The 144,179-nt window shown below is 45.0% G+C and overlaps 1 protein-coding gene across 1 annotated transcript; it reads right to left on the reverse strand.

The window, feature by feature from the left end:
• Window positions 1-27,951: 27,951 nt before the first annotated feature.
• LOC122945213 (lipopolysaccharide-induced tumor necrosis factor-alpha factor homolog) lies at window positions 27,952-98,506 on the reverse strand. Its single transcript, XM_044304173.1, has 6 exons — window positions 98,485-98,506; window positions 55,665-55,786; window positions 32,346-32,429; window positions 31,003-31,068; window positions 30,752-30,902; window positions 27,952-29,267 (listed from the first exon to the last, which is right to left on the reverse strand). The coding sequence occupies exons 2-6, from the start codon at window positions 55,771-55,773 to the stop codon at window positions 29,159-29,161; spliced, it is 519 nt and encodes a 172-aa protein (XP_044160108.1). The 5' UTR covers window positions 55,774-55,786; window positions 98,485-98,506; the 3' UTR covers window positions 27,952-29,158.
• Between the last annotated feature and the right edge of the window lie 45,673 nt (window positions 98,507-144,179).

A 144,179-nucleotide genomic window follows, 5' to 3' on the forward strand; every position in this document is an offset into this window, starting at 1 on the left:
CCGTAGAAGAAGAGGGTGGTCAGAGCACTGGTGACCAGGACATTCATGATGCAAGACCGGTGGGGTAAGGGGGTCAATCCCCAACTTTGTTTTTTTAAATCTTTTGTGCTCTAATAGGGTTTATTTGTTGTTATATTCTATAATATCAAAAAGAGTCCTAGGAAAGCTGTCTCTAAAACCCGTGAGAAAGAGTGTGTGGTGTGTAGAAAGAAACTCACTCCCTCCTGGCCTAAGTTGTTATGCCAATACTGTGTAAACAAGATGTTAGAAGAGGAATCACCATCCCTAATGCAGAGTATCAAAAATATTGTAAAGTCTGAGATTGCGGATTCTATGAAAGAATTTTAAAAATGTCTTCCTTCATCACCTTCCTGCAGGCAAGAACACTCTAGTAGAATATCGAATTCAGATTCTTCAGAGGGAGAGGCAGAACAGGGAGAGATTCTGGATAGTTCTAATCCTTCCTCAGATGAAGAGTCCATGGGTAAACCTTTATTCTCCCACAAAGACACTGACTCCCTACTTAAGGCCATTGGAGCCACTATGAAGGTGGACAAGTCTAAAGAACAAAAGACAGTCCAACAGATAATGTTCAGTGACCTGGGTCATAAAAAAATCAAGGGTCTTTCCGTAAATGAAAATATAAAATACCTATTACCTAATGCAAAAAGAGTGGAGGAAACCTGACAAAAAATTCTTTATTCCTAAGAATGTTAAAAGAAAATACCCCTTTGATGAGGGTGAATCCTCCTATTGGGACAGACCTCCTAAATTGGATGCCCCAATTGCTAAAATGTCCAAAAGATCGGCTTTACCTTTTGAGGATTTAGGTTCCCTAAAAGATCAGATGGACAGAAGAGCGGAGGTATATCTTAAGAATGCTTGGGAGGCCTCTATTCGGGTGTTCAAGCCTAATATCGCTGCTACGTCTACGGCAAGGTCCATAAAATTGTGGTTACAGGATTTAGAGTCCCACATTGAAAATAAAACTCCCAGAGAACAGTTATTGGAAGTTTTTCCTACTATCTTAAAAGCAGTCAACTTCATATCTGATGCTTCTGCTGATGCTTTAAAGTTAAATGCTAGATCAGCCGCCTTAGCCAATTCTGCAAGAAGGGCTATTTGGCTAAAAGGATGGACGGGAGATACAGGATCAAAAAATAAATTATGCGCTATTCCATGTCAAGGCGATTTTTTGTTCAGATCAGTCTTAGATGACCTTTTGGATAATAAAAAAGGATTTCCTGTCTCCAGACCTACTAAAAGTCGTCAGTTTTTTGCAGAAGCAGAAAAGATTTCAACAGAGACAGAAGGCAGAGATACTGGAAGGACAACATGGGTAGAAAAGATAAAGGATTTCTGTTTAACTCCCGGTCCAATACCCATTCTAAAACTAATCAGCAATGATGGTTTTGTCTCGGTGGGGGGAAGACTCTCTCTTTTCCATCACGCTTGGGGGGAAATCTCCTGAAGTCCGTGGATTTTAGGGGTTATAAGAGATGGGTTCCGTCTAGAGTTTGTCAGTTTGTCTCTCCTCTACCGGAAAGAATAAGAATTACAAATCTAGTTAAAAATTCTGTAAAAAACATAGCATTAAAACAAGAGGTCCTTTCTCTTTTAAAGAAGGTCTTGATTCAGATACCAGACTCAGAAAAAGGAAAGGGATTTTATTTGTCCCTTTTTCTTGTACCCAAGCCAGACGGGTAATTCAGAATGATAATAAACCTAAAATACTTAAACCATTTTCTGAAATACAAAAAATTCAGGATGGAAGCAGTACAATCAGCAGTAAAACATATTTTCACAAATTGCGTCATGTCAACCTTAGACATAAAGGATGCATATTATCACATTCCAGATCATGCAGATTCCTCAGAAAAAAAAGAGTGTCGATTATCCATGGAAGGACAGATCCATCATTTTCAATACAGAGCACCTCCGTTCGGAATTTCCTAACCAAACTGATGGTGGAACTGATGTCCCACATAAGAGAGAGAGACATTTTAACAATACCATATTTGGGCGATATCTTAGTGTGGCGAAACCAACCTCGCCACTGGGTTTTGGAGGGGCCTGGCTACCAGCCTCTTGCCTCGGGATTATGGCCCATACTAACTTTAAAGGAGAAGACAGACCGGCCGCACAGCTTAAATCTGTCTTTGGAATTGTATTTTATGTTATGTGAGGGTACCCAGATAGCTAATTTTATTGTATTCGTGTAGTCTGAGTGCCATTCACCTAATAATATGCACTCAGACTTGAGCTATCTGGGGATATGTTAAATGTCTGTGTTTACTGTAAGGGTTGTGACATTGTATGTTTAAATGGTGATTTCTGTCCTGTTGTCCCCACATGTGTATTGGCGATTTCCCTTTGTCCTGAGAGATAATTGAATTACTCCTCGGGTGTATCCAGGGCAGAGAGGAGGAAACCATGATGCATTGTGGGGATGTATTGTGTCTGTGTATCCTGAATTGCTGCATATCTGTCCTGTGTCACAGCCTGTTTTCTCCTTCATCATGTTGAGACTGGTGTTTGGGTAACTGATCAACACTGGGGGATTGCTATACGCTGAAGATTTGCTATACTCCCCTGGCATAACTACTAGCTCTTGTAAGAGCTGTTGCTGCTCTCTGGCTGTAGGAGAGGTTCACCCACTGGAGCCTGGAGCCTTGTCGTAGGTCCAGGGTGGGTAGGAGACGGTGAGGCCTCAACCAAGCTTTGGTCGGTTCGTGGGTTCTGCAGCGCTTACGGTGTCAAGTGGAGTGCTTGGAGACCTCAGGAAGCACTAGGAGCATCTATCGATGGGGGTACCCGGTTAGGGTGCGATGAGATCCGTTACACTTAGCAGTAGCAGAATCCGAATTTTTTTATCCTCCGACCTCCTAAAAATAATAAAGATATTAGAAATATTAAAGATATTAATTGGGAAAAATCAAATCTGAACCCATCCAGAAATGTTCTCTTTCTAGGTCTGATCCTGGATTTGGTAAATCAATGCTGCTTTCTCCCCCAAAACAAAATTTCCCGAATAGGGGAGGATGTGAAGTCTCTAGTCGCATCAAAAAAACAGAACCATCAGACAGGGAATGGCAGTGTTAGGCAAGATGATCTCCACAATCCCTGCTGTCAATTGGTCTTTGTTTCACTCCAGGAAACTTCAGTGGCAGATTCTGCAGGAATGGCAGGGATCATTGTCCCCGTTAAATGCTTCGCTCCCTCTCACCCCTCAGGTTTTAGAATCCCTAAAATGGTGGCTAGAACCATCAAATCTATTGCAGGGCCTTCCCTGGGATCTGCAAGAACAGATATCAGTTACCACGGATGCGAGTCCGACAAGGTGGGGAGCATATTGTCAGTCGGAAGTCCATCAGGGAGAGTGGAGTCCATTAGAAAGACAGGATTCTCAAAATATGAGGGAGCTGAGAGCGGTTCTACTTGCTCTGGGAGCATTTCTACCAAAAATAAAAGGAAAAGGAGTAAAGGTTTTCTGGGACAACACAACGGTGGTATCCTATTTGAACAGACAAGGAGGAACAAGATCAGAAAATCTTATGTCACTGACCGCAGAAATTTTGTCTCTTATTATCCCCTGTGTTCCTTTTATCAAGGCAGTTCACTGGGAGCAGAAAACAAAAAGGCGGACTATCTAAGCAGAAACCGTTTAGACCAAGGGGAGTGGTGTTTAAATCAGGAGGTCTTCAACCAGATAGTTCGGCTATGGTACAATCCTCAAATAGACCTTTTTTCGACCAGACAAAATCGAAAGTGCCAACTTTTCTTCTCTCTAGATCCAGAAGATTCTCCAGCAGGAGCCCGATCAGCTTCTATATGCCTTTCCACCTCTAAGACTGATCCTGAGAGAACTACAGAAGTTGAGACAGCACAAAACAAGGCTTATTCTGATTGCCCCCTTTTGGCCAAGGAGAATGTGGTTCACCTGGTTAGGGAAACTATCTCTTGCGAAACCCTGAACTCTTCTGGACAGACAGGATCTTTTGTTTCAAGATCCTTCATCCGGAAGTAGTAAATCTTTACTTAACAGCCTGGTATCAGAGAGGAATATATTAGAAAAAGAGGCTTATCTAAAGAAGTGATTTCTACCCTTCTGTCATGTAGGAAAGAGGTTACCTCTACAATATACCTAAGAATATTGAAGACATTCTTGAGTTTCTCGAAGATCCCGGTATATCCATTGGGTCCTCCTCCGATGCCAGAGATTTGGGATTTTTTACAAAATGGGCTTAATAAAAAACTAAGAATAAGCACTCTTAAAGTGCAGATTTCATCTCTAAGTGTCTATTTTGATTTTCCCCCGGCCAATCACCCTTGGATTAGGAGATTTTTTTAAGGCAGTTAGCAGAACTAGGCCGGTGACCAGATTCTCTGCTCCTCCATGGGATCTCAACCTAGTTTTATCTAGAATGATGGAGCCTCCCTTTGAGCCTCTACAGGAATAACATTTACAATTCTGTCTTTCAAAACTGCCTTTCTATCAGCTCTGCTAGATGTGTGAGTGAGATTTCTGCCCTCTCTACCTCTCCTTCCTATACTAACATTTTGGAGTTATCATTAAACCTGGTCCTTCTTTTCTCCCAAAGTGGTCTCCTTTTTTCATAGATCCCAAGACATTGTTCTACCTTCTTTGTGCCAATTCCCAAACAACGATAAAGAAAAGAAACTCCATTGTCTAGATGTGAAAATATCCCTGTTAGAATACCTAGAAGTCACTGGGCCTTGGAGGAAGTCCTCTAGACATTTTGTACAGTTTGGGGGAAAGAACAAGGGTAATAAGGTTACATCTAGGACACTATCTAGATGGATAGTTGGGGCCATCTCTTTAGCCTATTCTTCAGCAGAGGAACCCTCTCCTTTAGCCTTTGGTGCTCACTCAACCAGGTCCATCTCTGCTTCCTGGGCAGAGAGAGCAGACACATCCCTAGAACAGATTTGTAGGGCTGCTACTTGGAAATCTTTGTGTACCTTTTTCTGCCACTACAAGCTAAATCTAGACTCTAAAGACAGTTTATCTTTTGGCAGGAAAGTCTTACAAGCAGTTATCCACCCTAGACTAATTTCTATTCTAGTCTTCTCTCAAGGGTGCTGTCATGGGCGTAAGGGAAATTTAAGATTACACTCACCGGTAATCACTTTTCCATGAGCCCATGACAGCACCCGATACTTATTCCCTCCCTTTATTATTAAAAATAAAAAATTAATAATAATAAAATGCAAAAAAAAACAACGATATATGTATATATTAGATGATTATTAGATGTGTTTCAGGACAAGTTCTCGCAAATAACTGGTGGTATAGGGACTGAGTCCCTCCTTAAGAAGCTCTCCACGAAAGTTCCTGTTTCCTGTCCAAGATGGAGACGGTCTCTCAAGGGTGCTGTCATGGGCTCATGGAAAAGGATATTACCGGTGAGTGTAATCTTAAATTTTCTACAGACCAGCGTGAGGCCTTGGTTTTTATGAAACGACTTGTTGTTTTCATTGGTACCATTTTATGCATTAGTTGTGTGGGATAAATTACATGATAATTGTGTAGTCTGTGTCATTACAGATGCAGTGATTACTCCTGTGCAATTTGAGCTTCAGATCATAGATCTGAAGTCGATTCGTTCAAAAACTTCAATTTTAATGCTGTCTCCAGACAGCATTAAACTGTATGGGCTGCACATAGCCAAAATTTCTTTCGGCCGAAGTCTTACGAGACTTTTGCGTATTAATTTGGTATTCCTATCTGCGGCTTTCAAAACATTTTAAAATAGGAGTCCGGAGTCGGGTTTGGTACTTTGATATGCACTCCACTAATCGCTTCTATAACACACTGTACTACTTTAGGCAGTGCAGTGTATTATACTGCCTTTGGCACAGTCTGATAGATGTACGCTTAGGGCAGGCCTGGGGACCTTCATTAAGCCCCCAGCTGCCAAGTACCGACATCGCACCCGCACAATCTGATTTGCGATGCCTGACAGAGGGAGCTCCCTCCGTCTAAACGACTTAGATGGTGTGGTCAATAGCGACTGCGGCATCTAATGGGATAAACAGCCCAGATGGCCGCCTCTGCCAATCCGCGCCATTAGAGCAGGAGCTCAGCTGTAATACCAGAACCAAGCTCCTGCTCTCTGCTGCATGGGAGACCTGTGCAGCGCTTATTCTAGAAGGGTATATAAAAGGGGGCTCGTCTGCACTGGGTCCGTGGGGCGAACCCAATTTTGGATACAAAGTATTATTTTGCAAAGATGACGCGTTTCGGGGTACACAGGACCCCTTTATCAAGTCTAAAAAACACAAAGTTGATACAATAATATGAATAATTAATGAGAAGTTCTTAATAGTTGGAGGGGGATAGTTAAAGAATATATATACATTTAAGGACACTTCATAAATGAATAGAAGATTAGATCGAAATAAAAAAAAATATAAAAATATATATAAAATCTTTTAGAGGTGTGTTTGTTACGAAAAATTTCATAAATATGAACAAATATATGTATATGTAACAGCGGGTCAGAGTACATAGTTTAAAATGCAATGTAATGCAAAGGGTCCCCATAGTGGGATGGGCCATACTTCTGCGGAACTATATAAGTGTTTGGACTGAATGAATCAGAATATAAATAAATACATAAATAAATATGTGCATGCACAATTTTTCAAAGTTTAGCGGAGGGTGCTGCCACCCTGGGTTGGAAAACTGGACAGTTGGTATTGTTATCTATAAAAATACTGTATACAGATTTTATAATAGAAGGGTAAATTGTCAGTACCTGTATCCTTGTCACCCTAGGCTTACTGAGGGGCACTCTTGTAGAAATCCCTTTCCAAGGGAATTACAGTCGGCACAGCTGTGATAAATCATGAAGTGATATTAAGTTGGATGTTGTAATTTGATTTGTGTCAGGTTGTGCATAATGACCATCTGATAGTATGCTAAGTCAGTTCGTGTCAGATTGAAAGTCGTGGGCGGATACTGGTGTGCTGGTCGGATTTCAGTATACGGATATTAATGATGATGCAGAGGAATCAGAGCATATGAGCGTTGTATGCTCGTGTTTACCTGAAGAATGCGGCCGGGGAGTATCCTGGTGAAGCGGCACTTCTGTACCGGCTGCACGTGTAGCCTGCGGTGTGAAGAAGCGCGCTCTGTCCAGAGGTTTTTAAGGCGAGACTAGGGGAGGAGGGGGCATGGCAGGGGCATGTCAATGGGCCGGTCATTGAAGTTGGAGACTCCGCCGCCTGGCTGTTGAAACGATGTACATTGCTGGTAGTGGGTAGTGACAGGGGGCGGGAGGGAGGAGGAGCGTGTCGAAGAGCCGGTCATGGAAGTCGGAGGCTGCGCCGCCTGGCTGTTGGAACGGTGTAGGTTGTTGGTAGTGGCTAGTGACAGGGGGCGGGAAGGAGTAGGCGCAGCGATGACTGTTGCTGCGATGTATTGCAGGTGCTGTGGCATGAGGTGTGACGATGGGGATGAGAGTTTAAAGGATAACTGTTGTTTATTTTTTTGGGGGCATATTGGATTGTGGTGATTAATATCACCTTGGGGGACCTATTTCAACTTTTCACTGTTTAATTACCCCTTAATTCCACATTTTTGTTCCCTGTACTGCCTACTTTTACCTGTGCTTAAAATAGTGTTGCTAGGCATGGTCCGTCTATGTATTGAAGGATGGAGGACGCTGCGTGCAAGGTCACATTACTGACAGCCAGGGACTGTAAGTAAATGATTAAAGCCAGGTCCTCCCCAGCAGCTGATAACAGTGCCTGGGCTGTGTGCAGTTCTCCCTGTCCCTGCGCTTGGCAGACGCTCCCTCACTCAGCAGAGCTGGAGAATGCAGAGTTGGAGCAGCGCAGAGCAGGGAAGGGAGATCTGCCATCTGCTCAGTGTATAAATGAAAGCAACATGTGGTAAGAGGACCCCTTTGTGCTGCAGGAGATTAACCCTTTAGGGGGAGGGCTCTGGTTACTGACACATTTGGGTGGCTATTGTTACTGGCTAGTGAGGGCAGGCGGGATTAGCCTCAGGGTGAAGGCAGTGGCGGCCATCTTAACTGAATAGTGAAATTGCAGTTTTATGCAGACGGGTTGCTAAGGGCTGAATCTTATTAAATATGGGGTAAGTCACGAGGGTATCGAGAACCACGCCTGACTCCGTTATACCCGGGGTCAGGAGGTCGCATCGGTTGGCTGCACGCTCTATTTAAGATAGGGCTGTTTTCCTTATGGTAGCTTTCTGGGTTTGCTTTGCAAACCCTTTTGGCTCACTCAGGGATCCGTAGCTCCTTCTCCACAGCTGTTCCTTGTGCTTTCTTTTCTAAAAAACTATCTGCAGCAGAAAAGAACTACGATATTGGCAATAGGGAACTATTAGCTATTAAACTTGCGTTTGAGGAGTGGCGTCACTTCTTAGAGGGGGCAGTCCACCCCGTCACTGTGATTACGGACCACAAAAATCTCCTGTACCTCGAATCAGCTAAGCGTCTCACCCCTAGACAGGCTAGGTGGTCGCTATTTTTTACCAGGTTTAACTTTGTGATTACCTATCGTCCTGGGGCAAAGAACACCAAGGCTAATGCACTATCTCGTTGTTTCCCTGGAGGGGGTACTGTGAGTGATCCGGTGCCCATTCTACAAAGAGGAGTGGTTGTCTCTGCGGTACACTCTGTTTTGGAGGGGAAGGTGCTAGAGGCCCAGGGGGACGCCCCGGTCTCTTGCCCCTCAGAGAAATTGTTTGTACCGTTGAACCTACGGTTCGAATTATTAAAGGAACATCATAATTCGGCACTTGCTGGGCACCCGGGTAGTAAAGCAACCTTAGAGCTATTGTCTCGTCGTTTTTGGTGGCCAAGGTTGTGTCAGGATGTATTGGATTTTGTGTCTTCTTGTTCTACCTGTGCGCGCGCAAAAGTTTCACATACACGTCCTGCAGGGTCTCTATTACCACTCGTCATTCCCAATAGACCGTGGACACATCTGTCAATGGATTTTATCACTGACTTACCTTTGTCTGCGGGTAAAACAGTTATTTTCGTAGTAGTGGACAGGTTTAGCAAAATGGTACACTTCATTGCGTTACCCGCACTACCTAATGCTAAGACTCTTGCTCAGGTATTCGTCAGTGAAATCGTGAAGCTTCACGGGGTCCCCTCCGATGTTGTTTCGGATCGGGGTACCCAGTTTATTTCTAAATTTTGGAAAGCTTTTTGTTCCCGTTTGGGGGTACACTTGTCCTTTTCCTCAGCTTTCCATCCTCAGTCGAATGGACAGACTGAGCGTACCAACCAAAACCTTGAGACATATCTAAGATGTTTTGTGTCTGAAAACCAAGAGTTGTGGTCATCATATTTACCGTTAGCTGAGTTTGCCATAAATAATCGTCGTCAGGAATCCACTGGCAAGTCACCATTTCTTGGTGCATATGGTTTTCATCCCCAATTCTGTACTTTCAAAGAGGGGGGGTCTTCTGGGGTTCCCGAAGAGGAACGTTTTTCGTCATCTCTTTCATCGGTATGGCAGAAGGTGCAAGCTAACTTGAAAAATATAGGAGGTAAATACAAATGCATGGCTGATAAGAGACGGTCGCCAGGTCCGGACCTAGGAGTGAATGACTATGTGTGGTTGTCTACTAGGAATATTAAATTGAAGGTTCCCTCTTGGAAACTGGGTCCTAGGTTTATTGGCCCTTACAAAATTGTAGCCATCATCAACCCCGTGGCTTTTCGCCTGGAGTTACCTCAGACTTTTAAAATTCATAATGTTTTTCATAAGTCGTTACTCAAAAAATATGTTCCACCTCTAGAACCATCACCGCTGCCACCCCCTCCTGTTGTCGTGGATGGTAATCTAGAATTTCAGATATCCAAAATTGTTAATTCTCGTCGGGTCCGCCGCTCTCTTCAATATCTGGTGCATTGGAGAGGTTACGGTCCCGAGGAAAGAATGTGGGTTCCTGCGTCTGAGGTAAACGCCAACAGGTTAGTTCGGGTTTTTCATGCCTCTCATCCTGAGAGACCTGGTCCTGAGTGTCCGGAGGCCCCTCGTAGAGAGGGGGGTACTGTCACGAGGGTATCGAGAACCACGCTTGACTCCGTTATACCCGGGGTCAGGAAGTCGCAGCGGTTGGCTGCACGCTCTATTTAAGATAGGGCTGTTTTCCTTATGGTAGCTTTCTGGGTTTGCTTTGCAAACCCTTTTGGCTCACTCAGGGATCCGTAGCTCCTTCTCCTCAGCTGTTCCTTGTCCAGCACTCCCAAACCTCCTTATATTCCTCTCTCACACTTCTCTGGTTGCCAGAGATAGAGCTTCCTGCCTGGACATCTATCCTGACCCACTGGAGCTGTGTTGCTGCGTTCTCTGACTGTTGATTCAGAACGCTACCCTCCGGATCCCTGTTGGACCTTTGTGGACAGTTGTTGTCGTCCACCTGGGTGTTTGTGTTTGTCTGTGTTTGTCTGTCCTCTCCCTGGTGTTTCCCTCTTAGTGCAGTGGTGAGGACTAGCGATCCCACCGGCCCGTTCACTATCTAGGGCTCATTTCAGGGAAAGCCAGGGTTTAGGCACGTGATCGCCGCACGGGTGAGGAACCCGTCTAGGGACGTCAGGGCAGTCAGGTGCCAGCCGCAAGGTGAGTTAGGGGTCACCACCTTTCCCTCTCCCTTAGGCAGGGCTTTCCCTGTTTTCCTCCCTGTGCGTGACACCGGTCATTACAAAGTCAGTCTAATAGTAACTGATTCTGGAATATCATGTTATTAGTAACTACATATATGAAAATTGAAATTATGGTCTAAATGTGACAGTTATCCTTTAAGCTGCCTGGTGATTATTGTGTGAGAGCAATATGATGGGGACAGTATATTGGTATGAGGACTGAGTGTGATGATTAATCACGAGGGTTAGCTGCACTGTTAAGAAGGTCACATGGGTGGGAGTAGGTCACAGTGTGAGTAGTATGTTGGTGTTTCTAGTGAAGAGACTTTGAGATGATGGGAGAATGTGCTAAGAACCATGGGAGGTGGGGAGGGGGATGGGGGAAGATGTGGGGGTAGCGATCAGTCCAAGATGGTGTTACTTCAGTGGATGGGGTGAATATGAATAAGGGGAGATGTATGGAAAAGGGTGCAGATGGATGAAGGGGAGTGAATGGAAGGTGGGGGGACCGGATGTGAGGCTGTTGTATAGTTGGAAGCATAATGAGTCCATGGTGGAAATGTGCAAAATTGGCACGAGATGGTGTCGGACTGGATGTCCGGACTGGGGGCCAGATGCGATCTGGAGGGGGGGGGGGTGAGGAGGGAAGGCGGAGGGGGCCTAGCGGTGTGAGATGTATGGGCGAGAATAGTTAAAAGCACTTATTCTCCATACTTTCATTAAGTCCATTGGGTTCAAGTGTGTGGAGTTTAAATATCCAAAACATTTCGCGTCTTTGGAGGGTCCTATATCTATCCGGGCAATAGACCTCTATATGTTCTATAGGGGTTATGGATAGCTTTGAGGGATCCTGGTTGTGGGCGACCAGGTAGTGTCTGGAGACGCTATGTTTTAGGTAACCCTTAGTGATGTTAGACCGGTGTTTATTGATGCGCTCCCTTAGGGCCTGGATAGTCCTGCCGATGTACTGCAAACCACATTCGCATTCCAAGAGGTATATCACATAAGATGTGGAGCAGTTGATGAAACTTTTGATGTGAAAATCCTCACCAGTGTTGTTACTGCTGAAGGTCCTAGAACTTACATAAGGTGTAACCGCACCTAAAGCTGCCCACAGGACCAGGGATCCCACTGATCTTACTGATTGAGGCTGGTTTTTCTTTTTTAATTTGCTCGGGGCGAAGATATTCTTCAGCGACTTCGCCTTTCTGAATGTGATTCACGGTCTCTGTGGTATATTAGGTTTGAGGTACGGATCATTGGTTAAAATGTGCCAATGCTTTGTCAAAATTCCCCTCAGGGTTTCATGGTTGGACTTATAGCCACTTCAACCCCCCTAGCTAAAACCCCCTTCATGACCAGGCCACTTTTTACACTTCTGCACTACACTACTTTCACCGTTTATCACAGTTTATTTAAAATGACATTTTTCACTTTCAGCTGTAAAATTTTGCAAAAAAAACCACATCCATATATAAATTTTTCGCTAAATTTATAGTTCTACATGTCTTTGATAAAAAAAAATGTTTGGGCAAAAAAAAATGGTTTGGGTAAAAGTTATAGCGTTTACAAACTATGGTACAAAAATGTGAATTTCCGCTTTTTGAAGCAGCTCTGACTTTCTGAGCACCTGTCATGTTTCCTGAGGTTCTACAATGCCCAAACAGTAGAAAAACCCCACAAATAACCCCATTTCGGAAAGTAGACACCCTAAGGTATTCGCTGATGGGCATAGTGAGTTCATAGAACTTTTTATTTTTTGTCACAAGTTAGCGGAAAATGATGATTATTTTTTCTTTTTTTTTTCTTACAAAGTCTCATATTCCACTAACTTGCGACAAAAAATAAAAAATTCTAGGAACTCGCCATGCCTCTCACGGAATACCTTGGGGTGTCTTCTTTCCAAAATGGGGTCACTTGTGGCGTAGTTATACTGCCCTGGCAATTTAGGGGCCCATATGTGTGAGAAGTACTTTGCAATCAAAATCTGTAAAAAATGACCGGTGAAATCCGAAAGGTGCACTTTGGAATGTGGGTCCCTTTGCCCACCTAGGCTGCAAAAAAGTGTGACACATCTGGTATCGACGTACTCAGGAGAAGTTGGGGAATGTGTTATGGGGTGTCATTTTACATATACCCATGCTGGGTGAGAGAAATATCTTGGCAAAAGACAACTTTTCCCATTTTTTTATACAAAATTGGCATTTGACCAAGATATTTTTCTCACCTAGCATGGGTAAATGTAAAATGACACCCCAAAACACATTCCCCAACTTCTTCTGAGTACGTCGATACCAGATGTGTGACACTTTTTTGCTGCCAAGGTAGGCAAAGGGGCACATATTCCAAAGTGCACCTTTCAGATTTCGCAGGCCATTTTTTACACATTTTGATTGCAAAGTACTTCTCACACATTTGGCCCCCAAATTGCCAGGGCAGTATAACTACCCCCCAAGTGACCCCATTTTGGAAAGAAGACACCCCAAGGTATTCGGTGAGGGGCACGGCGAGTTCCTAGAATTTTTTATTTTTTTTTGTCACAAGTTAGCGGAAAATGATGATTTTTTTTTTTGATTTTTTTTCCTTACAAAGTCTCATATTCCACTAACTTGCGACAAAAAAAAAAAAATTCTAGGAACTCGCCATGCCCATCACAAAATACCTTATGGTGTCTTCTTTCCAAAATGGGGTCACTTGTGGTGTAGTTATACTGCCCTGGCAATTTAGGGGCCCATATGTGTGAGAAGTAGTTTGCAATCAAAATCTGTAAAAAATGACCAGCGAAATCCGAAAGGTGCACTTTGGAATGTGTGCCCCTTTGCCCACCTAGGCTGCAAAAAAGTGTCACACATCTGGTATCGCCGTACTCAGGAGAAGTTGGGGAATGTGTTTTGGGGTGTCATTTTACATATACCCATGCTGGGTGAGAGAAATATCTTGGCAAAAGACAACTTTTCCAATTTTTTTATACAAAGTTGGCATTTGACCAAGATATTTATCTCACCCAGCATGGGTATATGTAAAAAGACACCCCAATACACATTCCCCAACTTCTCCTGAGTACGGCGATACCAGATGTGTGACACTTTTTTGCAGCCTAGATGCGCAAAGGTGCCCAAATTCCTTTTAGGAGGGCATTTTTAGACATTTGGATCCCAGACTTCTTCTCACGCTTTAGGGCCCCTAAAAAGCCAGGGCAGTATAAATACCCCACATGTGACCCCATTTTGGAAAGAAGACACCCCAAGGTATTCAATGAGGGGCCTGGCAAGTTCATAGAAATTTTTTTTTTTGCCATAAGTTAGCGGAAATTGTTTTTTTTTTTTTTTTTTCTCACAAAGTCTCACTTTCCGCTAACTTAGGACAAACATTTAAATCTTTCATGGACTCAATATGCCCCTCAGCAAATACCTTGGGTGTCTTCTTTCCAAAATGGGGTCAGTTGTGGGGTGTTTGTACTGCCCTGGCATTTGAGGGTCTCCGCAATCATTACATGTATGGCCAGCATTAGGAGTTTCTGCTATTCTCCTTATATTGAGCATACAGGTAATGAGATTTTTTTTTCCGTTCAGCCTCTGGGCTGAAAGAAAAAAATGAACGGCACAGATTTCTTCATTCGCATCGATCAATGTGGATGAAAAAATCTCTGCCAAAAAAAAAAAAAGGAGGGGAAAGGCGTCTGCCAGGACATAGGAGCTCCGCCCAACATCCATACCCACTTAGCTCGTATGCCCTGGCAAACCAGATTTCTCCATTCACATCAATCAATGTGGATGAATAAATCATTGCCGGGATTTTTTTTAATTTTAAAATTTTTTTTTTTACATACAAAGTGTTTGCCAAAGCATAGGAACGCCGCCTCCTCCTCAGCTCGTATGCCTCGGCAAACGTATTTGTTACTGAAGAGTAGAAATCTCGTCTTGCAGCGCCGCATACACCGACTTGCGTGTAATCTGACAGCAGCGCAATGCTTCTGTCAGAATGCACATCAGTGCTGCAGCTAGTCGATCGGTTGGTCCACCTGGAAGGTAAAAAAAAAAAAAACAACAGGCCGCAACGCAATAATTTTATTAACTTTGGAACAGAATATATAAACTTTAACTTTTTGAACTAAACATTAACCTTTTTGCTTACTGGTGCTTTTTTTTTTTTTTTTACCTTTATAGAACAAACCTCTCCTTCCCCATGGGTCAATGTGCAAAGCGAAAATCGCCCAAAGATGTGGCGAAGTGCGTTATGCACTTTGTCCCAGGTGAAAGGAGAGGTTTGCAGCAGCTGTGTGAGTGAATGGGCCCTAATAGCCCTGTGTGCCTGTCCTGGTGAGATGATCCCTATGCTAATAGTGTACCTGTGAGTGGTACTTCCGGAAACACTCTCCAAAGCATAGGGCAGGGTGGTCAGGACAGTCAGGACAGAAATAGCGGGTGTCACGCCTTATTCCACTCCTGCTACAGACACGACATCTTTTTCGGGGTGACGGTTGGGTTGAGGTACCAGGAACGACATTGGGGAAATGTCGCTCGTGTAGACGGCTAACTACACTGGTGGATGGGGCCACGGAACCTCCTGGGTACAGGAGGTTCTTGATGATCTCTTCCTGAAATTTGAGGAAGGATCCAGTTCTCCCAGCCTTACTGTAGAGAACAAAACTATTATACAGAGCCAATTGAATTAAATATACAGACACCTTCTTATACCAGCGTCTGGTTCTGCGGGAAACTAAATACGGAGACAACATCTGGTCATTGAAGTCCACCCCTCCCATGTGAAGGTTATAGTCGTGGACTGAGAGGGGCTTTTCAATGACACGGGTTGCTCGCTCAATTTGTATTGTCGTGTCTGCGTGAATGGAGGAGAGCATGTAAACGTCACGCTTGTCTCTCCATTTCACCGCGAGCAGTTCTTCGGTACACAGTGCGGCCCTCTGCCCCCTTGCAAGACAGGTGGTAACGAGCCGTTGGGGGAAGCCCGCGCAACTAGTTCGCGCAGTACCACAGGCGCCAATCCGTTCTAGAAACAAATGCCTAAAGAGGGCCACACTTGTGTAAAAATTGTCCACATAAAGATGGTACCCCTTGCCGAATAAGGGTGACACCAAGTCCCAAACTGTCTTCCCACTGCTCCCCAGGTAGTCAGGGCAACCGACCGGCTCCAGGGTCTGATCTTTTCCCTCATAGATCTGAAATTTGTGGGTATAGCCTGTGGCCCTTTCACAGAGCTTATACAATTTGACCCCATACCGGGCGCGCTTGCTTGGGATGTATTGTTTGAAGCCAAGGCGCCCGGTAAAATGTATCAGGGACTCGTCTACGCAGATGTTTTGCTCTGGGGTATACAAATCTGCAAATTTCAGGTTGAAATGGTCTATGAGGGGCCGAATTTTGTGGAGCCGGTCAAAAGCAGGGTGGCCTCTGGGACGGGAGGCGGTGTTGTCGCTAAAGTGCAGGAAACGCAGGATGGCCTCAAAACGTGCCCTGGACATAGCAGCAGAGAACATGGGCATGTGATGAATTGGGTTCGTGGACCAATATGACCGCAATTCATGCTTTTTAGTTAGACCCATGTTGAGAAGGAAAACTTGGACTGGTTTCCACCGGAAAGGCTGGGCATAATAGCTTCCCGGGTTGGTGGTTATAAATTGTGTGGCATACCTGTTTGTTTCGGCCACAACTATGTCTAAGAGCTCCGCAGTCAAGAACAGCTCAAAAAATCCCAGGGCCGAACCGATCTGAGCTGTCTCAACCCGAACTCCAGAATGGGCAGTGAAAGGGAAAACTACAGGTGCGGCTGAAGTTGGGGACTGCCAATCAGGGTTTGCCAGCACCTCAGGGATTCTAGGGGCTCTACGGGCACGTCTTTGCGGTGGCTGCGACGGGGTCACTACTGCTCGTGCCACCGTACCAGCTTCAACTGCCCTTCTGGTGCTCGCCACTTCACCAGGTTGTACGGCAGTGCTGGTACTAGGTCCAGGGAGGGCTGCGCTGCTGGTGTATGCCTCACCACGTAATCCGACAGCAGCAGCCCCACTCTGCTGCTCTTGAAGCGGATCCTGCGCAACCTGCGGTCTAGCGACACGGGGCCTGGTACGCCTGGTGCTATCAGGGACCTCAGCCTCCTCGTCCGAACTTTGGGTCAGAGAGCCACTGCTTTCTACAGGTTCGTATTCTGACCCGCTAGATTCATCAGATGAGGGTTCCCATTCCTCATCCGACTGGGTCAGAAGCCTGTAGGCCTCTTCAGAAGAATACCCCCTGTTTGACATGTGGGCAACTAAATTTAGGGGTATTCCCTGAGACTACCCAAGAAAAAAAAGCAAGCCTGTCTTACAAAGGGGAGGCTAGCGAAGTACCGGAGGCCGCTGCGGTTGATAAAAAATATCAAAACTGATTTTTTTATCGCCGCAGTGCGTGTAAAGTGAATGTGCAGTGATCAAAAAAAAAATTTTGATTTGATATCTTTTAACAAGGAAATGAGTTGGGCGGAATCTCTGAGGTAGGAACGGAGGTTGGTAACATGTTTCTGTAAAAAAAGATCAACGTAATATTAGAGATTACTAGTGAGGGAGTTGATACCTGATATAATGGGTCTTCCTGGCGGATTTTCAATGCTTTTGTGGACTTTTGGTAAATGATAGAAAATTGCTGTGGTCGGATGGTCAATGGTGATAAATTCCCTTTCTTTTTTGGTCAATACATGGTTGTCTTCTGCCAGTTTCAGTAGCGTTCCCAGTTCTTTTATGTCCTCAGTGAGTGGGTTGTGGGTGAGGGGTTCATAATATAATGTATCTTCCAGGATCCTGTGTGCTTCTTTGATGTAATCCGCTTTCTTTTGAAGCATGATCCCGCCTCCTTTATCTGCACTCCTTATTGTGATATTATTGTTGTTGCTCAGTTCTTTCAGGGCATCTTTTTCTTTTGGAGTAAGGTTGGGTTTGGTTCTGGTGTTTTTGTTGATGTTAATGACATCTTTAGAGACAAGGGAAAAAAACGTGTTTATGTGGTTGCCCCTGTGATAAATGGGGTTGAAAGAGGACTTCAGTTTGAGCTTGGTGTTTAAAGTGATATCCAAAATTGCATCTTGCATGTTGTCTTCTTTCTTATTTGTGGTGGGTTGTTCAGCTTGAATGGCGAAATGTCGCTGTATTGTGATTTTTCGAATGAACGAGTTTAGATCAATGAGGAGCTACTGAGGAAGAGGTTCGCAACCTCGAAACGCGTATAGCGGGAGTGGACGAGATCCTTAAAGCAACGAGACGTCTCATATTACTATAACCAGCAAAAAACCTGTGCGGAAAAATAATAATATTCTCGCCAGAAAGCTGTGTAAACGGAGGTTGGTACCACCTCCGGAACTTGAACTAATCCAACCACATCGGATCTAGGTTACGTGACGTGTTGAAACCCCGATCACGTGACAAGCGCTCTGAAGCTCCGATCACGTGACAAACCATCTACACGTGGGACGCTTAACAGAGACCAAGAGGAAACCTCGCGGACATCGCAATATTACCGCTGAATGGAAGCGCAGTCTATGGACAACATATAAGAAGAGGGGTGAGTGATCTGACCAGTAGTGGGACGCCACGAAAGTCAGAGAAACCAACGAACATCAAGCAGTGAGTTAAACCAAACTAATATACTGCATATTTCTAACCCCTGAATAACCACCACTATAACCCTCCATAGAAGTGAGACCTACATATTTGAACTCATAAGCGGATAGAACATTGCCAAAACTCAGTATTTTATGTATCAATCGCACAAACTAGTGCGGAAGATTTTAAAGGGACTTTTATGAATGTGAATATATCTATTTATATTAATAACCTCTAGGAGCATTATATTGTTATATTATATATATTTTTTATATATATTTTTAGGAATATCTTATGAATTTTTAAATTGTACTGTCATACAATTGGGAACATTCTGCAAGTTTTATTATATTATTTCATGTAATAGATTAATAATATTGTCTATCTAAATAAATCTGTTGTACCCAATACGTAGTTCCGGATATTGAGTGCCCACTATATTTCTATTTTTAATTTACCTATATTGTATATGTGGTTTGGGTGAACCGCAACTTAGTGAGAGCACCGATCTATATTAGCAGGAGGGGTGAGCCACTATATACTTCCATTAGATCAATGAATAGTTCAAATTCGTTAAACTTTTGTGCTGGGCAGAAAAATAACCCTCTCTGTAGTAAGGTGGTTTGTGCTGATGTAAGGTCGTATCCAGAGAGATTGAAGATTTTCACAGTTGTGCAGTTTTGTTCCATTTCAGGCTGTGTTTGCTCGGGGGGGGGGGTTTCTTTGGTCCTCTTGATTTTGGTGTAACGTTCGACGATTCCTTCTCTCCATCCTCGTCTGCATTTTTCTTTTGGTCCCTTTTTGGGTTGGTGCCATTTTTGGTTTGAAAAAATTTGTTATTGTTGATGTGTTCCCTGATGGGTGTTTGAGGACATAAGTTGTTTACGGGGTCAGGGTTCCCTTAGCGGTAAAAAAGAAACTGATGATTATTGATGTGGTAGGGGGATTTTGATGAGTCTTCTGGATCGCTTCCGTTATGAATTGTGAGTAGGGAGTCCTCGTAGGCGGAGGAATCTAATGTGGTCTTGGGTGGTGTAGGTTTGGTAGGACCAAAGGAAGTGGGAGGTAGGTTCAGTGGACACCCCTGGGGAAGTTCCAAGGGTGAGATGGGAGAGTGACTCTCTCGTTGTGGTATGGACGGTGTGGTAAAAAAGATAGGGGCTCCAGAGTGAGTATTGGAATGAATGGCAAAGGAGCTGGGTTTTGCCAAGTGGGTGTTTGGGTTTGGTGGTGTTATTGAGGAGTTCAGGTGAGGGTTAGTTGGATGGTGTCCATCCAAATTGGATATGGGCCGATGCCCAACTGTAGACAGCTGTTTATTTGAAGTTGAGTGGGAACTGTGAGATGGAATTGTAGTTGGTGATCTGGGGGTAGGTTTGGTTGTGGGCTGGTTGCTGTGGTGTGTGGTTGCCGTGCGTGAATATGTGCCGGGCTGCAGGATGAAAGGTGCTTTGGAATGTGTGTATGAGTGATTGTGTGTATGATGTGTTCGAATGGAGTGCTTAATAGACATATGTGTAGTGGATGGGACTGTTTTGGGTGGATTGGTTGGATTGGTGTTTTTGTTTGACCAGAAGTGGATATTGTTGTTGGTGAAGTTCTGTCCCTTTTTAGTTTAGCCAACTTTTTCTCAAGGAGTTCACGCTCATGCTGTGTCAGTCTGCCTGAGCTTTGTCTGTATAACCTGATGTACTCTGTATGAGACTTGTGTATCAGGAGTTGGTTGGTGTGTTCTTGTATTTTGTCTTTGAGATTGTGGCAAAGGGATTCCCTTTTTGCTACCAGGCGTGTCATCATGCTGTGGGCACCCTCTAGGAGATAGTTATTCCAGTCTTTTGTAAAGTCTGGATCATAAAAAGATTTTATATATTTTTTATTTATTTTCTATTTATTTATTCATTTATTTATGAAGTGACCTTAAATGTATATATATATATATTAGCTATCCCCCTCCAACTATTAAGAACTTCTCATGAATTATTTATATTATTGTATCAACTTTGTGTTTTTTAGACTTAATAAAGGGGTCCTGTGTACCCTGAAACATGCCATCTTTGCAAAATAAAAAATACTTTGTATCCAAAATTGGGTTGTGAATTGTGCCTTGTGTCCATCCGCTCGATGCACGGACCCAGTGCAGACGAGCCCCCTTTTATATACCCTAATACGTACTAAAGTGGCGGCTTGGCCCCCGCCCATGGTCGATTTGGACATTTCCCGGCAGCACCAACCCAGACGGCCCCAACACTTCCAACCTGCCTCCACTAGAGTTGCACTGTACACAGTGCAACCAAACAGGTGAGTAGCACTTACTCATCCTGGTTAGGAGTAAGTAGTAGTATCTTGTTCACCGTTACCTATGAGCACCTTCTCTTTTCTTGTGGCCATCTAATTGCTTATTCTAGAAGGTCAGCGGTCATACCTTTTGAGGCTATCAAAATGTATTAGTGCTGAGCTATCAAGACTTTCAACACCTCTGCAAATCAGTTGAATGAAGAAGGGGCCACTCCAGCTGGTGCATTACATCCCTCTTATTGTTCCTTGGCACTGTGACATGCATATGGTGGTGGCTGTGCCTGGTACTGTAGAATGTTCCCTTCTGGGTGCAAGGAAATTGAATTTTTTTAACTCCCAGGGGATGAAAATCTTGCCTTGTCATGTGATCATTACCAGTTTTATGACTGATTACAAGATGCCGCTCTGATAACTGTACTGTAGCTGTAAAATAAAAATAAAGACTTTCCTCATTGGATTACAATTCATACTGCTGACAACACAATGGACTCTGTAACGTCTTTATCTGTAGCGTTAAGGGTCTATTCACACATCCGTGGTGTATTGCGGATCCGCAATACACCCGGCCGGCACCCCCCATAGAACTGCCTATTCTTGTCCGCAATTGCGGACAAGAATAGGACATGTTCTATTTTTTTGCTGAGCCGCGGCCCGGGCTGCGCTCCGGAAATGTGGATGCAGAGAGCACATAGCATCTCTTCTGGCCCCATAGAGAATGAATGGGTCCGCACCTGTTCCTGATATTGCGGAATGGATGCGGACCCATTTGCGGACGTGTGAATGGACCCTAATGTTTATTTCTAAGATATGTAATTACTGTGTAGAACAGTGACATTCTTCCAGGTATTTGCTTGAATAAAACTTATATTAAAGGGTTTCTACCACTTTGATTTCACATAATTAGGTGTCAGACACTAGCGATCCGCTAGTGTCTGCTCTGCCAAACTATCCTGCTATAATAGCTTTTGGGGCAGCCGTTTACCTAAAAAAAGAACTTATATTAATATGCTAATGACCCTCTAGGTGTTATGGGGGCATCATTAGCACCTAGAGGATCGGTCTACCTTCTCAAGATGCCGCCGCCCAGCGCCTCCCTCCAGCCGGCCCATCTGCTTCGGAATGCGATCAAACGGACGACTTCACGCGCATGCGCCGTGCGCGGCTGTATTCGGCGCATGCGCAGTGAATGTCCGACCGCTTCCCTGCTCAGACATTTCCACTGCGCCTGCGCCGATGGAGCACTATGACGTCATCGCATGCGCGTGAAGTCGTCCGTTTGATCGCATTCCGAAGCAGATGGGCGGGCTGGAGGGAGGCGCTGGGCGGCGGCATCTTGAGAAGGTAGACCGATCCTCTAGGTGCTAATGATGCCCCCATAGCACCTAGAGGGTCATTAGCATATTAATATAAGTTCTTTTTTTAGGTAAACGGCTGCCCCAAAAGCTATTATAGCAGGATAGTTTGGCAGAGCAGACACTAGCGGATCGCTAGTGTCTGACACCTAATTATGTGAAATCAAAGTGGTAGAAACCCTTTAAAGGGGATGCACAGCAATACATATATACTGTATACTAGACATTAAGCCCGTTACAATAACAGGCACTAGAACAGTAGTGCATAAACATTAGTACTAACAGTCTATAATAAATGGCAAGGGAACTTGACCACACTGACTGGTGGCTGTGGCTGGTGGTCGAGACTGGTGGCTGAGATTGCTGGCTGTGGCTTGTGGCTGAGGCTGCTGGCACTGAGTGCTGGCTGAGACTGCTGACTGCGGCTGGTGGCTGAGACTGCTGGCATTGACTGGTGGCTGTGGCTCAGACTGCTGGTACTGACTGGTGGCTGTGGCGGAGACTGCTGGCTGCGGCTTGTGGCTGGGACTGCTGGCACTGAGTACTGGCTGTAGCTGAGAATGCTGGAACTGACTGGTGGCTGAGACTGGCCGTAGTTGTGCATTGTGTGTGTGTGTGTGTGTATATATATATATATATATATATACAGACGTGGACAAAATTGTTGGTACCCTTTGGTCAATGAAAGAAAAAGTCACAATGGTCACAGAAATAACTTTAATCTGACAAAAGTAATAATAAATTAAAATTCTATAAATGTTAACCAATGAAAGTCAGACATTGTTTTTCAACCATGCTTCAACAGAATTATGTAAAAAAATAAACTCATGAAACAGGCATGGACAAAAATGATGGTACCCCTAACTTAATATTTTGTTGCGCAACCTTTTGAGGCAATCACTGCAATCAAACGCTTCCTGTAACTGTCAATGAGACATCTGCACCTCTCAGCAGGTATTTTGGCCCACTCCTCATGAGCAAACTGCTCCAGTTGTGTCCGGTTTGAAGGGTGCCTTTTCCAGACTGCATGTTTCAGCTCCTTCCAAAGATGCTCAATAGGATTGAGGTCAGGGCTCATAGAAGGCCACTTTAGAATAGTCCAATTTTTTCCTCTTAGCCATTCTTGGGTGTTTTTAGCGGTGTGTTTTGGGTCATTGTCCTGTTGCAAGACCCATGACCTGCGACTGAGACCAAGCTTTCTGACACTGGCTAGTACATTTCTCTCTAGAATTCCTTGATAGTCTTGAGATTTCATTGTACCCTGCACAGATTCAAGACACCCTGTGCCAGACGCAGCAAAGCAGCCCCAGAACATAACAGAGCCTCCTCCATGTTTCACAGTAGGGACAGTGTTCTTTTCTTGATATGCTTCATTTTTTCGTCTGTGAACATACAGCTGATGTGCCTTGGCAAAAACTTCGATTTTTGTCTCATCTGTCCACAGGACATTCTCCCAGAAGCTTTGTGGCTTGTCAACATGTAGTTTGGCATATTCCAGTCTTGCTTTTTTATGATTCGTTTTCAACAATGGTGTCCTCCTTGGTCGTCTCCCATGTAGTCCACTTTGGCTCAAACAACGACGGATGGTGCGATCTGACACTGATGTTCCTTGAGCATGAAGTTCACCTTGAATCTCTTTAGAAGTCTTTCTAGGCTCTTTTGTTACCATTCGGATTATCCGTCTCTTAGATTTGTCATCAATTTTCCTCCTGCGGCCACGTCCAGGGAGGTTGGCTACAGTCCCATGGATCTTAAACTTATGAATAATATGTGCAACTGTACTCACAGGAACATCTAGTTGCTTGGAGATGGTCTTATAGCCTTTACCTTTAACATGCTTGTCTATAATTTTCTTTCTGATCTCTTGAGACAGCTCTTTCCTTTGCTTCCTCTGGTCCATGTCGAGTGTGGTACACACCATATCACCAAACAACACAGTGATTACCTGGAGCCATATATATAGGCCCAATGGCTGATTACAAGGTTGTAGACACCTGTGATGCTAATTAGTGGACACACCTTGAATTAACATGTCCCTTTGGTCACATTATGTTCTGTGTTTTCTAGGGGTACCATCATTTTTGTCCATGCCTGTTTCATGAGTTTATTTTTTTACATAATTCTGTTGAAGCATGGTTGAAAAACAATGTCTGACTTTCATTGGTTAACATTTATAGAATTTTAATTTATTATTACTTTTGTCAGATTAAAGTTATTTCTGTGACCATTGTGACTTTTTCTTTCATTGACCAAAGGGTACCAACAATTTTGTCCACGTCTGTATATATATATATATATATATATATATATATTTTATGAGGCAAGGTAATAAAAAAAATGGCTGTTCTGGCACAGTTTTTATTATTTGTTTTTTACAATGTTCACCTGACATAGTAAATGATGTGATATTTTTATAGAGCAGGTCGTAGTAAAGCGGCGATACCTAATAAGTCTATTTTTATTTTATTTTTTAACTCATGGTGTTGCATTTCCATTTTCTGAAAGACATTTATTTTAATTTTTTTGGGCAATTGTCTTAGTTAGGATCTCATTTTTTGCTGGAAGAGATAATGGTTTGATTGGTACCATTTTGGGGCACATATGAATTTTTGATCACTTAGTATTACACTTTTTGTGATGTAAGGTGATAAAAAAAAATACTTTTTTGGCACATTTTTTATTTTATTTTTTTCTGGCGTTTACCAGACAGGTTGTATCACATACTATTTTTATAGAGCAGGTTGTTATGGACACAGCAGTGCCTAATATGTGCATATTTTTATTTTATTTTACACAATAAAATAATTTTTGAAAAAATAAATCATGTTTTTGTGTTTCCATTTTCTGATAGCCAATTTTTTATTTATTTTTTGGACAATTGTCTTAGGTAGGATCTCACTTTTTGCGCGATGAGATGACGGTTTGATTGGTACCATTATGGGGCACATATGACTTTTTCATTGCTTGGTATTATACTTTTTGTGATGTAAGGTGATAAAAAATAGATTTTTTTGGCACATTTTTAATTTTTTATGGTGTTCACCATGGGTTGGATCACATGCTATTTTTATAGAACAGACTCGTTACAAACATGATGATACCTAATATGTGCATTTTTTTTACTTTATTTTATTCAATAAAAGCATGTCCGAAAATTTTTTGGGGTTTTTGTGTCTCCATTTTCGGAAAGCAATATTTTTTATATTTTTTGGACGATTGGCTCATTTTTTGTGGGATGAGGTCACGGTTTGATTGGTACTAATTTTGGATACATATGACTTTTTTGATCACTTTTTATACCATTTTTTGGGAAGTGTGGTGGGCAAAATTGCTATTCCATCACAGTTTTTTCTTTTTTTTTTATGGCGTTCACCATGCGGTAAAAGTAACATATTCCTTTTATAGATCAGGTCCTTATGGACGCGGCAATACCAAATATGTTTAGTGTTTATTATTTTTAACATTTTTAACCAATTATATATTGGATTTAGGAAGGTTTTTTAATTTTATATTTTTTTTACATTTTTGGGACCCAGACCCACTTGGTTCTTCAAGTGCTCGTGCCCGTGTGAAAGAGGCCTTGAGGAGGACCCGTGGTCTCTCCTGGCAGGTCTGGTTCAGTGAGTATTTTTAATCCCTTCTCACTCACATTGTACCATTCTTCGGTTATTTCTCTTGGAAATGCTTGAATAAATTGATTACTCGGAATTACCGTTCATTGTATTCCTCGTACATTGCCTAATCGGTGCTTACTGTGTCAGACCATATATAAATGTGCTGTACTGACCAGGGGAATATCAATACCCAATTGTAAATCTATTCATACATTTCCAGGTGGAATACCAGAATTCCAAGAAAATATGCTGCAGAATTGTTTTTGCATGGGGAATATAAGTAGTTACCATTACATATCAGGTCCCCTGAAAGCGCGTGAAAGGGAAAAGAAGACAGCACATAATATTGTTGGCTATCATTTATTTCCAAAAAGACCATGTCCACATTTCAGGAGTTACAATGACATTTCGATTTGGCAATAAGCCTAACGCTGGGTTCAGACCTGAGCGTTCGCGATGGAGCTCTCTGTATGTGCGATTGTACAGGCGTTTGCAATCGCGCATACAGAGACAAGCGAACGCCCATTGTCGCGCGTTCCCGCTGAAGTCTATGTACGGGAACGCACGACAAGACGCCCCAAAGAAGCTCATGTACTTCTTGGGGCGTCGGGTGTTTTACAGCGTGATCGTACGCGCTGTAAAACGCTCAGGTGAGAACCATTCCCATAGGGAATCATTGGTTCTTGCCTGTTGCCTGGTAAAACGCTCAGGTGTGAACCCAGCCTAAATTGAAGTATCTAGATGCCGATGTTCTGCGTTGTATACAGATCCTCCTCCTGACTAACACGTACCACCCATCATGTAAGATGATCAGAAGAAAAGATCCACTTTTCCATGTACATCCATGCTCTTTATTGTGGTGACTTATACATAAAAACTTTGCGGAATATACAAATATCTACCATAAGTACCAAGCAACTGTTAAAGGGGTTTTCTGGGAGTGAAATATTGATCATCAATTCTCAGGATAGGTAATCAATAGTAGATGAGTGGGGGTGTAACTCCCGAACCCCACCATCACCTCTTTGAGAAAGTCACGATTGATTGGTCATTTGGCCTATGTGGAGCTCAGTTCCATTCAAGTGAATGCGTCTAAGATGCAGTACCAGACACAGCCACTATACAATGCGCTTCGTGCCGCGGCTGCACTACAGTAATATACTCCTATGATCTATACGAGTGTATTACTGTAGTGCAGCGGTGGCATGAAGCGCACAGCGTCATATTAATCAATGACCATGTGCGCTCTTGCTCTCAGCAGGAATCCAGGTTGTGTTACCACGGAACGCTCACGGCCTAAGGACAAAGAAATAAGAAGAAAAAAAACAGCAGGTGGCACTATACAGATACATTTTATTGAATAACTCAGTATACTAAATGTTTAATTACATGCAATTACAAAAGTATTCAGGTGCTGGTTTGAAAACTGGAATATTTTCCATGGGAGAACCCCTTTAAGAATCGACACTTTAGTAAATGAATTAATACAGATCTATTCATCAGTTCTAACGTAGAGAGTTCTAGCAAACTGTGATACAGTCAGTTCAGTTCTGGGAAGCTGCTGTTGGCCCAGGAGATGCGACCGACGCATGGACAGTGTCTCCTAGGCCGATCATGGTCACGTGCATGAGCCCTAAAACTTAACGTGCTGAGGTAATAAACCAACAACTAGGACTAGTGTCGGGCGAACTTCTGTTATCAAGTTAAAAGGCTACTTTCACACTCGCGTTCGGTGCGGATCCATCATGGATCTGCACAGACGGATCCGTTCAGATAATACAAACATCTGCATCCCTTCAGAACGGATCAGTTTGTATTATCTTTAACACAGCCAAGACTGTGATCTGATCCGTTTGGCCCAGTTTGATCAGATGGACACCAAAATGCTGCAAGCAGCGTTTTGGTGTCTGCCGCCAAAGCGGAATGGAGGCGGAATGGGGGCGGAACAGAGGCAAACTGATGCATTCTGAGCGGATCCTTTAGGACAAAACTGATCCGTTTTGGACCGCATGTGAGAGCCCTGAAATGGATCTCACAAACACTTATTTTTATTTTTAAAATCTTTTTATTGATTTTGAATAAAAAGCAACTTATACAACGACTTCAAAAGCTTGTATAATATAATATAGAAATATCGCAGTGCTTAAAGAGGCGTTAAGGAGTCCAGTACATAGAGGCTTAATAGGAAAGCAAACCTTTCGACAAAGAACATGGTGTAAAGATGAGATTCAGGACCATGCACGGCCGGGACTCTTTTTCATAACAATAAAAGCAAAGGTTCCGAAAACAGTAACCAAAGTCAAACCTAACCCTCCATAGGAATTGTGGACCCATTCACTTGAATGGGGTCTGCGATCCGTCCGTTCCGCAAAAAGATAGAACAAGTTCTATATTTTTGTGCAACGAAAGCACGGAACTCCGTAGTGCTTCCTTGGGGTTCTGTGCTTCCGTTCCATTCCGCACTGCATCTCCGGATTTGCGGACTCATTCAAGTTAATGGGTCCGCATCCGTGATGCGGAATGCACACGGCTGGTGCCTCGTGTATTGCGGAACCGCCGTATGCAGCCCACAATACGGCTGTGGGAGCACTACGGCAATGTGCAAGGGGCCATAGATCAATTGAGAGCTCTATAAAACATGGCTTTAAAGAAAGCCTGGCAAGAGGATGCTTATTTTTGCATATAAAGAGATCTGTCGATCAAGCTAAGCCAAATGGGGGACAGCTGAAGTTCAGAAACCCAGCAGCAGGCACTTCCCCATGCCCGGCTCTTTTTAAAACAGTTTTCTCTGAAATGTTGTAGAGTTGCAGTGTAACACATAATATGAGGAGATTTATCAAAGCTGGTGTAAAGGGAAACTGGCTTAGTTGCCCATAGCAACCAATCAGATCCCACCTTTAATTTTTCAGTGCTCATTTGGAAAATGAAAGGACCACTCTGATTGGTTGCTATGATAAACTATACAAGTTTCCCTTTCCTTCAATTTTGATAAATTTCACCCCATAGTTCTTTGTACTCAAGGAACCTGACGATATTTAATGAAGCTGGTGGTTAGGACAGCAGTTCTCTTGCATGTAAGGCACGAAAATGGTTGTATCCCAGGGCGGACACCGGCTCCTGTTCTGCAAGATTACTGCGGCTCTCTTTTCCAGAGTGATAGAAAATGCGTCTTTGCCTTTACTCACCCCAGCAGTTATTAGGGCCTCTTATAACTCCCTCAACTTTAGGGCTCATGCACACGACCGTTGTTGTTTTGTGGTCCGCAAATTGAGGATCCGCAAAACACAGATACCGGCCGTGTTCAATCCTAGTAGAACAATCCTATCCTTGTCTGTAATGCGGACAATAATAGGACATGTTCTATTTTTAGGCGAAATGGACATACGGAGACGGAATGCACACGGAGTCATTTCCGTTTTTTTTTTTTGCAGCCCCATTGATGTGAAATCTGCATATGGGCCATCAAAAAATTGGAATGGGCACGGACAAAAATACTGTACGTTTGTGTGCATGAGCCCTAAAGCAGTCTTCCATTTAATATGACATATTTTAATCTCACAGTTTAAGGCAATAATATCAAGCAGTGTGGGTTTAGTGAAAGGCATTTTGGTTCCCTTAATGAGCAAGCGCAATTGTTTTCTTTGCCTATAGACGCTTGTACTTGTAGATGAGATGTTGACAGTTGGGGCAGTAATGGTCCACGTCTTTGCAACTCTTGACACAGCAAGGTATTAAGAAGCAACCCAACACACATCTAGAGGAAAGAAGATAAGGTGATCTTAAAAAACTAAGTATTTTCATTTAAATCCATATTTTAAATGTTTATTAGCAGTAACACTCAAGGTACTGTCCACGACCACAAATGGTGGGTCTGCACAAGTAAGCCAAGATATAAGACCATAAAGTATGAGCCCCAGTACTGGGCAGTCAGGTGGAAGCTGCAGATGGAGGGGGGTCTCCAAGTACTGAACAGTGTTCCTTTCTGGAATTTGTGTTAAATTAAAGGGGTTGTCTGGCCTAGGATCCAACAATGGTGGTAACCTGTGCCCAATAAAAAAAAACCTGACCTGTCTGCAGTCCCACACTGCCTTCTGTTGCCAGATGCTTCTGGCTCCAGCTGGACCAAAAGTGGCCTGGGTCTGTAACCACTGCGGCTAATCCCTGGCCTCAGGGGCAGTGATGGTCAGTTTAATGCTGTATAGAGATCCCCTCCTGTACAGCATTAAAATGTACAGCCTCCGACGAGGTGAAGTCAGTTATTCCCGAAGTCTCATAAGACTTCAGTGAATAACTTTGGTATTTGATTTTTAAACTGGAAAACAATTTTACAACTTGGAACCAAAGCTTTGGTTAGCCATAGACTCTTGGGGGGTACCCAGACATGTAGCGGCGCATGCAGTTTGCTGCTAGAAACTCTGTGCTTGAGCCACTACTTGGGGCAATGGTGCAGGCGTGAGATTGACAGGGTCAGGCTAGATGTCCTACCCTGTCAGCCAAGGGGAAACCTCCAGCCCCTCGCTGCTCTGTAATAGCTCCGAGACATTTATGAATAAATTGATGACTGGGCGTTTTCCTAATCAGTCTTCCATTATACAATCAGTGCTGACAATACCAGACTGTGTAGCGACACACCCCTTAGGCTAGGTCTACACGACGACATTTGTTGCGCGACAAAAAGTCGCGCGACAGATAGGGCGCAACAGTTGTCGCGCGACATTTTGTTGCACCAATGTCGCGCGACAATTTTTATAATGGCAGTCTATGGTGTCGCACTGCAACATGCGACATGTTGCGACTGCGACGCGACAGTCGCAGAAAAATCCATCTTGAATGGATTTTCTGCGACTGTCGCGTCGCAGTCGCAGCATGTCGCATGTTGCAGTGCGACACCATAGACTGCCATTATAAAAATTGTCGCGCGACATTGGTGCAACAAAATGTCGCGCGACAACTGTCGTCGTGTAGACCTAGCCTTAGAGAAGGGGAATGGTGACACCCAGTTGTCAATTTATTCATACATTTCCAGGAGGAGTAGCAGAGGAATGGCACTATGCAGAGTTCTTATGAAGGGTGTGTAAGAATTATTTCACGGAGAAAAAATAAAGTATCATGACATGGCAGGAATGGTGACAAGTCCTCTTTAATAAAAACATACTAGCCACCAAGCCTGTCAGCCGTACTGCAACATATGTCATCACATCCTTGTCTGTATGACATCATACTAAATATCTGACTTACCCAAAGAAGAACAAAAGGCAGCATAAGAGGGTGGTTAAGCAGCCGGACTTGTATTTGATGGTTGTTGTACATGGCTGGTTGCAGGCAGGACACACGGCCAGTCCTGGGTTATCTGCCAAGTCCGTCTTGAAAATGACTTGAGGCGCGAAAACTATTTGTAAAATGTAAAATTAGTGAGATTAACCGAAATCCGATTATTTTCATTATCAAGATTTCAGGTTTGTCTTTAGATTGGTGAAGCGCAGACTTACTTGGTTGTTGTTGGTATCCTGTGTCATTGTATGGCGGTGGTGGGGGAAATACTGCGGGATTCCAGCCTTTGACAGAAATACAAGGTGTTATTAGGGTTATTCCATGATTAATGTAAAAATGTATAGGAGATGACAATCTCTTTCTATGGATCCAGAGATCTCCCCAGTTCATTGCTCCAATTGCTCTGCTAGATTTACGGTGTATCAAGCTTTCAGCCTAAGGGGTGTGTACTATCTCAGGGGTGTGTCCTTTCTGCTGCAGCTGGTGGCAGTTAAAGGAGGGAATTGAGCATGTGCTTCCATCTCAGTGAGCAGGACAAAGAAATTACAAAAAGAGCAAACAGCAGGTGGCGCTATATAGATAGATTTCAGTGACTAACTCAGTGGCTATACTAAAACATTGCTCACAGAGGCACCATATAGCGGCACGGAGTAACGCTCTGTTCACATTAGTTTTATGTTGGACATTTGTTTTCAATGATTTCACATGTCAATATATACAGTATTTAACAAAAAATCTGCCTTTTCCCCCCCCTAACTTCACATAATCCCTTTAAGGCCTCATGCACACGGCTGTGGAACACGTCTGTGAGCGGTCCGTGGTATCCCGGCCTGGCATCCTGCTGAGAGCAGGAGCGCACAGCTTAATTGGTTGCTATGACGCCGTGCGCTTCATGCCGCCGCTGCACTACAGTAATACACTCGTATAGATCGGCCGTGTGCATAAGGCCTAAAGGAAAGCTTGTCAGCTTCTTTGCCGAACTTCATCAAGAAATTTGATTTGTTACGAATTACTTTTCATTGTATGGAGTGGACGCCATTATGGTAAATGGCGATTGCGCCTCCCCCCATAATTTAACCCCTCAGATGCCGTGTTCAACGCTGATCAGGTGGTTAATCCGGGGTTGGGAAAATAAAAAAATTAGACTTACCTCATCTGCTTGATCGCGGAGAATCCATCCGCTTCTGTCTTGATTGAAGAAAACCCGCCAAAGGATTTGCATTGAGCGTGATGGCGTCACCGTGCTCGGCCAGTGTGATCACGTGTTGACAGCTTCGTGCTCGCCACAGGTCCTTTGGCAGGTTTTCTTCAATCAAGACAGAGCAGACGGCGTCTCTGCAATCAAGTGGATGAGGTGAGTATCACTTTCAGCCACCATTTTAGGAAAAAATTATTTGTTAATATGAAGTGCAAGGAAATTCGGCTTCACAGCGAATGAAGTTTTTCCTAAACCGGATCGAATTCCGCTTCGGATGCTTTGATTCGTGTAACACTACTTGTCGAGAAGAAATTTTATATTGGCATTCCATTTGATCATTTGATCCCTTTATATATATCGCACCTTCTGGATGATGCATGTAGGGTCCTTCTGCATTTGCTGGGTATGGTGCAGCCATGAACTGTGAAGGGTATCCTGCCGCAGGGGCTATGCACAGTGAAAAATAATGGTGGATGTTAAAATATAATCACATACAAAAACATTGCAATGGGTAGGTTCATTTTTGTTCAATACAGAATAATTTCCTGAATATTTAATCTGAAGCTGTTTACATTGCCTATACAGTATGTAAAATCTACCATTTTTAAAACATGTCTGTATTACATTTTTCTGCTTTCAGTTATCACTTTAGCTCTTCAGGCTGATTGCTGCTGATGGATATTATGTTTGGGTTGTCTATATTACACTGAATCAGCTGTTAAGAGAAGCTTTTAGAACACCTTGGTACCTCCACAGCCTGGCTGTTTTAGGACATCCTGGCTTTGTAACCTGTGACTGCTCAGCACAGCTCTGGGGATTGTGTAAGGCCTCCTGCACACGGCCGTTGTTTTGGTCCGCATCCGAGCCGCAGTTTTGGTTGCTCGGATGCTCAACTATTCACTTCAATGGGCCGCAAAAGATATGGACAGCACTCCGTGTGCTGTCCGCATCCATTGCTCCGTTCCGTGGCCCCGCAAAAAAAATATAACCTGTCCTATTCTTGTCCGCGCTTTGCGGACAAGAATAGGCAGTTATAGTAAAGGCTGTCCATGCCGTTCCGCAAATTGCGGTCGTGTGCATGAGGCCTAAAGCTTATATTAGACACAAAGATCATTGCTAACGTACAAATGCTCATAATCAATGTTCTGGCAGTGTAATATTGACGCCAACTATCGGGCAACTGGAATCTTTCAGCAGGTTTACAAATCATCGTTTGCCGGTGGCAGATCGTGCTGTCTAACCACAATCTGCTGCCAGCAAACAATATTTTAGTATGGGGACGAACAATGGCATTAGTGATTGCTTCTTCCCATACTGTGGAGGAGATCCCTGCATGTAATAGCAGCGGTATCCTCCGCTGACGAGCAGGCGATTGCCGGGAAAGAACGCTTCCTGCCTGACAAATCGCCTGGATGAGCTGCACGTCTAATATAAGTTTAAGAAGAGGGCTAAAATAGTTGCAACCCCTCATAAACGTTGTGTCCATTAGATTTAAAACTGTTGGGTTGCTGTTGACCTTTTTGCAGGAAACAATCCACCAAAAAGTTAATGAACTTTTATGTGACTGAAACACGCCAAATTACTAAAGAGTTACATTCCATTATATACTCCGTCCTCAACATTGAAATTGCAACACCAAGAAGGAAAAGTTGTGGCATTATGGAAATCACAGGATGAATAGACATGTTAATAATTAGCAAATGATATAAAAAGGAAACAAAATATTCAAAACATCTCCATGTATTCAGTATTGAGTATGAGCACCATATGTAAAATACATGCACATACCGGCAGTGATGGTCAGTTCGCAGTGTTCGCCGACGAACACATGCGATCTGCCATCTTCACTCCCAAGTCCGGCGATGCAGAGGTAAGTCCTTATTTGTGCTCTTTCCCCTCCTGATATCAGCACTCCTCCCCATTCAGCCCAGGTGCTTTTAATTAGCAGGCCTCTGTATGAGGGTATATATTCCTACCTCTCAGTTGGAGTTCCTAAGAGTATGTGATAGGGTGAGTTCCATACCTATTCACATGGTGAGAGTATGTGACGGGGTTGGTCCCACACCTGTTCACATGGTGCAGTACTGCGCAGCGGCCATTGTTGCTGTTGTGCTGTCCCGTTGGGTTGGTAGGACCCAGTGCCATGGTTGCTTTGTTGGACAGCGGAGGCTCTGTTTGACTGCTGGGTCCCGCTGCCTGCTGGGGTGGTGCTGTTGCGTCGGTTGTCGCCGTGCAGTGCTGCGCCAAATTTAGAATAGGGTCCCATTCGAAGAGGCAACCTTGTCAGGGTGAGTGGGCCTATGCTTTATGATCAAATTGTATACTAATGCCTCATGTACAGCATGCAGCATAGGGGTAGGTATATGATAAATTACGCTGAGAAGCGATATTAATTATGCTGAGAAGCAGTTAGATAAAAGCATAGTATAGAGGATGTGCTTAATTAGTAGTATAGTATAGAGGATTTTGTACTTAATTCCTTACCTGTGCCTGCCCCGCGACCCGCTCTGAAACACATGCGGTCACCGGGAGCAGGCAGTTCAGAGAACGGCCCGATAAAGGCTCCCGGTGACCGCATGTGTTTCAGAGCGGCTCGCGGCGCAGGCACAGGTAAGGACTTACCTCTGCATCGCCATTCTTGGGAGTGAAGATGGTAGATCGCATGTGTTCGTCGGCGAACACTGCGAACTGGCCATCACTGCTTACCGGTACATGCTGTGTCATGTTATCATTGATGTTATTAATGGTCGTCTGAGGAATGCCACACTGAATGCACTTTACGCAAATTATCGAATTTATACTGCTGATATACCGCTGCTCCCAGACATTGCAGGCCATGGTCGCATAACTAACATGTGGCCTGGTGCTGTCCTGTTGAACAGTGACTCTTGGGACACTTTGGAGGAATGGCTGTACCGTTGGTTCCATGACAAAAGCAATGTAATGCTGAGCTATTAGTGTACCTAAAATTAAAACTAGACGGGTCTGACTACCATACATCATGCCATCCCACACCATAATCCTGGGAGTAGGACCAGTGTGACATTCCCTTGTGAAAGCCTTTTCATGGCAGTATTTGCTTAGTCTTCAGACCAGTCTCCAGTTATCATTACGACCAACACAAAAGCGGGAATCATCACTAAAGAGGACAGACCTCCATTCTAGGCTTCATTGATGTCTTGCTGTGCACCATCATAGCCTTTGAGAGTGGTGGCGTAAGGTCAATGGAACATCTGTAGCTGGACTTCTGGCTCATAGTCCAGTTTCGTGCAAACACTTTTTGTTGGTTTGTGTAGACACTGTTTGCCGCCCTAGGCTTGAGATGTGATGTCGATTTTCACTTGCAGTACTGAAGGGATCACTACACACCATTCTTCTAATCACATGATCCATCCGTGGAGAGTTTCACCTCTGTGCACCTCTTGTTGTCAGTCCAGTTCGTCGTCGCTCTCCCAACCACAGAGACATGCAACACTGAACAGTGCTGACATCTCAGCCTAGGCAGGTAGCGATCTGCCAGAGTGATATACCAAAGTCACTCACTTCAAAGACTCTGTCCATCTCAGTTTGCAACAAGTGGTGACAAGTGGCCATACCTAGCTCGTTGATGAACAGGAGGCATCGCAAAGCATCCCACACAACTTGATCTGATTTTTGAGGCTTCATGTTGCTAAAAAACTTTGCTTTAAATCTAGCTTTTATGCCATGCTATAGATTGGAGCTAGGTGCTTGGAAATTAGATTATTTGTAGATCTTAGCAACTCCTGATACTTTCTGGATTTGCATAACCTTACTACTTGTCCTTCTTGGTCTTGCAGTTTCAAAGTGGATGATTGTATTGACTTCCACTGAAAGGTGTTGTTCACATATTGATGACCTATCCATTCAAGTGAATGGGAATGGCGTAGTTGTAATTATACCTGATTAGGGATGAGCGAACCCGAACTGTATAGTTCGGGTTCGTACCGAATTTTGGGGTGTCCGTGACACGGACCCGAACCCGGAAATTTTTGTAAAAGTCCGGGTTAGGTGTTCGTCGCTTTCTTGGCGCTTTTTGAAAGGCTGCAAAGCAGCCAATCAACAAGCATCAAACTACTTGCCCCAAGAGGCCGTCACAGCCATGCCTACTATTGGCATGGCTGTGATTGGCCCGAGCACCATGTGACCCAGCCTCTATTTAAGCTGGAGTCACGTAGTGCCGCCCGTCACTCTGCTCTGATCAGTATAGGGAGAGGTTGCAGCTGCGACGTTAGGGCGAGATTAGGCAGTGATTAACTCCTCCAAAGGACTTCATTCAAAGATCGATCTGCAGCTGTGGATGATTGAACTGCTGCTATTAAATTGCTCACTGTTTTTAGGCTGCCCAGAGCGTTTTTCGGTCACTTTTTTCTGGGGTGATCGGTGGACATTTTGTGTCTTGTGGTGTGCAGCACAAGCTGCCACCAAGTGCATTTAACCCTCAATGGTGTGGTTGTTTTTTGGCTAAATCCTACATCAGGGTGAAGCTGTCACACCAAGTGCATTTAACCAGCAATAGTCTGTTTATTTTTTGGCCATATACTACATCAGGGGCAAGCTGCGCCTGTCAGCAAGTGCATTTAACCCTCAGTAGTGTGGTTGGTCAAGCTGTCACACCAAGTGCATTTAACCATCAATAGTGTGGTTATTTTTTGGCCATATCCCAAACTAATTCTGTCAGTAAACGTATACCTGTCACCCAGCGCCTAAATACTAGGCCTCAAGTTTATATCCAGCTAAATCTGTCATTACTGGTGTGGCTGGTCAAGGTATTTAGTGTCAGTCAAAGCACAGTTTTTGTTCTGGGTTGAAATACAATTCCCAATTTAGCAATTTCCTAATTTAGTGGTTTCTGCTGTATCAGAGCTATTTTAAATCTATCCCTAAAAGGGTATATCAGATTCAAGGTGCGCATAGGGTCATTCTGAATAACTTCACACACACGCTACTGTCATGGTCTTACCTCCTTGCTGTTCCCTTCGTTTGACATGTGCTGGCGGCCATCTTGGTTTCTGGGTTGTCTTGTAGCCTCCCACCCTGCGGCTCCTCCTTCCCACTGGGAGGAGCTGGATGCCTAGCTCATATATATAGGAGGTCTGTGGCTTCAGTTCCTTGCTTGGTCCTCCTGTGTTCACATGCTTCCAAGACTGCTGCTGCTTCTGGTTCCTGATCCTGGCCTCGTCTGACTACCCCGTTGATTCCTGATTCCGGCTTCGTCTGACTACCCCGTTGGTTCCTGATTCCGGCTTCGTCTGACTACCCCGTTGGTTCCTGTTCCTGGCTTCGTCTGACTACCCTTCTGGTTCCTGACCTCTGTCTCCGCAAGACCCTGCTTCGGTTTAGCCATCCGTTTGGACTTTGCTTACGGCTTGCTCTTCAATAAAACCTTCTTATTTTCCACTTATCTCTTGTTGTACGTCTGGTTCATGGTTCCATGACATTAGGACCAAGCCATGAATTCTGACGGTACAGGGCCACCCTCGCTACCTACGCTGGTTGCCAGACTTGATCAGCAGGATCACCTGTTGGGTCGGTTCGCTGTGGCATTGCAAACCCTGCTTGAACGCACGGCTCATTTAGCTTCCGTTGCCGATGGGTCGGTTGTCGCTCCTGGGCCCGCTCCTACTGCCGCTCCGGTTGTTGCGCCAGAGTCTACCCTGACACCTGTTGCTGCGCCTGTGGTGTTTCAGGGTATGACCGGTTCTGCCCCCCTTCCACAGCGCTTTGGGGGAGAGCCAACTCAGTGCCGAGGTTTCCTTAACCAGGTGGGCATTTACTTCGAGTTGCTGCCACATGCCTTTCCTACTGAGAGATCAAGGGTGGGCTTCTTGATCTCGCTGCTCTCGGACAAGGCCTTGGCCTGGGCCAGCCCTTTATGGGAGAACAACAATCCGGTGGTTGCCGAGTTTTCCGGTTTTGTTGCTTCTCTTCGGAAGGTATTCGATGTGCCGGCTCGTGCTGCCTCTGCTGCGAAGCTCCTTATGTCCATCAGACAGGGTTCACAATCCGTAGCTGAATACGCCATTGAGTTTCGTACCCTGGCAGCAGAGGTGGGCTGGAATAATGAGGCTCTGGTCGCTGCTTTCTCTCATGGTCTCTCGGATGCCTTGAAGGATGAGGTTGCAGCTAAGGACCTACCAGTGGAGCTCGAGTCTCTTATTTCTTTCCTGATTTTGATTGACACCAGACTCAGGGAGAGACCTTCCTTTAAGGAGAGCCTGCGGAGGTCTCCTAACAGATTGGCGCCTACGTTTGCTGTCCCACCCGTGCCTCCCTCTCCTCCCACGCCTCCTGGGGATGACTTGTCTGGGGGTGAACCCATGCAGCGGGGGTTTGCTCGCCTGTCTGAGGGGGAGAGGGTACTCCGGAGACGCGAGGGCCGATGCATGTACTGTGGTCTCGGTGGGCATTTTCGGTTGGCATGTCCGAACCGTCCGGGAGAACGCTCGCACCTGAGGTCCTGTCGGGGGCAGATCTTGGGTGGAGTCTCCTCGTCCCCGGTTTCCCGTGTTGACAAACCACTGATCACGGTTGTCCTCTCCTGGGTCGGGGGCTCGGTGACGACCCAGGCGTTGGTGGACTCTGGTGCTGGTGGTTTGTTCATTGATAGTGTGTTCGCTGCCGCCAATTCCATTCCTCTGCAGCCTCGAGGTTCCCCACTGGCTCTTGAGGCGATAGACGGCAGACCCCTTCTGCCGCCACACGTGACTCAGGAGACCCTTCCAGTAGGGATAGCCATTGGTGCCGTTCACAGAGAGTCGGTCTGTCTCCAGGTTATTTCGTCTCCACACTACTCGGTGGTCTTGGGGTACCCCTGGCTCCAGAAGCATAATCCGACTTTCGATTGGAGATCGGTCGAGATCCTCTCGTGGTCACCGCAGTGTGGGGCTAGTTGCATCCATGGGCCTGTCAAGTTGCTGTGTACTTCCTCGGACTCTCTGTTGCCTTCTGAATACGAAGAGTACCGGGATGTATTCGATAAGGTGCGCGCGGTTGCCCTACCTCCGCACCGCCCATACGATTGTGCCATAGAGTTACAATCCGGTGCCGTTCCTCCTCGTGGCAAAGTCTATCCACTGTCGGTAGCGGAGAATGAGGCCATGGAGGAGTACGTGAGGGAGGCGCTTTCACGCGGACACATTCGCAAATCCTCGTCCCCGGCAGGGGCTGGATTTTTCTTTGTGAAAAAGAAGGGCGGCGAGTTGAGGCCTTGCATCGATTACAGGGGTCTCAATCGCATCACGATCAAGAACGCTTACCCGATACCCTTGATTTCCGAGCTGTTCGATCGCCTCAAAGGGGCCACGGTCTTTACCAAACTCGACCTGAGGGCGGCATATAACCTGGTAAGGATCAAGGCGGGCGATGAGTGGAAGACCGCGTTTAACACCAGGACCGGTCATTATGAATCCTTGGTTATGCCCTTTGGGTTGTGCAATGCGCCCGCAGTCTTCCAGGAATTCATCAACGATGTTTTCCGTGACCTGTTGCAGCAGTGTGTGGTGGTCTATTTGGATGACATCTTGGTATATTCTGCATCCATGGAGGCCCACATTCTGGATGTCAGACGAGTGTTGCAACGCTTACGAGAGAACAAGCTGTTCGGTAAGCTTGAGAAATGCGAATTTCACCGATCCCAGGTAACCTTCTTAGGTTACATCATTTCCGCTGAGGGGTTCTCCATGGATCCTGAGAAGGTTTCGGCTGTCTTACAGTGGCCCCAGCCCAGTGGTCTTCGTGCCCTGCAGCGCTTTTTGGGCTTCGCCAATTATTATCGGAAGTTCATCAGGGACTTTTCCATGCTAGCCAAGCCTCTCACGGATCTGACCAGGAAGGGCAGTAATCCTCAGGTCTGGCCGCTCGAGGCCATCCGAGCTTTTGAGGCTCTAAAGTCCGCCTTTGTGTCGGCTCCGATTCTGTCGCATCCCAACCCTGGGTTGCCTTTTGTCCTCGAGGTGGACGCGTCTGAGACGGGAGTAGGCGCCCTCCTGTCTCAGCGTAGAACACCAGAGGGTCCTCTGCTTCCTTGTGGGTTTTACTCCCGGAAACTGTCTTCCGCGGAGTGCAACTATCAGATTGGTGACAGGGAGTTATTGGCCATCGTGCAGGCCCTTAAAGAATGGAGGCACTTGCTCGAGGGCTCGGTGGTTCCGGTTCTCATCCTGACGGACCACAAGAATCTGACCTACCTCTCTGAGGCCAAGAGATTGACACCACGTCAGGCCAGATGGGCTCTGTTCTTGTCACGTTTTAATTACGTGGTCTCCTACCTACCCGGCTCCAAGAACATCAGAGCGGATGCCTTATCACGGCAGTACTCCGAGCTGTCCGGGGAGGAGTCGATTCCGACTACGGTCATACCCCCGAATCAGATCCTGGCCGCTATTCGCACCAGCCTGACTTCTCCTCTGGGTGAGCAGATTTTGGCGGCTCAATCTGGTGCTCCCTCTGGGAGACCCAACGGCAGATGTTTTGTGCCTGAGGAGTTGCGCACTCGGTTGTTGCGAACCTACCATAACTCCAAGGCCGCGGGGCACCCTGGAAAGAATCAGCTGTCCTGGGCGGTTTCACGTCTGTTCTGGTGGCCTTCTCTACGTTCCGACATCGCCGCATATGTAGCGGCATGCTCCGTTTGTGCCCAGAGTAAGTCCCCTCGGCACCTTCCGTTGGGCCTTTTGCAACCCATAGCCACCGGGGAGCGTCCATGGTCACACCTGGGGATGGATTTCATTGTGGACCTCCCTGCATCCCGAGGCCATACGGTCATTCTCATGATTGTGGATCGGTTTTCCAAAATGTGCCACTGTGTTCCTCTCAAGAAGTTACCCTCTGCACAAGAGTTGGCCTCGATTTTTGCCAGGGAGGTCTTCCGGTTGCACGGTTTGCCCAAGGAGATTGTGTCGGATCGGGGGAGTCAGTTTGTGTCCAGGTTCTGGCGCGCCTTTTGCTCCCAGTTGGGGATTCATCTCTCTTTCTCCTCGGCCTACCACCCTCAGTCCAATGGGGCCGCAGAACGATCCAATCAGGCCTTGGAGCAATTCCTTCGTTGCTATGTCTCCGATCACCAAGACAATTGGGTTGACCTCCTGCCTTGGGCTGAGTTTGCCAGGAACACGGCGGTGAACTCTTCCTCTGGGACGTCTCCCTTCATGGCCAATTATGGGTTCCAACCTGCCGTGTTACCGGAGGTATTCTCTCCCCAGGATATTCCGGCTGTGGAGGATCACCTTTCCGTCCTACGTGCTTCTTGGGTACAGATCCAGAGGTCCCTTGAGGTCTCTGCGCAGCGCCAGAAACTCCAGGCTGATCGCAGACGAGCGCCCGCTCCTTCCTACCAGGTCGGAGACCGCGTATGGTTGTCCACCCGCAACCTCAACCTTCGAGTGCCCACTCCCAAGCTGGCGCCTCGCTTTGTTGGTCCCTTCCGAGTGCTTCGCAGGGTAAACCCGGTAGCCTATGCCCTTGCGCTTCCTCCTGGCATGCGGATCTCCAACGTGTTTCATGTCTCCCTGTTGAAGCCACTGGTGTGTAATCGTTTCACTTCCTCGATTCCTCGGCCTCGTCCGGTCCAAGTGGGCAATCGTGAGGAGTATGAGGTGAGCAATATCCTGGACTCACGCCTGGTCCGCGGCCGGGTGCAGTTTTTGGTCCATTGGCGTGGTTATGGTCCAGAGGAGCGTTCCTGGGTTCCCTCCGCAGATGTCCATGCTCCTGTCTTGCTCCGAGCCTTCCACGCACGCTTCCCTCAGAAACCGTTCCTTACTCCGCGGAGGAGGGGCCCTTGAGGGGGAGGTACTGTCATGGTCTTACCTCCTTGCTGTTCCCTTCGTTTGACATGTGCTGGCGGCCATCTTGGTTTCTGGGTTGTCTTGTAGCCTCCCACCCTGCGGCTCCTCCTTCCCACTGGGAGGAGCTGGATGCCTAGCTCATATATATAGGAGGTCTGTGGCTTCAGTTCCTTGCTTGGTCCTCCTGTGTTCACATGCTTCCAAGACTGCTGCTGCTTCTGGTTCCTGATCCTGGCCTCGTCTGACTACCCCGTTGATTCCTGATTCCGGCTTCGTCTGACTACCCCGTTGGTTCCTGATTCCGGCTTCGTCTGACTACCCCGTTGGTTCCTGTTCCTGGCTTCGTCTGACTACCCTTCTGGTTCCTGACCTCTGTCTCCGCAAGACCCTGCTTCGGTTTAGCCATCCGTTTGGACTTTGCTTACGGCTTGCTCTTCAATAAAACCTTCTTATTTTCCACTTATCTCTTGTTGTACGTCTGGTTCATGGTTCCATGACAGCTACTGTGCATTTCCAAGTCGAATTCTGTCAGTAACCCTATACCTGTCACCCAGCGCCTAAATACTAGGCCTCAAATTTATATTCAGCTAAATCTGTGGTTACTGGTGTGCCTGTATTAGTGTAATACGGTACCTAAATAGATAGCCAGATAGTGTTAGGTGTCTGTAAAAAAAGGCCTGAATTTGAATTCAATACATTGGGCCAAATAATATTTTTGTTGTTGTGGTGAACGATAACAATGAGGAAAACATCTAGTAAGGGACGCGGACGTGGACATGGTCGTGGTGGTGTTAGTGGATCCTCTGGTGCTGGGAGAGGACGTGGCCGTTCTGCCACATCCACACGTCCTAGTGTACCAACTACCTCAGGTCCCAGTAGCCGCCAGAATTTACAGCGATATATGGTGGGGCCCAATGCCGTTCTAAGGATGGTAAGGCCTGAGCAGGTACAGGCATTAGTCAATTGGGTGGCCGACAGTGGATCCAGCACGTTCACATTATCTCCCACCCAGTCTTCTGCAGAAAGCGCACAGATGGCGCCTGAAAACCAAGCCCATCAGTCTGTCACATCACCCCCATGCATACCAGGGAAACTGTCTGAGCCTCAAGTTATGCAGCAGTCTCTTATGCTGTTTGAAGACTCCGCTGGCAGGGTTTCCCAAGGGCATCCACCTAGCACTTCCCCAGCAGTGGAAGACATAGAATGCACTGACGCACAACCACTTATGTTTCCTGATGATGAGGACATGGGAATACCACCTCAGCACGTCTCTGATGATGACGAAACACAGGTGCCAACTGCTGCGTCTTTCTGCAGTGTGCAGACTGAACAGGAGGTCAGGGAGGAAGACTGGGTGGAAGACGATGCAGGGGACGATGAGGTCCTAGACCCCACATGGAATGAAGGTCGTGCCACTGACTTTCATAGTTCGGAGGAAGAGGCAGAGGTGAGACCGAGCCAACAGCGTAGCAAAAGAGGGAGCAGTGGGCAAAAGCAGAACACCCGCCGCCAAGAGACTCCGCCTGCTACTGACCGCCGCCATCTGGGACCGAGCACCCCAAAGGCAGCTTCAAGAAGTTCCCTGGCATGGCACTTCTTCAAACAATGTGCTGACAACAAGACCCGAGTGGTTTGCACGCTGTGCCATCAGAGCCTGAAGCGAGGCATTAACGTTCTGAACCTTAGCACAACCTGCATGACCAGGCACCTGCATGCAAAGCATGAACTGCAGTGGAGTAAACACCTTAAAACCAAGGAAGTCACTCAGGCTCCCCCTGCTACCTCTTCTGCTGCTGCCGCCTCGGCCTCTTCTGCTGCTGCCGCCTCGGCCTCTTCTGCTGCTGCCGCCTCGGCCTCTTCCTCCGCCTCTGGAGGAACGTTGGCACCTGCCACCCAGCAGACAGGGGATGTACCACCAACACCACCACCTCCGTCACCAAGCATCTCAACCATGTCACACGGCAGCGTTCAGCTCTCCATCTCACAAGCATTTGAGAGAAAGCGTAAATTCCCACCTAGCCACCCTCGATCCCTGGCCCTGAATGCCAGCATTTCTAAACTACTGGCCTATGAAATGCTGTCATTTAGGCTGGTGGACACAGACAGCTTCAAACAGCTCATGTTGCTCGCTGTCCCACAGTATGTTGTTCCCAGCCGCCACTACTTCTCCAAGAGAGCCGTGCCTTCCCTGCACAACCAAGTATCCGATAAAATCAAGTGTGCACTGCGCAACGCCATCTGTAGCAAGGTCCACCTAACCACAGATACATGGACCAGTAAGCACGGCCAGGGACGCTATATCTCCCTAACTGCACACTGGGTAAATGTAGTGGCAGCTGGGCCCCAGGCGGAGAGCTGTTTGGCGCACGTCCTTCCGCCGCCAAGGATCGCAGGGCAACATTCTTTGCCTCCTGTTGCCACCTCCTCCATCTCGGCTTCCTCCTCCTCTTCTTCCACCTGCTCATCCAGTCAGCCACACACCTTCACCACCAACTTCAGCACAGCCCGGGGTAAACGTCAGCAGGCCATTATGAAACTCATATGTTTGGGGGACAGGCCCCACACCGCACAGGAGTTGTGGTGTGGTATAGAACAACAGACCGACGAGTGGTTGCTGCCGGTGAGCCTCAAGCCCGGCCTGGTGGTGTGCGATAATGGGCGAAATCTCGTTGCAGCTCTGGGACTAGCCGGTTTGACGCACATCCCTTGCCTGGCGCATGTGCTGAATTTGGTGGTGCAGAAGTTCATTCACAACTACCCCGACATGTCAGAGCTGCTGCATAAAGTGCGGGCCGTCTGTTCGTGCTTCCGGCGTTCACATCCTGCCGCTGCTCGCCTGTCTGCGCTACAGCGTAACTTCGGCCTTCCCGCTCACCGCCTCATATGCGACGTGCCCACTAGGTGGAACTCCAACTTGCACATGCTGGACAGACTGTGCGAGCAGCAGCAGGCCATAGTGGAGTTTCAGCTGCAGCACACACGGGTCAGTCGCACTGTGGAACAGCACCACTTCACCACCAATGACTGGGCCTCCATGCGAGAACTGTGTGCCCTGTTGCGCTGTTTCGAGTACTCCACCAACATGGCCAGTGGCGATGACGCCGTTATCAGCATTACAATACCACTTCTATGTCTCCTTGAGAAAACACTTAGGGCGATGATGGAAGAGGAGGTGGCCCAGGAGGAGGAGGAGGAAGAGGGGTCATTTTTAGCACTTTCAGGCCAGTCTCTTCGAAGTGACTCAGAGGGAGTTTTTTTTGCAACAGCAGAGGCCAGGTACAAATGTGGCCAGCCAGGGCCCACTACTGGAGGACGAGGAGGACGAGGATAAGGAGGAGGTGGAGGAGGAGGAGGAGGATGAAGCATGGTCACAGCGGGGTGGCACCCAACGCAGCTCGGGCCCATCACTGGTGCGTGGCTGGGGGGAAAGGCAGGACGATGATGATACGCCTCCCACAGAGGACAGCTTGTCCTTACCCCTGGGCAGCCTGGCACACATGAGCGACTACATGCTGCAGTGCCTGCGCAACGACAGCAGAGTTGCCCACATTTTAACGTGTGCGGACTACTGGGTTGCCACCCTGCTGGATCCACGGTACAAAGACAATGTGCCCACCTTACTTCCTGCACTGGAGCGTGATAGGAAGATGCGCGAGTACAAGCGCACGTTGGTAGACGCGCTACTGAGAGCATTCCCAAATGTCACAGGGGAACAAGTGGAAGCCCAAGGCCAAGGCAGAGCAGGAGCAAGAGGTCGCCAAGGCAGCTGTGTCACAGACAGCTCCTCTGAGGGCAGGGTTAGCATGGCAGAAATGTGGAAAAGTTTTGTCAACACGCCACAGCTAACTGCACCACCACCTGATACGCAACGTGTTAGCAGGAGGCAACATTTCACTAACATGGTGGAACAGTACGCGTGCACACCCCTCCACGTACTGACTGATGGTTCGGCCCCATTCAACTTCTGGGTCTCTAAATTGTCCACGTGGCCAGAGCTAGCCTTTTATGCCTTGGAGGTGCTGGCCTGCCCGGCGGCCAGCGTTTTGTCTGAACGTGTATTCAGCACGGCAGGGGGCGTCATTACAGACAAATGCAGCCGCCTGTCTACAGCCAATGTGGACAAGCTGACGTTCATAAAAATGAACCAGGCATGGATCCCACAGGACCTGTCCATCCCTTGTGCAGATTAGACATTAACTACCTCCCCTTAACCATATATTATTGTACTCCAGGGCACTTCCTCATTCAATCCTATTTTTATTTTCATTTTACCATTATATTGCGAGGCTACCCAAAGTTGAATGAACCTCTCCTCTGTCTGGGTGCCGGGGCCTAAATATATGCCAATGGACTGTTCCAATGTTGGCTGACGTGAAGCCTGATTCTCTGCTATTACATGCAGACTAATTCTCTGCTGACATGAAGACAGATTCTCTGTTACGGGACCTCTCTCCTCTGCCTGGGTGCTGGGCCTAAATATATGACAATGGACTGTTGCAGTGGTGGCTGACGTGAAGCCTGATTCTCTGCTATGACATGCAGACTGATTCTCTGCTGACATGAAGACAGATTCTCTGTTACGGGACCTCTCTCCTCTGCCTGGGTGCTTGGCCTAAATATATGCCAATGGACTGTTGCAGTGGTGGCTGACGTGAAGCCTGATTCTCTGCTATGACATGCAGACTAATTCTCTGCTGACATGAAGACAGATTCTCTGTTACGGGACCTCTCTCCTCTGCCTGGGTGCTGGGCCTAAATATATGCCAATGGACTGTTGCAGTGGTGGCTGACGTGAAGCCTAATTCTCTGCTATGACATGCAGACTAATTCTCTGCTGACATGAAGCCAGATTCTCTGTTACTGGACCTCTCTCCTCTGCCTGGGTGCCTGGGCCTAAATATATGCCAATGGACTGTTCCAATGTTGGGTGACGTGAAGCCTGATTCTCTGCTATGACATGCAGACTGATTCTCTGCTGACATGAAGCCAGATTCTCTGTTACGGGACCTCTCTCCTCTTCCTGGGTGCCTGGGCCTAAATATATGCCAATGGACTGTTCCAATGTTGGGTGACGTGAAGCCTGGTTCTCTGCTATGACATGCAGACTGATTCTCTGCTGACATGAAGCCAGATTCTCTGTTACGGGACCTCTCTCCTCTGCCTGGGTGCTGGGCCTAAATATATGACAATGGACTGTTGCAGTGGTGGCTGACGTGAAGCCTGATTCTCTGCTATGACATGCAGACTGATTCTCTGCTGACATGAAGCCAGATTCTCTGTTACGGGACCTCTCTCCTCTGCCTGGGTGCTGGGCCTAAATATATGCCAATGGACTGTTGCAGTGGTGGCTGACGTGAAGCCTGATTCTCTGCTATGACATGCAGACTGATTCTCTGCTGACATGAAGCCAGATTCTCTGTTACGGGACCTCTCTCCTCTGCCTGGGTGCCTGGGCCTAAATATATGCCATTGGACTGTTCTAATGTTGGGTGACGTGAAGCCTGATTCTCTGCTATGACAAGCAGACTGATTCTCTGCTGACATGAAGCCAGATTCTCTGTTACGGGACCTCTCTCCTCTGCCTGGGTGCTGGGCCTAAATATATGCCAATGGACTGTTGCACTGGTGGCTGACGTGAAGCCTGATTCTCTGCTATGACATGCAGACTGATTCTCTGCTGACATGAAGCCAGATTCTCTGTTACGGGACCTCTCTCCTCTGCCTGGGTGCCGGGGCCTAAATATATGAGAATGGACTGTTCCAGTGGTGGGTGACATGAAGCCAGATTCTCTGCTATGGGACCTCTCTCCAATTGATATTAGTTAATTTTTATTTATTTTATTTTTATTTTTATTTATTTCCCTATCCACATTTGTTTGCAGGGGATTTACCTACATGTTGCTGCCTTTTGCAGCCCTCTAGCCCTTTCCTGGGCTGTTTTACAGCCTTTTTAGTGCCGAAAAGTTCGGGTCCCCATTGACTTCAATGGGGTTCGGGTTCGGTACAAAGTTCGGATCGGGTTCGGATCCCGAACCCGAATATTTCCGGGAAGTTCGGCCGAACTTCTCGAACCCGAACATCCAGGTGTTCGCTCAACTCTATACCTGATCACCGCTACAAAAGTTGCATCAAAGAGCAGGTGAACAGTGAAGAGAAGGCAGTGCTTGTACGAGTGATGGCTTCTCTTCAAACTGATTGGTGGGGGTGCCGAGAGTCAGACCCCTGCAGATCTGACATTGATGACCTATCTTGAGTACAGGTCATCAATATAAAAGATGCAGACCCCTTTAAGTGTGCTATATACTTGCAATGATGTTGATACATCATATTATTTATATGATGTGCTAGATATGTGCTGTGTGGGTGTTACATTGCTGAGGAAGCACTGACACAAAAGGAGGTGTTGCACTAAGGCTACATGCACATGACTGTTTTTGTGGCTCGGATGCGGACCCATTCACTTTAATGGGGCCGCAAAAAATGCGGACAGCACTCCGTTCCATAGCCCCGCAAAAAAAATATAACATGTCCTATTCTTGTCCGTTTTGAGGACAATAATAGGAATTTCTATAATGGGCCGTCCGTTCCGCAAATTGCGGTTTGCGGGCAGCAATAAACGGAACGGTCGTGTGCATGATGCCTAACGAGGATAAAATGCCCTGTGTGCATTGGCCCAGGCCATAGAGTGCTTTGCAAGAGTATTCACCCAGAACACAATAGTCTAAGTTGGTGAAGTGAAATGGGAAAAATATATAAATAAAACTATTGTTCAGAAATAGAAAACAGAAAAGTGGCATGTGCGCATGTATTCAACATTAGGAAGCTGATAGTAAGTTCTGGTGCAACCAACAGAAAATCTGTGGTCAGACTTAAAGATTGCTGTTCACAAACCATCCAACTTGAAGGAGCTGGAGCAGTTTTGCAAGAAGGAATGGGCAAAAATCCCAGTGATAAAATGTGGCAAGCTCATAGAGACTTATCCAAAGCAACTTGGAGCTGTGATTGCCGCAAAAGGTGGCTCTACAAAGTATTGACTTTAGGGGGGTGAATAGTTATGCACATTTACTTTTTCTGTTATTTTGTCCTATTTGTTGTTTGCTTCGCAATAAAAAAACAAAAAACATCTTCAAAGTTGTGGGCATGTTCTGTAAATAAATGATGCAAATCCTCAAACAATCCATGTTAATTCCAGGTTGTGAGAAACCAAAATACGAAAAAAGTCAAGGGGGATGAATACTTTTGCAAGGCACTGTAGCTGACTAATAGAAAATGTTGCAGAATGCGTGCAGCGATGTATTACCACTCTGGCACCAGGAGAGGTATAGAGTGGGCTCAGCATGCATGTTTGTACCTGCATACCTGGATTTAATGGAGGCTGTAATGGCACCAAAAATTCTAAAAAGCAGAGTGGACCCAGCATGCATGTGGAGCCTGCACTCCATGAATGGTATGGTGGCCATTATGGCACATAACAGGTAGGACTTAGTGTTAGGTTCCCTTCTTATAGAGATCGCCTTGACGTTTGGCAGACGGGCCCAAATAATTTTGTACAAAATGTATTGCCAAGAATCTCAAATTTGCTAAATAAGCATAGCATTAGCACCAGAATGTTTTCTATAATTATGGCATTATTGTATGGTATTTCTGTTTGCAGAGAGCTGCTGCATTGTCTTTTTTTTTGTACCACTCTGATGCAGTCATATACCTTGGGTAGGATGTCATAGACATTGAAGATGATCTGCATTGGAAACAGTAAGAAATGCACTGTCGATATTGTATTGCACTGTATGATATATTGTACTGTATATGCGTTTGTTGGAAACACAGAGGTTATGCTGACACCACTGTATTATAACTTTTGGATAATATACTAGTAAGCGCACAGGACCTTTTGAACATCTTAATTTGAATTAATTTATTTAGGTCCTTAAGATGTAGCAAGAGCACCTGGCAGAGTCACGATAAATAACAGTGCTCTTCAAAGTATCAGGCAGGAGTAACAGGAAGACAGGTTGGACAATGCGCTAAGAAGCTGCTGCAAGTGACAAAGCCAGCAATATACCTGCACTGGAACTAGCTAGATAGTGGAGGTGATTGGTACCAGACAAGAGGGTACAGCACCTGAGGGACTAGCTTAGGGCATCTGATTATGAATATCGTAGATGCGTTGGGGCTAGAGTTGAGAGGTAGGAAGAAACTGCCTGGTATGTGCAACCGGATAGCAGTCAAGGCTTGCATATTACAAAGAAAAAAATGCACCAAGCACAACAGTGTGTAGGGGCTGTATGAGTAAGGCTGGGTTCACACGGGCGTCACATTTTGGCTTAGGATGCGTTCAGGGTGCATTGCGGAAAACCCGCGCGAGTAGGTACGCAATTTCAGTCCGTTTTGACAGCAATTTTGTTTCGGTGTTCAGTTTTTATCGCGCGGGTGCAATGCGTTTTACACGTGCGTGATAAAAACTGAATGTGGTACCCAGAACCGAACTTCTTCACTCAAGTTCAGGTTTGGGTTCAAGGTTGTGTAGATGTAATTATTTTCCCTTTTAACATGGTTATAAGGGAAAATAATAGCATTCTTTAATACAGAATGCTTAGTAGAAGGTCAGTTGAGGATTAAAACATAAATTAACTCACCTCCTCCAATTGATCTCGTAGCTGCCAGTCTCCTGTTCTTTCTTCAGGACCTGTCAAAAGACCTGTGGTGACGTCACTGAGCTCATCACATGGCCCATCACTGCGCTGATGGACCATGTGATTGGACCATGTGATGTGACGTCACCACAGGTCCTTTAGCCGGCAGCTCATGATTAAAGTAGTAAGAAAAGATCGGCAACTTCACGAACAATTGGATGAGGTGAGTTAATTTTTATTTATTTTTTTAACCCTCAATTGACCTTCTATTAAGCATTCTGTATTAAAGAACGCTATTATTTTCCCTTATAACCATGTTATAAGGGAAAATAATACAGTGATTAGACTTTCATCTTAGCAACCATGCGTATAAATCGCACCGCATCCACACTTGCTTGCGGATGCTTGCGATTTTAACGCTGCCCCATTTACTTCTATGGGGCCTGCGTTGTATGAAAAACGCACAGTATAGAGCATGCTGCGATTTTTATGCAACGCACAAGTTATGCGTGAAAATCACCGCTTATGTGCACAGCCCCATAGAAATGAATGGGTCTGGATTCAGTGCGGGTGCAATGCGTTCACCTCATGCATTGTACCCGCGCAGAAATCTCGTCCATGTGAACCCAGCCTAACACCACTGGCCCAGTGAAAAGTTGCTCAGAGGAAATCCTTGAGAGAAGGCATATCACTGGGTGGAACCCACGGCAGGTGAAGTTAGTCCAGAACAGGAGCCACTCTATCCTGCTGGAAATAGTTTTCAGAGGTACAGGAAGGCAAAGCCTGTGACAGCCAACCTGTCCCCAGAAAGCAATACTGTGTGAGAGACTGGGTCCAATGCTGTGAGATGTGAAGAAGGGAATATTGTGACTGACTGTGTTCCTGTTCTTGACCTTTAGTATAACTGTAATGGCTAATCTCTGGCACTCCAGCTGTAGTAAAACTTCAACTCCTAAGATACACACTTGCTTGGCTGTACTCAGAACTCCATAGAAATGAATTGAGCATGCTAGGAGGGGTAGTTTCACCACAGTTGGAGTGCCGGAGGTTAGCCATCATGGGTATAACATATTGAAACACAGATCAGTCTTATTAACATACACTACGTGCAGAATTATTAGGCAAATGAGTATTTTGACCACATCATCCTCTTTATGCATGTTGTCTTACTCCAAGCTGTATAGGCTCGAAAGCCTGCTACCAATTAAGCATATTGGGTGATGTGCATCTCTGTAATGAGAAGGGGTGTGGTCTAATGACATCAACACCCTATATCGGGTGTGCATAATTATTAGACAACTTCCTTTCCAGTGGCAAAATGGGTCAAAAGAAGGACTTGACAGGCTCAGAAAAGTCAAAAATAGTGAGATATCTTGCAGAGGGATGCAGCACTCTTAAAATTGCAAAGCTTCTGAAGCGTGATCATCGAACAATCAAGCGTTTCATTCAAAATAGTCAACAGGGTCGCAAGAAGCGTGTGGAAAAACCAAGGCGCAAAATAACTGCCCATGAACTGAGAAAAGTCAAGCTTTCTTCTGCCAAGATGCCACTTGCCACCAGTTTGGCCATATTTCAGAGCTGCAACATCACTGGAGTGCCCAAAAGCACAAGGTGTGCAATACTCAGAGACATGGCCAAGGTAAGAAAGGCTGAAAGACGACCACCACTGAACAAGACACACAAGCTGAAACGTCAAGACTGGGCCAAGAAATATCTCTGATTTTTCTAAGGTTTTATGGACTGATGAAATGAGAGTGAGTCTTGATGGGCCAGATGGCTGGATTGGTAAAGGGCAGAGAGCTCCAGTCCGACTCAGACGCCAGCAAGGTGGAGGTGGAGTACTGGTTTGGGCTGGTATCATCAAAGATGAGCTTGTGGGGCCTTTTTGGGTTGAGGATGGAGTCAAGCTCAACTCCCAGTCCTACTGCCAGTTTCTGGAAGACACCTTCTTCAAGCAGTGGTACAGGAAGAAGTCTGCAAGGTAAGAAAAACATGATTTTCATGCAGGACAATGCTCCATCACACGCGTCCAAGTACTCCACAACGTGGCTGGCAAGAAAGGGTATAAAAGAAGAAAATCTAATGACATGGCCTCCTTGTTCACCTGATCTGAACCCCATTGAGAACCTGTGGTCCATCATCAAATGTGAGATTTACAAGGAGGGAAAACAGTACACCTCTCTGAACAGTGTCTGGGAGGCTGTGGTTGCTGCTGCACGCAATGTTGATGGTGAACAGATCAAAACACTGACAGAATCCATGGATGGCAGGCTTTTGAGTGTCCTTGCAAAGAAAGGTGGCTATATTGGTCACAGATTTGTTTTTGTTTTGTTTTTGAATGTCAGAAATGTATATTTGTGAATGTTGAGATGTTATATTGGTTTCACTGGTAAAAATAAATAATTGAAATGGGTATATATTTGTTTTTTGTTAAGTTGCCTAATAATTATGTACAGTAATAGTCACCTGCACACACAGATATCCCCCTAAAATAGCTAAAACTAAAAACAAACTAAAAACTACTTCTAAAAATATTCAGCTTTGATATTAATGAGTTTTTTGGGTTCATTGAGAACATGGTTGTTGTTCAATAATAAAATTAATCCTCAAAAATACAACTTGCCTAATAATTCTGCACTCCCTGTATACCTACTAAACAGCTGTATGAGGTATCTATGGGGTAGATTTATCAAAAGTGGTGTAAAGGAAAACTGGCTTAGTTGCCCATAGCAACCAATGACATTCCATCTTTCATTTTTAAGAGCTCCTTTGGAAAATAAAAGGATTAATCTGATTAGTTGCTATGGACAACTAATCCAGAAGTCCTTTACACCAGTCTTAATAAATCTCCCCCTAGGTGTTTAATGGCTATGGTAAGTGGCCAGCTAGTCTGCTGCTGATCATATCCAGCTTCAGAGATGCCCAGAAAACACTCCTTATTGTCAGAGGAAGTTGCAGTCGGCTGCTCACTTTCCCTGCAGCAGCTAATACTTGGGTAATGTAGTATTATGTTATTGACTTTTATCTTAAAGGACACCATAATGTAGTTGCCAACATTTTCTATGTAGCCCTTATCAGTAATCAAATGTATCTTTCTGGGAAGAAGCTTTGACACGGCAGTCATGCTAAAGTCATGCTGGTTTCAGACATGACTGTCCCTTGTGTAATCTACATGGACAAACATGTACTCTCCATCACTGCTCAGCTATAACATCAAGGGTTGTCTCACACACGGGTTGTCTCACACACGGGTTGTCTCACACACGGGTTGTCTCACACACGGGTTGTCTCAACAGCTGCAGCAACGGGGTCCTAAAGGCAGGCGAATATGAAAGAAGGCCTTTTATTCTTACTGCCAAATTCACTCCTGGCTTTGGCTTCAAAAACTGCATCAACCACATCAGCACATGACTGCTGCAGCCGGCAGTGCAGTAAAGTCTTATTTACACGCGGGTGTAACTGTAGCCATAGTAGCCATAGCGCTGGCTATGGGGTCAGAGGTTCTGGGGACCCAGTCAAGGGCAAAAAAATGTAAACCTTTTTGTGGGGAATAACAATATGGCACCTTTTTTTTTGCTATAATGTGGGTTTTTCGGATATATTGTGCTATTATTCATAGATACCTATAATTTTTGCTATGTATGCTGCTGTTTTAAATTTCTTTACACTAGGTGATGAGGGCTCCATCTTAGTTTGCTATGGGTCACTATGAATTATATCTATGCCCCTGTTCACATTCAGTGTTTGGACAGTGCTTTCCATCATGCCATAATCAGACGCGGGTCAAAGACACAAAACAGGAGCGGATGGTTGCGATTTTCACGCAGCCCCATTCACTTCTATGGGGCCTGCGTTGCGTTAAAAACGCACAATATAGAGCATGCTGCAATTTTTACGCAACGCACAAGTGATGCCTGAAAATCACCGCTCATGTGCACAGCCCCATAGAAATGAATGGGTCCAGATTCAGTGCAGGTGCAATGAGTTAACCTTACACATTGCACCCGTGTGAAAGAGGCCTTAGTGATTCAAGTGATCCTTAACTTGGGCAGTATTTGCATGGCTGCAGCGATCATGTCAACAGAGACTGGATGATGAACCACACACCCATCAGCACTGGGGCAGAGGGGTTTTCAGGGTATGTTCATATAATGTTTTTTATCATGCATTTTAGTACAAAATATGCATGTATTCCACAAAATATATGCAAGAACTGCATGTCATTGATTTTTAGTGGGAAATAATTTATTTCAAATAAACAGTGTAGTCAAGGGGCATATTTAATGACACTTCTTGACTTATGTTTAGCGCATAGTATGTGCCAAATTTTCCAATTTACAATAGTCACGGGAGAATGTACACCAAATACATGTCAAAATACACCTCAAAGTAGACAAGCAAAAATATAACATGCATACAAAATATGCTGCAAAATAGGTGGATTTATGACACTGATTTCTCTTGAGCGTTAATAATGTTCACACCAGCGTTCACAGGTTATGTTCACACGTTTAGATTCATCAACAAATCCGCTGAGATTCCCCATCCAGTGAAAGGGGTATTGCTTATCCCATTCATATGCAGCAGAGAAAAAAATTGCGGAATGAGGACCACGTAATTTTTGAAGATTTCGGAAAAAGATGTGTATTAGCCTCATAGAGGGACTAGGGGACAAAAATTCATGTGGGTCAACTGACGTATCCATGGCAGTAATCAAAGGGTCAGGCTTAGGGCTTGTTCACACTTCAGAGTTTGGGCAGTGATTTACATCAGTGATTTGTGAGCCAAAACCAGGTGCAGGTCAAAACCACAGAACAGGTGCAGATCTTTCCATTATAGCTTATCTCTGAGTAGGCTTCACTTCTGGTTTTGGCTCACAAATCACTGATGGAAATCACTGACCAAACACTGAAGTGTGAACGAGGCCTTAGAGGTGCATACACAACTTAATAAATTCACCACATTTATTCCAGCAGACTTTGCACTAAGTCTTTAGTAAATCAGCCCCCTTGTGTTCTGAAACCATTTTTTCTGCTGTTGGTATTAAAGTATTGTAGCTCTTCTGTGGTTTGGACCAGATGAGATAGTCTTTGTTGTCCATGTGCATCAATGAGCCCTGAGTGGCCATTATCCTGCCTCCAGTTGACTGATTATCCATCTGAGGATTTCCTTATACAATCCTATTACATCATAGCCCTTCACATAGAAGACAAATGTAAGTAAACAACACGTCATACAAATACCTGTTCCCGGGGCTTGGGGTGAGTACTCTGGGGCTTGGGGTGAGTACTCCATATTAATGTTGGTTGCTGGACCTTCTGGAGCTGTACCCGGCTTTCCTTCAACAGACATCTTTAGGAGGTTACTGGGGAAAAAAAGGAATTATTAAAACAGAAGACATTTTTCAAAAGTTTAACTAAGCCATGATGAAATGAAAAATATGACAATTTAGAGGTCTGTAATGGGGAGGAATATAGCAGCCATCGCAATCCTGTAATAAGAATGAAAGTGACATTTATGCTTCCTCCAAATTCAAGTAAATTAGGGACATGGATCAAAGTCATACCTTATTGAGAAAAACTAAAAATCAGCCCATACTAAGGATGCGTTACCTACTTAAGCTACAGGTAAGGATTTTGTAATACTTCTACACACGTATTGTAAGCATTTGTCTAGGAATACTTTTGACTATTTGTACTACTAATCATGTGGACAAGCTGATGTATAGCCAATGCTGGAGGGTTCACTGAGGACTGAGGTTACCCAGGCATGAAGGCACCAGTTTATGCTTAGTGGGGGAAAAGGACAGTAAGACATTGACACTATAAATAGCACCCAAGAAGGAAAAAGGGGGGGAAGGGCTGATATTCTTATCTATAACTGAAGCATGTGCCCTATGACACATGGTTTATTAGGCTATTCCTTCAGATAACAACAAGGAATAACTCAGAGTTTATCTCCACTTCAGTAAGTGATATTAAATGCTTTTGGTATTTGCCTTTATTTATTCTTACTGAGTCAGTCAGGTAATACTATAATGACATCTTTCTCCACCCCTTGAAGTGACCTTCGAAGTTGACCATACACATAAGATAGAAGTAGGTTGATGGCTGAACAAAGGATCGTCTGGTGAATGATAGTTTCACAGACACAGCCATAGACATTTTTGTCTATATTGTCCATTACAGTCGTTCTAACTGTCTATACATGTTCAGTGACACCGGGTGAAGTATGAACAGTCTTTTTGGGAATGCTCTTTTAAAAAAGATCTTTTGTCCACTGTAACGGATCTCCTGGCACCCCGACCGTGTACCTCCATCGATAGATGCTCCTAGTTCTTCCCGAGGACTCCAAGCACTCCACTTGACACCGTACGCACTGCAGACCCCACGAACCGCCGAAGCTTGGTTGAGGTCTCACCGTCTCCTACCCACCCTGGACCTACGACAAAGCTCCAGGCTCCAGTGGGTGAACCTCTCCTACATCCAGAGAGCAGGAACAGCTCTTACAAGAGCTAGTAGTTATGCCAGGGGAGTATAGCAAATCTTCAGCATATAGCAATCCCCCAGTGTCGATCAGTTACCCAAACACCAGCCTCAACTTGGTAAACGGTAAAACAGGAACTCTTTATTTGGACACACAAGCATTGATTTATACACATTTTCCAACAAGGTTACCACCCACAGGGTTTTGTAAAAACAGCCAATAACCACGTACAATACACTCAGACACTCCCACACAGAATCCTCCTGTCTGCCCGTGATACAATTACCTCACACTGGGTTGATGTAATCATCACAGGCAGGAGAGTACACAATAGTCTTCTGTCCTGGAGACAACTGAGACGTAATTCAATTATCTCTCAGGACAAAAGGGACATCGCCAATACACACAGAGAGATAATGGAACAGACCTCACTACTCAATGAATACAATGTTCCACCCTTTTCAATACACATAGACATTTAACATCCCAAAATGGCACGATTTAGACCAGGGGTTCAAGTTAGTCTAAGTCCTTTGTGAACAAGGCTGGTTGATGAGAGGGCCCATAATCCAGGGTCAGGAGGCGGGCAAACAGCCCCCTCCAAAACACTGTGGCGAAGTGGCTTTCGCCACATCCACAAACAACCCTTCTTTGAAAGAAAACCTTTCATCCATCCATGGGATGAAAATTTCAAACAACCAAATTATTTTCAGACGATTATAGTCTGGTATCGGTTGGCCAAAACAATTGCTCCTTGTTGAATTTCTGAAGAGCAATCATTTTCATTGAAAGTACCTATGCCCTTTATGCCTTTTTGATCAACTTTAAGGTCCCTATACACAAGAGTATTGTCAGCTGACAATCTAATGTGTATGAAGAGCTCCTTAATTTTCCCTGAGAGATGATGTTGTGGAAGAGAAAGATCAGGCAAGTCAAATTTCAATTCCTTTTAGAGGTTGTTTGGACGGCACTCCGTGATAAGAGTTCTGGTGCTCAACGGTAAGTCAATCAATCTATAATATATTAGACCGCGGCACATAAATTGAGTAAATGCTTATTTTAATTTTAATTTTTGTTTTCCAACCAGAGAAAATTAGATCAAGGCCAACGTTTCGATCTCATCCCGAGATCTTGATCACGGCCTGAAATAATACAATAACTGTAGTACATACATCAGTATATATATATATATAGAATTTGTATCAAACCTGGATTTATACAAATTAAACATACTATATTAATCGAAAAAAAAAATTTTTTAGGTGGCATATGGCGTAACAAGATAACAATAGTATATTGTGGAGCGCCGATATAATGATTTCATATGCTACAGCACAGTTAGCACCAACCATCCACTGTGGACGCACTTAACATACAGGTATAGAGTTGAGCGAACACCTGGATGTTCGGGTTCGAGAAGTTCGGCCGAACATCCCGGAAATGTTCGGGTTCGGGATCCGAACCCGATCCAAACTTCGTCCCGAACCCGAACCCCATTGAAGTCAATGGGGACCCGAACTTTTCGGCACTAAAAAGGCTGTAAAACAGCCCAGGAAAGAGCTAGAGGGCTGCAAAAGGCAGCAACATGTAGGTAAATCCCCTGCAAACAAATGTGGATAGGGAAATGAATTAAATTAAAAATTAAATAAATAAAAATTAACCAAAATCAATTGGAGAGAGGTTCCATAGCAGAGAATCTGGCTTCCCGTCACCCACCACTGGAACAGTCCATTCTCAGATATTTAGGCCCCGGCACCCAGGCAGAGGAGAGAGGTCCCGTAACAGAGAATCTGTCTTCATGTCAGCAGAGAATTAGTCTGCATGTCATAGCAGAGAATGAGGCTTCACGTCAGCCACCACTGCAACAGTCCATTGGCATATATTTAGGCCCAGCACACACACAGGCAGAGGAGAGAGGTCCCGTAACAGAGGATCTGGCTTCATGTCAGCAGAGAATCAGTCTGCATGTCATAGCAGAGAATCAGGCTTCACGTCAGCCACCACTGCAACAGTCCATTGTCATAAATTTAGGCCCAGCACCCAGGCAGAGGAGAGAGGTCCCGTAACAGACAATCTGGCTTCATGTCAGCAGAGAATTAGTCTGCATGTCATAGCAGAGAATGAGGCTTCACGTCAGCCACCACTGCAACAGTCCATTGGCATATATTTAGGCCTAGCACACAGGCAGAGGAGAGAGGTCCCGTAACAGACAATCTGGCTTCATGTCAGCAGAGAATCAGTCTGCATGTCATAGCAGAGAATGAGGCTTCACGTCACCCACCACTGCAACAGTCCATTGGCATATATTTAGGCCTAGCACACAGGCAGAGCAGAGAGGTCCCGTAACAGACAATCTGGCTTCATGACAGCAGAGAATCAGTCTGCATGTCATAGCAGAGAATGAGGCTTCACGTCACCCACCACTGCAACAGTCCATTGGCATATATTTAGGCCTAGCACACAGGCAGAGCAGAGAGGTCCCGTAACAGACAATCTGGCTTCATGACAGCAGAGAATCAGTCTGCATGTCATAGCAGAGAATGAGGCTTCACGTCACCCACCACTGCAACAGTCCATTGGCATATATTTAGGCCTAGCACACAGGCAGAGCAGAGAGGTCCCGTAACAGACGATCTGGCTTCATGTCAGCAGAGAATCAGTCTGCATGTCATAGCAGAGAATGAGGCTTCACGTCAGCCACCACTGCAACAGTCCATTGGCATATATTTAGGCCCAGCACCCAGGCAGAGGAGGGAGGTCCCGTAACAGAGAATCTGTCTTCATGTCAGCAGAGAATTAGTCTGCATGTCATAGCAGAGAATCAGGCTTCACGTCACCCACCACTGCAACAGTCCATTGGCATATATTTAGGCCCAGCACCCAGGCAGAGGAGAGAGGTCCCGTAACAGAGAATCTGTCTTCATGTCAGCAGAGAATTAGTCTGCATGTCATAGCAGAGAATGAGGCTTCACGTCAGCCACCACTGCAACAGTCCATTGGCATATATTTAGGCCCAGCACACACACAGGCAGAGGAGAGAGGTCCCGTAACAGAGAATCTGTCTTCATGTCAGCAGAGAATTAGTCTGCATGTCATAGCAGAGAATGAGGCTTCACGTCAGCCACCACTGCAACAGTCCATTGGCATATATTTAGGCCCAGCACACACACAGGCAGAGGAGAGAGGTCCCGTAACAGAGAATCTGTCTTCATGTCAGCAGAGAATTAGTCTGCATGTCATAGCAGAGAATGAGGCTTCACGTCAGCCACCACTGCAACAGTCCATTGGCATATATTTAGGCCCAGCACACACACAGGCAGAGGAGAGAGGTCCCGTAACAGAGAATCTGTCTTCATGTCAGCAGAGAATTAGTCTGCATGTCATAGCAGAGAATGAGGCTTCACGTCAGCCACCACTGCAACAGTCCATTGGCATATATTTAGGCCCAGCACACACACAGGCAGAGGAGAGAGGTCCCGTAACAGAGGATCTGGCTTCATGTCAGCAGAGAATCAGTCTGCATGTCATAGCAGAGAATCAGGCTTCACGTCAGCCACCACTGCAACAGTCCATTGGCATATATTTAGGCCTAGCACACAGGCAGAGGAGAGAGGTCCCGTAACAGACAATCTGGCTTCATGTCAGCAGAGAATCAGTCTGCATGTCATAGCAGAGAATGAGGCTTCACGTCAGCCACCACTGCAACAGTCCATTGTCATAAATTTAGGCCCAGCACCCAGGCAGAGGAGGGAGGTCCCGTAACAGACAATCTGGCTTCATGTCAGCAGAGAATTAGTCTGCATGTCATAGCAGAGAATCAGGCTTCATGTCAGCCACCACTGCAACAGTCCATTGGCATATATTTAGGCCTAGCACACAGGCAGAGGAGAGGTTCATTCAACTTTGGGTAGCATCGCAATATAATGGTAAAATGAAAATAAAAATAGGATTGAATGAGGAAGTGCCCTGGAGTCCAATAATATATGGTTATGGGGAGGTAGTTAATGTCTAATCTGGACAAGGGACGGACAGGTCCTGTGGGATCCATGCCTGGTTCATTTTTATGAACGTCAGCTTGTCCACATTGGCTGTAGACAGGCGGCTGCGTTTGTCTGTAATGACGCCCCCTGCCGTGCTGAATACACGTTCAGACAAAACGCTGGCTGCCGGGCAGGCCAGCACCTCCAAGGCATAAAAGGCTAGCTCTGGCCACGTGGACAATTTAGAGACCCAGAAGTTGAATGGGGCCGAACCATCAGTCAGTACGTGGAGGGGTGTGCACACGTACTGTTCCACCATGTTAGTGAAATGTTGCCTCCTGCTAACACGTTGCGTATCAGGTGGTGGTGCAGTTAGCTGTGGCGTGTTGACAAAAGTTCTCTGCCATGCTAACCCTGCCCTCAGAGGAGCTGGCCGTGACACAGCTGCCTTGGCGACCTCTTGCTCCTCCTCTGCCTTGGCCTTGGGCTTCCACTTGTTCCCCTGTGACATTTGGGAATGCTCTCAGTAGCGCGTCTACCAACGTGCGCTTGTACTCGCGCATCTTCCTATCACGCTCCAGTGCAGGAAGTAAGGTGGGCACATTGTCTTTGTAGCGTGGATCCAGCAGGGTGGCAACCCAGTAGTCCGCACAGGTTAAAATGTGGGCAACTCTGCTGTCGTTGCGCAGGCACTGCAGCATGTAGTCGCTCATGTGTGCCAGGCTGCCCAGGGGTAAGGACAAGCTGTCCTCTGTGGGAGGCGTATCGTCATCGTCCTGCCTTTCCCCCCAGCCACGCACCAGTGATGGACCCGAGCTGCGTTGGGTGCCACCCCGCTGTGACCATGCTTCATCCTCATCCTCCTCCACCTCCTCCTCATCCTCGTCCTCCTCGTCCTCCAGTAGTGGGCCCTGGCTGGCCACATTTGTACCTGGCCTCTGCTGTTGCCAAAAACCTCCCTCTGAGTCACTTCGAAGAGACTGGCCTGAAAGTGCTAAAAATGACCCCTCTTCCTCCTCCTCCTCCTCCTCCTGGGCCACCTCCTCTTCCATCATCGCCCTAAGTGTTTTCTCAAGGAGACATAGAAGTGGTATTGTAACGCTGATAACGGTGTCATCGCCACTGGCCATGTTGGTGGAGTACTCGAAACAGCGCAACAGGGCACACAGGTCTCGCATGGAGGCCCAGTCATTGGTGGTGAAGTGGTGCTGTTCTGTAGTGCGACTGACCCGTGCGTGCTGCAGCTGAAACTCCACTATGGCCTGCTGCTGCTCGCACAGTCTGTCCAGCATGTGCAAGGTGGAGTTCCACCTGGTGGGCACGTCGCATATGAGGCGGTGAGCGGGAAGGCCGAAGTTACGCTGTAGCGCAGACAGGCGAGCAGCGGCAGGATGTGAACGCCGGAAGCGCGAACAGACGGCCCGCACTTTATGCAGCAGCTCTGACATGTCGGGGTAGTTGTGAATGAACTTCTGCACCACCAAATTCAGCACATGCGCCAAGCAAGGGATGTGCGTCAAATTGGCTAGTCCCAGAGCTGCAACGAGATTTCGCCCATTATCACACACCACCAGGCCGGGCTTGAGGCTCACCGGCAGCAACCACTCGTCGGTCTGTTGTTCAATACCCCGCCACAACTCCTGTGCGGTGTGGGGCCTGTCCCCCAAACATATGAGTTTCAGAATGGCCTGCTGACGTTTACCCCGGGCTGTGCTGAAGTTGGTGGTGAAGGTGTGTGGCTGACTGGATGAGCAGGTGGAAGAAGAGGAGGAGGAAGCCGAGAAGGAGGAGGTGGCAACAGGAGGCAAAGAATGTTGCCCTGCGATCCTTGGCGGCGGAAGGACGTGCGCCAAACAGCTCTCCGCCTGGGGCCCAGCTGCCACTACATTTACCCAGTGTGCAGTTAGGGAGATATAGCGTCCCTGGCCGTGCTTACTGGTCCACGTATCTGTGGTTAGGTGGACCTTGCTACAGATGGCGTTGCGCAGTGCACACTTGATTTTATCGGATACTTGGTTGTGCAGGGAAGGCACGGCTCTCTTGGAGAAGTAGTGCCGGCTGGGAACAACATACTGTGGGACAGCAAGCGACATGAGCTGTTTGAAGCTGTCTGTGTCCACCAGCCTAAATGACAGCATTTCATAGGCCAGTAGTTTAGAAATGCTGGCATTCAGGGCCAGGGATCGAGGGTGGCTAGGTGGGAATTTACGCTTTCTATCAAATGTTTGTGAGATGGAGAGCTGAACGCTGGCGTGTGACATGGTTGAGACGCTTGGTGACGGAGGTGGTGGTGGTGGTGTTGGTGGTACATCCCCTGTTTGCTGGGCGGCAGGTGCCAACGTTCCTCCAGAGGCGGAGGAAGAGGCCGAGGCGGCAGCAGCAGAATAGGCCGAGGCGGCAGCAGCAGAAGAGGTAGCAGGGGGAGCCTGAGTGACTTCCTTGGTTTTAAGGTGTTTACTCCACTGCAGTTCATGCTTTGCATGCAGGTGCCTGGTCATGCAGGTTGTGCTCAGGTTCAGAACGTTAATGCCTCGCTTCAGGCTCTGATGGCACAGCGTGCAAACCACTCGGGTCTTGTCGTCAGCACATTGTTTGAAGAAGTGCCATGCCAGGGAACTCCTTGAAGCTGCCTTTGGGGTGCTCGGTCCCAGATGGCGGCGGTCAGTAGCAGGCGGAGTCTCTTGGCGGCGGGTGTTCTGCTTTTGCCCACTGCTCCCTCTTTTGCTACGCTGTTGGCTCGGTCTCACCACTGCCTCTTCCTCCGAACTGTGAAAGTCAGTGGCACGACCTTCATTCCATGTGGGGTCTAGGACCTCATCGTCCCCTGCATCGTCTTCCACCCAGTCTTGATCCCTGACCTCCTGTTCAGTCTGCACACTGCAGAAAGACGCAGCAGTTGGCACCTGTGTTTCGTCATCATCAGAGACATGCTGAGGTGGTATTCCCATGTCCTCATCATCAGGAAACATAAGTGGTTGTGCGTCAGTGCATTCTATGTCTTTCACCGCTGGGGAAGGGCTAGGTGGATGCCCTTGGGAAACCCTGCCAGCGGAGTCTTCAAACAGCATAAGAGACTGCTGCATAACTTGAGGCTGAGACAGTTTCCCTGGTATGCATGGGGGTGATGTGACAGACTGATGGGGTTGGTTTTCAGGCGCCATCTGTGCGCTTTCTGCAGAAGACTGGGTGGGAGATAATGTGAACGTGCTGGATCCACTGTCGGCCACCCAATTGACTAATGCCTGTACCTGCTCAGGCCTTACCATCCTTAGAACGGCATTGGGCCCCACCATATATCGCTGTAAATTCTGGCGGCTACTGGGACCTGAGGTAGTTGGTACACTAGGACGTGTGGATGTGGCAGAACGGCCACGTCCTCTCCCAGCACCAGAGGGTCCACTAACACCACCACGACCATGTCCACGTCCGCGTCCCTTACTAGATGTTTTTCTCATTGTTATGGTTCACCACAACAACAAATATATTATTTGGCCCAATGTATTGTATTCAAATTCAGCGGGATATAAATTTGAGGCCTAGTATTTAGGCGCTGGGTGACCGGTATGGATTTAGTGACAGAATTAGACTTGGAAATGCACAGAAGCGTGTGTGTGAAGTTATTCTGAATGACCCTATGTGCACCTTCAATATGATCTACCCTTTTAGGGATAGATTTCAAATAGCTCTGATATAGAAGAAACCACTAAATTATGAAATTGCTAAATTGGGAATTGTATTTCAACCCAGAACAAGAAATGTGCTTTGACGGACACTAAATATCTTGCCCAGCAACAACAGTACAGCGGTAACGAGAGATTTAGCAGGATATAAATTTGAGGCCTAGTATTTAGGCGCTGGGTGACAGGTATGGGTTTAGTGACAGAATTAGACTTGAAAATACACAGTAGCGGGTGTGTGTGAAGTTATTCTGAATGACCCAATGTGCACCTTGAATATTATATACCCTTTTAGGGATAGATTTCAAATAGCTCTGATATAGCAGAAACCACTAAATTATGAAATTGCTAAATTGGGAATTGTATTTCAACCCAGAACAAAAAATGTGCTTTGACGGACACTAAATATCTTGCCCAGCAACAACAGTACAGCGGTAACGAGAGATTTAGCAGGATATAAATTTGAGGCCTAGTATTTAGGCGCTGGGTGACAGGTATGGGTTTAGTGACAGAATTAGACTTGAAAATACACAGTAGCGGGTGTGTGTGAAGTTATTCTGAATGACCCAATGTGCACCTTGAATATTATATACCCTTTTAGGGATAGATTTCGAATAGCTCTGATATAGCAGAAACCACTAAATTATGAAATTGCTAAATTGGGAATTGTACTTCAACCCAGAACATAAAATGTGCTTTGACGGACACTAAATATCTTTCCAAGCAACAACAGTACAGCGGTAACGAGAGATTTAGCAGGATATAAATTTGAGGCCTAGTATTTAGGCGCTGGGTGACAGGTATGGGTTTAGTGACAGAATTAGACTTGGAAATACACAGTAGCGGGTGTGTGTGAAGTTATTCTGAATGACCCAATGTGCACCTTGAATATTATATACCCTTTTAGGGATAGATTTCAAATAGCTCTGATATAGCAGAAACCACTAAATTATGAAATTGCTAAATTGGGAATTGTACTTCAACCCAGAACAAAAAATGTGCTTTGACGGACACTAAATAACTTTCCCAGCTACAACAGGACAGCGGTAACGAGAGATTTAGCGGGATATAAATTTGAGGCCTAGTATTTAGGCGCTGGGTGACAGGTATGGGTTTAGTGACAGAATTAGACTTGGAAATACACAGTAGCGGGTGTGTGTGAAGTTATTCTGAATGACCCTATGTGCACCTTCAATATGATCTACCCTTTTAGGGATAGATTTCAAATAGCTCTGATATAGCAGAAACCACTAAATTATGAAATTGCTAAATTGGGAATTGTATTTCAACCCAGAAGAAAAAATGTGCTTTGACGGACACTAAATAACTTTCCCAGCTACAACAGGACAGCGGTAACGAGAGATTTAGCAGGATATAAATTTGAGGCCTAGTATTTAGGCGCTGGGTGACAGGTATGGGTTTAGTGACAGAATTAGACTTGAAAATACACAGTAGCGGGTGTGTGTGAAGTTATTCTGAATGACCCAATGTGCACCTTGAATATTATATACCCTTTTAGGGATAGATTTCAAATAGCTCTGATATAGCAGAAACCACTAAATTATGAAATTGCTAAATTGGGAATTGTACTTCAACCCAGAACAAAAAATGTGCTTTGACGGACACTAAATATCTTTCCAAGCAACAACAGTACAGCGGTAACGAGAGATTTAGCAGGATATAAATTTGAGGCCTAGTATTTAGGCGCTGGGTGACAGGTATGGGTTTAGTGACAGAATTAGACTTGGAAATACACAGTAGCGGGTGTGTGTGAAGTTATTCTGAATGACCCAATGTGCACCTTGAATATTATATACCCTTTTAGGGATAGATTTCAAATAGCTCTGATATAGCAGAAACCACTAAATTATGAAATTGCTAAATTGGGAATTGTACTTCAACCCAGAACAAAAAATGTGCTTTGACGGACACTAAATAACTTTCCCAGCTACAACAGGACAGCGGTAACGAGAGATTTAGCGGGATATAAATTTGAGGCCTAGTATTTAGGCGCTGGGTGACAGGTATGGGTTTAGTGACAGAATTAGACTTGGAAATACACAGTAGCGGGTGTGTGTGAAGTTATTCTGAATGACCCTATGTGCACCTTCAATATGATCTACCCTTTTAGGGATAGATTTCAAATAGCTCTGATATAGCAGAAACCACTAAATTATGAAATTGCTAAATTGGGAATTGTATTTCAACCCAGAAGAAAAAATGTGCTTTGACGGACACTAAATAACTTTCCCAGCTACAACAGGACAGCGGTAACGAGAGATTTAGCAGGATATAAATTTGAGGCCTAGTATTTAGGCGCTGGGTGACAGGTATGGGTTTAGTGACAGAATTAGACTTGAAAATACACAGTAGCGGGTGTGTGTGAAGTTATTCTGAATGACCCAATGTGCACCTTGAATATTATATACCCTTTTAGGGATAGATTTCAAATAGCTCTGATATAGCAGAAACCACTAAATTATGAAATTGCTAAATTGGGAATTGTACTTCAACCCAGAACAAAAAATGTGCTTTGACGGACACTAAATATCTTTCCAAGCAACAACAGTACAGCGGTAACGAGAGATTTAGCAGGATATAAATTTGAGGCCTAGTATTTAGGCGCTGGGTGACAGGTATGGGTTTAGTGACAGAATTAGACTTGGAAATACACAGTAGCGGGTGTGTGTGAAGTTATTCTGAATGACCCAATGTGCACCTTGAATATTATATACCCTTTTAGGGATAGATTTCAAATAGCTCTGATATAGCAGAAACCACTAAATTATGAAATTGCTAAATTGGGAATTGTACTTCAACCCAGAACAAAAAATGTGCTTTGACGGACACTAAATAACTTTCCCAGCTACAACAGGACAGCGGTAACGAGAGATTTAGCGGGATATAAATTTGAGGCCTAGTATTTAGGCGCTGGGTGACAGGTATGGGTTTAGTGACAGAATTAGACTTGGAAATACACAGTAGCGGGTGTGTGTGAAGTTATTCTGAATGACCCTATGTGCACCTTCAATATGATCTACCCTTTTAGGGATAGATTTCAAATAGCTCTGATATAGCAGAAACCACTAAATTATGAAATTGCTAAATTGGGAATTGTATTTCAACCCAGAAGAAAAAATGTGCTTTGACGGACACTAAATAACTTTCCCAGCTACAACAGGACAGCGGTAACGAGAGATTTAGCAGGATATAAATTTGAGGCCTAGTATTTAGGCGCTGGGTGACAGGTATGGGTTTAGTGACAGAATTAGACTTGAAAATACACAGTAGCGGGTGTGTGTGAAGTTATTCTGAATGACCCAATGTGCACCTTGAATATTATATACCCTTTTAGGGATAGATTTCAAATAGCTCTGATATAGCAGAAACCACTAAATTATGAAATTGCTAAATTGGGAATTGTACTTCAACCCAGAACAAAAAATGTGCTTTGACGGACACTAAATATCTTTCCAAGCAACAACAGTACAGCGGTAACGAGAGATTTAGCAGGATATAAATTTGAGGCCTAGTATTTAGGCGCTGGGTGACAGGTATGGGTTTAGTGACAGAATTAGACTTGGAAATACACAGTAGCGGGTGTGTGTGAAGTTATTCTGAATGACCCAATGTGCACCTTGAATATTATATACCCTTTTAGGGATAGATTTCAAATAGCTCTGATATAGCAGAAACCACTAAATTATGAAATTGCTAAATTGGGAATTGTACTTCAACCCAGAACAAAAAATGTGCTTTGACGGACACTAAATAACTTTCCCAGCTACAACAGGACAGCGGTAACGAGAGATTTAGCGGGATATAAATTTGAGGCCTAGTATTTAGGCGCTGGGTGACAGGTATGGGTTTAGTGACAGAATTAGACTTGGAAATACACAGTAGCGGGTGTGTGTGAAGTTATTCTGAATGACCCTATGTGCACCTTCAATATGATCTACCCTTTTAGGGATAGATTTCAAATAGCTCTGATATAGCAGAAACCACTAAATTATGAAATTGCTAAATTGGGAATTGTATTTCAACCCAGAAGAAAAAATGTGCTTTGACGGACACTAAATAACTTTCCCAGCTACAACAGGACAGCGGTAACGAGAGATTTAGCAGGATATAAATTTGAGGCCTAGTATTTAGGCGCTGGGTGACAGGTATGGGTTTAGTGACAGAATTAGACTTGAAAATACACAGTAGCGGGTGTGTGTGAAGTTATTCTGAATGACCCAATGTGCACCTTGAATATTATATACCCTTTTAGGGATAGATTTCAAATAGCTCTGATATAGCAGAAACCACTAAATTATGAAATTGCTAAATTGGGAATTGTACTTCAACCCAGAACAAAAAATGTGCTTTGACGGACACTAAATAACTTTCCCAGCTACAACAGGACAGCGGTAACGAGAGATTTAGCAGGATATAAATTTGAGGCCTAGTATTTAGGCGCTGGGTGACAGGTATGGGTTTAGTGACAGAATTAGACTTGAAAATACACAGTAGCGGGTGTGTGTGAAGTTATTCTGAATGACCCAATGTGCACCTTGAATATTATATACCCTTTTAGGGATAGATTTCAAATAGCTCTGATATAGCAGAAACCACTAAATTATGAAATTGCTAAATTGGGAATTGTACTTCAACCCAGAACAAAAAATGTGCTTTGACGGACACTAAATAACTTTCCCAGCTACAACAGGACAGCGGTAACGAGAGATTTAGCGGGATATAAATTTGAGGCCTAGTATTTAGGCGCTGGGTGACCGGTATGGATTTAGTGACAGAATTAGACTGGGATATGGCCAAAAAATAACCACACTATTGCTGGTTAAATGCACTTGGTGACGGGCGCAGCTTGCCCCTGATGTAGTATATGGCCAAAAAATGAACAGACTATTGCTGGTTAAATGCACTTGGTGTCACAGCTTGACCAACCACACTACTGAGGGTTAAATGCACTTGGTGACGGGCGCAGCTTGCCCCTGATGTAGTATATGGCCAAAAAATAAACAGACTATTGCTGGTTAAATGCACTTGGTGTGACAGCTTCACCCTGATGTAGGCTTTAGCCAGAAAACAACCACACCATTGAGGGTTAAATGCACTTGGTGACAGGCGCAGCTTGCCCCTGATTTTGTATATGGCCAAAAAATGAACAGACTATTGCTGGTTAAATGCACTTGGTGTGACAGCTTCACCCTGATGTAGGCTTTAGCCAAAAAACAACCACACCATTGAGGGTTAAATGCACTTGGTGACAGGCGCAGCTTGCCCCTGATTTTGTATATGGCCAAAAAATGAACAGACTATTGCTGGTTAAATGCACTTGGTGTGACAGCTTCACCCTGATGTAGGCTTTAGCCAAAAAACAACCACACCATTGAGGGTTAAATGCACTTGGTGACAGGCGCAGCTTGCCCCTGATTTTGTATATGGCCAAAAAATGAACAGACTATTGCTGGTTAAATGCACTTGGTGTGACAGCTTCACCCTGATGTAGGCTTTAGCCAAAAAACAACCACACCATTGAGGGTTAAATGCACTTGGTGACAGGCGCAGCTTGCCCCTGATTTTGTATATGGCCAAAAAATGAACAGACTATTGCTGGTTAAATGCACTTGGTGTGACAGCTTCACCCTGATGTAGGCTTTAGCCAAAAAACAACCACACCATTGAGGGTTAAATGCACTTGGTCGCAGCTTGTGCTGGCGCACCACAAGACACAAAATGGCCGCCGATCACCCCAGAAAAATGTGACTGACAAACGGTCTGGGCAGCCTAAAAACAGTGAGCAATTGAGGATCAGCAGCTCAATGATCCACAGCTGCAGATCGATCAGTTAATCAAGTCCTTTGGAGGAGTTAATCTGCCTAATCTCGCCCTACTGTCGCAGCCGCAACCTCTCCCTACGCTAATCAGAGCAGAGTGACGGGCGGCGCTATGTGACTCCAGCTTAAATAGAGGCTGGGTCACATGGTGCTCTGGCCAATCACAGCCATGCCAATAGTAGGCATGGCTGTGATGGCCTCTTGGGGCAAGTAGTATGACGCTTGTTGATTGGCTGCTTTGCAGCCTTTCAAAAAGCGCCAAGAAAGCGTCACAAAAGCGCCAAGAAAGCGACGAACACCGAACCCGAACCCGGACTTTTACGAAAATGTCCGGGTTCGGGTCCGTGTCACGGACACCCCAAAATTCGGTACGAACCCGAACTATACAGTTCGAGTTCGCTCATCCCTATACAGGTATGTTACTATTGATGGGCTTCTGCTCCTTCTCTCTACTGAGGATCTCTTCTTTTTATTTTTATTTACAATAAGCCAGTGATTCACCGCCTGATTCATCCATATACCCCCTGATACTCTTATATTCAAATGATACCAATAGACAGACACCGGCTTGGATATCTATTACTACTATCCATTTATACCCTCTAGCAATTCTGGACAACAGTATTTTAACTATGATATTTAATTATGATATTATGATACAATTATAACTATTAGTATGTGATTATCGATATATCTATGCATAAACACATAAAGACAGTATCCCCCTAAGTCTAACCTATATTAGTACAGAGATACAAATTCCTTTTACAGGCATCAACTAACCACAGGTTCTATTAATATACTAAGGATCCTCTGATTTTTGCGTCTCTGCAATCCTTGTCTAATGATCCTTTTATGATATCTATGTTATTTTCCTATGATGTCTCTTATTTTCCAATGAGGTCTCGTTATGATGTCCACTTAAAACCGTATATTTATGCATTCCTGTAGTCTCTCTGGCTCCACAATATACTATTGTTATCTTGTTACGCCATATCCCACCTAAAAAAAAATAATTTCCGATTAATATAGTATGTTTAATTTGGATAAATCCAGGTTTGATACAAATTCTATATATATATATATATATATATATATACACACACACACACACATATATATATATATATATATATATGGTGTTCTCCACTCTGCAACTTGTAGCAGTTAGGTCCCAATAATGGCTAGACTAGTGGAAAAATAGGAGTATTCTTGGGGTCTAATTGTGTCCTCTGTATTCACTTCCCAAGTGTATCCCAATCTCTTAGTAAGAGCAAAGCTCCTGGATCTTTATGTAGATGAATCACAGTGAGTTTTTAGAGCGGCGTCCCGCTATTACTCACTGCTTGATGTCTGCTGGTGAAGCTCTGGTCCACTGTAAGTATAGAGATTCTCTCACAGGTTGCTGCTGTCGCCGGTCTAGGCTTCTCTGGGCACCGCTCCGTTACGCTGAAGAGCCGGTGTCCTCCGAGAACCTAGTCGCCTGCTACCGCTCTGGATTTGGACTGCAGTTGCGGTCTATGATGTCCTTTTGCTGTGGTCTTAGTTATCCAGCGTGCCAGGTCTCCGTTGTTTGCAGGATATTCCGGTATTTATCACAGTCAACCTAGGGTTATTACAGCTTAGAATCGGCAGAAGTTCATATAGGGGTCTTGGGTCCATCTATCACCATATATACCTGTTTTTCGCATGGTTCTGCTTATAGAGAGAGTGCCCAGTATTGTCTATCTCAGTATCTCAATTTGTCAGAGGAGGGGCGAATCCTCTTTACTGTGAGCACCTCCGCCCGTGGTCACATTCACTCCTGTGCGTCTCATACAATTTATATATATATATATATATATATACTGATGTATGTACTACAATTATTGTATTATTTCAGGCCGTGATCAAGATCTCGGGATGAGATCGAAACGTTGGCCTTTATCTAATTTTCTCTGGATGGAAAACTAAAATTAAAATTAAAATAAGCATTTACTCAATTTGAGTGCCGCGGTCTAATATATTATAAATTTCAATTTCTGACCTGTTAGTTCTCTGGGTAGATAAGCCTTGGTGTTATACTCTTAATGTCGTACTCCTGACTACTGGATAGTGAACTAATAAAGCTCAGATTAGATGTTCAGCTTTACAAATAACAGCATAATATCATGTCCTTTGAAAAACAAGGTCCTCCTGTATTTTATCCACTAGAATAACAGTACATGCACCTCAGGCGCTAATACTGGTTTCAGATCTCTTTGCTTGGCAAGATGAATATTTCAAGGTAGCATTTTGAGTGCTTTATGTTTATGTAAAACAAATTGCCACGTTGTCTACATGAAAAGAAACCACATTTTTAGCTTAAATAGTAAACTGCAAAATAAACTATACAAAGTTTAAATGATGGAAGCCATGCCATTGAAAGGCTATCATGAAGTTATAGCATATCGCTAGGATATGGCTTCACGTTATGATCTGTGGTAGTACAGCCTCACCTTTCTTGAGAATAAAGAGGGCACAGTGCTATGTCACCTTCTCTGTTTTTACCCTGCAGAGCAGCCCTATATTACACAAATGAAGTATAGCCCATTTAGAATAGTTAAAAATAATGTAAATAAAAAGGTTAGTTACTATTTGACCCCTTAATGCATAATGCCGTACATGCACGTATTATGCGCCTGCAATTGTATGGAGCTGGCTGCTGCAGTGAGCCCTCAACATACGCGGCGGGTGTCGGCTGTATTATACAGCAGGCAGCTGTCTGCAATGACGGGGAATGGTGATCATGCCAAACCCCGTCATTTAAGCCCTCAGATCCTGTGATCAACAGAGACCGCGGCATCTGTGAGGTAAGGCAGAGGGATGTGGCTCCCTCTGCCTTCAGATTGGAGCCCTCGCAGTGAAATCACCAGGCTCCGATTGGTCACGATGACATCCTGGGGCCTGCTAAGGTTTCCCAGGGCTGTCATAGTAATAACCCTGCTAAGCTGTACACGAAGCACAGCTCAGCAGGGAGCATGTCAAAGTGCCATTCACCCTAATAGATCTCTATTAGGGTGAATAGGACAAGGGATCAACAGATCCCTGGTTCTAGCCCCCTAAATGGGCTAATAGATATTAAATAAAAAGTGAAAGAAGTTTAAAAAACAAAACAAATATTAAAAGTTTAAATCACCCCTCCCTTTCCCAATATTACATATAAAAATACATAAACAGTAAAAAAAAATAACATAATAGGTATCGCAGTGTCCAGAAATGTCTGAACTTTTGAAATATTTTTTTTAAAATTCCTGTGCGGTGAACGCTGTAATGGAAAAAACATGAAAAACACATAAATCTCAATTTGTTAGTCACCTTGTCTCCCCCAAAAAATTGAAAAACGGTGATCAAAAAGTCGTACATACCACAAAAATTGTACCAATGAAAACTACATTTTTTTCTGCAAAAACCAAACCCTCATACAGCTCTGTAGATAGAAATATAAAAAAAAAGTTATTGCTGTCAGAAAATAGTGATGCAAAGAAAATGTAGATTTTTTTCAATTTTTTTCAATTTTTTTTTTTTAAAGTAATAAATAAAAACTATACAAGTTTGGCATCACCGTAACCGTATTGAGCTGCAGAATAAGTATGGCATGTCATTTTTAGCACAAATCGAAACCTGTGATGTCAAAACCCCAAAAACCTTGGTGGAATTGTGTTGGGTTTTTTCAATTTTACCCCACAAATAATTTTTACTGTTTTACAATACAAGACATGGTAAATTAAATGGAACCATTAAAAATTCATCTTGTCCTGCAAAAAATAAGCCCTCACATGGCTAAGTGAACGAAAAAATAAAAAAGTTATGAGTTTTGGCTATTGAATGAATGAAAATAGGCCGACCTTTAAGGGATTAAAGGAATTAGAATACACTTAAAGGGGTTGTCTTACTTCAGCAAGTGCCATTTATCATGTAGACATTTGCTGGCTTGATTCATTTTTCCATCACATTATACACTGCTCGTTTTCAGGAGTTGCGGCAATACAATCCAGCAGTGATGGCTGCTTGCACACTACAGGAAAAAGACCTGGACTATGCTGTCCTGGCCACCAGAGAGGCTTTTTCCTATAGTGTACAAGCACGGACACCGCTGCTGGATTACAGGGTAGGGTGGTCGTAACCATGGAAAGGAGCAATCTATATTAAAAAATGAATCCAGCCAGCAATATGGACAATTTCAATACATTATTATGTGCCTTGTATTAACTCTGTCTACATAATAAATGCCATTTGCTGACGTGAGACAACCCCTTTAACCCCTTAAGGAGTACGCCCTATTTCCCGAGTCGTTAAGGACTCAGGGCGTACCGGTACGTCCTAAGTTTAAATAGTGATTGCGGCGCCCCGGGGGTTAATCCGAACAGGATGCCAGCTGAAATCATTCAGCCGGCATCCTGTCACAACGCCAGGGGGGGTCATGTGACCCCCCATGTCGGCGATCGCAGCAAACCGCAGGTCAATTCAGACCTGCTGTTTGCTGCGCTTTCTGCAGTTTCTGATCCCCGTGGTCCCTGACCGCGGGGATCAGAAACTTTAGTGTGCCTAAAATAAAGATTTTGCACCCCCCTCCTACACCCCTGCATGATTTTATGCCGGCGGGTGGTGCAGGTGGGGTTGTGGGCTGTGGGGGCGTTGCGGGAGGCGGGCAGTGCGGCAGGCGGGATCGCGATCCCCCGTTCGCCTCCTCTTGAAAATTCGTTGGTGTTCAGTGGTTATACCAGAGTGTCAGCACATTGCTGACACTCTGGTATAAACGGCTGACATCTGTGCAGATGTCAGCCATTTAACCCTTTCCATACCGTGGTCAGTACGGACCGCGGTATGGAAAAGGTTAACTGTCAGGGTCAAGGGGCTCCCTCCCTTTCCCATCGGGGGGCTGCTGTGCCTTTGCAGCCTCCAGACAGGATGGGGTCACAGAGGTAGGGAGCCCCCCTCCTTACCCTTCCCTGCAGACTGCGCAGTTCTGGCCACTACTGAGCAGACCGGGAAGGTTCCCATGGCAACAGGACGCCTTCTCAGGCATCCTGCTGTCCATGGTGCTGAACAGATCTATGCTAAAGGCATAGATCTGTTCAGACAAAGTTTAAGTAAAATACAGTACAGTACACTATATAGAGTACTGTACTGTATTATACAGACATCAGACCCACTGGATCTTCAAGAACCAAGTGGGTCTGGGTCAATTTTCTTTTTAAAAAAGTGGAAAAAGTTAAGATAAAAAAAACATTTATCACTGAATAAAAATTAAAAAAATAAAATACACTACACATATTAGGTATCGCCGCGTCCATAATGACCTGATCTATAAAACGGTCATGTTACTTTCCCCGCACGGTGAACTCCATAAAAATAAAAAAATAAAAACGATGAGAAAATTGAAATTTTGCTCACTTTACTTCCCAAAAAAGGTAATAAAAGTGATCAAAAAAGTCGCATGTACGCCAAAATAGTACCAATCAAACCGTCATCTCATCCCGCAAAAATCATACCCTACCCAAGATAATTGCCCAAAAACTGAAAAAACTTTGGCTCTTAGACTATGGAAACACTAAAACATAATTTTATTTTTTTTGTTTAAAAAATGAAATCATTGTGTAAAACTTACATAAATGAAAATAAAGTATACATATTAGGTATCTCCGCGTCCGTATCGACTGGCTCTATAAAAATATCACATGACCTAACGCCTCAGATGACCACCGTAAAAAAATAAAAATAAAAACGGTGTTAAAAAAAGCCATTTTTTGTCATCTTATGTCACAAAAAGTGTAATAGCAAGCGATCAAAAAGTCATATGCACCCCAAAATAATGCCAATCAAACCATCATCTCATCCCGCAAAAAATTAGACCCTACTCAAGATAATCGCCCAAAAACTGAAAAAACTATGGCTCTTAGGCCTCATGCACACGAACATATTTTTTAACGTCCCGCAAAACGTGGTTCCGTTGTACCGTGATCCGTGCCCGTTTTTTCTTCCGTGGGTCTGCCGTGATTTTTGGAGGATCCACGGACATGAAAGATGAAAAAAAAATCTAAGTCAAGTTTGCCATTGAAATGATAGGAAAAAACGGACACGGATCACGGACACGGATCACGGACACGGATGACAATCTTGTGTGCATCCGTGATTTTCACGGACCCATTGACTTGAATGGGCCCGTGAACCGTTGGCCGTGAAAAGGACAGGTCATATTTTTTTCACGGGCTGGAAACACGGGTCACGGGCGCGGTGTAAAAACGGTGCAGAAGCCGAGTTTTCAACTGACCCATTGAAAGTCAATGGAGCCGCAGAAAAACACGTCTAACGGCACAACGGCCACGGGTGTACACAACGTTCGTGTGCATGAGGCCTTAGACTATGGAGACACTAAAACATTTTTTTGGTTTTAAAAATGAAGTCCTTGTATAAAACTTACATAAATAAAAAAAATTGTATACATATTAGGTATCGCTGCGTCCGTGACAACCTGCTCTATAAAATGACCACATGATCTAACCTGTCAGATGAATGTTGTAAATAACAAAACAAAAAAAGTGCCAAAAAAGCTATTTCTTGTTACCTTGCCGCACAAAAAGTGTAATATAGAGCAACCAAAAATCATATGTACCCTAAACTAATACCAACAATACTGCCACCCTGATCCGTAGTTTCTAAAATGGGGTCTTTTTTTGGAGTTTCTACTCTAGGGGTGCATCAAGGGGGGCTTCAAATGGGACATGGTGTAAAAAAAAAAACAGTCCAGCAAAATCTGCCTTCTAAAAACCGTATGGCACTCATTTCCTTCTGCGCCCTGCCGTGTGCCGGTACAGCAGTTTACGACCACATATGGGGTGTTTCTGTAAACTACAGAATCAGGGCCATAAATAATAAGTTTTGTTTGGCTGTTAACCCTTGCTTTGTAACTGGAAAAATAAATATTAAAATGGAAATACCTTGAGGGGTGTAGTTTATAGAATGGGGTCATTTTTGGGCGGTTTCTATTAAGTAAGCCTCGCAAAGTGACTTCAGACCTGTAGTGGTCCCTAAAAATTGGGTTTTTGTAAATTTCTGAAAAATTTCAAGATTTGCTTCTAAACTTCTAAGCCTTGTAACATCCCCAAAAAATAAAATATCATTCCCAAAATAAACTTGGCTCTGCACTGCGCCTTAAAGGGAACCTGGTTTCTCAGGAGGCAAACCCTTCTCCTGGTGGCAAGCTAGTAGCCTGGGCTATCTAGCTGCATGTCAGAAGCTGCCCCTCAGCTCTCCTCTGGCTAAAGTCCAAACTGACTTCTGACTACACACCTTCTAGACTGCCCCTTTCCTGTCCTGAACCTGACAATATATACTAGGGGATCCCTAGCACCCTCTACTGTCTAGGAGGAGGAACTACCCCTAACAGGCCTGGTACAGGAGATAAACAGAAAAACTCACATAAAACATCATATAAAATACAATGACCCTCTTCAGCGCTGGACTCTGAGTTCAAGTGAGCGTCATGCGCCCCTCTAGTGGTCCTGTTAAAAAGTGCATCGGGTCTCTGGTTAGACGGGGTTAATTTGGGTACATGCGATCCTTTGGCTGGCGGAATCAATGTCCATAGGGGGGTTCTTTACACCAAACGCGTTTCGGGGTCCGTTGTCACCCCTTCCTCAGTGGTCCAGACTGAGGAAGGGGTGACAACGGACCCCGAAACGCGTTTGGTGTAAAGAACCCCCTTATGGACATTGATTCCGCCAGCCAAAGGATCGCATGTACCCAAATTAACCCCGTCTAACCAGAGACCCGATGCGCTTTTTAACAGGTGCTCACATCTACGGAGCGGCGCCTGAGAGACAGAGAGGGGAAAGGGTCGAATAAAGTGCAGATCCGAATCGCAATACCTATTGGCATTGGTACAGCAGCGGAGCCTAATATCGCAACTTAACAGTGAGTAAAGCGGGACGCCGCACAATTCAATCACTGTATTCATCAGCTGCGTTACTTTTTCCCTGTTCGGAGGAGACTTTCACTGTGGGTTTCATATACCCTAAAGAGCAATTTTTACTATATTCCAACCAAGGTTGGATGGACATCTACATTAAGAACTTTTATTCCCAATACTCAGAGGCCATTACCACCCAGAGCACTCATTCTATGTGTAATAATTTTCCCTAATCTACCCAGATTTTATGATATTAGTGTTTTAAGTAATATGTGTGTTTTATGAATTGTTTGCATATGCTATCCAATAAACTGTGAGGTTCATATATATCGAGAGTGCCCAGTATCTTTTTACTAATTTTCATTTTTTAAAAGGAAGGGTGATTCCTTTTTACTGAGAGCACCTCCCCCATAGTTTGCGCCATTCCTGTGCGTCACTCCCTGTCTGCTTTAAGATCAACTTGTACCAAAGTGATGGGAAGAGAAGAGTATGGAGAAGGAAAGGAACTGCTCATGATCCTAAGCATACTACCTCATCAGTGAAGCATGGTGGCGGTAGTGTCATGGCGTGGGCATGTATGGCTGCCAATGGACCTTGTTCTCTTGTATTTATTGATGATATGACTGCTGACAAAAGCAGCAGGATGAAATCTAAAGTGTTTCGGGCAATATTATCTGCTCATATTCAGCCAAATGCTTCAGAACTCGTTGGACGGCGCTTCACAGTGCAGATGGACAATGACCCAAAGCATACTGCAAAAGCAACCAAAGAGTTTTTAAGGGAAAGAAGTTGAATGTTATGCAATGGCCAAGTCAATCACCTGACCTGAATCCGATTGAGCATACATTTCACTTGCTGAAGACAAAACTGAAGGGAAAATGCCCCAAGAACAAGCAGGAACTGAAGACAGTTGCAGTAGAGGCCTGGCAGAGCATCACCAGGGATGGAACCCAGTGTCTGGTGATGTCTATGCGTTCCAGACTTCAGCTTGTAATTGACTGCAAAGGACGTGCAACCAAGTATTCAAAAGTTAAAGTTTGATTTATGATTATTATTCTGTCCCATTACTTTTGGTCCCTTAACAAGTGGGAGGCAGATATGCAAACTGTTGTAATTCCTACACCGTTCACCTGATTTGGATGTAAATGCCCTCAAATTAAAGCTGACAGTCTGCAGTTAAAGCACATCTTTTTCATTTCATTTCAAATCTATTGTGGTGGTGTATAGAGCCAAAAATGTTAGAATCGTGTCGATGTCCCAATATTTATGGACCTGACTGTATGTACTTTCCAGCAATGGATCTCCCTGGTCCTTTTCTTTAGAACTACAGCACATTAGGCAAGCCATTTTCCATGATACGTTACCACAAATAGACTGAATACCCCAAATTAAAAGTCTAGATCTGCTTTTGGTTCCCCTGCAATGGTATACTTTCTATCTGATCTGAAGGTGGCACTTCGTGACAGGTAACACTACTCAGCAGCATGTTAATAATCTTCTCATACTACATTAGGTGGGGCAAAACATTCCAGATAAGGAAAGAGATAAAGGACTTCATGTGACTTATTGGCTTGTCGTATGACTTTTATGGCAGCTGTTTTTGTCAGTAAAAGCCTTGTCAATGGTAGGTCATTTCCAAAGGTTTATCAGCTTCTGCCTTCTATAATAATGAACAACATAAAAAGTGCTAAAATTGGAAAAAACACACAATTTCACCATTGGGTTCACTGTACGGTGGTACAGGCAACTGACATGTTATCTTTGTTCTGTGATACGAGGCCTGCTTTAGCTATATTCCTATGGAGCCCTGCCATAAGCCTCAATGTTAAATTACTGCGGTCTATGATCGGATGCTAACCCCATGAGGACAGGGCAGTTTTAAATTTTTATGTTTTCGTGTTTTACTTCAGGAGCCATCATTTTTCTGTTCACATAGCATTTGAGGGCTTATTTTTGTGGGACAAGTTGTACGTTCTAATGGCACCATTTAATGGGGTGGAATAAAGAAAGAAAAACAATTCGTCACTAAGAGGTAAAACTGACCTGTTCCATTCATTTTCCAGGTAAGTACAATTAACGAAATATCACATTTGTATAAAAGAATTATACAATTATTTTAAAAATTATACAATTATTTTAAAAAATAAATTTTATGTCTATGGAGCTGTGTAGGGCTCATTTTTTGAAGGGCAATCTGTAGTTTTTAACCCCTTAAGGACGCAGGGCGTATCGGTACGCCCTATTTCCCGAGTCCTTAAGGACTCAGGGCGTACCGGTACGTCCTAACTTTAAATCGGGATTCCGGCGCCGCGGGGATTAATCGGAACTGGATGCCGGCTGAAATCATTCAGCCGGCATCCCATAACAACGCAGGGGGGGGGGTCATTTGACCCCCCGTATCGGCGATCGCAGAAAACCGCAGGTCAATTCAGACCTGCGGTTTTCTGCGTTTCCGGTCCATTCGGGTGTCCTGTGACCCGATGAACCGGAAAGAGACTGCGATCGGTGGCGTGATTACACACCACCAATCGCAGTGCGAAGATTTGGAGAGGCGGTGCGGGCCTTGGTGCTGAACACTGCTGTCCAGGGTGCTGATTGGTGCAGGGGAGAGAGGCGTGAGATTCAAACTTCCTGCGCTCCTCTCTCCCCTCCTCTTCCTGTTCTGCACGAGCACCCGGCAGCATCGTCCAGCACCAGCTCCTGCGTCCCCCTAATCGCCATCCATCACCCTCCTGCACCCATCGCCACCCAGGTAGGTTAGGGTCAACGAGGGAGAGGCACCGTTGGGCAGGGAAAGAAGGGAAAAGTTAGTTAGGAAAAAAATAATAAAGCACTTTTATTCAAAACTTTCTTTGATCCATCTATCAGACCCCAGACCCCCCCCGCCACTTGCCATGCGGCATGTCCCCCCCGAGGTTATCCTGCCTATGATTGTCTGTATAAGATACGGCCGATCATCGATCACTTTGGGGCCAAATTCATGGAGGCCTATGTACCTGGAAGGGAGGTCGCAGTTGATGAGTCTCTCGTTGCGTTCAAGGGGAGACTCAGTTTCCGCCAATATATTCCCACAAAGCGGGCGAGGTATGGCGTGAAGCTATACAAAATTTGTGAGAGTACCTCAGGGTACTCTTACAAATTTTGTGTGTACGAGGGGCGAGATTCCCGTATTCAACCCCCAGAATGTCCCCCCACTCTGGGTGTTAGCGGGAAACTCGTGTGGGACCTTATGTACCCACTGCTGGATAACGGTTACCACTTGTATGTGGATAACTTTTATACCAGCATTCCCTTGTTCGGGTCCCTTGCTGCCGATCCACGTTCGCTTGTGGGACCGTGCGGAAAAATCAACGCGGCCTCTCTGCCTACCCCCTCCAGGTACCTATCCCTAGGGGTGAGACCCGTGCACTTACCAGTGGAAACCTGTTTCTGGTCAGGTATAAGGACAAGAGGGATGTCCTTATGCTGTCCACAATCCACGGTAACAGCACCACCCCCGTCTCTGTGCGAGGTACCACGGCAACGGTCCTCAAGCCCGATTGTATCGTCGACTACAATCGGTATATGGGAGGAGTTGATCTCTCTGATCAAGTCCTCAAGCCATATAACGCCATGTGCAAAACCCGGGAATGGTACAAAAAAGTTGCGGTCTACTTGGTGCAGGTTGCCATGTACAACTCTTTTGTACTATCCCGAAGTGCTGGCAGCACAGGGAAATTCCTCCAGTTCTATTAGGCAGGCCGGCCTCAAGGCCCTGATCTTTTCGGACCGGGAAAGAGCAGGCCGGAGTACCTCGGGAACTGGAGGCGCCCGGATCGTCCCTGGCCAACACTTTCCAGGTGTGGTCCCCCATACTGGAAAGAAGGGACGAACCCAAAAAAAGGTGCAGAGTGTGTCACAAGAGGGGGATACGGAAGGACACCACCACTCAGTGCGACACGTGCCCCGATCATCCGGGCCTCTGCGTTATCGCTTGCTTCAGGGAGTATCACACTTCCATGGAGTACAAATTTTTTATAATTCCCAACAGTCCACTAGAGAACATAAAAAACTATGGCTCTCAGACACGGAAACAATTTTTTTCCCCCCAAAAAATATTAGTTTTAGTGCAGGCATCCTCAAACTGCGGCCCTCCAGATGTTGTAAAACTATAACTCCCAGCATGCCCAGACAACCTACAGCCATCAGCAGGGCATGGTGGAAATTGTAGTTTTACAACATCTGGAGGGCCGCAGTTTTAGGATGCCTGCTTAGTGTGTCCAAAGTCTGAGAGCCATACATATTGGGCATCGTCGCGTGCGTAAAAGTCGTCGCTATAAAAATAACTTTTGACCAAATGCCTCGGATGAACGGTGTTAAAAATATAAAATAAAAACGGTGCCAAAACACCCATTTTTGGGCAAAATTTCCATTTGAATCCTTTTTGCCGGTAATAAAGCAAGGGTTAACAGCCAAACAAAACTAAATATTTGTTGCCCCAATTCTGTAGTTTGCAGAAACACCCCATATGTGGTCGTAAATGGCTATATAGCCGCACGGCAGGGCATAGAACGAAGGGAACTCCATACGGTTTCTGGAAGGCAGATTTTGATGGACAGTTTTTTGTTTTTACACCATGTCCCATTAGAAGCCCCCCCTGATGTATCCTAGACTAGAAACTCCAAAAAAGTGACCCCATCTAAGAAACTACACCCCTCAAGGTATTCAAAAGTTACTTTACAAACTATGTTAACCCTTTCGGTGTTCCACAAAACTAAATAGCGAATGTAGAAACAATTTTAGAATTAAAATTTTTTGTTACATTGCCTCAAAAAAGAGTAATATAGAGCAACAAAAAATCATATTTACCCCTAAAATAGTCCCAAACAACAACCACCTTATCCTGTAGTTTCCTAGATGGGGTCACTTTTATGGAGTTTCTACTCTAGGGGTGCATCAGGGGACTTGAAAGGGTACATGGTGTAAATAAACCAGTCCAGCAAAATCTGCCTTCCAAAAACCATATGACGTTCCCCTTCTTCTATGTCCTGCCGTTTAGCCAAATAGTAGTTTGCGACCACATATGGGGTGTTTCTGCAAACTACAGAATCAGGGCAACCCATTTTGAGTTTTGTTTGGCTGTTAACCCATTTTTTCCAGTAATAAAGTAAGGGTTAAAATGGAAAATTTTCCCAAAAATTGAAATTTCAAAATTGTTTCTCCACCTGCCATTAACTCTTGTGGAACACCTAAAGGGTTAACAAAGTTTGTAAACCCAGTTTTGAATACCTTGAGGGGTGTACTTTCTTAGATGGAGTCACTTTTTTGAAATTTCTATTCTAGGGGTGCAACAGGGGGCTTCAAATGGGACATGGTATAAACAAAACCAGTCCTGCAAAATCTGCCTTCCAAAACCCATATGGTGTTCCCCTCCTTCTATGTGCTCCCGTTTGGCCAAACAGTAGTTTACGACCACATATGGGGTGTTTCTGCAAACTACAGAATTAGGGCAACCCATTTTGAGTTTTGTTTGGCAGTTAACCCTTGTTTTACTCCTGGAAAAAATAGATTATATTGGAAAATTTTCCAAAAAATAGAAATTTTGAAATTGTTTCTCAATCTGCCATTAACTCTTGTGGAAGACCTAAAGGGTTAATAAAGTTTGAAAAACCTGTTTTGAATACCTTGAGGGGTGTAGTTTTTAGAATGGGGTCATTTTTGGGAGGTTTCTATTATCTAAGCCTCACAATATGACTTCAAACCTGAACTGGTCCAAAAAAGTGGGATTTTAAAGAATTCAGAAAAATTTCAAAATTTGCTTCTAAGCCTTGTAACATCCCCAAAAAATAAAATATCAAAATGCTACAAACATGAAGTAGACATATGGGGAATGTAAAGTCATCACAATTTTTGTGGGTATTACTATGTATTACAGAAGTAGAGAAACTGAAACTTTGAAATTTGCTAATTTTTCAAAATTTTGGGTAAAAATTGTATTTTTTATGCAAAAAAAAAATCACTTTTTTGACCCAATTTTAGCAGTGTCATGAAGTACAATATGTGACGAAAAAACTATCTCAGAACGGGCTGGGTAAGTCAAAGCGTTTTAAAGTTTATGAGCACTTAAAGTGACACTGGTCAGATTTGCAAAAAATGGCCAAGTCCTTAAGGTGAAATAGGGCTGAGTCTTTAAGGGGTTAATGATACCATTTTGGAGTATGCATGACTTTTTGATCACTTGTTATTCAATGTTTTGGTGCAGGTGAGCCAACGAAAAAACTGCAAATCGGCCAATTTTATTTTAGTCATGGCATTCACCAGAATAGATACGTTTATATATTAATAGAACAGGTGTTTTGGGATGCATCAGTAAACGCAGCCAACTGCTCCAGACACTGAAAAAAATCACGAATTGCAACTAATCTTAAATTTGGAATTGTTTATTTTTATTATGGGGTAAGAGTGATTTTTACTTTTTCTTTGCACATATTTTAATTTGCCGTAAGGGACTTTAACCATTGCAGCCTATGGGAGTTGCGTTTGAAAGGAGATCCAGCAAATGTTGAAACAAACAAACCTTTTTTTTTCCATCCAAAAATATTTAAAAAAACATAGTGACACAGATTACACCGTTTCAAACGCTGCATGCTTTCTGAGTCATAGCGATACACAATAAGGGTCCATTCACACGTCCGCAAAATGGATCCGCATCCGTTCCGCAATTTTGCGGAACGGGTGCAGACCTATTCATTTTCAATGGGGTTGGAATGTGCTGTCCGCATCCACATTTGCAGATCCGCATCCGTGCTTCCGTTTCCACCAAAAAATAGAACATGTCCTATTCTCGTCCGCATTTGCGGACAAGAACAGGCATATTCTATTAGTGTCGGCAATGTGCGGTCCGCAAAATGCAGAACGCACATTGCTGCTTTCCATGTTTTGCGGATCCGTGGCTCCGTGTATCCGCAAATCAGGTTGCGGACGTGTGAATGGAGCCTAAGGCCTCTTTCACACGGGCGTCAGTTTTTTTGCCCGGATAAGAGCCGGGTGCGTTGCGGGAAAATGTGCGATTTTTCCGCGCGAGTGCAAAACATTGTCATGCGTTGCACTCGCGTGAGAAAAATCGCGCATGTTTGGCTTGGGATTGATGTTCTGAAGATTGTATTATTTTCCCTTTATAACATGGTTATAAGGGAAAATAATAGCATTCTGAATACAGAATGCATAGTAAAACAGCGCTAGAGGGGTTAAAAAAAAATAAACAATAATTTAACTCGCTTGTGTCTCCTCTGTGTCTCCTCTGCGCTGAACAGGACCTGGGGTGAGCTGCTGCATTAAATACCGGTTAAGGACCTTTGATGACGTCACTCCGGTCATCACATGGTACGTCACATGATCTTTTACCATGGTGATTCACCATGGTAAAAGACCATGTGATGACCGGAATGACGTCATCAAAGGTCCTTAACCGGTATTTAATGCAGCAGCTCACCCCAGGTCCTGTTCAGCGCAGAGGAGACACAAGGAGATGCCGGCTTCGCAATCAAGTGGACTATGGTGCGTTAATTTTTTAAAAAAAAATTTTAACCCCTCTAGCGCTGTTTTACTATGCATTCTGTATTCAGATTGCTATTATTTTCCCTTATAACCATGTTATAAGGGAAAATAATAATGATCGGGTCTCCATCCCGATCGTCTCCTAGAAACCGTGCGTGAAAATCGCACCGCATCCGTACTTGCTTGCGGATGCTATGCGATTTTCACGCTTACCATTCACTTCTATGGGGCCTGCGTCGCGTGAAAATCGGACAATATAGAGCATGCTGCGATTTTCACTCAACGCACAAGTGATGCGTGAAAATCACTGCTCATGTGCAGAGCCCCATAGAAATGAATGGGTCAGGATTCAGTGCGGGTGCAATACGTTCACCGCACGCATCGCACCCGCACGGAAAACTCGCCCGTGTGAAAGGGGCCTACAGATATGTAACCCCATTTAACAGCAGATTCCAATTACTGCTGAGAGGGAGGAAGTAGCAATCCACCACAAGCGGATGCATTAACTCTTTGTATAATAAAAAACAGATCCATAATATAAACACACATACATTGCTATAATAAAGATTAATGTAACAAATTCTCTGCACAAATCTGCAGAAATTGCTTACTGTATGTACAGTAAATAGAAGGGTGGGTATCTAAGTCTGATTTGATCAAGCCCAAATACGAGGTCCCTTCTCAATTTGCTGGATGCAATATTAAACTCTCTGTCGAGAGTTGGCTCCCCTGTTCTTCCGCTCAGTGTTGCCATATTCTTTAAAATGTCTAGCATATTGACATGGAATATCCGCGGTTTTGCGGATAAAATTAAGAGGTGCGCAGTGTTCGATTTAGTTTCTAGACATTTACCAGCAATAGTGGCCCTGTTAGAAACACACCTTACAGGTGAAAAAATGGCAGCACTGGGCGGAAGGAGATGGGCCTCTCACGAATATCATTCCTGCCACTCTATATACTCCAGGGGAATTAGTGTGTATGTTCATAGACAGGTAGACTATGACCCAATAGAACAGCTAATTGATCAAGAGGGCCGGTACATCTTTTTGCACTGCTATTGGCAGGGGCAAAGGATAATCTTAGCGTTTATATACATTCCGCCCCCCTTTACTACTACTGTACTATGTAAATTGATGGAATACATTGCAGCACGAGAGGTGTGCCCGGTGCTGGTGATGGGCGATTTCAACTCGGTCATGGACACTAAAAAAGATAGGATTTCCACCATAACTAACTACGAATCAAATCTGGGATCAAGTACAGTGCTATCCAGAATCAGTACGGAGATGGCACTGGTCGATATCTGGCGATCTCTTTACGGAAATAAGCAGGTATTTTCTTGCTTTAGTAACACATATAGGTCCATGTCTCGAGTTGATCTGGCTCTCGCCAGCCCCGGGCTCATTAATAGGGTTAAAAAAATGAATTACGAATGTCATGGCATCTCTGACCATAGCCCGGTCATGGTAATACTGGACAGCCCTAAGAAACCAAACCAAAATAGAATTTTTAAACTTAACCCCCATTGGATGACATTGATAAGGGATCTAGATAAGATTAATGAAGAAATAAAACTCTTTTGGAGGGATAATGTTAATTCAACACATATTCATATGGTTTGGGACTCGCTTAAGGCATACCTCCGGGGTATATATTCTCATGAAATCAGGAAACAGAAAAATCTTTTCGACCAAACCCAAAAAGAAATAGAAGGGAGGCTCAACCGGATAACGAATGAGATTATCTTTGTAAATACCATAGAAAAACAACTCCAACTTAAAAAGGCACAGGAGGAATACAAACAAAATTTATACAAAAAAGCACAAAACAAAATGTTTTTTTCAGGGTTGAGGAGTTTTAGCGAGTCCGGCAAGCCAAGCAGATTATTATCTATGATAGTAAAAAATCAAAGGGGAGGTTCCAATATTACTGGAATTAGGACAGATGCAGGGAACATCGTACGAGACCCTGATGACATCCTAAAGGAATTCACTAGGTACTTTTCTATATTATATCAAGCCGGGTCCCAAAATCAGGGAGGAAAAATAGATCAATATCTGGATAACATCGATATCCCTGAATTTGACCAACAAGACATTGACTGGTTAAATAGACCTATACAACTGACCGAGCTACAGACCATGTTGCACTCCATCAAGGGCAATACATCCCCAGGGGCGGACGGTTTCCCATTCGAAGTATATCGGCAACATGAGGGAACGATCCTTCCCCCAATGTTGGAGGTACTAAATCAATCTTGGACAATGGGTTCCCTACCCCCCTCATGGATGGAAGCCACCATCACATTGATCCCCAAAAAGGGGAAGGATCCGCTGTTAGCTGCTTCCTACCGCCCTATCTCTCTGTTGAATACAGATTATAAAATTCTTGCCAAATTGTTAGCCAACAGATTAAAAACTGTCATACATAAAGTTGTCCATGTAGATCAAACCGGGTTTATTCCCAAAATAAATATACAGGACAATATAAGGCGGGCGCTCTTGAACATCCAGACGGGGGACGGGGGGGACTGCTCCATCCTGTCCCTTGATGCCGCTAAGGCCTTTGACAGGGTGGAGTGGCCCTTCCTTTGGAAAGTATTATCACGGGTAAGGATGGGCGAGTATTTCTCCAGATGGGTTCGCATTCTGTACCAAAACCCGGTATCGAGGGTCCGAATTAATGGTGAGTACTCTGCCCCCTTTCCCCTGACCCGAGGAACACGCCAGGGCTGCCCCCTTTCCCCTTTGCTCTTCTCGCTATTCCTGGAGCCAATTGCATGCAAAATTAGAACAGATGAGGAAATATCTGGCTTCGGGTGCGAGGGGGAAGCTGATAAAATCAGTTTATATGCGGACGATATGCTGCTCTATCTGGGAAAGGGGTATATAAACTTGCCCAGGGTTATGGATAGTCTGGATGAGTTTGGATCACTATCTGGATACGACATAAACTGGGAAAAATCTAAATTTCTTCCACTGAGACGCCCGGTTCCACGGGGCCACAATTTTCGGGTTAGTATATTGACCCCAGCAGACTCCCTACTGTACCTGGGTATCCAGATAGGGACCAAATTGGAACACTATTTGAAACTGAATATAATCCCAATAATAGATAAAGTTAGGGAAAAAATTAGAACATGGCTAAAGCTCCCTCTATCACAAATTAACCGAATAGCGCTTATTAAAATGACATTATTACCAATGTTATTATATGTTCTCAACGCCAGTCCAATCACGATAGAAGACAAGTTTTTCAACAAGCTAGAGACCCTCTTTAATGAACTGATTTGGGGCCGCAAACGAGTCAGAATTAAGATTCAGTATCTGTATAAAGAAGAGGGTGGAATGTCCATCCCTTTTTTAAAAGGATATTATTTAGCTGCCCAACTGAGATGGTGTGTTAGGAATCGGAGGAATAAACGCATCTGTCTTCTTTTTGGGGAGCATTGTAGACCATGGTCGGATCTTTTTCATATTCTTGAAACCGGTATTTTTAAGAAGAAAACAATAACAAATCCGTTTTGTAGAATGCTCGGGTATATCTGGCAACAAATTAGAGATATGGCGGGCGTATCTGAGGCAGTTCAGTACACCCCACTGTGGGGGAACGCACACTTACCACAAGTTATGCAACTAGGTCACGTTGAATATTGGGAAAAAAATGGGATATATTTCATTGCACAATTTTTTCATCAGGGACTGATTAAGCCCTTAAATGAAATATTACCAGACATTACATTAGGATTTATTGATAAATTTCGATATGAACAATTACGTCACGCTATACAATACACGGAGAATAAGAATTATTTGAAGATAGTAAGGAATACTTTTTTAGATTTTTGTCTAGATATGACATTTAACACTTCTATATCACATATATACGCTAAGTTAAAATATGAACACACAAAAACGATCACATTTAGGGGTGAAGCTAAATGGGAAAGAGACTTACATAAAGGGGAACCTATTATCTGGAATACTGTGTACAGAAACATTAAAAGATCGACCGTCTCACCCGCTCATGCATGGATTCTCTTGAAAATTATACACCGTCTCTATTATACACCAGCATTACTGCATACCATTTATAAAGATAGGAAACAGAACTGCTATAAATGTAACAAAGACAGAGGAGATTATAAACATCTGCTGTGGGAATGCCCAGGGATAAATGAATATTGGATAAAAATATTTCGGAAACTGCAGGACCATTCCCCAATGAAATACCAGGCATGCATTGATTATGCCATCCTGGGTACACTCCCAGAGACAGACGAAAATAAAACAGAGCAGATACTGTGGTTTCGGGGCATTGCACTAGCCAAAATAATAATTGTGAAACATTGGGGCACCATGAAATACCCCAGTTTTCAGGAGTGGTTGGAGTGGATGAACAGAGTTAGGCAGTATGAACACACTCTAGCCCAAACAGCACGGAAAAAGGCAACCTGGCTGCGGATCTGGGGTAACTGGAAATAATGACAGTCTATGTGGGCACGGCGGTTTTGTGGAGGAGAAGGGGGGGGTCACTGGCAACCGGAAACAATAACAATGTTAAAGATGCAGACACGGCAGCCCCGCGGAAAGAAAAAGGGGGGGGGTGGAGGGAGGGATAGGGGGGGTTTATAAATAATTAAAATGGAAACTTAGTACAGGTTTAGATGAAACCATTACTGCACTCTCACTTTATCGCTTTTATATTGAAATGGAAGACTGTTGCACATTAATTTTTTTTGGGAAAATAAAATATATATAAATAAAAAAAAAAAAAAAAAAAAAAAAAAAAAACAACTCTCTGTCGAGCATCATTGCGGATATCAGCGGGCGGCATGAATTGTAGCAATAATAAATCTTTTATTGCTGGATGCCAACAGATCTCTGGTTGATTAAAAGATTTTGGAGCGCAGTCTTCCCAGAGAAAACCCCTTTGGATGACATGTTCACAATTCACCATGGCATCTGAGAGGTTAAAAGTCTGTCATTGACGTTATCGCACAGGTGTCTGCTGTGAAGAGTGTGCACCATCTGTAAGGGGTAAAAGTTCCCTAGGGGGCCTTAAATAAGTGTCCAAATTTTATATATATATATATATATATATATATATATATATATATATATTTAGTTTGGCATTACAATTGAATAAACATTGTTCAAAAGTAATACACCCCCCAAAATGGTATCAATAAAAAAGGCTTACACTTCTAATGGAAAGAGATGTAAAAATCAGTTTTCCTTCCATTTCCACCACTTCCACATGCAAAGCGTCCACCTACATTGTGAGCATCGAGTGTTTCAGTAGACAGAGAAGTGGCATGGTTATGCTGATAATAGCGGCATCGCCGCTCACCATCTGTGTTGATTCCTCAAAGTTGCGTAGAACCTCAGATATCCATGCCCACTAGACGCTTGTGAAGAGCGGAAGCTGACTCGAAAGGCATCGACCATGTTGTAGCTGGTATTCCACTACTGCCCTCTGCTGCTCACAAAGCCTAGCCAACATGTGGAACGTGAAGTTCCAGCGCGTGCTAGCGTCACACAACAGTCGGTGAACTGGCAATTGCAAGCGCTGCTGCAGCGTTGCCAGACTGGTGGCAGCTGTAGATGACTTTTGGAAATGGGCCCACACATGGCACACCTTCACCAGTAGTTCAGACAAATTGGGGTAGGTTATGAGAAACCGCTGAACCACTAAGTTGAACACGTGGGCTAGGCATGGTATGTGTGTGAGCTTGCCAAGCTCCAAAGCCGCCACCAAGTTACGGCGATTATTAGACACAACCATGCCTGGTTGTAGGTTGATCTGGTCCCTTATACCCTGCTCTGCGGTGGTGTGCTGTTTGTGATCTAAGCAAATTAGTTTCAGCACAGCCTGTTGCCGCTACCCCACTGCAGTGCTACACTGCTTCCAGCTACTGACTGATGGTTGACTGGTGCTGCAAGATGAGAATTCAGAGGTGGAAGAGGAGGTAGAGGAGGAGAAGGGGGGGAATGTAGGTGGTGGCGGAAATCCTGATGTAAGTAGGGCCCGCAATCCTTTGTCGGTAGCACCTGTGCCATCCCAGGGTATGACTCGCTCTCAGCCTCCACAAATTTCACCCAGTGTGCCGTCAGGGAAATGTAGTGTCCCTAGCCAAAAGCACTTGTCCATGTGTCAGTCGTTAAGTGGACCTTCCCAATAACTGCGTTGTCAGGGCATGGGTGATGTTACGGGACACATGCTGGTGTAAGGCGGGGACGGCACACCGGGAAAAATAGTGACAGCTGGGGACTGAGTAAAGATGGATGGCCGCCGCCATCAGGCTGCGGAAAGCCTCAGTGTCCACAAGCCTAAATGGCAACATTTCCAGGGCCAGCAATTCGGAAAAGTGCGCAATTAGTGCTATGGCCTGTGGGTGGGTGGCTGGGTATTTGCGCTTTCATTCAAAAGGACTGGGGCATGGACATCAGTACGCTGCGCTGGGACACAGAAGTGGATGTGCTAGCTGATGGTGCTTGCGAAGGTCCAGGCATCCGGGCCTGCGTCTTGGACAGAGAATTGGCCAGTGTGTAACACAGGGGAAGAGGAGGCAGTGGTGTGACCCGCAGAAACTGATTGTGGGCCCAGGCGTTCGGCCCACCTATTAGGGTGTTTTGATGCCATGTGGTGGATCTTGCTGGTGGTGGTGAGGTTGCTAGTGTTCACGCCCCTGCTCATTTTGGTATGGCAAATGACAATTCTTTTATTGTCCGCATTTTCCTCAATATAGCGCCAAACTGTGGAACACCTACCCCTTGGCAAGGGAGATTGCCGCAATGGGGTGCTCCAGGGAACAGTTGGGGGCCTGTTTGGTGTGGCTCGCCTTCTCCCTTTTACCACCCCACTGCCTCTTCCAGCCTCTCTTGGCGAGAGGCCCAAATCAAGGAATGGCTCCTCGGAATATCCGAGTGTGGGATCACTTGTTTGCCAAGACTCTCCATGGTGGGAGGAAGGAGGATCAGGTTGAGGATTCTGTTGACCAGACTCTTGGCTACCGAGACTGGACTTTGTGGAAGACAGGGTGGTGCTTAACCGACTGGAAGCATTATCTACTGTAATCCAACTGACCACCTGGTCACACTGGTGTGAGTTCGAGAGTGGTGTCCTGCATCACCCTGCAAACTGGGACATGAAGCTAGGTATCGTGGATGAGTGTGTTTCTTGTGCTCTGGCAGCAGGCACAGTTTTACCACGCCCAGGGCCTCAGCCGCATCAGCAGCACGGCCACTTCCCCATCCCTTACTGCTCGACTTGAGTATATTAAATGGTATGTATGCTTGCAAGTATGTCACACGTACAGTAGCGCAGGTTTTGTAAGGGTATGCGCAAATAAATTACACTGAATGTCACAGATATTTAGGATGTGCAAATGTAACACAACAGATGTAGCAGATGTTGTGTCGCAGGTTGCTAATTGCAGCCAGATATAACAATAGTCCTTAAAAGGACTTTTGGGTCCCTAACACCTTTCAACAGTAAACCCTGCCTGAAAAAAACAAAACAATTCCTGTCCCTCCCTACACTATCTGTCCCTTCTGCTGCAGCTCTCCCTGATGCATGTGCAGTTCAATTATCGACACACACGCACGGACACACAGCCCTCAGCGCTCACACAGGGCTTTTATGTTATATACCTCCCTCCTTCCCTATAGTATATTATATATCCTTTCTCTGTTATATACCCCCTCCTTCTCTAAGCTGTATCATATATCCCTGTACCACCTCCTTCTCTAAAGTATATCATATATCCCTGTATCCCTCTCTATAATATGATTATACATCACTGTAAGGCCTCCTTCTCTACAGTATATCATATACCCCCTGTATCCCCCTCCATAATATATCACTGTATCCCCCTCCCTATAATATATCAGTGTACTCCCTCCTTCTCTAAGGTGTATCATATATCCCTGTACACCTCCTTCTCTACAGTATATCATATATCCCTGTATCCCCCTCCCTCTCTATAATATGATTATACATCACTGTAACGCCGCCTTCTCTACAGTATATCATATTTTCCCTGTAGCCCCCTCCCTAGCTCTCTCTAATGTCATGGCCGTAGTGTATAGATCTAGTCAGAGTAATGGGGGGGGGGGGGGGGGCAGGGAAGTTGCATTATTGTTTCCCCGTGTCAGCTGCCTGCAGCTCGGGGTGACAGAGGACGGCACAGAGGGATGGATGTGGCCTCGCACCTCTCACCGCCACTCACAAAGAGACTGCAGGGAGCAGGAGACATCATTAGCTCCAGAGTCGGGTACTGGGGGAGCCCTGACAGTGCAGCACACACAGCCCCCTCCCCCCAAGTTATGTGGCCCTTTATTTCCGGATAGCTTTACATTCTGGTCGCTCTCCCCCCTGTACACACCGGGTGGCAGGTATGGGCAGTGCAGGCAGTGTCTGTGCATGTGTGCCGATTGGCCGGCACACCGCGCATGCGCACTTAACTAATCAGCACACGTGCACGGACACAGCGTAGGCACACAAGGCTTTTTTTAGGTAGGATTAATGTTATTTAGTTCTAGAAAATCATCTAAGCCCTTATTCAAACTGCCCACTGTTTTTGTTTTGACCACGTCTTGAGGAAGTCTATTCTGCAGAGTCCCAGTTCTTATGGTGAAGAAGCCTTGACACCTTTGGAGACTGAACTTTTTCTTCTCCAGATGAAGGCAGTGCCCCTTGTCTTTTGAAGGGATTTTACATGGAATATCTTTTAACCAAATATTTTATACAGGCCATTTATATACGGTAGTTATATAGGTTAATCATGTCCTCCCTTAGGCACCTTTTCCAAAACTAAATAAACTAAATTCTCTGTCTCTCCTCATAACTAAGACCCTCCATGCCCCTTATCAATTTAGTTGCTCATCTTTGTACTTTTTCCAGCTCCAGGGTATACTTTTGCATGGACTGGTGCCCAGAACTGAACTGCATATTCCAGATGAGGCCGCAAGAAAGTAGTAATATTGTGTCCTTGTGTCCCTGTGCTGCAAGTCCATGCCTTGTTTAATACATAAGTACAAACCGGATTCCCAAAAAGTTGGGACACTATACAAATCGTGAATAAAAACTGAATGCAATGATGTGGAGGTGCCAACTTCTAATATTTTATTCAGAATAGAACATAAATCACAGAACAAAAGTTTAAACTGAGAAAATGTACCATTTTAAGGGAAAAATATGTTGAATCAGAATTTCATGGTGTCAACAAATCCCCAAAAAGTTGGGACAAGGCCATTTTCACCACTGTGTGGCATCTCCCCTTCTTCTTACAACACTCAACAGACTTCTGGGGACCGAGGAGACCAGTTTCTCAAGTTTAGAAATAGGAATGCTCTCCCATTCTTGTCTAATACAGGCCTCTAACTGTTCAATCGTCTTGGGCCTTCTTTGTTGCATCTTCCTCTTTATGATGCGCCAAATGTTCTCTATAGGTGAAAGATCTGGACTGCAGACTGGCCATTTCAGTACCCGGATCCTCCTCCTACGCAGCCATGATGTTGTGATTGTGCAGAATGTGGTCTGGCATTATCTTGTTGAAAAATGCAGGGTCTTCCCTGAAAGAGATGACGTCTGGATGGGAGCATATGTTGTTCTAGAACCTGAATATATTTTTCTGCATTGATGGTGCCTTTCCAGACATGCAAGCTGCCCATGCCACACGCACTCATACCATCAGAGATGCAGGCTTCTGAACTGAGCGTTGATAACAACTTGGGTTGTCCTTGTCCTCTTTGGTCCGGATGACATGGCGTCCCAGAATTCCAAAAAGAACTTCGAATCGTGACTCGTCTGACCACAGAACAGTGTTCCATTTTGCCACACTCCATTTTAAATGATCCCTGGCCCAGTGAAAACGCCTGAGCTTGTGGATCTTGCTTAGAAATGGCTTCTTCTTTGCACTGTAGAGGTTCAGCTGGCAACGGCGGATGGCACGGTGGATTGTGTTCACTGACAATGGTTTCTGGAAGTATTCCTGAGCCCATTCTGTGATTTCCTTTACAGTAGCATTCCTGTTTGTGGTGCAGTGTCGTTTAAGGGCCCTGAGATCTCGGGCATCCAGTATGGTTTTACGGCCTCGATCCTTACGCACAGAGATTGTTCCAGATTCTCTGAGTCTTCGGATGATGTTATGCACAGTTGATGATGATAGATGCAAAGTCTTTACAATTTTTCGCTGGATAACACCTTTCTGATATTGCTCCACTATCTTTCTGCGCAACATTGTGGGAATTGGTGATGCTCTACCCATCTTGGCTTCTGAGAGACACTGCCACTCTGAGAAGCTCTTTTTATACCCAATCATGTTGCCAATTGACCAAATTAGTGTTAATTGGTCTTCCAGCTCTTCGTTATGCTCAAATTTACTTATTGCTACTTGTCCCAACTTTTTGGGGATTTGTTGACACCGTGAAAATTTGAATCAACATATTTTTCCTTTAAAATGATACATTTACTCGGATTAAACGTTTGATCTGTCATCTACGTTCTATTACAAATAAAATATTGACATTTGCCATCTCCACATCATTGCATTCAGTTTTTATTCACAATTTGTTTAGTGTCCCAACTTTTTTGGAATCCGGTTTGTATATCCTGAGTGGTCTCTAATTACTTGGGGAGACAGAGATCTTTTTGAATATGGGCACTACTACTTGCACCAGTGGCTTGGCACTGTACCAGTCACCAGAGAATCTCCAAAATTCAAGAACAGCAATAACTGAACTGAGTACTTTAAGAATCCTTGGGTGTAATACATCTGTCCCAGAGCTTTGTTCACATTAAATTTATTTAATTTAGCTTGGACCAAATCTACATTTAGCCAATTTAGTATATTACTGGATGTACTAGCCCTGGCACCAGCAACAGCAGCTAATTTATCTCCTTTTGTAATAAAAACCCATTTAGTATCTCTGCCGTTTCCTGAACCTCAGTGTCCAACTCCCTGTTATTTAGGAGACCTACCTGCTCTGACCTTGATATTTAGCATTTATATATTTTAAAACATTTTGGGGATTTGTTTTGCTTTCTTTGGCCACATGTTGTTCATTTTGTACTTTTGCTGATTTTATCTCTTTTTTTTTTTTACAGATTTTATGAAGCCTCTTTAAAATTTTAAAGGTTATAGCTGACCCGATGGCTTTGTATTTTTATAAATGCCCTTTATGGTCAATTTCTGCACTTTTTACTGTAGCAGTAAGCCATTTGGGGTTTAATTTTATACTTATTACCTGTAAGGATACATTTTGCAGTATAATCACCCAATGTAAATCTAAAGCTCTCCCATTTTTCCTGTCTATCATTGTGTGACAATAGCTTTTCCCAGTCTATTCTCTAAAATGTACCTGGGGAAAATGTCCTTTTTAAATGTTTTAGTTTTTTCCCCTCTCAGCCAGAGTCTGTTATTTACAGTATAGAATGAATATAATTATATTGTGGTCACTGTTACCAAGTGTTTCACAAACAGTGACATTTTCAACAAACTCTGCATTGTTAGAAATTACCAGATCCAACATAGCATCGCCCCTACTGGGATCTTCTACAACCTGACCCATAAAGTGGTCCTGTAGCAAGTTGATGAATCTCCTCCTCTTTGCAGTTTAGGTACAAACAAACCCCTGTCAATAGGTTAAAAGCTCCCATTATAGTCACCTGTCTGTGCAGCCTACTCTATTTGGTTATACAGCTGAACCTCTATCTCCTCAGTGATGTTAGGGGGTCTATAGATTATAGCAATAATAATTTTTTCTGAGTTTATTTACCTTTGTAATTCCACCCATAAGGTTTCAACAGCCTCACCATCCGCACCCACAATTGCTTCTTTCATGCTTGTATTCATATAACTCCAAACATACAGACATACTCCGCTATCTTTTCTATTGACCCTATCTTTCCTAAAAAGTATACTGTAAATCCTTGAAATTTAACAGCCCAGACATATGAATAGTCCAGCCATGTCTCAGCCACACCAAGTACATTTCTGTATTCCACCACCCCAATGGACTTCAAATATCCCATTTTTCTTCATAGGCATTTGTGAACATGCATTTTAAGTTATTCCGAAATTGAATTCTTAAGATTTTGTGAGCACTGTTTTTTTTTTTTATTATTGTATGTGGATTTCCCTATTAACTGCCCTAATAAACCCCATCTTCCATTTCTCCACCCACCGATATATTCTGACCCCTCTACTATCTGCCTCCCCCCCCCCCCATACCTAATTTAAATATTCCTCACCACCACCTGCTAGAATTCTCTCCCCCAGCACAACAGACACCCTCCAATACAGGTGCAATTCATCCCTGGATTACAGTTTGTAACGCAATGAGAAGTCGGCCCGGTGCTCTAAGCACAAAAATCCTTCAGCCCTACACCAGGACTTAAGCCATGCATTTAGCTCCCTAAGCTCCCACTGTCTTCCTCTTATAACATCAGTCAATGATTTATAGTAATTGTTAAGTAACTCACTTGTTTGTTCTATTACATATATACATACATACATACATACATACATACATACATATATATATATACAAACACACTGAAAAATATGATGACATAAGTGAATAAATCATTAAAGAAAAGATTCACACCTAATGTATTCCGGATCCTCTATCCAAGCTGGCTTCTGAATGATCTGAAGAGTCAAATATATCATACCATATTATAAAGTAAAGGAGAGGCAAGTCAAAGTTCAACCAGCTAATCAAATGACTTAATGCACAATGGGAAGAGTCACTGGCGATTACACAATTTATTACTCTATGTTCACATGGATTATGTTTTAGCAGCTGTGCTAGTTTACAGTAATGCTCATATGTGCTAGTGTAGTGAATGGCATTTTTATAACAAACTTGCATGGGTTTCAGGGCTACCTACATGTTGTGCTTGCAGTTACTAGATGCTCCATGTGTTGACGTTTCCGATATTGATGTCAGTGAGAAAAAAAACATACAATTGAAAACCTTTCGCATAGACCACAGCTTTTATAGGTGGTACCACAATACAGTTTTCCATAGACCTAGTAAGTACATTTTTTCCAGACTGCATGACCTTGGAAGGACTATTACATTAATACTTGTAGTTTGGGGGGGGCATGCCTGGACGCCAACCAGCCTGCATCACTGCAAACTGGCCAGCGACACCCATACCACCGGACACATGGGAAAGAAAACTGCTCCCCGCAAGTCCTCTCCTCCTCCCCGACCTCCCTCACCACCCAGAACGCTGGACGAGTGCTGGACACAGGCTCCCAGAGCGGCTCTCCCTGCGAGGCGCTCCACACAGCAGGGAGCCTCCCACCATTGCTCCCTCCCACCACCCCGACATAGCGCTTGAGCGAGAGCGCGGGAAGATCCACCGGAGAGGAGAGACCAGCCACCCACCATTACAGAGGCGGCCCCATTATCTGGAGACCTAGCACCCCAGAAGACCGGACCAGAGCTCTCCCCTGCTGCAAGGGAATTTCTGCCTGCCGCTACCTTAGAAGGTCTAGTTAGTCAGTATTTGCTCCGCAAGGAGCCTCTGTCAGTTGACCTCTGAAACCGCGACCCCGGAAGAGGCTCTGGTTGTTGCCTCTAGCAGGGACATACATCCCTGGGAATCGCCATTCATTGTTAGCTTTACAGTATGTTTATGACTTTCGTCTAGTTTTGTGTTGTCTGCCCTTCCCTCTTGTTTCCATTTTACTTTCTAGTTACCTCACACTTTTGGGTCAAAGCTTTTCCGAACTCTGATCCCTGTAATAGACAGGAATTCATCAGGCGTGAGGTTATTCGGATAATGATCAAAGAACACGCAGAATTACATCATATGAATATTGGTGAGCTGTATTCTCCCCACAATCCACTCTCTCCTACATCCACATGGTGCAGTGTGTGATCCTAAATGTCAAGGGACTCAACTCCAACGCCAAGAGGAGACTTTTGCTTTTGGAGTTAAAATCCCTCAAGGCGGTGTGGGGACTCGCTCTGGTGGACAGCAGTATAGAGGCAACAACAAGTTCTTTGGCTAAAACAGTTCAGTGTTTTAGTCACACTTTAGGCAAGTGACAAAACAAGCAGTCATATTCAAACAAAAAGTCGCCTTGTGGTGTTGGTGGTAATTCACACCATGCTGCAATTCTGCCTCAAAGAGTCCTACTGGGAGGAGATTTGAATATAATTTTTTCTGACTCCATGGATAGGTTGGCCCTATCAGTAGTGATGGACGAACATCGCCCGGGACGATTTGCGAATGTGAACGCGCGTTCGCGATTAAATAGTCCCACAACCTGGACAGTGATATACCAGAGGGGGATCATTGGCAAAAATTCCCACAAAAAATATGTATTTTAATCAGGGGCCATTTTTATACGTCTTAGGGTCCATTCACACGTCCTTTGTTTCTTTCCTGATCTGTTCCGTTTTTTGCGGAACAGATCTGGACAAGTTCTGTACCCATTAATTTTCAATGGGTCCTGAAAAAAATCGGACAGCTCAATGTCAGATTTTTTTTCAGGACCCATTGAAAATGAATGGGTACAGAACTGGTCCAGATCTGTTCCGCCAAAATCGTGTGAATGGACCCTTAAAAGGGAAACTCTCAAAAATGTGCCCTGCTGGAGCCTAGAATTTTTTTATTTCCTATCGGTTTGATAAATACAAATGTTCAGCACTCCAAGTTTTGTATGTAAGTTTTAATGTATCCATTTAAAAAAATGCATACGTTAACCTAAATTTTGTTTCTATAATGGAACTTTATGGTGAACAGACACCACTGTACGGCATTAGGGATGAGCGAACTCGAACTGTATAGTTCGGGTTCGTACCGAATTTTGGGGTGTCCGTGACACGGACCCGAACCCGGACATTTTCGTAAAAGTCCGGGTTCGGGTTCGGTGTTCGTCGCTTTCTTCGCGCTTTTGTGACGCTTTCTTGGCGCTTTTTGAAAGGCTGCAAAGCAGCCAATCAACAAGCGTCATACTACTTGCCCCAAGAGGCCATCACAGCCATGCCTACTATTGGCATGGCTGTGATTGGCCAGAGCACCATGTGACCCAGCCTCTATTTAAGCTGGAGTCACATAGCGCCGCCCGTCACTCTGCTCTGATTAGCGTAGGGAGAGGTTGCGGCTGCGACAGTAGGGCGAGATTAGGCAGATTAACTCCTCCAAAGGACTTGATTAACTGATCGATCTGCAGCTGTGGATCATTGAGCTGCTGATCCTCAATTGCTCACTGTTTTTAGGCTGCACAGACCGTTTGTCAGTCTCATTTTTCTGGGGTGATCGGCGGCCATTTTGTGTCTTGTGGTGCGCCAGCACAAGCTGCGACCAAGTGCATTTAACCCTCAATGGTGTGGTTGTTTTTTGGCTAAAGCCTACATCAGGGTGAAGCTGTCACACCAAGTGCATTTAACCAGCAATAGTCTGTTCATTTTTTGGCCATATACAAAATCAGGGGCAAGCTGCGCCTGTCACCAAGTGCATTTAACCCTCAATGGTGTGGTTGTTTTTTGGCTAAAGCCTACATCAGGGTGAAGCTGTCACACCAAGTGCATTTAACCAGCAATAGTCTGTTCATTTTTTGGCCATATACAAAATCAGGGGCAAGCTGCGCCTGTCACCAAGTGCATTTAACCCTCAATGGTGTGGTTGTTTTTTGGCTAAAGCCTACATCAGGGTGAAGCTGTCACACCAAGTGCATTTAACCAGCAATAGTCTGTTCATTTTTTGGCCATATACAAAATCAGGGGCAAGCTGCGCCTGTCACCAAGTGCATTTAACCCTCAATGGTGTGGTTGTTTTTTGGCTAAAGCCTACATCAGGGTGAAGCTGTCACACCAAGTGCATTTAACCAGCAATAGTCTGTTCATTTTTTGGCCATATACAAAATCAGGGGCAAGCTGCGCCTGTCACCAAGTGCATTTAACCCTCAATGGTGTGGTTGTTTTTTGGCTAAAGCCTACATCAGGGTGAAGCTGTCACACCAAGTGCATTTAACCAGCAATAGTCTGTTCATTTTTTGGCCATATCCCAGTCTAATTCTGTCACTAAATCCATACCGGTCACCCAGCGCCTAAATACTAGGCCTCAAATTTATATCCAGCTAAATCTGTCCCTAGTGCTGTAGCTGGGCGAGTTATTTAGTGTCCGTTCAAGCACATTTCTTGTTCTGGGTTGAAATACAATTCCCAATTTAGCAATTTCATAATTTAGTGGTTCCTGCTATATCAGAGCTATTTGAAATCTATCCCAAAAAGGGTATATAATATTGAAGGTGCACATTGGGTCATTCAGAATAACTTCACACACACCCGCTACTGTGTATTTCCAAGTCTAATTCTGTCACTAAACCCATACCTGTCACCCAGCGCCTAAATACTAGGCCTCAAATTTAAATCCCTCTAAATCTCTCGTTACCCACCGCTGTACTGTTGTTGCTGGGCAAGATATTTAGTGTCCGTCAAAGCACATTTTTTGTTCTGGGTTGAAGTACAATTCCCAATTTAGCAATTTCATAATTTAGTGGTTTCTGCTATATCAGAGCTATTTGAAATCTATCCCTAAAAGGGTATATAATATTGAAGGTGCACATAGGGTCATTCAGAATAACTTCACACACACGCTTCTGTGCATTTCCAAGTCTAATTCTGTCACTAAATCCATACCGGTGACCCAGCGCCTAAATACTAGGCCTCAAATTTAAATCCCTCTAAATCTCTCGTTACCCACCACTGTACTGTTGTTGCTGGGCAAGATATTTAGTGTCCGTCAAAGCACATTTTTTGTTCTGGGTTGAAGTACAATTCCCAATTTAGCAATTTCATAATTTAGTGGTTTCTGCTATATCAGAGCTATTTGAAATCTATCCCTAAAAGGGTATATAATATTGAAGGTGCACATAGGGTCATTCAGAATAACTTCACACACACGCTTCTGTGCATTTCCAAGTCTAATTCTGTCACTAAATCCATACCGGTGACCCAGCGCCTAAATACTAGGCCTCAAATTTAAATCCCTCTAAATCTCTCGTTACCCACCGCTGTACTGTTGTTGCTGGGCAAGATATTTAGTGTCCGTCAAAGCACATTTTTTGTTCTGGGTTGAAGTACAATTCCCAATTTAGCAATTTCATAATTTAGTGGTTTCTGCTATATCAGAGCTATTTGAAATCTATCCCTAAAAGGGTATATAATATTGAAGGTGCACATAGGGTCATTCAGAATAACTTCACACACACGCTTCTGTGCATTTCCAAGTCTAATTCTGTCACTAAATCCATACCGGTGACCCAGCGCCTAAATACTAGGCCTCAAATTTAAATCCCTCTAAATCTCTCGTTACCCACCGCTGTACTGTTGTTGCTGGGCAAGATATTTAGTGTCCGTCAAAGCACATTTTTTGTTCTGGGTTGAAGTACAATTCCCAATTTAGCAATTTCATAATTTAGTGGTTCCTGCTATATCAGAGCTATTTGAAATCTATCCCAAAAAGGGTATATAATATTGAAGGTGCACATTGGGTCATTCAGAATAACTTCACACACACCCGCTACTGTGTATTTCCAAGTCTAATTCTGTCACTAAACCCATACCTGTCACCCAGCGCCTAAATACTAGGCCTCAAATTTAAATCCCTCTAAATCTCTCGTTACCCACCGCTGTACTGTTGTTGCTGGGCAAGATATTTAGTGTCCGTCAAAGCACATTTTTTGTTCTGGGTTGAAGTACAATTCCCAATTTAGCAATTTCATAATTTAGTGGTTTCTGCTATATCAGAGCTATTTGAAATCTATCCCTAAAAGGGTATATAATATTGAAGGTGCACATAGGGTCATTCAGAATAACTTCACACACACGCTTCTGTGCATTTCCAAGTCTAATTCTGTCACTAAATCCATACTGGTGACCCAGCGCCTAAATACTAGGCCTCAAATTTAAATCCCTCTAAATCTCTCGTTACCCACCGCTGTACTGTTGTTGCTGGGCAAGATATTTAGTGTCCGTCAAAGCACATTTTTTGTTCTGGGTTGAAGTACAATTCCCAATTTAGCAATTTCATAATTTAGTGGTTCCTGCTATATCAGAGCTATTTGAAATCTATCCCAAAAAGGGTATATAATATTGAAGGTGCACATTGGGTCATTCAGAATAACTTCACACACACCCGCTACTGTGTATTTCCAAGTCTAATTCTGTCACTAAACCCATACCTGTCACCCAGCGCCTAAATACTAGGCCTCAAATTTAAATCCCTCTAAATCTCTCGTTACCGCTGTACTGTTGTAGCTGGGAAAGTTATTTAGTGCCCGTCAAAGCACATTTTTTGTTCTGGGTTGAAGTACAATTCCCAATTTAGCAATTTCATAATTTAGTGGTTCCTGCTATATCAGAGCTATTTGAAATCTATCCCAAAAAGGGTATATAATATTCAAGGTGCACATTGGGTCATTCAGAATAACTTCACACACACGCTTCTGTGCATTTCCAAGTCTAATTCTGTCACTAAATCCATACCGGTCACCCAGCGCCTAAATACTAGGCCTCAAATTTATATCCCGCTGAATTTGAATACAATACATTGGGCCAAATAATATATTTGTTGTTGTGGTGAACCATAACAATGAGAAAAACATCTAGTAAGGGACGCGGACGTGGACATGGTCGTGGTGGTGTTAGTGGACCCTCTGGTGCTGGGAGAGGACGTGGCCGTTCTGCCACATCCACACGTCCTAGTGTACCAACTACCTCAGGTCCCAGTAGCCGCCAGAATTTACAGCGATATATGGTGGGGCCCAATGCCGTTCTAAGGATGTTAAGGCCTGAGCAGGTACAGGCATTAGTCAATTGGGTGGCCGACAGTGGATCCAGCACGTTCACATTATCTCCCACCCAGTCTTCTGCAGAAAGCGCACAGATGGCGCCTGAAAACCAACCCCATCAGTCTGTCACATCACCCCCATGCATACCAGGGAAACTGTCTCAGCCTCAAGTTATGCAGCAGTCTCTTATGCTGTTTGAAGACTCCGCTGGCAGGGTTTCCCAAGGGCATCCACCTAGCCCTTCCCCAGCGGTGAAAGACATAGAATGCACTGACGCACAACCACTTATGTTTCCTGATGATGAGGACATGGGAATACCACCTCAGCATGTCTCTGATGATGACGAAACACAGGTGCCAACTGCTGCGTCTTTCTGCAGTGTGCAGACTGAACAGGAGGTCAGGGATCAAGACTGGGTGGAAGACGATGCAGGGGACGATGAGGTCCTAGACCCCACATGGAATGAAGGTCGTGCCACTGACTTTCACAGTTCGGAGGAAGAGGCAGTGGTGAGACCGAGCCAACAGCGTAGCAAAAGAGGGAGCAGTGGGCAAAAGCAGAACACCCGCCGCCAAGAGACTCCGCCTGCTACTGACCGCCGCCATCTGGGACCGAGCACCCCAAAGGCAGCTTCAAGGAGTTCCCTGGCATGGCACTTCTTCAAACAATGTGCTGACGACAAGACCCGAGTGGTTTGCACGCTGTGCCATCAGAGCCTGAAGCGAGGCATTAACGTTCTGAACCTGAGCACAACCTGCATGACCAGGCACCTGCATGCAAAGCATGAACTGCAGTGGAGTAAACACCTTAAAACCAAGGAAGTCACTCAGGCTCCCCCTGCTACCTCTTCTGCTGCTGCCGCCTCGGCCTATTCTGCTGCTGCCGCCTCGGCCTCTTCCTCCGCCTCTGGAGGAACGTTGGCACCTGCCGCCCAGCAAACAGGGGATGTACCACCAACACCACCACCACCACCTCCGTCACCAAGCGTCTCAACCATGTCACACGCCAGCGTTCAGCTCTCCATCTCACAAACATTTGATAGAAAGCGTAAATTCCCACCTAGCCACCCTCGATCCCTGGCCCTGAATGCCAGCATTTCTAAACTACTGGCCTATGAAATGCTGTCATTTAGGCTGGTGGACACAGACAGCTTCAAACAGCTCATGTCGCTTGCTGTCCCACAGTATGTTGTTCCCAGCCGGCACTACTTCTCCAAGAGAGCCGTGCCTTCCCTGCACAACCAAGTATCCGATAAAATCAAGTGTGCACTGCGCAACGCCATCTGTAGCAAGGTCCACCTAACCACAGATACGTGGACCAGTAAGCACGGCCAGGGACGCTATATCTCCCTAACTGCACACTGGGTAAATGTAGTGGCAGCTGGGCCCCAGGCGGAGAGCTGTTTGGCGCACGTCCTGCCGCCGCCAAGGATCGCAGGGCAACATTCTTTGCCTCCTGTTGCCACCTCCTCCTTCTCGGCTTCCTCCTCCTCTTCTTCCACCTGCTCATCCAGTCAGCCACACACCTTCACCACCAACTTCAGCACAGCCCGGGGTAAACGTCAGCAGGCCATTCTGAAACTCATATGTTTGGGGGACAGGCCCCACACCGCACAGGAGTTGTGGCGGGGTATTGAACAACAGACCGACGAGTGGTTGCTGCCGGTGAGCCTCAAGCCCGGCCTGGTGGTGTGTGATAATGGGCGAAATCTCGTTGCAGCTCTGGGACTAGCCAATTTGACGCACATCCCTTGCTTGGCGCATGTGCTGAATTTGGTGGTGCAGAAGTTCATTCACAACTACCCCGACATGTCAGAGCTGCTGCATAAAGTGCGGGCCGTCTGTTCGCGCTTCCGGCGTTCACATCCTGCCGCTGCTCGCCTGTCTGCGCTACAGCGTAACTTCGGCCTTCCCGCTCACCGCCTCATATGCGACGTGCCCACCAGGTGGAACTCCACCTTGCACATGCTGGACAGACTGTGCGAGCAGCAGCAGGCCATAGTGGAGTTTCAGCTGCAGCACGCACGGGTCAGTCGCACTACAGAACAGCACCACTTCACCACCAATGACTGGGCCTCCATGCGAGACCTGTGTGCCCTGTTGCGCTGTTTCGAGTACTCCACCAACATGGCCAGTGGCGATGACACCGTTATCAGCGTTACAATACCACTTCTATGTCTCCTTGAGAAAACACTTAGGGCGATGATGGAACAGGAGGTGGCCCAGGAGGAGGAGGAGGAGGATGAGGAAGAGGGGTCATTTTTAGCACTTTCAGGCCAGTCTCTTCGAAGTGACTCAGAGGGAGGTTTTTTGCAACAGCAGAGGCCAGGTACAAATGTGGCCAGCCAGGGCCCACTACTGGAGGACGAGGAGGACGAGGATGAGGAGGAGGTGGAGGAGGATGAGGATGAAGCATGGTCACAGCGGGGTGGCACCCAACGCAGCTCGGGTCCATCACTGGTGCGTGGCTGGGGGGAAAGGCAGGACGATGACGATACGCCTCCCACAGAGGACAGCTTGTCCTTACCCCTGGGCAGCCTGGCACACATGAGCGACTACATGCTGCAGTGCCTGCGCAACGACAGCAGAGTTGCCCACATTTTAACCTGTGCGGACTACTGGGTTGCCACCCTGCTGGATCCACGCTACAAAGACAATGTGCCCACCTTACTTCCTGCACTGGAGCGTGATAGGAAGATGCGCGAGTACAAGCGCACGTTGGTAGACGCGCTACTGAGAGCATTCCCAAATGTCACAGGGGAACAAGTGGAAGCCCAAGGCCAAGGCAGAGGAGGAGCAAGAGGTCGCCAAGGCAGCTGTGTCACGGCCAGCTCCTCTGAGGGCAGGGTTAGCATGGCAGAGATGTGGAAAACTTTTGTCAACATGCCACAGCTAACTGCACCACCACCTGATACGCAACGTGTTAGCAGGAGGCAACATTTCACTAACATGGTGGAACAGTACGTGTGCACACCCCTCCACGTACTGACTGATGGTTCGGCCCCATTCAACTTCTGGGTCTCTAAATTGTCCACGTGGCCAGAGCTAGCCTTTTATGCCTTGGAGGTGCTGGCCTGCCCCCGGCAGCCAGCGTTTTGTCTGAACGTGTATTCAGCACGGCAGGGGGCGTCATTACAGACAAACGCAGCCGCCTGTCTACAGCCAATGTGGACAAGCTGACGTTCATAAAAATGAACCAGGCATGGATCCCACAGGACCTGTCCGTCCCTTGTCCAGATTAGACATTAACTACCTCCCCATAACCATATATTATTGGACTCCAGGGCACTTCCTCATTCAATCCTATTTTTATTTTCATTTTACCATTATATTGCGATGCTACCCAAAGTTGAATGAACCTCTCCTCTGCCTGTGTGCTAGGCCTAAATATATGCCAATGGACTGTTGCAGTGGTGGCTGACATGAAGCCTGATTCTCTGCTATGACATGCAGACTAATTCTCTGCTGACATGAAGCCAGATTGTCTGTTACGGGACCTCTCTCCTCTGCCTGGGTGCTGGGCCTAAATTTATGACAATGGACTGTTGCAGTGGTGGCTGACGTGAAGCCTGATTCTCTGCTATGACATGCAGACTGATTCTCTGCTGACATGAAGCCAGATCGTCTGTTACGGGACCTCTCTGCTCTGCCTGTGTGCTAGGCCTAAATATATGCCAATGGACTGTTGCAGTGGTGGGTGACGTGAAGCCTCATTCTCTGCTATGACATGCAGACTGATTCTCTGCTGACATGAAGCCAGATTGTCTGTTACGGGACCTCTCTGCTCTGCCTGTGTGCTAGGCCTAAATATATGCCAATGGACTGTTGCAGTGGTGGGTGACGTGAAGCCTCATTCTCTGCTATGACATGCAGACTGATTCTCTGCTGTCATGAAGCCAGATTGTCTGTTACGGGACCTCTCTGCTCTGCCTGTGTGCTAGGCCTAAATATATGCCAATGGACTGTTGCAGTGGTGGGTGACGTGAAGCCTCATTCTCTGCTATGACATGCAGACTGATTCTCTGCTGTCATGAAGCCAGATTGTCTGTTACGGGACCTCTCTGCTCTGCCTGTGTGCTAGGCCTAAATATATGCCAATGGACTGTTGCAGTGGTGGGTGACGTGAAGCCTCATTCTCTGCTATGACATGCAGACTAATTCTCTGCTGACATGAAGACAGATTCTCTGTTACGGGACCTCTCTCCTCTGCCTGTGTGTGTGCTGGGCCTAAATATATGCCAATGGACTGTTGCAGTGGTGGCTGACGTGAAGCCTCATTCTCTGCTATGACATGCAGACTGATTCTCTGCTGACATGAAGCCAGATTCTCTGTTACGGGACCTCTCTCCTCTGCCTGTGTGCTAGGCCTAAATATATGCCAATGGACTGTTGCAGTGGTGGCTGACGTGAAGCCTCATTCTCTGCTATGACATGCAGACTAATTCTCTGCTGACATGAAGACAGATTCTCTGTTACGGGACCTCTCTCCTCTGCCTGGGTGCCGGGGCCTAAATATCTGAGAATGGACTGTTCCAGTGGTGGGTGACGGGAAGCCAGATTCTCTGCTATGGAACCTCTCTCCAATTGATTTTGGTTAATTTTTATTTATTTAATTTTTATTTTAATTAATTTCCCTATCCACATTTGTTTGCAGGGGATTTACCTACATGTTGCTGCCTTTTGCAGCCCTCTAGCCCTTTCCTGGGCTGTTTTACAGCCGTTTTAGTGCCGAAAAGTTCGGGTCCCCATTGACTTCAATGGGGTTCGGGTTCGGGACGAAGTTCGGATCGGGTTCGGATCCCGAACCCGAACATTTCCGGGATGTTCGGCCGAACTTCTCGAACCCGAACATCCAGGTGTTCGCTCAACTCTATACGGCATCAGTCTAAGATGTCTGTTAACGCATACATTTTTGGTATGCATTAAATGGATGGCAAAAATAGGATGTGAACCCAGCCCTAGTGTCAGAATAAGCACCAGTACACAGCGGAGCAGCATGGCGGAGAGGGGAGGCCACCATGTACTGACAGAGCGCTACCTGGTCCTGGTGGTCAGGAATTAGGACTGTGTTTCCAAAGGATCATTTTCTACTGGGAAATACAGGGCACAGTATAATACACTAGAATCTATATACTATAAAGATATTAGCCCTACTTCCGAATAATAATACAATTAGGTGATCATTTATTGTATAGAAATATGTCTATGTTAGGTGTATTTCTGACATAGATTGTGGCGAAAATGTCCTTAGCACTGCAATCTGCAAATTTTTTCCGCTCATGCCAGGTCTAAAAAAGGATGGCGTGGGCAGGGAAAGGGATACAGTTATGGCTATCCAGTTATTAGATACCACAGCCATACATTGACCGGATAACACCTCTGTACAGTGACCGGATAACACCGCCATACCATAATGGGATAAAAGGGCACAGTACAGGGAATGACTAGGGGCACTACACAGGGTGAGAGGGCACAATGCAGGGTATAAGGAGCACAGTATGGGGTGAGGGGCACAGTCACATGACCCTCTGACATTAGAAAGTCCTTATGGTGAATGGTGTTCATATGCCACCATAATGAGAGGCAGATGAGTGAGACAGGGGTGTGGTTATGTGGCTAGAGATAAAAAATTTAACTGTTGGCCAGTACAGGCCCCAAAAATTAGGCGATAGGCATTTACCTGACAGCAAAAAACGTTGTATTCTGTGGCTAGAGGTACATTAGGCGGTCACAGAATAAATATGTAACTGTCGGCCAGTACAGGACCCTAAAAATTAGGCAATAGGCATTCACCTGACAGCAAAGAACTTTGGATTCTGTGGCTGGAGGTACATTAGGCGGTCACAGGATAAATATGTAACTGTCGGCCAGTACAGGCCCCAAAAATTAGGCAATTAGAAAGTATATTATAAGTATATCACACCTGTCGATAGCACACCGTATACCAGTCATTAAAAGGACTTTTGTGGCCCTATTAGCTAGCGTTTGGTGTCCCTAACAGTCTGTCCCTGCTCCAAAATGCAATCTCTCCCTACACTGGCAAAACACATAATGTAAAATGGCTGCCAGATCGGGTTCTGTTATAGGGTTCGGGGTGTGTCCATGTGCTGAAATGTCTCAATTGGCTGTCCTGTCCTACCTGATGGATGTGTCATGGGTCAAAGTTTGGCGCTATGCAAAAAAATATGGCGATTGCGAATATCGCCATATGTTCGTATGTTAGGCCAATCGTGAACGAGCAAAGTTCGCTGCAAAACGACCACCGGGCAAACAGCAAGACCATCTCTACCTACCAGGCAGGCCCTTGCACGCAACACAACAGTGGTTACCTAGGGATTTTCACAAATTAATCAGGAGATACTCCTTATACAATCTCTGGCGACTTAATCACCCCACTGATAGGTCCTTTTCCTTCTACTCTGCTCCACATGGTACCCACGCCTTAATTGATTTCTTCTTTGGAACCATTTTCACCCTCCGTGTGCTGAAGGGAGCTTATATGGGTCAAATAACTTGGTCTGACCATGCCCCAGTAATGGTCAGAATAGACCTTGGTTCGGGACATACCCGCCAATGTCATTGGCGTCTTAACGACACCCTCCTTAAGAGACCACTACTACGGGATGAATTACTTGGCCACCTTAAATCTTGCTTGGAGCTTAACGAAGGGTCGGTAAGGGATGTACGTTCCCTATGAGAGGCCCATGAAGCGGTTATGAGAGGGCACTGTATCGCCCTGGGCACAAGACTAAAAAAGGACTCAATAGCTACAGTACGGTCCCTGAAATCCCGTTTGCATAACTTTGAGGAGGCAATGTCTGCCCATCCTACCCACCGCTCGCTTTAGCAGTATTATGTATTGGGGAATAAGCCTCATACGTTGTTGGCGAAGAAATTACGAAATCGCCCCCCTCCCCCCACAAACAGGCCCATGTGCAGTCAGGGTACAGTCCATTATGACCCCAAGGAAATTGCAGAGCGATTGTTGACCTACTACACCTACTACACCTGTTGACCTACTACACCTCTATAATCTGCTTAGTGAGCTCCCGACAAATGACAGGACCAGGTAGTGCTTATTGCAGAAGTACTTGAACTCATGTAACCTTCACACCCTGTCGACTACAGATATTAATGTCCTTAATGGACCTGTAACGTGGACGAGATAGAGGAGGTAATTGACCACCTACCAGTGGCCAAGTCCCCGGGCCCGATGACTTCTCCTATAAATATTACAAGACAGAACTGATCCGCCATATGACAAATCTTATTAATCGATTCCTATAAGGTGACGCGGTACCTACTTCCATGCCCCACTCGTATCTCACGTTAATCCCAAAACCAGGAAAAGATTCCCTTGATTGTCAAAATTATAGGCCCATTGCATTACTTAATTCACTAAAATACTGGCCTCTCGCCTAAATGCTTTTCTCCCCTCATTGATCCATAAAGATCAGGTAGGTTTTGTCCAATGTCGACAGGGCAGTGATAATACACGGTGGAACATTGACTTGATGGAGTTGGTTGGCCGCTTGGGGGAGGAGGCATTGCTTCTGAGTTAGGAGGCTGAAAAAGAGTTTGACCGTCTAAGCTGGCCATTTCTGTTTGCGACCTTGAAGGCATATGGTCTTTCTGGCCCTTTTGTTCAGGCCATCCGAGGCTTATACTCCTCCCCCACGCCGACAATCAAGCTTCCACACACTGAGTCTCGACCAATACACATAACCAATGGGACAAGACAGGAATGTCCCTTATCCCCCTTATAATTCATAATGTGTATTAAACCCCTAGTGGCTAAAATTGGGGCCTACCTGGATGTCAGGGGTATTATGGTCAGGGATAAAGAGTTCAATCTTTCACTGTAAGCGGACGATGTCCTCCTCACCCTCACTAAACTCCACCGAACTTGACCCCGAACCCCATTGAAGTCAACGGGGACCTGAACTTTGTAGCACTAAAATGGCTGTAAAAATGTCATGGAAAAGGCTAGAGGGCTGCAAATGGCATCAAAATGTGGTTAAGAGCATGGCAAGCGCTCTGCAAACAAATGTGTATAGGGAAATGACTTAAAATAATATAAAATACGTAAAAATAAAAAATAATAATCTTGATCTAGTAGGACGAGGTCCATATGGAGTAGGAGGTTGAGGAGGCGGTGGATGTGGCGGTGTAGGTGGAAGCGGCGGTGGAGGAACAGGAGGTAGTAGCCTACACTGCTTTTTGGTTTTAAATTTTTTTTTATTTTTTTTAATTAGGGTACACCCCAAAACATTGGGAAATATAACCTGTGATAACTCCCTGCAGTCATGCTAAATACACGTTCGGACAATAAACTGGCTGCAGGGCAGACCAGCACCTCCAAGGGGTAAAGGGCAAGCTCAGGCCATGTGCCCAATTTGGAGACCCAGAAGTTGCAGGGGCTGACCCCTGTTAGTCAGTTCGTGTAGGCGTGTGCACACTTACTGCCCCACCATGTTGCACGTTCCCGTGATGTTCACGATCCAATTTTATATCTGCTCTATCAACTTTCGATGTTCTTTTCTGCGCCTACCATGGTGATCACGGGTGGAGGGGAATCAGGGTTCCACGCCGGAGAGGAAAGAGAGACCACATCCAAGGGAGGATTCATTTTTTTATTTTATTTAAAATTATAGAGTGGAATTATGGGACAAATTATTAAAGTATAAAAGTGGGACAACTTTTAAAAAGTTTAAGCATTGAATGAAAGGAAAAATTTGTGGAATTTATTAACCTGTCTACTTGGTAGAGCAGGGGTCTATGACAGAAAAAAAATAGTTTATTGTCACCCAAAAATGTTAAGGAAAAATGATTGAAATTTATTAAGCTGTCAACTAGGTAGAGGAGGGGTATATTACACCCAAAAATTTGTGAACTTCACCCAAAAATGTAACAGACAATTATTATTTTTTTATGTCTTCTCGGTATAGCAGTAGTACATCACACCCAAAAATTGGTGATTTTCACTGAAAAATATAACTGACAATTTTTTTTTTTACCAGTATACTAGGTATAGCAGTGGTACTTCACACCCCAAAATTGGTGAATTTCACCAGAAAATGTAACTGACAATTTATTTATTTTTTCAGTCTACTAGGTATAGCAGTGGTACTTCACACCCAAAAATTGGTGAATTTCACCAGAAAATGTAACTGACAAAGTAGTGAAATGACATAAAATAAAATACGTACAAATAGAATTTTTTTTAGATTTATGAGGTGGAGTTCCATATAGAGTAGGAGTTTGAGGAGGCGGTGGACGTAACAGTGAAGGTGGAAGCGGTGGTGGCGGAGGACGATGTAGCCAACACAGGTTTTTGGTTTTAATTACATTTTTTTAAATTAGGGTAAACTCCAAATGAGTGTGAAATATCCAAAATACAAGAATGAGCAATTGCGTTGCAGTATAACAATGGCTGGTTAGTGCCGATACACATGTCTATTCTCCACAAAGTACGGACAAGTCCTGTGGTATCCATGCCTGGTTCATTTTAATGAACTTGAGCTTGTCCATATTAGCTGTGAACAGGTGGCTGCGCTTGTCTGTGATGACACCCCCTGCCGTGCTAAACACACGTTCAGATAATACACAGGCCGCAGGGCAGGCCAGCACCTGTATGGCGTAAAGGGCAAGCTCAGGCCACGTGCCCAATTTGGAGACCCAGAAGTTGAAGGGGGCAGACCCTTCATTCAGTACGTGTAGGAGTGTGAACACATACTGCTCCACCATGTTGCTGAAATGCTGCCTCCTGCTAAGATGTTCCATATCAGCTGGTGGTGCTAGTTGTTGTGGCGTGCTGACAAAGCTTTTCCACATTTTGGCCATGCTAACCCTGCCTTCTGAGGTGCTGGCGGTGCCCTAGCTGCGTTGGCGACCTTTTCCTCATCCTCTGCCTTCGCCTTGTGCTTCCACTGTGCCCCCGCTGTCAGGTGGGAAAGCCACCAGCAGCGCGTCTACCAGCGCGCGCTTGTACTCGCTCATCTTACGATCATGCTCCAGTGACGGAATTAAGGACGTTGCGTTGTCCTTGTAATGGGAATCCAGTAGCGTGGCCACCCAGTAATCAGCACAAGTTAGAATGTGGGCAACTCGGCGGTTGTTGCGGAGACACTGCAGCATGTAATCGCTCATGTGTGCCAGGCTGCCCAGAGGCAACGAAAAGCTGTCCTCTGTGGGAGGTGTATCGTCTGTGTCCTCTGTATCCCCCCAGCCACGCACCAGTGATGGCCATGAGCTGGTCTGGGTGCCACCCTGCTGTGAACATAGTTCCTCCTCCTCCATCTCTTCATCCTCCACCTCGTCATCCTCCACAACTGTGCCCTGGCTGGACAATTGTGTACCTTGAGTTTGTGGGTGCAGGAACCCACCCTCAGATCCACTTGGGAATGACTGGCCGGAAACCCTATGAAATGATCTCTCTTCCTCCTCCTCCTCCTCCTCCTGTGCCACATCCTCTTCCATTATCTTCCATACTCGAAACAGCGCAACAAGGAACACAGGTCTCAGCATGGAGGCCAAGTCATTGGTGGTAAAGTGGTGCTGTTCCACCGAGCGACTCAACCATGCGTGCTGCAGCTGAAACTCCACTATCGCCTGCTGCTACTCACACAGTCTGGCCAGCATGTGCAAGGTGGAGTTCCACCTTGTGGGCAAGTCGCATATGAGGCGGTGAGCGGGAAGGCCGAAGTTACGCTGCAGTGCTGACAGGCGAGCAGCAGTATGGTGAGAACGGCAAAAGAGCGCACAAACTGCCCGCACTTTCTGCAGCAGCTCTGACATACCGGGGTACTTTTTAAGGAACCTCTGCACCACCAAATTCAGCACGTGCACCAGACAAGGGATGTGCGTCAAACCGGCTTGTCCCAGAGCTTCTACAAGATTTTGCCCATTATCGCACACCACCAGGCTGAGCTTGAGGCTCACTGGCACCAACCACTCATTGGTCTGTTGTTCAAGGCCCGTCCACAGCTCCTGCGCGGTGTGGGGTTTTTCCCCCAAACAGATACGTTTTAAAACTGCCTGCTGTCGTTTACCCCTGGCTGTGCTGAAGTTGGTGATGAAGGTGTTACGCTGACTGGATGACGAGCTGGTAGAGAATGTGGAAGCAGAGTAGGAGGAGGAAGCAACAGGAGGCAAACTGAAGCACCCTGCAATCCTCGGTGGTGGAAGGACATGCGCCAAACTGCTATCCACCTCAGGCCCAGCCACCACTGCATTTACCCAGTGTGCTGTTATGGAGATATAACGTCCCTGACCGTGCTTACTGGTCCACGTATCCGTAGTGAGGTTCACCTTGCCACAGATGGCGTTGCGCAGTGCACACCTGATTTTCTTCCCTACTTGGTTGTGCAGGGAAAAGATGGCCCACCTGGAAAAGTAGTGGCGGCCTTCGCACGACGTACTGTGGGATAGCCACCGCCATAAGGCCTTTAAAACTATCCATCTACACCAGACAGAGTGACAGCATTTCAAAGGCCAGTAATTCTGCACACTTTTGAAAACCCCAGAAGTTGGCACCTGTGTTTCGTCGTCATCCGACACTTGCTGCGATGGTCCTCCCATGTACTCATCTTTAAAGATAAGTGGTTGGGCATCAGTGCACTCAATCTCTTCCACTTCTGGAGCAGGGCTAGGTGGATGGCACTAGGAAACCCTGCTAACAGAGTCATCAAAAAGCAGAAGAGACTGCTGCATGACTTGGGGCTCAGAGTGCTTGGCTGATTTGCAAGGGGGTGAGGTGAAAGACTAATGGACATTGGCAGTAGGTGCCAACTGTGGTCTTCAGCATGAGACTGGGTGGGAGACAATGTGAAGGAACTGGAGCCACTGTCAGCAACCCAATCTACTATTGCCTGTACTTGTTCAGGCCTCACCATTCGTAGAGCTGCATTAGGCCTGACCAAATACCGCTGCAGGTTCTGTCGCCTACTCACACCTGAGGAAGGCGTTTCACTTGTGCGTGTAGCTGGCACAGATCGACCACGTCCTCTCCCTGCAACAGAAGCTCCACCAGCAGCACCACGACCTGGGCCCCGTCCCTTATTTGACGCTCTCCTCATATTTCTCGAATTTAGGATCTTGGCCTAAATTGGTGTTTAATTAATAGTAGAATAGAACGACAGTATGTACAGGGTGTATCTCACACGCCCTGAACCAGACTAGGCCTCAATTATATTTGTTTGCCTAAAATGGCTGTATTTCAAAAACCTGAATAAAACCCCTGTATTTAAAGTGAATTTCAAACGTTTTGATGATGTAAGGGCGCAACAATTGTGTATTTTGCCCCAAAAAAGGTGTTTTATTAATAGAAGAATATAAGCCCTGTATATACAGGGTTTATCTAACACGGCCTGACCCACACTAGGCCGCAATTAAAGATTTGTGCACAAAATGGCGGTATTGCAAATATCTGAATAGAACCCCTGTATTTAAAGGGTGTATATCACAATTACATCTGCAGCAAAGACTGCCAACTAATTTGTTTTTGCCCAAATGGGTGTTTGTTTAATAACTGAATATGACAGCAGTATATAACCCTGGAATTTCAAACATCTTGATGCTGCAAGGCCTGATTTTTTTTTTATTTTGCCCAAAAAAGGGTGTTTTATTAATAGAAGAATATAAGCCCTGTATATACAGGATGTATCTCACGCGGCCTGACCCACACTAGGCCGCAATTAAAGATTTGTAACTGTAGATAACACTGACATGGAAAAGGATCTAGGAATTTTAATAAACAGCAAACTATGCTGCAAAAACCAGTGTATGGCAGCTGCTGCAAAGGCCAATAATATAATGGGTTGCATCAAAAGGGGCATAGATGCCCGTGATGAGAACATAGTCCTACCACTCTACAAATCGCTAGTCAGACCACACATGGAGTACTGTGTACAGTTCTTGGCTCCTGTAAACAAGGCAGACATAGCAAAGCTGGAGAGGGTCCAGAGGAGGGCAACTAAAGTAATAACTGGGGCAACTACAGTACCCTGAAAGATGATCAAAATTGGGGTTATTCACTTAATAAAAAAGACGACTGAGGGAAGATCTAATTAATATGTATGAATATCTCAGGGGTCAGTACAGAGATCTATCCCATCATCTATTTATCCACAGGACTGTGACGAGGGGACATCCTCTGCGTCTGGAGGAAAGAAGGTTTGTACACAAACATAGAAGAAGATTCTTTACGGTAAGAGCAGTGAGACTATGGAACTCTCTGCCTGAGGAGGTGGTGATGGTGAGTTCACTAAAAGAGTTCAAGAGGGGCCTGGATGTATTTCTGGAGTGTAATAATATTACAGGCTATAGCTACTAGAGAGGGGTCGTTGATCCAGGGAGTTATTCTGATTGCCTGATTGGAGTCGGGAAGGAATTTTTTATTCCTCTAAAGTGGGGAAAATTGGCTTCTACCTCACAGTTTTTATTTTTTGCCTTCCTCTGGATCAACTTGCAGGATGACAGGCCGAACTGGATGGACAAATGTATTTTTTCGGCCTTATGTACTATGTTACTATGTTAACCCCTGTATTTAAAGGGTGTATCTCACAATGACCTATGCAGCAAATATTAAAGCAGTATATAAACCTGGAATTTCAAACCTCTTTATGCTGCAAGGCATGAAAAAATTTAAATTTTGCCCCAAAAAGGGTGTTTTATTAACCACTTTAACCCCGCTAGCTGAAACCCCCTTGATGACCAGGCCACTTTCAGCTGTAAAATTTTGCAAAAAAAACGACATCCATATATACATTTTTCGCAAAATTTATTGCTCTACATGTCTTTGATAAAAAAAAATGTTTGGGCAAAAAAAAAGGGTTTGGGTAAAAGTTATAGCGTTTACAAACTATGGTACAAAAATTTGAATTTCCGCTTTTTGAAGCAGCTCTGACTTTCTGAGCACCTGTCATGTTTCCTGAGGTTCTACAATGCCCAGACAGTAGAAAACCCCTACAAATGACCCTATTTTGGAAAGTAGACACCCTAAGGTATTCGCTGATGGGCATAGTGAGTTCATAGACATTTTTATTTTTTGTCACAAGTTAGCGGAAAATGATTTTTTTTTTTCTTACAAAGTCTCATAGTCCACTAACTTGTGACAAAAAATAAAAACTTCCATGAACTCACTATGCCCATCACAAAATACCTTGGGGTGTCTTCTTTCCAAAATGGGTTCACTTGTGGCGTAGTTATACTGTCCTGGCAATTTAGGGGCCCATATGTGTGAGAAGTACTTTGCAATCAAAATCTGTAAAAAATGACCGGTGAAATCCGAAAGGTGCACTTTGGAATATGTGCCCCTTTGCCCACCTTGGCTGCAAAAAAGTGTCACACATGTGGTATCGCCATACTCAGGAGAAGTGGGGGAATGTGTTTTGGGGTGTCATTTTACATATACCCATGCTGGGTGAGAGAAATATCTTGGCAAAAGACAACTTTTCCAATTTTTTTATACAAAGTTGGCATTTAACCAAGATATTTATCTCACCCAGCATGGGTATATGTAAAATGACACCCCAAAACACATTTCCCAACTTCTCCTGAGTACGGCGATACCACATGTGTGACACTTTTTTGCAGCCAAGGTGGGCAAAGGGGCACATATTCCAAAGTGCACCTTTCGGATTTCGCAGGCCATTTTTTACACATTTTGATTGCAAAGTACTTCTCACACATTTGGGCCCCTAAATTGCCAGGGCAGTATAACTACGCCACAAGTGACCCCATTTTGGAAAGAAGACACCCCCAAGGTATTCCGTGAGGGGCATGGCGAGTTCCTAGAATTTTTTATTTTTTGTCACAAGTTAGCGGAAAATGATGATTTTTATTTTTTATTTTTTATTTTTTTTTCCTTACAAAGTCTCATATTCCACTAACTTGCGACAAAAAATAAAAAATTCTAGGAACTCGCCATGCCCCTCACAGAATACCTTGGGGTGTCTTCTTTCCAAAATGGGGTCACTTGTGGCGTAGTTATACTGCCCTGGCAATTTAGGGGCCCATATGTGTGAGAAGTACTTTGCAATCAAAATGTGTAAAAAATGGCCTGCGAAATCCGAAAGGTGCACTTTGGAATGTGTGCCCCTTTGCCCACCTAGGCTGCAATAAAGTGTCACACATCTGGTATCGCCGTACTCAGGAGAAGTTGGGGAATGTGTTTTGGAGTGTCATTTTACATATACCCATGCTGGGTGAGAGAAATATCTTGGCAAAAGACAACTTTTCCCATTTTTTTAATACAAAGTTGGCATTTGACCAAGATATTTATCTCACCCAGCATGGGTATATGTAAAATGACACCCCTAAAACACATTCCCCAACTTTTTCTGAGTACGGCGATACCACATGTGTGACACTTTTTTGCAGCCTAGATGCGCAAATGTGCCCAAATTCCTTTTAGGAGGGCATTTTTAGACATTTGGATCCCAGACTTCTTCTCACGCTTTAGGGCCCCTAAAAAGCCAGGGCAGTATAAATACCCCACATGTGACCCCACTTTGGAAAGAAGACACCCGAAGGTATTCAATGAGGGGCCTGGCGAGTTCATAGAATTATTTTTTTTTGGCATAAGTTAGCGGAAATTGATATTTTTTTAGTTTTTTCTCACAAAGTCTCACTTTCCGCTAACTTGGGACAAAAATTTAAATCTTTCATGGACTCAATATGCCCCTCAGCGAATACCTTGGGGTGTCTTCTTTCCAAAATGGGGTCAGTTGTGGGGTGTTTGTACTGCCCTGGCATTTGAGGGTCTCCGCAATCATTACATGTATGGCCAGCATTAGGCGTTTCTGCTATTCTCCTTATATTGAGCATACAGGTAATGAGATTTTTTTTTTCCGTTCAGCCTCTGGGCTGAAAGAAAAAAATGAACGGCACAGATTTCTTCATTCCCATCGATCAATGTGGATGAAAAAATCTCTGCCCAAAAAAAAAAGGAGGGGAAAGGCGTCTGCCAGGACATAGGAGCTCCGCCCCACTTAGCTCGTATGCCCTGGCAAACCAGATTTCTCCATTCACATCAATTGATGTGGATGAATAAATTTTTTATTTTTTTTATATACAAAGTGTTTGCCAAAGCATAGGAACACTGCCTCCTCCTCAGCTCGTATACCTTGGCAAACGTATCTTTTACTGCAGAGGAGAAATCTCGTCTTGCAGCGCCGGATACACCGACTTGCGTGTAATCTGACAGCAGCGCAATGCTTCGTCAGAATGCACATCAGTGCTGCAGCTAGTCGATCGGTTGGTCCACCTGGAAGGTAAAAAAAAAAAAAAAAACAGGCCGCAACGCAATAATTTTATTAACTTTGGAACAGAACATATAAACTTTAACCTTTTGAACAGAACATTAACCTTTTTGCTTACTGGTGTTTTTTTTTTTTTTTTTTTTTACCTTTATAGAACAAACCTCTCCTTCCCAATGGGTCAATGTGCAAAGCGCAAATCGCCCAAAGATGTGGCGGAGTGCGTTATGCACTTTGTCCCAGGTGAAAGGAGACGTTTGCAGCAGCTGTGAGTTAATGGGCCCTAATAGCCCTGTGTGTCTGTCCTGGTGAGATGTGATCCCTATGCTAGATGTACCTGTGTGTGGTACTTCCGGAAACACTCCCCTAAGCTTAGGGCAGGGTGGTCAGGACAGTCAGGACAGAAATAGCGGGTGTCACGCCTTATTCCACTCCTGCTACAGACACAACATCTTTTTCGGGGTGAAGGTTACCGGCAACGACATTGGGGAAATGTCGCTCGTGTAGACGGCTAACTACACTGGTGGATGGGGCCATGGAACCTCCTGGGTACAGGAGGTTCTCGATGATCTCTTCCTGAAATTTGAGGAAGGATCGTGTTCTCCCAGCCTTACTGTAGAGAAAAAAACTATTATACAGAGCCAATTGAATCAAATATACAGACACCTTCTTATACCAGCGTCTGGTTCTGCAGGAAGCTAAATACGGAGACAACATCTGGTCATTGAAGTCCACCCCTCCCATGTGAAGGTTATAGTCGTGGACTGAGAAGGGCTTTTCAATGACACGGGTTGCTCGCTCAATTTATATTGTTGTGTATGCGTGAATTGAGGAGAGCATGTAAACGTCACGCTTGTCTCTCCATTTTACCGCGAGCAGTTCTTCGTTACACAATGCAGCCCTCTCCCCCCTTGCAAGACGGGTGGTAACGAGCCGTTGGGGGAAGCCCGCACGACTAGTTCGCACGGTGCCACAGGCGCCAATCTGTTCTAGAAACAAATGCCTAAAGAGGGCCACACTTGTGTAGAAATTGTATTGGACTGAGAGGGGCTTTTCAATGACACGGGTTGCTCGCTCAATTTGTATTGTTGTGTCTGCGTGAATGGAGGAGAGCATGTAAACGTCACGCTTGTCTCTCCATTTTACCGCGAGCAGTTCTTCGTTACACAATGCAGCCCTCTCCCCCCTTGCAAGACGGGTGGTAACGAGCCGTTGGGGGAAGCCCACGTGATTAGTTCAGCGCGGTGCCACAGGCGCCAATCTGTTCTAGAAACAAATGCCTAAAGAGGGCCACACTTGTGTAGAAATTGTCCACATAAAGATGGTACCCCTTGCCGAATAAGGGTGACACCAAGTCCCAGACTGTCTTCCCACTGCTCCCCAGGTAGTCAGGGCAACCGACCGGCTCCAGGGTCTGATCTTTTCCCTCATAGATCCGAAATTTGTGGGTATAGCCTGTGGCCCTTTCACAGAGCTTATACAATTTGACCCCATACCGGGCGCGCTTGCTTGGGATGTATTGTTTGAAGCCAAGGCGCCCGGTAAAATGTATTAGGGACTCGTCTATGCAGATGTTTTGCTCTGGGGTATACAAATCTGCAAATTTCTGGTTGAAATGGTCTATGAGGGGCCGAATTTTGTGGAGCCGGTCAAAAGCTGGGTGGACTCTGGGACGGGAGGTGCTATTGTCGCTAAAGTGCAGGAAACGCAGGATGGCCTCAAAACGTGCCCTGGACATAGCAGCAGAGAACATGGGCATGTGATGAATTGGGTTCGTGGACCAATATGACCGCAATTCATGCTTTTTAGTTAGACCTATGTTGAGGAGAAGGCCCAGAAAAGTTTTAATTTCGGAAACTTGGACTGGTTTCCACCGGAAAGGCTGGGCATAAAAGCTTCCCGGGTTGGCGGTTATAAATTGTGTGGCATACCGATTTGTTTCAGCCACGACTAAGTCCAAGAGCTCCGCAGTCAAGAACAGCTCAAAAAATCCCAGGGCCGAACCGATCTGAGCTGTCTCAACCCGAACTCCAGACTGGGCGGTGAAAGGGGGAACTACAGGTGCGGCTGAAGTTGGGGACTGCCAATCAGGGTTTGCCAGCACCTCAGGGATTCTAGGGGGTCTACGGGCCCGTCTTTGCGGTGGCTGCGACGGGGTAACTACTGCTCGTGCCACCGTACCAGCTTCAACTGCCCTTCTGGTGCTCGCCACTTCACCATGTTCTACGGCAGTGCTGGTACTAGGTCCAGGGAGGGCTGCGCTGCTGGTGTATGCCTCACCGCGTAATCCGACAGCGCCAGCCCCACTCTGCTGCCCTTGAAGCGGATCCTGCGCAACCTGTGGTCTAGCGACATGGGGCTGGGTACGCCTGGTGCTATCAGGGACCTCAGCCTCCTCGTCCGAACTTTGGGTCAGAGTGCCACTGCTTTCTACAGGTTCATATTCTGACCCGCTAGATTCGTCAGATGAGGGTTCCCATTCCTCATCCGACTGGGTCAGAAGCCTGTAGGCCTCTTCAGAAGAATACCCCCTATTTGACATTTGGACTACTAAATTTAGGGGGTATTCCCTGAGACTACCCAAGAAAAAAAGCAAGCCTGTCTTACAAATGGGAGGCTAGTGAAGTACCGGAGGCCGCTGCGGTTGATAAAAAATATCAAAACTGATTTTTTTATCGCCACAGCGCATGTAAAGTGAATGTGCAGTGATCAAAAAAAAAATATTTTTTGTCACTGCGGTGGGGCGGGTGTGGGCGAACGCACATGTGGGCGACCGATCAGGCCTGATCGGGCAAACACTGCGTTTTGGGTAGAGGGCGAACTAAAGTGACACTAATACTATTATAGATCTGACCGTGATCAGTTTTGATCACTTCCAGATACTATAAAAGTACAAATGCTGATTAGCGATACGCTAATCAGTGAATCAGTGACTGCGGTGCGGTGGGCTGGGCGCTAACTGATCCCTAAACTACCTAACCAAGGGGCCTAAACTATCCCTAAAACCTAACAGTCAATACCAGTGGAAAAAAAAAGTGACAGTTTACACTGATCACTTTTTTCCTTTCACTAGTGATTGACAGGGGCGATCAAAGGGGTGATCAAAGGGTTAATTGGGGTGCAGGGGGTGATCTGGGGCTAGTGTGTGGTGTTTGGTGTACTCACTGTGAAGCCTGCTCCTCTGCTGGATCCAACCGACGAAAAGGACCAGCAGAGGAGCAGGGCAGCCATATAACAGATCATATTTACTAATATGATCTGCTATGTGGCTTCTGATTGGATTTTTTTTAAATCATCAGCTTGCCAGCCACGATCTGCGTTAGGCGGTCCGGAGGCGGTTAATAGAAGATTATAAGCCCTGTGTATACAGGGCGTATCTCTCAAGCCCTGACCCACACTAGGCCGCAATTTAAGATTTGTGCACAAAATGGCTGTATTTCAAATATCTGAATAGTACCCCTGTATTTAAAGGATGTATTTCACACGCCCTGACCCACACTAGGCCGCAATTAAAGATTTGTGCACAAAATGGCGGTATTTCAAATATCTGAATAGAACCCCTGTATTTAAAGGGTGTATCTCACAATGACATATGCAGCAAAGGCTGTCAAATAAACTTTTTAGCCCAAACCGATGTTTGTTTAATAACTGAATATGGCAGCAGTATATAACCCTGGAATTTCAAATGTCTTGATGCTGCAAGGGCGCAACAACTGTGTATTTTCCCCCCAAAAGGGTCTTTCATTAATAGAACTATATAACCCCTGTATATAAAGGGTGTATCTCACACACCCTGATCCAATTTAGGCCTCAATTAAAGATTTGTGCCCAAAATGGCTGTATTTCAAATACCTGAATAGAACCCCTGTATTTAAAGGATGTATTTCACACGCCCTGACCCACACTAGGCCTCAATTAAAGGTTTGTGCATCAAATGGCGGTATTTCAAATATCTGAATATAACCCAAATATATAAAGGGTGTATCTCACAATGACATCTGTATCAAAATCTGACAAAAAATGGTTTTTTCCCTCAAACGGGTGTTTGTTTAATAACTGAATATGACTGCAGTATATAACCCTGGAATTTCAAATGTCTTGAAACTGCAAGGGCGCAACAATTGTTTTTTTTTGCCCCAAAAAGTGTGTTTTATTAATAAAACAATATAACCTCTGTATATAAAGGGTGCATCTCACACGCCCTGACCCACACTAGGCCACAATTAAAGGTTTGTGCAAAAAATGGCTGTATTTCAAATACCTGAATAGAACCCCTGTATTTAAAGGGTGTATCGCACACGCCCTGACCCACACTAGGCCTCAATTATAGATTTGTGCACCAAATGGCAGTATTTCAAATATCTGAATATAACCCAAATATATAAAGGGTGTATCTCACAATGACATCTGCATCAAAATCTGCCAAATATTTTTTTTTTGCCCAAACGGGTGTTTGTTTAATAACTGAATATGACAGTAGTATATAACCCTGGAATTTCACACGTGCTGATGCTGCAAGGGCTATGAAGTTGTGTATTTTGGCCAAAAAGTGTGTTTTAAAAAAACAGAAAATTATGGCTGTATTTCTAGCTTAAATTGCACACTGACTAATCCAGATGTTGTATATTGACAAAGTAGTGGGTTTTTTACTAACAGAATATGAAATCTGTATATAAAATTTGAATTTCACATGTCCAGATGCAGCTAAGGATGTAAAATAGTGTATTTTGCACAAAAAGGGTGCCTGTATTTCTGCTAAAATTGCACACTGACTAATCCTGCAAATGCACCAGATGTTGTATATTGCCAAAAAAGGGTGATTTTTTACAACCAGATTATTAGTGCAGGTTTTCAAGCTTGGATTAGAATGTCACAAAAGCTCAGATGCAGCGCTGGTGCACTGAGCTTGCATAAAATGGCCGCCGCCGACCTAACTAACAGACTGATAAAAGTTACTTTTTGCTTGGTCAATGGGCTCAGGGCAGGGTAAAAAGATTGTGCCCTGCACCCACACAACTAATTATATGTAGATCGCTGAGTTAGATTCTCTCCTATTCTCTCCCTGAAATCACCAGTCCAGCAGCATCCTCTCCCTACACTTGTAACAGCAGAGTGACGTGCAGCGCTATGTGACTCAAGCTTATATAGAGCCTGGGTCACATGCTGCACTGGCCAATCACAGCCATGCCATTAGTAGGCATGGCTGTAATGGCTTCTTAGGTCAGACAGTTAAACGCTTGTTGATTGGCTGCTCTGCAGCCTTTCAAAAAGCGCAGAGAAAGCGCCGAACACAGAACCCGAATTTTTACTGAAATGTTCGGGTCCGGGGTCCAAAAATCCTAAAGTTCGGTACGAACCCGAACTTTACAGTTCGGGTTCACTCAACTCTACTAGAGACTTATTACCTTTCTTAGATGTTCAGAGCAAATATAGCCTTCTCTCTTCGACCAATTACTTCTATGTTCAGATTAGACATTTTGCCAAATCTATCTTCTTGGGGTTCAATATCTCTCTCCCGATGGCATTTGAGCGCATTTGTAGCAGATGTCTGCATATGAAGTGGTTCATATCTGAGATCTACTCCATTTTGTTGATCCCCTTCCTGGAACGGACTCGTAGACACTGTTATATGGTCCGATGGGAGGAATATTAAGGGAGAACTTTACCAGACGCACTGTGGCGCCTTATATGGGGAAGAGCAGCAAACTCTTCAATGTCAGTTCTCTGCCAAGATAACCATTTTGGTCTCCTCCATAGATTGAATTCAGCAGTCACAGAGATTTGTTGGAGACCACATTTTCTGGGACGGCCCCTTGATACACACCTTCTGGTCCAGAGTTAGCACTCTTTTAAGTGATATTTTTTGCTGCAGTACACCTCCTGATCCCATATCTTTCCTACTTAATATTACACTAGTACATACAGGTCCTTCTAAAAAAATTAGCACTTAGATTTTGGAGCACTTCATGCTTCCATCTGCTGAAAAGCTTTATGGAGATGAAGATTTAATTTTTCAGCACAACCTGGCACCTGCTCATAGTGCCAAAACCACTGGTAAATGGTTTACTGACCATGGTATTACTGTGCTCAATTGGCCTGCCAACTCTCCTGACCTGAACCCCATAGAGAATCTGTGGTATTTTGGGAAGAGAAAGTTGAGAGACGCAAGACCCAACACTCTCTGGATGAGCTTAAGGCCGCTATCGAAGCATCCTGGGCCTCCATAACACCTCAGCAGTGCCACAGGCTGATTGCCTCCATGCCACGCTGCATTGAAGCAGTCATTTCTGCAAAAGGATTCCCGACCAAGTATTGAGTGCATAACTGAACATAATTATTTGAAGGTTGACTTTTTTTGTATTAAAAACACTTTTCTTTTATTGGTCGGATGAAATATGCTAAATTTTTGAGATAGGAATTTTGGGTTTTCATGAGCTGTATGCCAAAATCATCAATATTAAAACAATAAAAGGCTTGAACTACTTCAGTTTTGTGTAATGAATCTAAAATATATGAAAGTCTAATGTTTATCAGTACATTACAGAAAATAATGAACTTTATCACAATATGCTAATTTTTTTAGAAGGACCTGTATAAGGAAACCTTCACTTAAACTGTTAATACAAGTACTGACTGCTGTGTTCCAGGATAAAAAAGATCTATTTCATGCCATTTGGGATGTCTGGGACAGTTATTGGGCTACTAGGCAACCCTGAGACGAGCCCAAAAGAATAATATAACTCGCCACCCCCCGATGTGTCTTTGTCTGTGTTGTGCAAGTCTTTCTTTCCTCTGTTGTTACATTCTTTAAGACAGTGATGTTGTGTTAGGATTCAGCGTAGATCATACTCACCCTAATAATAAGGAAAAAAGGTAGGTAGTAGTGCTCACCTGGCTAGTAATCACATAGGAAGCACAGAAGACGCTGGGAACAAGGCGCAGGGTAAAGACCACGATACAAAAACAAAATCCAGCTTCCAAAACCTTGACAGCCTTTATTTAAAAAAGTGCAATATAAACCGACTTATATAGTCCATATCTACGCGTTTCGCATCGCATAATACTGATCCTTACTCATGAGTAGGGATCGGTATTATGTGATCGGAAACGTGTAGATATGGAATATATATGTCGGTTTTTATAGCACTTTTTTGAATAAAGGCTTCCACAGTTTTGGAAGCTGGATTTTGTTTTTGCATCGTGGTCTTCACCCTAATAATAGATTTATCTAGTTACTTCCTTAGGAACGTTATTTTAATGGTGGGACTGTCACGGTCCCTCCCATGATAGAGGTGAGAAAATCGGAGAGACTGGCAGCATGTGAGGGTATCTGACAGTCTCTCTGTTTTCTCCTTTCAGTGTTGTGTTTGAAAATGACCACACCTCTTGTCTGGTTCAGCTGGTGGTCATAACTGAGGCTATTTAGTTCTGACTCACACTGTTTACCTTGCGGTTGATATTTTCTGCTGGAGTTGGTTGAGTTGGTGTATTGTTCCTTTTGATCTCCTGCTCCTCCATTCTTCTTTAAGCTAAGTGCATTTTGTTTAGCATTTTGTTGTTTGCTTGTGTTTGTTGTTTTCTAAGCCTCAGGGAGACGCTGGTTCCTTCATCTGGTAAGGAACCAGTAGTCTCATTCCCTGCCACCATTCCTAGGGCCTTCCATGGTCTTCAGGACCTAGGTTACGGTGTATGAGTATTTCTACCTTCAGGGTCTACTCATACTGGCAGGAGTCAGGGAGACCGTGACAGAGACACCGTCGATAATTGTTTCTTCTTTTTATTTATTTATTTTCTTTTCAACTAAATGAGTACGACAAGATGCTGTATTTTCACTTAGCCTTTATTGGTTTTAGTCTGATTTATATTGCACATATCACCTGATGTTATACTATGTGTTCTTTACCTGAATACTTTGTGCATTCTGCCTTGTTCACTTCACTTTGTATAATTGTGCATACAGTTGAAACAGATTTGTACTGTTGTATTTCAATAATAATACAATTATATTTAAAAAAAATCTTGTAGTTTGTAAAGGTGTTCCACGACCCAACATGCTTCCCAAACCCAGCTTAATTAGTTTGATCTTACAGAGAAGTTCTAATATCCTTTCCATGCTCCATCGATCGGCTGCTCTCGAACCTGGCCACATGATGATCCTCTTCTAAAAGTCCTGAATCTGCTAATGATACATCCTTTACCAAGTTTCCGATCTGGGCTATGGATAGGACAATGCTTCTGAAGCTCAGGACAGAGGAGGTGCTGTGGACGAAGCTTCCCAGGCACATGTACAGATGAGGCGGAATTAGGAGTTTGCCATCCGCCAGGGAGACAAATATTTCTGTCCCTGTCCGCAGCACCTCCCCAGCCTGGGATGCAGAAGTGACATCCCATCCATAGCCCAGACCAGAAACCTGGTAAAGGACATGATGTCAGTACATACGGGATTTTTTAGAAGTGGGGTGTCATGTGATGGGGTTTCCAAGCAGTCGATCCATGCAACTTTGAATCAGTAAATATATTGGAAGCTTTCTTCTACATATGAAATATGAGTAATTAAGGTTGTTTTGGGGGGCCTGATGTGTTTCTATAATGACTGTAAGTAGGGAAAGACAAGGACAGTGAGCCCTAAGGCTTTAACCCAGCTCGCTTTCCTTACCTATTTGCAGTACACGCTCTAGATAGCTAGACTGCAACTGGTCATTAGTCCCTACGCTATTTAAGTGTGGAGACAGAAAACAAACACAGTACCAGAGTTGGACAGCATCAGAGTGATGTTCTGGGCTCTACTCATGGAGCTAGTCTCTGCCCCAATGGACCTTGACTCTGTATTACATTATAGTGTGAAAAGGTATAGGAGGTCAAAAGTAAAGAATGTGGGTACAGAATGTGGGTCCCAGATTACTGGGAGGGGCTGGAGAAGATCCATATCGGAACCAATGACAAAGTTAGAGGTAGGTGGAGCGTCCTTAAAATTATTTTAGGGATTTGTCAACAGCTTAGGGCAAAGACCTCAAAGTAGTGTTTTCCAAAATACTACCTGTACCACAAGCCACACAAGAAAGGCAGCGGGAGATTAGAGAGGTTAACAAGTGGCTTAAGAACTAGTGTAGGAAGGAGAGGTTTGGGTTCCTGGAGAGCTGGGACGACTTCTCTGTCGGCTACAGGCTCTATCGTAGGGATGGGCTGCACCTCAATGGGGAAGAGGCAGCTGTGTTGGGGGAGAAGATGGTTAAAAGATTGGAAGATAGTGCAGATAGAGACCGGGGGCGAGATAATAGAACCGGGGAAGGAATGGAAGGACGGACTAGAACAGTTCAGAAGGAAAGGTGTAGGGTAAAAAATATACATAAACTTCTTAATTGTATGTATACTAATGCCAGAAGCCTGACTAATAAAAATGGGTAACTGGAATTAATGATGTGTGAGGAGGACTATGATATAGTCTGAATAACTGAGACATGGCTGGATGATAGTTATGACTGGGCAGTTAATGCACAGGGTTACAGTCTGTTTAGAAAGCATCGCCAAAAACAGAGAGGGGGAGGGGTCTGCCTTTATGTAAAGTCCTGTCTAAAGCAATAATAAAATACTAATAGGAGCTTATTATAAACCACTAGTGTTGGGCGAGCATGTTCGGGCGAACACCATTTTCACTCGAGCATCACCATGCTAGGCATATTACTATGTTCAGTCGTACAACGTGTGTGCCCGAGCGCGATGCTCGAATCTCCTCCTCGCATGTTTGTTGGCTGCTATGTAACCAATAAACGTGCGGGAAAGTACTGGCCCTCACTGTAATTCCGTAGCCATGTTGGTTACTGGCATTACAGGGATTTGCTGGCCGGAATGCGTCGTCGGGTGCAATATAGCACCCGATGACAGGTGGTTCGGCTCAGTCTTAGGGCTCGCTCATACGACCGTTGCCCCTCCATGCCTGTGCTGTGGACCACAAATTGCGCTCTGCAATGCACAGGCATCGACCGCATTTGGATCGCAGACCCATTCACTTAAATGGGTCCGCGATCCGTCTGTTCCGCAAACGATAGAGCAAGTTCTATCTTTTAGTGGTGCGGAGGCACGGAACGGAACCCTAGGAAGCACTCCGTGGTGCTTCTGTGGGGTTCTGTTCCATGTTTCTGTTCCGTTCCGCATCTCCGGATTTACGGACCCATTCAAGTGAATGTGTCCACATCCGTAATGCAGAATGCATACGTCCTGTGCCCCGTGTGAAGCAGACCCGCCGTATGCGGGCCACAATATGGCAACGGAGGGGCAACGGTCATGTGAACTAGCCCTTAGTCAGGGAGAGCTGCAGCAGAATGGACAGATAGTGTAGGGACAGCAATTATTTAGTGTTGAAAGGTGTTAGAGACCCAAAAGTCCTTTTAAGGACTATTGCTTTATCTGGCTGCAATATATATTATTAGCGCAACCTGCGCTAAATTGCGTGCAATTGTTTGGCCGCTGCTGACAGTGACTCAACCTCTGCTACATCTGTTGTGCTAAATTAGCGCATCCTAAATATCTGTGACATTAAGTGCAATTGTTTGGCCACTGGTTACAGCGACATTACCTGCGCTACATCTCCTCTATAACGTTTGTGCATCCTAAATATCTGTGACATTCAGTATAATTTTTTCGCTGCTGGTGACAGTGACATTACCTGCACTACATCTCCTGTATAACATTTGCGCATCCTAAATATCTGTGACATTCAGTATAATTTTTCCCCGCTGGTGACAGCGACATTACCTGTGCTACATCTCCTGTATAACGTTTGCGCATCCTAAATATCTGTGACATTCAGTCAAATTTTTTTGCCGCTGGTGACAGCGACATTACCTGCTCTACATCTCCTGTATAATGTTTGCGCATACTAAATATCTGTGACAGTCAGTCTAATGTTTTCCCTGCTGGTGACAGCGACATTACCTGCACTACATCTCCTGTATAACATTTGCGCATACTAAATATCTGTGACAGTCAGTCTAATTTTTTCCCCGCTGGTGACAGCGACATTACCTGCACTACATCTCCTGTATAATGTTTGTGCATCCTAAATATCTGTGACATTAAGTCTAATTTATCCCTGAAGAATTAGGTAGATCAGTGATAAAGTCCATGGATACATGAGTCCATGGTCTGGACGGAATGGGTAATGGAAGTAAAGATCCAGAAGGTCGAGTATGTGTCACCTTGGCCTGTGCACAGGTAGTACAGGCTGACATAGTCCTTCACACACTTACACCACCCTAGCCACCAGAATCTACGAGATATGAGGTTGGCAGTGGACCTACTCCGAGGATGTCCTGTAAGAACTGTACAAAGATGCTCCTCCAACACCTTATGATGCAATTCTGGTGGCACAAATAGTTTATGAGGGACACGAGTCCGGTACGTCTGCCTGAGCCTCTAACACCTTCACCTCAAGGTCAGGGTAGAGGGCGGATACCACCACCCCTTTAGACAGTATGGGACTTGGGTTTTCAAAATCACCACCTCCAGGGAAACTACATGACAAGGCGTCCGCCTTGACATTCTTAATCCCAGGACGATAGGTGACAGTGAAATTAAGTCTAGTGAAAAACAGGGCTCATCTGGCTTGTCTTGGGTTCAGTCGTTTCGTTGACTCCAGATAAGCCAGATTTTTGTTATCAGTGAATACCGTGATCGGATGAATCGCCCCTTCCAACCAATGACGCCATTCATCAAAAGTCAATTTACTGGCCAGCAACTCTCTGTTACCCACATCATCATTTTTCTCAGCGGGGGATAGTTTTTTTGATAAAAATGCACATGGTCGCCATTTACCAGGTGATGGAACCTGTGACAAAACTGCTACTACCCCCACCTTGGATGCGTCCACTTCCACAATAAACGGCTGTGATACATCTGGCTGCACCAATATGGGAGCAGAAGATAAGCATTCCTTAATTACAGAAAAGGCTTGCAATGCCGAATCAGACCAAACAGAGACATCTGTCCCTTTCTTAGTCATGTCCGTTAAGGGTTTTTACTATTGTCGAATAATTCTTAATACATTTTCGGTAATAGTTGGTGAATCCTAAAAAACGTATAAGAGCCTTCAGATTTTCGGGTTGATTCCAGTCCAATACAGCACAGACTTTCTCAGGATCCATTCGAAAACCCGAAGATGACAGCAGGTAGCCCAAGAACTGCACCTCGTGTACCGCAAAAACACATTTCTCTAATTTTGCAAACAATTTATTATCCCTTAGAATCTGTAACACCTGTCTCACATGAATCTTATGTATTTCCATGTCAGGAGAATAAATAAGAATGTCATCCAAATACACGATCACAAATCTCCCCACCAGGTGATGAAAGCTGTCATTCACACAATGTTGGAAGACAGCCGGGGCATTGGTCAACCCGAAAGGCATGACCAGGTTCTCAAAGTATTAAAAGCCGTCTTCCATTCATCCCCTTCCTTGATCCTAACCAGATTATATGCCCCCCTTATGTCCAACTTGGAGAACACCTTGGCACCAATTATATGGTTAAACAAATCGGAAATCAAAGGAAGAGGGTAAGGATCATGGATAGTAATCTGATTGAGTTCACGAAAATCCAGACATGGCCGAAGACCGCCATCTTTTTTACAAAAAAGAACCCTGCAGCCACTGGAGACTTGGAAGGTCTTATGTGCTGTTTCTTCAAACTCTTGGCAATATATTCTCTCATGGCCTTCAGGTTCAGAAAGATTATCCAACCTAGATTTAGGCAATTAAGCCACCGGGATTAATATTGACAGGACAATCATATTCCCGATGGGAAGGTAAATCCTGCCATCCACTGTCACGGGTAGTACGGGGAAGGAAAGACAACCAAAGAGAACCACAACAAAACAACAACAGACTAGGGCCCAAACCTAGAGAACAAAGAGGTCACCTCCTAGCAATCCCTGATTCTTTTCCTAAGCTGCTAACAACATGTGCAAATCTCAAAGGTAGAAATGCACATACACAGGAATCTGAGACTGCTGAAACACTGCACCAAACCCTCAGCTTAGGGAACAGGGAAAGAGGCAACCGGCTCCTTCCAAAATGAAGAAGCAAGAAAAGGAAAAAAGGACTTAGCTTGAGAAGCAACTGGAGCAGGAGAACCACCACACAAGCAGAGAACTCCACGGAAGAATTATCAGCTGCAGGGAAACAAGTGAAAGGCAGAACATATAAAGAGCCACCTGACTGATAATGAGCAGCATCTGCAAAGGGGTGGAAATCTGTCAGCAACAATGAAAACAAGAGAGATCTGTCAGATAGACTTCTGAGGCTTCCATCTATCTGAACTTCTAAGATCTTTCCCAGGGCCGGCGGTGACATCCACTCTCAATAAACACACTGGCAAAGTCGGATATAAAAGAGGGTACAGCCTACGGCCGAATGCACCATGGGCTGGATTCCTGCTGAGAGCAGGAGCGCACGGCGTCATTGGTTGCTATGATGCCATGTGCTTCCTGCTGCCGCAGTACAGTAATACACTGGTATAGATCATACCAGTGTACTACTGTATTCCGGCGGCAGCAGGAAGCGCACAGCGATATACCAGTGTATTACTGTACTGCGGCGGCAGCAGGAAGTGCACGGCGTCATAGCAACCAATGACGCCGTGCGCTCCTGCTCTCAGCAGGAATCCAGCCCGTGGTTCCACGGACCGCTCACGGCCATTAAACACGGCCGTGTGCATTCGGCCTAAGTAGTAACCACAGAAAAGGATGTATTGAGACAATTATCAATGTACTAGTCCCCACAATCCATAATCTGCCTAGCTTGCCAATCGATAGTAGGATTATGCTTGGCAAGTCACGGTAAACCCAGAACCATAGGTGCAGGGAGACCTTTCAAGACAAAACACAAGATAACTTCTTGATGAAAGTCACCCACTTTTAATCTGATATCATGCAAAATTTGCGACAAGCACCTCAGAGTAAGAAGGGCAGAATCAATAGCAAATACAGGAATGTCTTTTTTTAATGTACATGTACTTGGTGATAACCCGTGCATGCGGACAAACTGAGCCTCAATCAGGTTCACCCCGGCCCGCTGTCGACAAATACTTCAATTTCCAGTTTTTTACTCTAGCGTCACCTCGGCAGTCAGGAGAAATCGTGTACTACCAGCAAAGGACAAATGCACATTCTCTGACTCCCCACTCACACCTCCGATAGTCAGATGGCATTTAGACGCCTCTTTTTATTTCTCTTTTTGCATTCTTGAATGCTTGGACATATATTGACCAAATGTCCCCTTTGACCGCAGAAAAAACATACTCCCTGCTTGCGACTCCTACTTTTGCAAGCAAATCCTGAGTTTAGGAGTCTCTTCACCCAAAGAGTCAAAGGAATATGGTACATTATGTAATAGAATGTCCTGAGAGAGTGGGCCCTTAGATATCTCTCTCAGGTGTCTATCTCCAAAGACTCAGGATTCTGATGAGAGGGCCAAGTGTCCTTCAGCCTCTCAGATAATCCCTGACAAAACTGGCTAGGAGAGCTGGATCGTTTCACTGCCTACTTTTTGGACTGCTGTAACTTAGTGGTTCAGCAGTTTCTCAAAACCTACCCCAATTTCCCTAAGCTACTGGTGAAGGTGCGCCTTGTGTGGGCCAATTTCCAAAAGTCATCTACAGCTGCCGCCGGTCTGGCAACGCTTCAGCAGCACTTGCAATTGCCAGCTCACTGACTGCTGTGCAACGTGAGTATGCGCTGGAACTCCACGATCCACATTACTTGGCCAGGATTTGTGAGCAGCAGAGGGCAGTAGTGGAATACCAGCAGCAACATGGTTGTCACCTTTCCAGTCAGATTCCGCTCTTCACAAGCGACGAGTGAGCATGGATGTCTGACCTCTGTGAGGTTTTACGCAACTTTGAGGAATCAACACAGATGGTGAGCGGCGATGCTTCTATTATCAGCGTAACCATCCCACTTCTATGTCTACTGAAACGCTCGCTGCTCACAATGAAAGCTGACGCTTTGCATGTGAAAGAGGTGGAAATGAGGAAACACAGTACACATGGTGATAGCCAGACCACTCTCCTTTTGTCTTCTCAGTGCGAATTGGATGATGATGATGAGGAGGAGGAGCAGGAGATGGTTGCCTCTGCTACAGAGGGTAGTAGCCATAGCAGGTTTATTCCATCTGCTCAGTGTGGATGGGCTGAAGAGGAGGATGAGGCAATTGAGAGTCATCCTCCTGATGAGGACAGCAAAGTCTTGTCTGTTGGGACTCTGGCACACATGGCTGACCTTATGTTATGCTGCCTTTCCCTTGACCCTCACGTTATACGCATTTTGGCCAACACCGATTACTGGTTGTTCATCCACTAAGAGAACTTCTCATCTTTCATTCCTGTGGTGGAGAGGACTAGCAAAAGGGTGCAATACCAGAAGGTACTTGTGGAAAAATTGCTCCAAAAATTTCCAGCTGACAACGCAGGTGGCAGAGTACGGGCAACCGAGGAGGGGAGACGAGGGGAACACACAACAGCTCCAACAGAGGAGGGCAACACTTTCCAAAGCCTGGGACAGTTTCATGACACTACGCCAGCACCCTCACCCTGATGCGCGACCTAGTGTCACAAGGAGGGAAACGTTTTGGAAGATGGTGAAGGAGTATGTAGCAGACCGTGTCAGCATCTTCAGTGATCCCTCTGTGCCTTACAACAATTGGGTGTCCAAGCTCCGAACTGGCGCTCTACGCTAGGGTTGCCACCCGTACGGGATTGACCCGGACAGTCCGGGTTTGTAATCCTGTGCCCGGGTACAAGCTTTTCTTAGACCCGGGCACAGGATTCATTCAAACTGCAGTGTGGATGTCCGACCGAGACTCCGATGATGCGATAGCATAAGCTGTCACTGCAGCGGCCAGGTAATCAGCTGAACGCAGCGATCAGCTGTCCCTCCCTCCTCTACAGTCTCTACAGTGATAGTGATGCCAGGCAGCACAGCTTCAGACTCTCAGAGTCAGAGCGCTGTGTTCACTCACTGTTCAGTCTCCGGTCTCCCTCGCTCCTCCTCGCTCCTCCCCTGCCTCCCAGTCCCTCCCTCCTTCTCTCTGATAAGGAAGTCAGGTCCACAGGAAGTGACATCAGAGAGAGAGGCAGGGCACTCCGTGGGAGAAATCATTCTTCTTCTCCAGTCCAGCTCCAGCAGCCTGCCCAAGTAGTGCCCAGCCCAGTGCCCACTGTGCCCTGCCTGCAGAGTGGTTTTTCAACCTGTGTGTGATCAAGACAGTCCTGACACCTGTCCTAGATAGTCACATCTAAAAAGGTATATAAAACATTTGACGTGTGTAAATGTAACAGTGTTTAAAGGGTTTCTACCACCAGAAATACTGTTATGTAGCTGACTGATAGAGCGATGTGCTAACGTCAGCACTACATAACAGTATGTTTCTAACGTTAGTCCCTGCAGCTGTTTTTGTTAAAAAAAAGCACTTTTATAATATGCTAATGAGCCTCTAGGTGCTATGTGGGCGTAAAATCAGCACCTAGAGGCTCCGTCTACTCACGATTTATCCCACCCAGGTCCCCTGTTCTTCCTGCCCCGCTCCTCTTGATTGATGGTACGGTCCACCGCATCGTTGACGAATTCCCGCGCCTGCGCCATTCACTGAGTGAATGATGCGATCCTGGTGCCGGATTCCTCACTGCGCCTGCGCCGATTACGTCACAGTGTGGAAGCCGGCATCAGGAGAGCGGCCTTCACTCACTGTGCCTGCGCCAAAGACAGAAGTGAACGGCGCAGGCGCAGGATTTTGTCAACGATGTAGGGAACAGTGCGATCAATCAAGAGGAGCTGGGCGGGCAGAACAGGGGACCTGGGCGGGATAAAGTGTGAGTGGACAGAGACTCTAGGTGCTGATTTTACGCCCACATAGCACCTAGAGGCTCATTAGCATATCATAAAAATGCTTTTTTTTTTTACAAAAACGGCTGCAGGGACAAATGTTAGAAACATACTGTTATGTAGTGCTGACATTAGCGCATCGCTGATATCAGTCAGCTACATAACAGTATTTCTGGTGGTAGAAACCCTTTAACCACTTCAACCCCCCTAGCTGAAACACCCTTAATGACCAGGCCACTTTTTACACTTCTGCACTACACTACTTTCACCGTTTATTGCTCGGTCATGCAACTTACCACCCAAATGGATTTTACCTCCTTTTCTTCTCGCTAATAGAGCTTTCATTTGGTGGTATTTCATTGCTGCTGACATTTTTACTTTTTTTGTTATTAATCGAAATTTAACTATTTTTTTGCAAAAAAATGACATTTTTCACTTTCAGTTGTAAAATTTAGCAAAAAAAATTGACATCCATATATAAATTTTTCGCTAAATTTATTGTTCTACATGTCTTTGCTAAAAAAAAAATGTTTGGGAAAAAAAATAAAATGGTTTGGGTAAAAGTTATAGCGTTTACAAACTATGGTACAAAAATGTGAATTTCCGCTTTTTTAAGCAGCTCTGACTTTCTGAGCACCTGTCATGTTTCCTGAGGTTCTACAATGCCTAGACAGTACAAACACTCCACAAATGACCCCATTTCGGAAAGTAGACACCCTAAGGTATTCGCTGATGGGCATAGTGAGTTCATAGAACTTTTTATTTTTTGTCACAAGTTAGCGGAAAATGATGATTTTTTATTTATTTTTTCTTACAAAGTCTCATATTCCACTAACTTGTGACAAAAAATAAAAACTTCCATGAACTCACTATGCCCATCACAAAATACCTTGGGGTGTCTTCTTTCCAAAATGGGGTCACTTGTGGGGTAGTTATACTGCCCTGGCATTTTAGGGGCCCAGATGCGTGAGAAGAAGTTTGAAATCAAAATCTGTAAAAAATGACCGGTGAAATCCGAAAGGTGCTCTTTGGAATGTGTGCCCCTTTGCCCACCTAGGCTGCAAAAAAGTGTCACACATCTGGTATCGCCGTACTCGGGAGAAGTTGGGGAATGTGTTTCGGGGTGTCATTTTACATATACCCATGCTGGGTGAGATAAATATCTTGGCAAAAGACAACATTTCCCATTTTTTTTATACAAAGTTGACATTTGACCAAGATATTTATCTCACCCAGCATGGGTATATGTAAAATGACACCCCAAAACACATTCCCCAACTTCTCCTGAGTACGGCGATACCACATGTGTGACACTTTTTTGCAGCCAAGGTGGGCAAAGGGGCACACATTTCAAAGAGCACCTTTCGGATTTCACAGGCCATTTTTTACAGATTTTGATTGCAAACTACTTCTCACGCATCTGGGCCCCTAAATTGCCAGGGCAGTATAACTACCCCACAAGTGACCCCATTTTGGAAAGAAGACACCCCAAGGTATTCCGTGAGGGGCATGGTGAGTTCCTAGAATTTTTTATTTTTTGTCGCAAGATAGTGGAATATGAGACTTTGTAAGGAAAAAAATTTAAAAAAATCATCATTTTCCGCTAACTTGTGACAAAAAAATAAAAAATTCTAGGAACTCGCCATGCCCCTCACGGAATACCTTGGGATGTCTTCTTTCCAAAATGGGGTCATTTGTGGGGTAGTTATACTGCCCTGGCATTTTAGGGGCCCAGATGCGTGAGAAGTAGTTTGCAATCAAAATCTGTAAAAAATGGCCTGTGAAATCCGAAAGGTGCTCCTTTGCCCACCTTGGCTGCAAAAAAGTGTCACACATGTGGTATTTCCGTACTCAGGAGAAGTTGGGGAATCTGTTTTGGGGTGTCATTTTACATATACCCATGCTGGGTGAGATAAATATCTTGGTCAAATGCCAACTTTGTATAAAAAAATGGGAAATGTTGTCTTTTGCCAAGATATTTCTCTCACCCAGCATGGGTATATGTAAAATGACACCCCAAAACACATTCCCCAACTTTTCCTGAGTACGGCGATACCACATGTGTGACACTTTTTTGCAGCCTATATGCGCAAAGGTGCCCAAATTCCTTTTAGGAGGGCATTTTTAGACATTTGGATCCCAGACTTCTTCTCACGCTTTAGGGCCCCTAAAAAGCCAGGGCAGTATAAATACCCATGTGACCCCATTTTGCAAAGAAGGCACCCCAAGGTATTCAATGAGGGGCCTGGCGAGTTCATAGAATTATTTTTTTTTTGGCACAAGTTAGCAGAAATGGATTTTTTTAATTGTTTTTTCTCACAAAGTCTCACTTTCCGCTAACTTGGGACAAAAATTTTAATCTTTCATGGACTCAATATGCCCCTCAGCGAATACCTTGGGGTGTCTTCTTTCCAAAATGGGGTCATTTGTGGGGTCGTCTGTCCTTGCCCTGTTAGATTCCCGTTGTGCTGTGACATCACCCTTATACGCTGTGTAAAGCATACTTTTTAATTTGTTTTGGAACTGCTGCATCCTTTCCGACTTCTGCTAATTCAGTAACATTTCAGGCACTTTCTGCTTATACCGGGGGTCTAGTAGCGTGGCCACCCAGTACAGGTCGTTCTCCTTCAGCCTTTTTATACGAGGGTCCCTCAACAGGCACGACAGCATGAAAGACCCCATTTGCACAAGGTTGGATGCCAAGCTACTCATGTCCCGTTACTCGTCCTCACTGATCTCACTGAAGGTCTGTTCATACATATACTCGTTGATGGCTTTTTTTTTGAGCAGGCAGTCAAACATTAGGAGTGTTGAATTCCAACGTGACGGGCTGTCGCAAATCAAGCGCCTCACAGGCATGTTGTTTCGCCGCTGAATATCTGAAAAGTGCACCATGGCCGTGTAGGAACGCCTGAAATGGCCACACACCTTCCTGGCCTGCTTGAGGACGTCCTGTAAGCCTGGGTACTTATGCACAAAGCGTTGTACGATCAGATTCAACACATGTGCCATGCACGGCACATGTGTCAACTTGCCCAAATTCAATGCCGCCAACAAATTGCTTTTGTTATCACACACCACTTCCCCGGTCCGGTGTGACTCTCTGCTTTCAGGCAAGTCAACCCCAAGACGGCATGACACTGTCGTATCCGGGATGTTTGTGGAATAGCCCCTGGGGAGCTGGGGGGTGCAGTTGATGTGGAGCAAGACGCAGCAGCAGAAGAGGACTCAGCCGAGGAGGTTAGTGAAGAGGATGAAGTAGGAGGAGTAGAGGAGGTGGCAGCAGACCTGCCTGCAAGTCGTGGCGGTGTCACTAACTCCTCTGCAGAGCCACGCATTCCATGCTTTGCAGCCGTCAGCAGGTTTACCCAATGCGCAGTGTACGTGATATACCTCCCTGACCGTGCTTTGCAGACCAGGTATCAGTGGTCAGATAGACCCCAACACTGTGTGCCAGACATGCCATGACTTCCCTTTCCACAATAAAGTACAGGTTGGGGATTGCCTTTTGTGAAAATAAATTTCGGCTGGGTACCTTCCACTGTGGTATCCCAATTCTTACGCTCAAACATTTCCTTGACAGACACCTGACTGTGGGCAGATGAGCAGGAACTGCTCAAGGTGAGAGGCGGAGTGGCGGATGGTTGAGAGGGGGCAAGGAGGACAGCAGTGGTTGACGTGGCTGAAGATGCTGGACCAGGTGGAGGATGGTGGCTTTGAGTTTGTGTGCTGCTTGTACTCGTCATCATGTGTTGATCCCATAGGCATTTGTGATGTGAGATCATGTGCCTTCGCAAAGCAGTTGTACCTAGGTGGGTGTTGGACTTCCCACGACTCAGTTTCTTTTGGCACAGGTTGCAAATGGCATCACTGTTATCAGAGGCAGACACACAAAAAAAATGCCACACTGCTGAGCTTTGCAATGATGGCATTCTGGTGGTGGCAACAGCATGCGTTGATTGGCGTTCTGTCTGGCTGACCCCGGGTGCTGATACATGCTGTCTGACTGTGCCACTAGCTCCTTGCGACGACCTCCCCCTGCTTCCAACTCGTCTCCTCCTCCTCTCTGTCTCCCCATCTGAACTTTCCCCCTGTTCTTCTTCTCTTCAAGCGGGCACCCACGTGACATCCACGGACACATCGTCATCATAAACTGCTTCACTTGTATCTGACAACTCAGCAAAGGAAGCAGCAGCGGGTACAACATCATCATCATCATCACACCGTACGTCCATGTGTGTAATGCTGCCTGACTGAGACATATCCCTGTTATCTGCATCCTCTGGCAATAATGGTTGCGCATCACTCATTTCTTCCAACTGATGTGTAAATAACTCCTCTGACAGATCAAGTGAAGCAGCTGTGGTGGTAGTGTTGGTGGTGGCGGCAGGTGGGCGAGTGGTAACTTGAGAGGTGCCCGAAGCTGATCTGGAGGAGGATGGTGCGTCAAGGTTCCGAGCGGAAGCTGTAGAAGATTGGGTGTCCTGTGTTAGCCAGCCAACTATGTCCTCAGAACTTTTCGAGTTCAGGGTACGTGGCCTCTGAACACTGGGCATTATTCTAGGGCCAAAGGAAATCACAGCACCACGACCACGACGGCCCCTGCGGGGTGGCCTGCCTCTGCCTGTCATTTTTTTTTTAGATTAGTTGTACTATGCGTGCAAGCTACTGTGACACCAGATATGAGTGGTGGCACGGGGCACTGGCAGTAGTGGGCACAGTACATGCTGTAGGCCTGACACACACGCTTGCAGGCAACTGCAATTATATTACAGTCCAAAAAGTTTTTTTTTTTTATGTAATCTACTGTGACACCAGATATGAGTGGTGGCACTGGGCACCAGCAGTAGTTGACACAGTGCACGCTGTAGGCCTGACACACACGCTTGCAGGCAACTGCAATTATATTACAGTAAAAAAAATTGTAGTTTTTTTTTAATGTGATCTACTGTGACACCAGATATGAGTGGTGGCATGTGCACTGGCAGTAGTGGGCACAGTACACGCTGTAGGCCTGACACACACGCTTGCAGGCAACTGCAATTATATTACAGTCCAAAAAGTTTTTTTTTTTATGTGATCTACTGTGACACCAGATATGAGTGGTGGCATGTGCACTGGCAGTAGTGGGCACAGTACACGCTGTAGGCCTGACACACACGCTTGCAGGCAACTGCAATTATATTACAGTCTAAAGTTTTTATTTTTTTTATGCAAGCTACTGTGACACCAGATATGAGTGGTGGCACTGGCAGTAGTTGGCACAGTACACGCTGTAGGCCTGACAAACACGCTTGCAGGCAACTGCAATTATATTACAGTCAAAAAGTTTTTGTTTTTTTTATGTAATCTACGGTGACACCAGATATGAGTGGTGGCACTATGCACTGGCAGTAGTTGGCACAGTACACCCTGTAGGCCTGACACACACGCTTGCAGGCAATTGCAATTATTTTACAGTCAAAAAATTATTATTATTATTATTTTTTTTATGTAATCTACTGTGACACCAGATATGAGTGGTGGCACTGGGCACTGGCAGTAGTTGGCACAGTACACGCTGTAGACATGACACATACGCTTGCAGGCAATTACAATTATTTTATAGTCAAAACAGTTTTTTTTTTTTATGCAAGCTACTGTGACACCAGATATGGCACTGGGCACTGGCAGTAGTTGGCACAGTAAACGCTGTAGGCCTGACAAACACGCTTGCAGGCAACTGCAATTATATTACAGTCCAAAAAGTTTTTGTTTATTTTTAATTTAATCTACTGTTACACCAGATATGAGTGGTGGCACTGGGCACTGGCAGTAGTTGGCACAGTACACGCTGTAGGCCTGACACACACGGTTGCAGGCAACTGCAATTATTTTACAGTCAAAAAATTATTATTATTTTTTTATGTAATCTACTGTGACACCAGATATGAGTGGTGGCACTGTGCACTGGCAGTAGTGGGCACAGTACACGCTGTAGGCCTGACACACACGCTTGCAGGCAACTGAAATTATATTACAGTCAAAACCTTTTTTAATTTTTTTATGTAATCTACTGTGACACCAGATATCAGTGGTGGCACTGTGCACTGGCAGTAGTTGGCACAGTACATGCTGTAGGCCTGACACACACACTTGCAGGCAGCTGCAATTATACTACAGTCAAAAACTTTTTAGTTTTTTTTTAAATGTAATCTACTGTGACACCAGATATGTGTGGTGGCACTGGCCACTGGCAGTAGTTGCACAGTACACGCTTGCAGGCAACTGCAATTATATTACAGTCAAAACAGTATTTTTTTTTATGCAAGCTACTGTGACACCAGATATGGCACTGGGCACTGTCAGTAGTTGG

This window comes from Bufo gargarizans, chromosome 8 (genome assembly GCF_014858855.1).
Source record: "Bufo gargarizans isolate SCDJY-AF-19 chromosome 8, ASM1485885v1, whole genome shotgun sequence".
Classification (NCBI taxonomy): Eukaryota; Metazoa; Chordata; class Amphibia; order Anura; family Bufonidae; genus Bufo; species Bufo gargarizans.

Coding starts and splice junctions, on each gene's coding strand:
- LOC122945213 (XM_044304173.1), bottom strand. CDS start 55,773: ATGTCTGTTGAAGGAAAGCCGGGTACAGCTCCAGAAGGTCCAGCAACC. Junction 31,069..32,345: donor CTACATGCATCATCCAGAAG/GTGCGATATATA, acceptor TTTCTGTCAAAG/GCTGGAATCCCGCAGTATTT. Junction 29,268..30,751: donor TGCCTTTTGTTCTTCTTTGG/GTAAGTCAGATA, acceptor TCTTTCCTCTAG/ATGTGTGTTGGGTTGCTTCT.